Source organism: Anomaloglossus baeobatrachus, chromosome 10, assembly GCF_048569485.1.
Source record: "Anomaloglossus baeobatrachus isolate aAnoBae1 chromosome 10, aAnoBae1.hap1, whole genome shotgun sequence".
NCBI classification, from domain to species: domain Eukaryota; kingdom Metazoa; phylum Chordata; class Amphibia; order Anura; family Aromobatidae; genus Anomaloglossus; species Anomaloglossus baeobatrachus.
In genome coordinates, this window is record NC_134362.1 from 146,349,285 (window position 1) to 146,493,463 (window position 144,179).

At 47.1% G+C, this 144,179-nt stretch overlaps 1 protein-coding gene across 3 annotated transcripts; it reads left to right on the forward strand.

Annotated features, from left to right (window-relative positions):
* The first annotated feature begins 12,662 nt into the window (after positions 1-12,662).
* Positions 12,663-57,325, forward strand: TPPP3 (tubulin polymerization promoting protein family member 3). 3 transcript variants are annotated; one of them, XM_075325722.1, is made up of 5 exons: positions 12,663-12,745; positions 12,873-12,922; positions 43,135-43,329; positions 43,714-43,867; positions 50,760-57,325. In XM_075325722.1, the coding sequence occupies exons 3-5, from the start codon at positions 43,142-43,144 to the stop codon at positions 50,946-50,948; spliced, it is 531 nt and encodes a 176-aa protein (XP_075181837.1). In that variant the 5' UTR covers positions 12,663-12,745; positions 12,873-12,922; positions 43,135-43,141; the 3' UTR covers positions 50,949-57,325. The 3 variants fall into 3 exon arrangements, with proteins under 3 accessions (XP_075181837.1, XP_075181836.1, XP_075181835.1); XM_075325721.1 differs by having other exon boundaries at positions 12,671-12,922; XM_075325720.1 differs by lacking the exons at positions 12,663-12,745; positions 12,873-12,922 and adding an exon at positions 13,214-13,446.
* The last annotated feature ends 86,854 nt before the right edge of the window (positions 57,326-144,179 follow it).

Sequence of the window (144,179 nt, forward strand, 5' to 3'; positions counted from 1 at the left end):
ATGTGCTTGATGCAAATCAACCTGTCCAGTTTGCAACTGGGGCACAAGTGATGCCACTAAAGTGGTGTCTGTAGGGCCCAATGTTTGGAAAAAAGGGAGACTCCGGTTGGAGTCTCCTTGCTGTGTTTTTAAAAACGAGCCAAGATGAACAAGTCATGGTTCAGCAAATACTTTGCTACCTACCCCGGTGACATCTCGGGGACAGTTAAGGCTGGCATATTTTTTTAATGTGCTTGATGCAAATGTACCTGTAAAGTGTACAACTGGGGCACAAGTGCTGCTACTGAAGTGGTGTCTGTGGGGCCCAATTTTTGGAAAAAAGGGAGACTCCGCTTGGAGTCCCCTTGCTGTGTTTTTAAAAATGATCCAAGATCAACAAATCATGGATCAGCAAAGACTTTGCTTCCTACCCCGATGTCATCCTAGGGACAGTTAAGGCTGGCGTATTTTTGAATGTGCTTGATGCAAATGTACCTGTGAAGTGTGCAACTGGGGCACAAGTGCTGCCACTGAAGTGGTGTCTGTGGGGCCCAATTTTTAGAAAAAAGGGAGCCTCTGCTTGGAGTCCCCTTGCTCTGTTTTTAAAAATGAGCCAAGATGAACAAGTCATGGTTCAGCAAAGACTTTGCCACCTACACCGGTGTCATCCCGGGAACAGTTAAGGCTGACATATTTTTGAATGTGCTTGATGCAAATCAACCTGTCCAGTTTGCAACCGGGGAACAAGTGATGCCACTGAAGTGGTGTTTGTGGGGCCCAATTTTTGGAAAAAAAGGGAGACTCCGCTTGGAGTCCCCTTGCTGTGTTTTTAAAAATGAGCCAAGATGAACAAGTCATGGTTCAGCAAAGACTTTGCCACCTACACCGGTGTCATCCCAGGAACAGTTAAGGCTGACATATTTTTGAATGTGCTTGATGCAAATCAACCTGTCCAGTTTGCAACTGGGGTACAAGTGCTGCCACTGAATGGGTGGGTGTGTGTGGTGCCCAATTTTTGGAAAAAAAGGGAGACTCCACTTGGAGTCCCATTGCTGTGTTTTACATGATTTTAGAAGGGCATGCCATGCCTATATCTGTTTCTAGTCCTCTATTTCCTCATCCAGCTGTTTTGTTTTTGCATGAGTATTTGTCCTTGTCACTTTCCCATGTGCTTGTGTTGTCTTGTGAGTTGTTTGTCACTTTTTGGACACCTTTGAAGGTGTTTTCTATGTGTTTTTATGTGTTTGTGATTGCCTCCCATTGTTTTGTATGGGGTTCGAGAGGTTCGTCGAACGGCTCGCCGAACCGAACTCGAACGCGGGCTTTGTTCGACGAACCGAACCGCACTCGAGCCTCTAGAGGTTGGCTCATCTCTACTCCTCAACCAGTTCTAAGACTCCTACACAACTATTTCTGTTAACAGCTATTTTTCAACTTACATAAATGATAATCACTAATACCTATTTGGTATAATTGATTACTCGTACACCTGACTATTATCCTTCAAAATCCCTAAAAGAGCTGATGCTATTTGAAGTCAAAAGGGGGTGTCACACTAGGTATAGGGAAGTACCAAGCGCACAGCGAAAGGGAAGGGAAATCCTGTGTCTAGGGAAAGGGAAAATGTTGACCCCTGACTGAACCTACCACTGGTCTCTGGAGTCCCCCACCACCCTAGATTGGATTCGCCTCTATGTGCCGAGCTGGATACCTGACCCTAGTTATCCTTAGTGCTGGACCCTAAATAGGGAATGGGTGGAATGAGCTCTCCGTCAACCCCAATAAACACTATAAACGACACAAGGAGGACACACATGGGGAAAAGCATGAACTACTTATCTACAGATGACTCAGGTAGAAGTTCAGCAGCGTTTTCAGCCACGATACCACAGAGGAGTACAAGCCACCTGCTTGCAACGAAGACTTGAAGGAACTGAAAATATCACCAGCACAGTACAAAGGAAGGAAGGGTTATTTAAACACCAAGGGAATACTCATGATCAACAGCTGGGTGTAAGTCGAGCTCCTGCTGGGTCCAAAAGGGAGTGAGATGAATCCAGTAGGAAAGCTACTGATACCAATGAATACTGACAGCAGGAACAATGGAAAGTCAGGGAGCATTCTGCACAGCCAAATGCTATGACGTTCTCTGACCAGAAACCACTTGACTGTCTGTCACTTGTGACACACCCGTGACAGGTTTTCGCACCAAATATTGATATGATCCACATTTCTCTTGTTAAAGGTGTTTTCTGCTACTAATGTGACCCCCTTTCATTTGTCCTAACTATTCCTAACTAATATCTCCCTAATATACTTCGGCTACCTACCCTGCTCTTGTAAGCTGATCTCGCTTTGGTGCATATTCCTATATTGATGTTGTAACTTTGATCCTTCTGATCTGCAAACCAACTGAGCAGGGCACGTCACTGGTGGGAGCGGGGCCACCTCTCTGTGAGTGACAGTAGTATGGGCGCGCATGCCCAGATCACACATTACTCTCCTCAGCCTGCTTTACGGTGCTGTATTTTGATATGACAAGTGCTGTGTTGTAGTGATCACTTGCATGATTTGTACATTGCAGTGCTTGTCAGATGAAAGCACCACACTGTAAAGCCGGCTGAGGGGAGAGTGAATTTTAATCTGGGCATGCGTATCCAGACTGCTGTCACTCAGAGTGCAGGCCATGCCCCCCAAGTGATATGACCTCAGTTGGTCAGATTCCAGTTTCCAGATGGGAAGGATCAAAGCTACAACAATGACAAAGGTTTTTACGAGCCTGTTAGTAGTAAGCATACAGGAGCAGAGTAGATAGCAGAAGTATATTAAGAAAGTGTTAGTTAGGAGGAGTTAGGATAAAAGAAAGGGGGTCACATTAGCAGTGGAAAATCTCTTTAAGGTCTGTTTCACAGGCGTTTTTCACTGACATGTAAAAGACGCATATGTCCCTCCGTGTGCCGTGATTCACGGCACACATGGGTTGTCCATGTGCAATCCGTGATACGTGATCCGTACTCCGTGATTGCATATTGACGTATATTCTGCTTCCGTTCCTGCTGTCCATGGTGCTGAAGAGTCCCGTGGTGCTGCATCCGGCCACTGCTGTCTCTCACCTCTGCAGCTACTTCCGGGTCGGCTCTGGCTGCATTCATGAATATGTATGCCATAACGAGCCAGCCAGGAAGAAGCAGAGAGTAGCTGCCGAACAGAGCGTCACTGGAGCCGGGTGAGTTGAAAATGTTTTTTATTTTCAATGTATTTTTTTTCTGGTACATGTTTCACGGATCACACCATAGTGTGGTCCGTGGGACATCAGTGATGCCAGAAAAAAACGGACTTGTCTCCGTGCAGAAATAACAGACACGCGTGTACGCCACACGGAGACACGGTCAGTGAAAAATCACTGATATGTGCGCAGACCCATTGATTATAATGGGTCTGCGTTTGTCCGTGATTCTGGTACGTATAGAAACTAGCACATACATACCAGAATCACTGACGTCTGAAACAGACCTAAGTAAGTGATGCTGGTTGCCAACTGTCCAGAAAATCCTGGACAGACAGTAAAATAGGACTTTTTGGCAAGCTATCCAGAAACAATAAAAAGTCAAGTTAGCAACCCTGGTCTGATAGAATATGTATGAATGAAAAGTGGTTCTGTGCTCACTGGGAGATCATAGATAGCTACCCAGTAACCACCTACTGAGGTGACGTCAGTATTAAATAAGCACCATACATAAATGCTGACCCTAAATCGATCCTAAATAGAGATGATTTGGAGTGCACTCTGTAATTCTGCTATTGGAGGTTTTAGTAGAAGTGGGGGAGCCCCTATAATATGTGTAGACAGATTCATTGCTCACTCCAGAGATATGGCAGATAAAACATATTGTATTGTGGGGACTAGGACTTCAAAAGACTCAAAAGCAGGCAACGCAATATTTCAATGCTTTTTGGCGACTTTGCAGCGGAATGTTTTGATTCACTGGAGTCTTTGTCACGGTGTCGCAAAAATGAAATTATAATGTCAAAAAGCTGGTTTGGAACAGAATCATGGGTATAATACATTAAACAGTTAACAAAGAACTGTACAAGCGAATTTTACATATAGACACATACAGTATATCACAAAAGTAAGTGCACCCCTCACATTTTGTAAATATTTTATTATATCTTTTCATGGGACAACACTGAAGATCTGATACTTTTATATGATGCACAGTAGTCAGTACAATAGTATAACAGTGTAAATTTGGTGTCCTCTAAATAACTCAACACATAGCCATTAATGTCAAAACTGCTGGCAACAAAAGTGAATACATACCTAAGTTCAAATTGTGCCCAAACTTTCAATAATTTGCAAGGCCACTATTATTTTCAAACACTGCCTCAACTCTCTTGGGCACGGACTTCATTAGAGTTGCACAGGAGCTGCTAGATCCTCTCCTACTCTTCCATGATGACACCACTGAGCTGGTGGATGTTAGAGACCTTGCGCATATCCACCTTCCTTTTGAGGAGGCCCCACAGATAGGGTTTAGGTTTGGAGATGCTTGGCCAGTCCAGCACCTTTACCCTCAGTTTCTTTAGCAAGGCAAAGGTTGCCTTGGAAGTGTCTTTGGGGTCATTATCATGTTGGAATATGAAGGTAGGAGATCATGCTCTGCTTCAGTATGTCACAGTACATGTTGGCATTCATGGTTCCCTCAATGAACTGTAGCTCCCCACAGCCAGTAGCCTCATGAAGCCCCAAATCATGACACTCCCACCACCATGGTTGACTGTAGGCAGGACACACTTATCTTTGTCCTCCTCACCTGGTGGCCGCCACACATGCTTGACACCATCTGAACCAAATAAGTTTGTCATGATCTCATCATACCACAGGACATGGTTCCAGTAATCCATGTCATTAGTCTGCTTGTCTTCAGCATGTTTGTGGGCTTTCTTGTGCATCATCTTTACAAGAGGCTTCTTTCTGACATGTCAGCCATGCAGACCAATTTGATGCAGTGTGCGTCATATGGTCTGAGCACTGATGCTCTAGCCATGCTGGAAGCACTCATATGACTTTTTTGAAAAGACAAGCTCTGGATATGACGCTAAACATGTGCACTAAACTTATTTGGTCGAACATGGCGAGGCCTCTTCTGAGGGGATCCTGTCTTGTTAAACCGCTGTATGGTCTTGGCCACCTTTCGGCAGCTCAGTTTCAGAGTGGTGGCAATCTTCCTATAGCCTACGCCATCTTTATGTAGAGGAAAAACAATTTTTTTCAGCTTCTCAGAGAATTCTTTCCCATGAGAAGCCATGTTGACCTTCCAGTGACCAGTATGAGAGAGTGTGTGAGCGATAACACCAAACGTAACACTCCTGCTCCCCATTCACACCTGAGGCCTTGTAACACTAATGAGTCATATGACACCACGGAGGGAAAATGGCTCATTGGGCACAATTTGGCCATTTTCACCTAGAAATGTATTACTTTTGTTGCCAGAGGTTGAGGCACTAATGGCTGTGTGTTACGTTATTTTGAGAGCACACCAAATTTACACTGTTACACAAGCTGTACACTGACTACTGTACATTGTATCAAAGTGTCATATCTTCAGTGTAGTCCCAGGAAAATATATAATAAAGTATTTACAAAAATGTGAAGGGTGTACTAATTTTCATAATATACTGTATATATAGTTGACAATTGTCTCATAGTATAATCAAGCTTGATAACCATAGTGCCATAATATTGTTGTTTTACCATCATTGATACAGTATATCATTATTGTGCAGCCATCAAGCATCTATGAGATAATGTATCTGTTTTGCTGTCCTGCCACAAACTGAAGTAAAACAATGCATACCCAAATATGTTAACCAATAACACCTGAACCTTATATTTGGAAATAGCACCATTAGGTAATACATACACTTACATTTACATTTTATAGTGTAAATTTTGATAACTATATAGATTAATAGTATTTGCTAATGGTTGTTACCTGCACCTGATAATCAGTTACATCCCACTGTCAATCTCTGTCATATTTGGTATCACCGCATTCAGAAATATCCGATCTATCAAAATATAAAATAAATTAGTCTGATCAGTTGATCAGTACACGGCATAGCAAGAAAAAATCAAAAAGCCAGAATTACGGGGTTTTTTTGGTCACCGCAACATTGCAATAAAATGCAATAACAGGTGATCAAAACATTGCATCGAGTAACCCTCGACTTTGCTCTATTCTTCAAGCTACACATCCAAGCCCTCTTCACCTCATGCAGACTATAACTCCTCTACACTACAAATATTTCCCGGATCCGTGCTTTCCCTAACCAAGAATCAGCAAAAGCATTAGTGCATGCCCTCATCATCTCCCGCCTCGACTACTGTAACCTCCTGCTCTCTGGCCTCCCTTCCAACACTCTTGCACCCCTCCAATCTATCCTAAACTCTGCGGCCCGCTTAATCCACCTCTCCCTTCCCTATTCCCCAGCCTCGCCACTCTGCCAATCCCTTCACTGGCTTCTAATTGCCCAACGACTCCAGTTTAAAACATTAACCATGACATACAAAGCCATCCACAACCTGTCTCCTCCTTACATCTGTGACCTATCTCCCGATACCTACCTGCACGCAACCTCAGATCCTCACAAGATCTCCTTCTTTACTCCTCTCTTATCTCTTCTTCCCACAATCACGTATAAGATTTCTCCCTTGCCGCCCCCATACTCTGGAACGCTCGACCTCAGCATATCAGCCTCTTCCCTACCGTGGAAAGCTTCAAGAGGAACCTGAAGACCCATTTCTTCCAACAAGCCTGCAACCTTCAATAGCCCTCAGTCCAGTAGACCACTGCGCGACCAGCTCTGTCCTCACCTATTGTACCATCACCCATTCCCTGTAGACTGTGAGACCTCGCGGGAAGGGTCCTCTCTCCTCCTATACCAGTCTGTTTTCTTTCACTTGTAAAGCGCCATGGAATAAATGGCACTTTAATAATTAATAATAATAATCTATCCAAATATGATATAATTAAAAGCATCAGCTCAAGACACAAAAAATAAGCCATAACTGAACCCCAGATTCCAAAAAATCAGAAGTCTACAAGTCTCGGAAAATGGCGAGAAAAGCACAAATTTTTTTTTATTGACAAATTTCTGGGGGTTTTTTCAGCACTTAGATAAAAATAAAACTTTACATGTTTGATATCTACAAACTCATACGGGGTATCATACTAACAGGTCAGTTTTACCATATAGTGAACATGGTAAATACAAATAAAACAAAAAACAATTATGGAATTGCACATTTTTTTTGCAATTTCACTGCACTTGGATTTTTTTCCCATGTTTTCCAGTACAATACGTGGTAAAATAATCGGTGTTGTTCAAAATTACAACTCTTCCGTCAAAAAACAAGCTCTCATATGACTATATTGATGGAAAAATAAAAAAAGTTATGGTTCTTGGAAGAAGGGGAGGAAAAAACGAAGACAAAAAATGAAAAATCGCTGGGGGGGTGATGTGTTTCAGCATTTTCCTTTCTTGGATCGGACCGAGCAATATATCATCACAGCTTCACACACACAGAACAGGAAAAAGGAAGATGTGCTTTGTTATCTTACAAGGCGGAAATAAACATTAGGCAGAACACTGTTAGTAATTATGAACGGAAGACGTTCAGTCCATGTGAAGAGCTCCAACACTTAGAAGCTTCTTCTTGTAATAATCAGAGATGGATTACACATTTTCTTCAATTGTTGGAAATGCTGGAAATCCAAGGATATTAACATGATAAATGACTGCTGGAACGACTTGTCTACTGAATAAAAAGTATGAAAAATAAATATATTCGTATATGATTGGTGTTTAGTAATTATCAGGATATTGTGATGCTGCAATTACTTAATTAAGATTTGTGTAAAGGAGCAGGGTAACTGTGGTCCCTAAGATTAGGGGACAAAGGGATAGATTGTGCTGAAATCTAAGCAATCAGAGGCCTGGTAAATGAAGCATTATAAAGCCCCTATGGATGAACTGTCTCATGAAAATATGTTTTGTCCAAATGTAATATAAGATGATATGGATTTCATTGAGGGGGATGGGACTCAGTGGTGTAACTGCAGTTTAATGGTGTGGCGCCCTTGAGGCTTCCGTCGCCACAGAGACATTGCACCTCAGCCAGAGGTGTGATGTCCCATCCTGGATAAGGAAAGGAGTAAACGCCGGTCCACAGGCAAATTTGCACTACACCCATTGTTAGGCATATTTTGGGACCGGGGATAGTGGCAGCCACCCCCATGCTGTATGATGGGGGGGCATAAGACCCATCCCTTCTCCCATAGGGTGGGGCTTAGCAACTGGGTCGGTGGGAGGAGCCAACTGAGAGTAGAGTAGAGACAGGAAGGTCAAGTTTAGTCAGATAGAGTTTGGAGTTGAAGAGAGTGAGAGGTCTGCGGGAGGCAGAGGAGGCAGATAGTTTGAAAGAGGAGAGGAGTGAAACAGCAAGAGAAAGTGACGCTTCCTGGTGGAGACCCTGGGGCCCGGCTAGGCCCAGGTGACACCACAGCAGAAAACCACAGAAAGGATTCCAGGGCCACTGCAAAGCTTTCAAGCTTGTGGCCTGTTTCACCAAGTAATCGGGTGGAGGGGTCAAGCTGCATGCGGGGAACGGTCCCTAAAAACTGGAGGAAGAGAAGTCATTTTCAAAGGTGAACACCGAGGCCCAGGGTGGTTGCAAGCGCCCAGGGCCAAATCCCACTGTAGAACCCCTGGGAAGAGGACACAGTACCAGCTAGGCAAGCCTTCTTGTCCAGAACCTATAGTGGAGGCCAAGACAGGTTCATCCAGAAAAGTCGAGGCTTTGAAGACAGCTGAGGGAAGAGACACAACAGAGGGGTGCACCGGCTTTTATTCCCAGATCTACCCGGGATCGGCGGAGGTCCCTGACAGTGGGTCCCAGCAGTCCAAAGGCACCAGTGTGCTACAACCCAGGAACTGTGAGTAAACATCTTGAAACTGCACCCCCTGGTGTTGCCTCTGTTATTTCGCCAGCACTGCACCATCTACAACACCCTTATAGACTCTTAGAAGCACCAACTGTTGCCCCGGGGCACCGCTCCACCTGTGGGGAGCAGGACCATCCAAGCTGCCATTCCACCAGCCCCGGAGGCCCCATACAGCAGCGTCGGCCTAATAGCCGCAAACCACAGGTGGCGTCACGAATAACCTAAAAACTTGTTTTTTAATCACCACTCCCACTGAAGCCATATTAGTTGACCCCGCCAGGGTCACGGAGTCGGGCCCCGCCACCACTGACTACCCCCGGAGTAGTCCGGCCCGACACCGGGTGTCCCATAGCCCTGGGGTGGGCGAGTCAATGGGACTGGTTCAAAACGTGGAACTGGGTCCCCCCTTGCATGCTGGTCAGATATATAGGCCCTTATAGCATTCTAAATCCTATAAAGACATACATGTTGCCCCCCACTTCTTTATGTAGTAATGTCCCCCATCTTCTAATGTCTCCTATCCTGGACTCCTTCCAGGTATATATGTCTCCATCTTAGGCACCTTCCCAGTATATATGTCCCCCATCCTGGGCCCCATCCAGGTATATATGTCCCGCATCCTGGGCCTCATCCAGGTATGTAAGTCCCCCATCCTGGGCCCCTTCCAAGTATATATGTCCCCCATTCAGTTATATAATATAATATATATAATATACTTATATAATAAGTATATATTTCCTTCATCCTGGGTCTCTTCCAGGTATATATGTCTCCCATCCTGGGCCCTTACCAGGTATATATGTCCTCCATTTTGGGCCCCTTCCAGGTATATATGTCCCTCATCCTGGGCCCCTTCCAGGTATATATGTACCCTATCCTGGGTCCCTTTCAGGTATATATGTTTCCCATCCTGGGCCCCTTACAGGTATATATGCCCCCCATCCTGAGCCCCTTCTCAGTATATATGTTCCCTGTCCTGTGCCCCTTTGAGGTATATATGTTCCCCATCCTGGACCCCATTCAGGTGTATATGTGCCCCATCCTTGGCCCCTTCCAGGTATATAAATTCTGTATCCTCTGCTAAGGTCTCCCATCCTGGGCTCCACCCATGTATATAAGTCCTGCATCTTCTACTATTATCTCCCATCCTGGTCCCTTCCAGATAATATATGCCCCCTATCATGGCCCCTTCCAGGTATATATGTCACCCATCCTGAGCCCCATCCAGGTGTATATGTTCCCTATCCTGGGTCCCTTTGAGGTATATATGTTTCCCATCCTGGGCCCCTTACAGGTATATATGTCCCACATCCTGGGCCCCTTCTCAGTATATATGTTCCCTGTCCTGTGCCCCTTTGAGGTATATATGTTCCCCATCCTGGACCCCATTCAGGTGTATATGTGCCCCATCCTTGGCCCCTTTCAGGTAAATAAATTCTGTATCCTCTGCTAATGTCTCCCATCCTGGTCCCAGGTATCCCAGGTATATAAGTCCCGCAACTACTACTAATATCTCCCATCCTGGTCCCTTCCAGATAATATATGTCCCCTATTATGGCCCCTTCCAGGTATATATGTCACCCATCCAGGGCCCCTTCCAGGTGTATATGTCCCCCATCTTAGGCCTCTTCCAGGTATATATGTCCCCCATCCTGGGCCACTTCCAGGTATATATGTTCCCCATCCTGGGCCCCATCCAGGTATATAAGTCCCCAATCCTGGGCCCCTTCTCAGTATATACCGTATGTCACCCATTCTGGGGCCCTTCCAGGTATATATGTCCACATCTTGGCCCCTTCCAGGTACATATATCCCCCATCCTGGGTCCCTTCCAGGTATATATGTCCCCCATCCTGGGCCCTTTCCAGGTATGTATGTAACCCATTTTGTGCCCCTTACGGGTATCTATGTCCCTCATCCTGGGCTCTTACCAGGTATATATGTTCCATATCCTGGGTCCCTTCCAGGTATATATTTTCCCCATCCTGGGCCCCTTAAAGGAAGATATATTCCCCATCGTGGGCCCCTTCTTATTATGTATGTTCCCTGTCCTGAGCTCCTTTCAGGTATATATGCTCCCCATCCTGGACCCATCCAGGTATATATGTACCCCATCCTGAGCCAGATGGCATCAGCTGCTAGCCTCTGATTGGCCAGTGGCATGTATTGCAGTGCAGGGGAGTAATGACTCTCTGTCCTGCAATACATTTCAGCTCCTATGAAAAATTTGGTGCATTTTCAGACTATCCATTTATATTCTCTCTCTCTCTATATATATATATATATATATATTTATAGTCTGAGCGCCAGCTGAAGAAGACGTCGCTTGAAACGCGCGTCGGGGTATAGCGGTAAACGGGATCTTTGACCATTTTTAAGGTATAGTGCCCCCATACTATTGTTTCATATTAGATCCGTTTTCATCTATTTTGCATGATATAAGCTTGGGAATACTTTCTTACTAATATAAACATCTAGTTATATATGGCTATCTAATATAGTCACAGCACTAAGCACTTTGTTATATATAACTATTTATTATAATATGGTCATTGCACTAGGCACCTTATAACCTGTTTATCCACCGCTAACATTTGGGAACTTGATCCAGTCCATTCCTTATATTTATGCACATGATGTTTTTAATGGTTTAAAGATTTAATAAAATTTGTTTTATATCATGAATTTGTCACTATTCCCTTTTATTTGAATCTCTGCGGGTTCTTATTAAGGGTTTTTTGATAGTTATGAATGCATTATAGTGGCATTAGATGAAATGATTTTATCCAAATAAAGAAAAAGTCCCGGACCATTAGGTATTACCTTGCGGTACCGCACATTTGCTGGGAGTCTAGCTCCAATGCATGATATTCTCCGGCAGCGGGGTTCTCGTCCCAATAGAAGAATCAAATCCAAATTCTCCAGAAAGGAAATAGACCGCACTCGTCCACTGTGCCGAAAACCCTCTTTTATTCAAATACGTGCAGGGTAAAAGGCAGGAGAGGAACTAAGTGCAGGCTCCTCACAAGGGACGACGGCCGTTTCGGGTTTCATTATGCTTCGACGCGTAATCAAACGTCGAAGCGTAATCAAACGTCGAAGCGCAATCAAACGTGAAACGGCCGTCGTCCCTTGTGAGGAGCCTGCACCTAGTTCCTCTCCTGCCTTTTACCCTGCACATATTTGAATAAAAGAGGATTTTCGGCACAGTGGACGAGTGTGGTCTATTTCCTTTCTGGAGTATTTCGAAATAATTTTATTACTCTGTCCATTTATATTATTTATACATTACAGAGGATTATTATGTAGCACTTTTTTTTTTTTGCTCTCTCGGGTTTTTTTTCATAGTGCAAAGCTTCTGAGATGCAAATCCCACCAGGAAATAAATGCCATTAAGTAAGAATTGCATTTTTTTGAGTGTGTTCTTTGTAACAACACAGGGAAAAAATGGATAACATTTGCACCAAAATTTAAAAAAAATGCTAAAAAAAAGTGTGCAGTAAATAAAAATCAACACAATGTATCAAATCAAATGTATGCTTAATGTTATCATATGGTAAAATGAATAGCAGCCAGCTGCTCCTAGTAGCCCGGTGAGGAATCTACTAGCCAGGCAATGAATGAACGCCCCGGACTATGTGCCTTTGTTGGGCTCAGACACTCCCTCTGGCTCAGACCCCATCTGGTGACTCTGAGGATCTCAACCAAGTCAAATCTTGTCTGCTCCAAGCAAGGAGGGCACATCTCTTACGCCTGTAAATGACCTTGGTCACTTATATTTATATTACACTCCCTTGATGTTTTACAGGATGTCTCTATGGATACAGGAATAAACACAAGATAATAGCCCTACAGTCTTTAAAGCTGCATTTCATTCTACAGGGCCAGGCGGGGAGAGGAGGCGTCCATAGCAGAACACAGGGAATCAGGAGGTAAGAACAGGAGAACTCTACACAACCCCTCTCATCCCAGAATAAATCCCTTTTTCACTTATTTACCCTAAACAGAATTCATTTTCCCCTTTTTCTGTTACTTGACCCTTCCTTGCAGGTGCATTGTAAAAATAATAAAAAAATGCAATGCAAAATATAGATCATCACACATGCAATAACCCTTCTCTCCATTCCTGGTTGTAATGCTGCAGCGTATTCGGCTGGATATAGTCATGGCATGGTGTCCTATAAACAGGCTCTCCCCTCTGAGGGGGACTGAGCTACTGTGCATTACATCTGTGCATGGAGCAGGGAAGAGGCCGCTCACTCATTAGCTTCTGGGCTTTTCTTACAATTTGGATCATTTTACATGGACTGGTGCAGTTTGTAGGGTTTTCGGTAAATGGGAACGTGCATGATGCTATGTGCGGTCATCGGGTTATCAGTCACATCACCTGTCTGTGTGTGCAGATGAACAGGGCTTGGGTGGATCTGTGATTTATGGGACCTGTGGTTTATTGCAGGTAAGGCTGACAAATTGCTTCAACTTATCATGATGTGCAAATATTAGGCGGTAGAGGGTTAAATAACACATTACGTGCTGTATCCAGTGATTTTCTTATATTCTGCATGCCTAAAGCCACAATATTTACTATGTAATATAGATATAGCGTAAATGGATATGATGTAGCAACTGTGGTGATATAAGATAGACAGATAGACAGACAGACAGACAGACAGACAGACAGATAGACAGATAGATAGATAGATAGATAGATAGATAGATGGATAGATGGATAGAGGGATAGATAGATAGATAGATAGATAGATAGATAGATAGATAGATAGATAGATAGATCGATAGAGGGATAGAGGGATAGAGGGATAGATGGATAGATAGATAGAGGGATAGAGGGATAGAGGGATAGATAGATAGATAGATAGATAGATAGATAGATAGATAGATAGATGATAGAGGGATAGAGGGATAGAGGGATAGAGGGATAGATAGATAGATAGATAGATAGAAGGATAGATAGATAGATAGATAGATAGAGGGATAGAGGGATAGAGGGATAGAGGGATAGATAGATAGATAGATAGATAGATAGATAGATAGATAGATAGATAGATAGATAGATAGATAGATAGAGGGATAGAGGGATAGATAGATAGATAGATAGATAGATAGATAGATAGATAGATAGATAGATAGAGGGATAAATGGATAGATAGATAAATAGATAGATAGATAGATAGATAAATAGATAGATAATGGGATAGATAGAAGGATAGAAAAAAAGATAGATAGATAAATAGAAGATTAGATAGATAGATAATAGGATAGATAAATTATAGATGATGGGAGAGATAGCGGATTAGATAGAGAGATAAATAATAGATAGAGGGATAGATAGATAGATAGATAGATAGATAGATAGGTAGATAGACAAATAGATGATGGGATAGATAGAGGATTAGATAGATAGAGGGAGAGATAAATAATAGATAGATAGATAGACAAATAGATGATGGGATAGATAGAGGTAGGTAGAAATAAATAATAGATAGATGGATGGATAGATTGATATGTGTTGCATATTACATATTTATTACTTTAGAATATTGTGTATACACTAAATATAAGATTATTTTGGCACATCTAGTTACAATGTAACTGTGTACAAACAATCTAACAAAGTAAAGTATACTAGAAAGCTATATTCTACTACAGCAAATGTGTGTATGTTCTGCACAAATGTCATCATTATAGTAAGGTAGATGGCGCCAAATGACATACTCAGTTCTGCTCCATCGGCATTCCTACGAGTGTGAGCAGAAGCTCCGTTATGACGGGCACCATGTATGACAGCAGGTAGCATCGCATCTGGATCAGACCTTCCCAGGCGTCGTCCCGCTCTAGAGGGACAGTATAATTCTGCATAACCTAAAATCACTCCCTAAATGTAATCAGACACTATTTCAGTTGAATGACGTCTTGCCAGTTAAAGGTACAAAACACAACAAAGTTCTGAAAATCAGTGTAAGGGGGCCCTGGAGGCTAGACTATACTAGGAGATTAAGATTGTATCCCCTTCCTACAAGCAGAACATCCTGCAAGCGTTTTTTGGTAGTTTCCTGAGAACTTTAATCTTTATGTTTTTGGCTTCCAACAAATGTTTTAGTATTTTTGGGGCGTTGTTTTAACTGCCATTCCCCGGACATTATTTTCACACCATTCAACAATGCAGACACCGCTAGCAATTTTTCAAGAACCGCGGATATAATGTTCAAAAAGATGTCCCAGCTTTATTGCAGACGTTTTTGTAGCCTTCCCATTGACATCTTGAACAGTATAAGGCGTCTACATTTCTTTTAACTGCTTGGCGTTCTTGGAAACTGAAACAGATAAAAGACGCCCGAAAACTTTTTTTTTTGCATTTTTAGGCGGGTTACAAAGCAGACCCGTCTGAAAAAAATGTGCAAATACCATAAAGCTTGGCAAAGAGTATGGTCACACTGAGTTTCCTCATCAGTTTTTGGAGAAAAACTCTCTTAAGGTATGTTCACACTGAGTCTTTTTGCAGTATTTGAAGAGAAAACTGAGCAGAAACTCCATGTTTTTAAGAAGGAAATTGGAGATTGTCTGTTGAGTTTCTGCTCTAAAAACTCAGCAAAAGACTCATCAAAACTCCTGTGATACTCTAGTGATTAGACTGGCTCTCTGTAGACCAGGGGTCCACAACCTTTCTGATCTTGAGAGCCACATTCAGCTTTGAAAGAGGGTTGCGAGCCACGTTCACCTCTTAAAAAGGGTTGCGAGCCACATTTATCTCTGAAAGAGGGTTGTGAGAAACATTCATCTCTGAAAGAGGGTTGCGAGCCACATTCATCTCTGAAAGAGGGTCGTGAGTTACATTAATCTCTAAAAGAGACTTGCAAGCCACATTCATCTCTGAAGAGGCTTACGAGCCACATGCATCTCTAAAAAAGCGTTGCGAGCCACATGCATCTCTGAAAGAGGATTGCAAGCCACATACATCTCTGAAAAAGAGTTGCAAGCCACATTTGTCAGTGAAAAAGAGCCGCGAGCCGTACTCATCTCTGAAAAGAGGGTCGCGAGCCACATTCATCTCTGAAAAAGAGTCGTGAGCCAAATTCATCTCTGAAAGAGGGTCGCAAGCCATGTTTATCTCTAAAGAGGGTCGCGAGCTATGTTCATATCTGAAAGAGGGTTGCTAGCCACATTAATCACTGAAAGAGGGTTGCGAGCCACATTCATCTCTGAAAGAGGATCATGAGCCATATTCATCTCTGAAAGAGGGTCGTGAGCCACATTCATCTCTGAAAAAGAGCCACGAGCCATATTCATCTCTGAAAAAGGGTCGCGACCGACATTCATCTCTGAAAAAAAGTTGTGAGCCGCATTCATCTCTGAAAGAGGGTTGCAAGCCATGTTCATCTCTGAAAGAGGGTTTGCGAGCCACGTTCATCTCTAAAAGAGGGTCGCAAGCCACATTCATCTCTGAAAGAGGGTCGCAAGCCACACCAAACTACTGTCACCCTCACAGTAGTGACACCCAGAGCTCTCATTACAGATATAATGCCAGCCAAAGCTTTTCCCCAGAAATCACATCCACCAAGGCAGTATACCAAGATTTTGGGGCTCCTTCCTTACCCCCATTCAGATCTGCTCTTCTATGTGTTGCTCCTCAAAAAAGTCACCATCTGGAGACCTGCTCTTCACAGCTGTTTTCTAGTCCTGGTACTTATGCACCAAGCTGGAAGACGAGCCCCACATCACGGGTCCGCAAGCCACATATGGCTCACGAGCCACTGGTTGGAGACCCCGGATGTAGGCAGTCCATATACTATGTCCCCAAACAAGAGAATGGAAACCTAAAAAAAATAACACATAGTTAATGTATCAGACATGCGTTGATATAACTATATCACGTCTATGATGTTGTGAAGTAATTCTGTTCGTGTCTGACCACACCCTAGAAACATGGCTGACATAACATGAATAAAATACAAATCCATAGTAGTATAAAACACCAAACTGAGGATCTCAGGGAAGAGAAACCAAAGTAGTCCGGAGGGATTTTTTTATATTATACAAGAACATCTGTCGTCTCCGTCTTTGTCTCTAGAGACCCTGTCTCTGCTCTGTGGGACATTCTCGTAGGGAATGTAGGCCGGTATTTCAGTGAGGACTTGTTGTTGTCACCCATGACATTCATGCACTTAAATTAATTATTGACTCTTAATAAGAACATAGAGGGAATTACACAATTTTGATCCAATCACTGTGAGAACCAGCCCTCAGCCTCCCACCCAGTGCTTTCTGTTACACTCTGCTTACTCCATTACAGACTGTTGTCATGGTGATCTGCGGGATGAGGAATAGCAGTGACATGATCTGCCTGCAGGGCCCACAGGGATACAGAGAAGGGTGGTGAATCCGGAGATAAAAACACCAACCAATTAAGCAGAATGCTGGGTTAACTGGTAACTGCTTGCTGAGAAATATCTGTAGGTCTCAGATCATCATAGAAAAACCTGCATTGTACAAAAACATGGCAATTACAGGCTATTCAGCACTGTGTGCATCTCCTCTAATACAGGGAGTGATCACACACATCCGGCACTATGATCACTGGTGAGAAAAAACTAGAATTGTCATCTCATGGTATACATGGGTTAGGCCGGGTTCCCATGGTTTTGGCCGGCCTTTTCTTCTATGCCAAGACCGACAGAACAAATAAACTTGCCATACAGGACAATAAGGAAGCCTCTCTGTGAAACGAAAAGTAATCCAGCTGAGTGCTAACGGTAATTTATTAGTGCAAAACAGACAGTGCACAGAAGACGTTAACGCGTTTCTGGCTTGACGCCCTTAATCATAACCAAATGGCAGAGGCTGGTGGTAGACATTTTGACTACTTTAAGGCCTCATTCAGACATCCGTTTTTCCCTGTGGTACATTTCACATGTCCGTGTATTTTTGCAAACCATGTGCAAGTGAAAAAAAATAATCATAGAAGCCTAGTTATGGATCAACATCACCCATAAAATCACAGACAGCACACGAAAAAAGACAGCAACGTTTTGGCCAACGCAGGGCCTTTATCAAGCCATAAAAATGTGTACACCTATCTTATAGCTTGATAAAATCCCTGCCTTGGCCGAAACGTCGCTGGTTTTTATCCCCTCATCTACATTGGGATCAATATAGATTTTTCAGTTTGAGGAAGGAGTTTTGGTGCCTTAGATACTACAATACGGATTTGCTCTGCAGCGTTTGGAGGCCTGCACCAAGTTGCACAAACAGTTGAAGTGGTGCGTTGGAGACATTTGTTCTTTGATAAGAGTTGGTGCGTTGTTTTTAATATGCAAGTAAAAAATAACATCTGACTGAGGTCTGAGGAAAAAAGCACACCAATTTTTTAATTGATTTTTCACCAGTCTTTGATCCATGAATCTGTTTTTACCATTGGTGTCTTGATCCCTTTTTTTGTATGAAAAAAAAATAATTGAACTTTCTCTTAGGCTTCTGCCACACTCACGTGAAATTCACGCACGTGCCGAGAGACACGTATTTTCCCTGCGTGTTGCGTGCAGGTAAGTACGTGTCTCTGGTACGTGCGGGCCATGTGTGTTCTACGTGTGCTATCCGCGATAGCACACGTAGAACCAGTAATTATTATACTCACCTGGTCCTTCCTGATGTCCGCGCTGCTGTCCGTGGTGCTGATCCTCGGTCTCCAGCCCTCCCGTCTCCCCGCTGCTGCTGCTGCCAGGCAGTGAAGTGAATATTCAATGAGAATAATGAGCGGCAGTCGGCAGCAAGAGGCAGCAGCGGCAGAGACAGGAGGGCTGGAGAAGGTGAGTTAATGTTTTGTTTTTTTTTCACTGACATGTGTGTTTTCTCCGGCGCGTGTCACACGGGACCGCATCCACACTACACCCGTGTGGTACGGGTGCGGGCCGTGTGACACCCGTGCTGCGGGAGAAAACACTGACATGTCAGCGCTTTGAAAATCGCACACACGTACAAACGCACACGGACACACGTTCCGTGTGGTTTTACGTGTGTGTGCCTGCTACCATAGGGTAGCATTGCTGTACGTGTCTCCGTGCCACCGGTACGTGTAAAAAATGACAAACACGTGCCGGCGGCACGGATGTGTGGCGCTAGCCTCAGCAAACAGTGAAATTCGGACAGTGCACCGATCCACATGTTGCCCAATTTGATTCACTGACCAATGTACTTGCGTGGGCGATTTTGGTCAGCAAATAAGACTAAAAGTTGAATTTGTCTCCATTTTCCATTGGTCAGGAAAAAATACTGATGTGTAGACCCATAGAACATAATGTATCATTGTGAAAAACTATGCCTGAATGAGCTCAGACGTTCACTTGTGCGGAGATTTTGGAATGATTGTGGGTTTGATGCTTGTGGTCAGTGATGGGGTAAGTCATATAAATTTTAATTTTGGGCATTCTCTATTACAGATGGGCAAATAGTGACATATTCATGTTCGGATTATGCATACCGTGTACCAAGTACTATTCCAATATTCATCACGAATAATGAACCTAATGCAAGTCAATGAGGAACTTGAGTATTTTTCTCGCAGATTCCCCAGAAAAGTTCTCAGACTGCCCATTGACTTGCATTAGGTTCATTATTTGTGATGAAGACCGGAATAGTACTTGGTATACGATACGCATAATCCGAACTCGAATATTTCACTATTCGCCCATCACTATTCTCTATCCAAGCAATTTGAATGACCTATCATTTACCGCAAAAGTGGTGGGATTTGTGGTTGCCATGTCTTGGAAAACACTTTTGGACATCCTTGTTGGGTGTCTTACCAAAGAGCTTTCCTTGTAATTCAGAGCCAAAAGCCAAGATTTCTAGCTAAGATTCATCATAACTTGAAAGGGTGAACAGTAAAGTTTAAGGGGTCCTTTGCACACTACGACATCGCAAGCCGATGCTGCGATGCCGAGCGCGATAGTCCCCGTCCCCGTCGCAGCTGCGATATCATGGTGATAGCTGCCGTAGCGAACATTATCGCTACGGCAGCTTCACATGCACTTACCTGCCCTGCGACGTCGCTGTGGCCGGTGAACCGCCTCCTTCCTAAGGGAGGCGGGTCGTGCGGCGTCATAGCGACGTCACACGGCAGGCAGCCAATAGAAGTGGAGGGGCAGAGATGAGCGGGACGTAAACATCCCGCCCACCTCCTTCCTTCCACATAGCCGGCCGGGACGCAGGTAGGAGATGTTCCTCGCTCCTGCGGCTTCACACACAGTGATGTGTGCTGCCGCAGGAACGAGGAACAACATTGTAACATCGGTCTTTCCCAAATCATGGGAATGTCCGACGCTACACCGATGATATGATTACGACGCTTTTGTGCTCGTTAATCGTATCAAAAATGCTTTACACGCTACGATATCAACAGCGACGCCAGATGTGCGTCACTTTCGATTTGACCCCACCGACATCGCACCTGCGATGTCGTAGTGTGCAAAGTACCCCTAATTCTGTGATTTTGCCACCCAGGGTGTCGAATCACAATGCTCCCACTTCACCCGCATTACGGGAAATGACAAAGTCAGCCCGGCACGGGTGTATAGTCTTTCAGTTTAATTGCTCATTGTAAAATAGAGTATCACCTCACAGCACGGATTTATTATGTAGGATACGATGATCTGCCTGTGATGCAAGTGAGTAGTAACTGATCCCCTACTTCTATGAAAACATTTTCACACTTATGACAAGTGTTTCGGTGTATCATAAGGGGGACTAGAATACCACAAGGGAATCAAATACTTGCTTCATTGGCTGCAGCTGTTTGTCACTGAAGCTGTTAGTAAGGGAAGTGACTAGTGCTGGTAGAAAATATATTTCCACACCATAGGGGAAAAAAAGAGAATAGGCCCTACGTCAGGTTACTAGAATTTTGTAAAAGGGGACAAAGGCAGTAGGTACAAATGGCTGATGACCTTTTTAGGTTTCACAATAATAATACGGTAATAACAGGTCAACATGTGCAGCCGATACTTGCATTACTCTAGATTTGGGGTGTCAGCTGAAGGCCCCCTTCACATGTCCACATAAAAATGTACGTTTTGACCATCCGTGTTTATTTTCATCACCTATCCATGTGTAATTTTTTAAAAACATGCCATCCATGTTCCATCCGTGTGCCATCCATGTGTCATCTGTGTATCATCCGTGTGCCATCCATGTGTCATCCGTGTGCCATTCATGTGCCATCCGCATGCCATCCATGTGTCATCTGTGTGTCATCCGTGTGTCATCCGTGTCCTAACCGGGTGTCATCCATGTGCCATCCATGTGCTATTTGTGTTCCATTTGTGTGTCATCCATGTGTCACCCGTGTGCCATCAATGTGTCATCTGGGTCATCTGTGAGTCATCTGTGTGTCTTCCATTTGCCATGTGTGTGTCATCCATGTGCCATCCATGTGTCATCCACGTGTCATCCGTGTGCCATCCACGTGCCTTCCATGAATCATCTATGTGTCATTCATGTGCCATCTGTGTGTTATCCGTGTGCCATCCGTGTGCCATCCATGTGTCATCTATGTGCCAACCTTGTGTCATCTGTGTGCCATCCACATGCCATCCATGAATCATCTGTATGCCATCTGTGTGTCATCCGTGTGTCATCTGCGTGTCATCCACGTTTGATCTGTGTGCCATCCATGCTTTTCCAGTATATAGAAAATTAAATTACAAGCTATACTTTGAATGCTAAAAATGTACAGCACACAGATGGCACACAGTGTGCTATATGTGTTTACATTGACCCATATTGGCCATTGTCATACGCGCTGCCGAAAAAAACGGACATGTCACTGTGTGGTACACATGGACACTTGGTTCATGTGAAAACACTGACATGTGAAGATCATCATAAGTTATAATGGGTACGTCTGGTGACCGAGAAAAACAAATGATGCTAAGCATACCGGAAACACGGACATGTGACGATCACCATAGGTTATAATGAGCACGTGTGGTATATGTGAAAAAAGTGTCACATGTACGGATGTCACGCGTACCTCAAACACTGATGCAATCTATAGAGGTCTTTAATTATGGATTTTAAAGGGAAATTGGCTCATTAAACATAGTCTGTCTGATCTGTGGGAGCATGTTATAGGACAGGAGATGCTGATCAGATTGACGTAAGGTTTTGTAAGAAGATTTATCATAATTTGTAATTCATTAATTTTTATTTCTTCTCATTTTGGTCTTAGGAGTCCTGTGGGCAGTCTTATCAGTGAGTGATATCATTAATGTATGAGAGTATCACCATTTACTGGACTCGTAACCACTAGAATGGGTTCATATTAAAAGGGATTTCAAGGACAACCATATGGATGACATATCTGTAACTTACTGTTCTTTAGGTCACTGTGGGACCCAATCGGTTACTCTACATACACTCCTGCAGCCAGAGATTAGAGACTGATGTGGGTTAAGTAAGGTGATAAATTTATACTACTGTTTAGTCCAGATGTGATGCTTGGATATGAAGTATAGCCCTTAACCAGAAACAATCTACTCATATAGTATTTCAATACATCCCGTCCACATATTCATTTTTTGTAGGAAATAAGATTAAGTATCCCAAAACAGGTGCCTGAACTTTGGGTCTGGCTTGGCCAACATTCCTAGTCATGTTGTAAGCTCATTAGAAGGTCGGACATTGACTTACGGGACAGTTACCTCCAATAGGTGACACCAAAGTGTTAGTTTTCTTAAAAAAAAAAATATTCCATTGGTTACCTCCAATACCTTCCCCATATTAGCCACTATTACCCAAGACAGATCTAGCTTGTATAGGCTCCGGAATAATATATTGTAGGAGGCAACTTACAATAACATGAGAAATCTGGTCAAGAAGATAAGGCAAAGTGCAAAGCAGATAATGAACAGCAAATGATTTCTACTTATGAATGAATCAAAATCAATTTTTCCAAATAAAGCAAAAAAAGAAAGAATATACCAAGCAACATACAATTGTTTTTGGCAGTTTGTTCCTTTGGAAAAATGTTCAGGTGCATATAGGCTATGTGCCCACGCTGCGGTTTTTTGCCGCTGCGTTTTTGTGTGGTTTTGGCCACTAAAAACGCACAAAAACGCACCCGAGGCAAAAAAAGTGGCAAAAAACGCATGCGTTTTTACCACGATTTGGTGCGTTTTTGGCTGCATTTTGCTGCGTTTTTGATCTCTGCGTTTTTCTGCGTTTTTCCAATGCATTGCATGGGGGGAAAACGCAGAAAAATGCAGGAAAGAATTGACATGTCCATTTTTTTTTAAGCTCAAAAACGCAGCTGAAAAAAAAAGTTGTGTGCGGACAACAAAAATTAAAACTTATAGACTTTGCTGGGGAAACAAAGTCATGCAGTTTTGAGGCCAAAAACGCACCCGAAAAACGCGCAAAAACGCCGCAAAAAAAGCATTGTGTGCACATAGCCTTATACTGATATCGTAAGCACCTATTCGTAAGAACACTCATATCGCCTTAATCTTTCAGTGTAAACAGGTTGTGGCTCAGCTGATTAATGAGCATGAAGCTTATTCATCGGCTGTAATGATCTTTTGTGCAATGCAGTCTCCAAGGTGAGACCACATGGTGTAGATTGCTCTCTGCCCACTATGATGGCCAATTGGTCATCATGGATGGGTCATGTTGCAGTTGCATATCCACATGCACCATGTGGTCTTACCCTAAATTGGCAGTTTTTGGAAATTGATTCTAAGGATAAGTCTAGAAATTGGGGTTGTGGATATTTCTCCACGGTGTATCTTGCCATGAACTCATAACAAATCCAAGGAAAAATCTATGTGTAACATCCATGTGCAGTGGATGAGGATTTCAGGCCATACAGTCATATGAAAAAGTGTGGGCACCCCTATTAATGTTAACCTTTTTTCTTTACAACAATTTGGGTTTTTGTAACAGCTATTTCAGTTTCATATATCTAATAACTGATGGACTGAGTAATATTTCTGAATTGAAATTAGGTTTATTGTACTAACAGAAAATGTGCAATCCACATTTAAACAAAATTTGACCAGTGCAAAAGTATGGGCACCCTTATCAATTTCTTGATTTAAACACTCCTAACTACTTTTTACTGATTTACTAAAGCACTAAATTGGTTTTGTAACCTCATTGAGCTTTGAACTTCATAGGCAGGTGTATCCAATCAGGAGAAAAGGTATTTAAGGTGGCCACTTGCAAGTTGTTCTCCTATTTGAATCTCCTATGAAGAGTGGCATCATGGGCTCCTCAAAATAACTCTTAAATAATCTAAAAACAAAGATTATTCAACATAGTTGTTCAGGGGAAGGTTACAAAAAGTTGTCTCAGAGATTTAAACTGTCAGTTTCTACTGTGAGGAACATAGTAAGGAAATGGAAGAACACAGGTACAGTTCTTGTTAAGCCCAAAAGTGACAGGCCAAGAAAAATATCAGAAAGGCAGAGAAGAAGAATGGTGAGAACAGTCAAGGACAATCCACAGACCACCTCAAAAAACCTGCAGCATCATCTTGCTGCAGATGGTGTCAATGTGCATCGGTCAACAATACAGCGCACGTTGCACAAGGAGAAGCTGTATGGGAGAGTGATGCGAAAGAAGCCGTTTCTGCAAGCATGCCACAAACAGAGTCACCTGAGGTATGCAAAAGCACATTTGGACAAGCCAGTTACATTTTTACAAAGATTGAGTTGTTTGGTCATACAGAAAGGCGTTATGCATGGAGGCAAAAAATCACGGCATTCCAAGAAAAGCACTTGCTACCCACAGTAAAATTTGGTGGAGGTTCCATCATGCTTTGGGGCTGTGTGGCCAATGCCGACACCGGGATTAACTTCTTGTTAAAGTTGAGGGTCGCATGCATTCAACTCAGTATCAGCAGATTCTTGACAATAATGTGCAAGAATCAGTGACGAAGTTGAAGTTACGCAGGGGATGGATATTTCAGCAAGACAATGATCCAAAACACCGCTCCAAATCTACTCAGGCATTCATGCAGAGGAACAATTACAATGTTCTGGAATGGCCATCCCAGTCCCCAGACCTGAATATCATTGAAAATCTGTGGGATGATTTGAAGCAGGCTGTCCATGCTCGGCGACCATCAAACTTAACTGAACTGGAATTGTTTTGTAAACAGGAATGGTCAAATATACTTTCATCCAGGATCCAGGAACTCATTAAAAGCTACAGGAAGCGACTAGAGGCTGTTCTTTTTGCAAAAGGAGGATCTACAAAATATTAATGTCACTTTTATGTTGAGGTGCCCATACTTTTGCACCGGTCAAATTTTGTTTAAATGCGGATTGCACATTTTCTGTTAGTACAATAAACCTCATTTCAATCCAGAAATATTACTCAGTCCATCAGTTATTAGCTATATGAAACTGAAATAGCTGTTGCAAAAACCCAAATTGTTATAAAGAAAAAAGGTTAACATTAATAGGGGTGCCCAAACTTTTTCATATGACTGTATATTGCAAAAGTTGAAATTTCCACTATCAATCAGCAAGAATGAGAATACTGCAAATTTTAACCCTAGAACGCATACCTGGGGCCTCGCAGGCCTGCTAGGTTACTTGTTTTCTATGGTAGATTTCTCTGGTTGCACGTTCTAGGGTTAAAATGAACAGCATGCTCTCATGTCTCTGCTGATTTTTTTCCAGTACTGACGAGGTTTCATAAACCCGTCCTCATATACTTAATGTAAATGGCGTTGCATTTACATGTAGAATCTGTGCCACAAATCTAAAGTAATCCTTCCACATCTGAACACGAGCTATTGAGGATGAAGCGCATCTCATTTATTGAATACATTAAATCCCTATTTTCCTTCGTACACAATTAGTTAGCTGTCGACTGACCACTATCTCCATCCAGTCCTCAATACACAGGAATACTTGGCTCGGTCAAGTGCCCTTGTGTTTTCTATGAAAGAGCTGCTCCTAGACTGCCCTAGTGACAACTAGTGGCTTAACTAGAGTCTGATGGGCCCTGGTGCAAAATTATGACCTAGGCCCTCTTCGAATGTTAATCAGATGTATGGACCCTTGGCCATAAACTTTCTGTTTTACTAAGATGTATGGACAGTTGTAGCATTCTAAATCTAATAAGGACATATGAGTTGCACCTCCTCCCCTCAATTATGTAGTTATGTCCTCCATCCTGGACCCATCCTGGTATAAATGTTCATCCTTCTGGTATATATGTGGCCCATCCTGGTATAAATGTTCCTCAACCTGGGCCCATGCCCATCCTGGTATATATGTTCTTCATCTTGGAACCATCTTGGTATATATGTCCCCATCCTGGTGTATATGTTCCACAACCTGGTGTATATATTCCTCATCCCGGGTCCATCCTAGTATTTATGTTCCCCAACCTGGTATATATGTCCCCCATCCTGGTATATACTGTATGTCCCAACATAATTCAAAGCCCACCCCGCCCCCCTATGATACATGTTGCTGGGTGGCGATGGATTGCCATAATTCTGGCAAATCTGCTGAAATCCATCATGCTCGCCATGTCGGTGATCTTATGAAGACCATCCTGTAACTGACGTTCATAGGAAACTGTGCATTTTACTATATTGCGCAATCCTGTAGTATTGCCATATGTAGTACAAGCAATCATGTAATTGCAGGTCCAAGTCCCCTACTGGGTGTTTCTTAATAAATCAAGCACCTTGTACTCTACCCCATCTCCTCATCAAGACCAGTTTTGATGAATCAGAGGGTATGTCTTTTCAGAGGTTTTTAAATCCAACAAGGGGAAATGTCTTTAAGAGAAAGGGGGCATGGCTTTACAATAAAGGGTTTGGTGTAACATTCAACAAGATGTGGTACAACAAATGGGCCAAAATGTGGGTTAAAATTTTTGGCACATATTAAGCCAGGAATAGAGGGCATACATTTAGATGAGACATTCTAAATATTGATATCCTAACAATTTGATGAGGCTCCAACACTAGTGATGAGCGAGTACTAAAAAGCTCGGGTGCTCGAAGCTCGGGCCGAGCCTCCCAAGATACTCGTGTACTCGGCCCGAGCAACGAGCCCAATGTTATCCTATGGGAGACCCGAGTATTTTTGTGAAATGACCTCCCGGCAGCATGGAGAAACCCTAAAAATGTCACAAAAGTCTCAGAAGAGTGCTCAAATGACATGGCAACAGCATGGGGAAGACCCCTTGAAGCATTTATCACTCAAAAGTCACAGCTGTGAACAATTTTGTCCGCGTTTTACGCCATTTTTACGGACTCACCAGAAAACCTTCCAAAATGACCCCAAAATGATTTTTCATGGCGGAAATGTTAAGGGCACATACCCAATAGTGAGATAGAGCTGGTGTATGTTACTTTTTGAGATCAATACATGAAAGATTTTACGTGAAAACATTGTGTGGCACTCCGATGTCCCTGAGAAGAGACGTACATGAAGGCCTCTTGAGTCTAATGTGCCCATTTTGAGGAAGTGAGTCTTTGTAGTATTTTCCTTAGCCAGGGCAGTCCTAAATTGTGAGGTTCACCAATGCCCCTGCATACAGACGTGCATGAGGGCCTGTAAACCTGAAGTGCCCATTGGAAGGAAGTGGGTGTATTATAGTATAGCCCTTAGGCAGGGAAGCCAAACATTGGGAGGCTCCACGTTGTCCCTGGATAGAGACGTGCATGAAGGCCTGTAAACCTGAAGTGCCCATTGGAAGGAAGTGGGTGTATTATAGTATAGCCCTTAGGCAGGGAAGCCAAACATTGGGAGGCTCCACGTTGTCCCTGGATAGAGACGTGCATGAAGGCCTGTAAACCTGAAGTGCCCATTGGAAGGAAGTGGGTGTATTATAGTATAGCCCTTAGGCAGGGAAGCCAAACATTGGGAGGCTCCACGTTGTCCCTGGATAGAGACGTGCATGAAGGCCTGTAAACCTGAAGTGCCCATTGGAAGGAAGTGGGTGTATTATAGTATAGCCCTTAGGCAGGGAAGCCAAACATTGGGAGGCTCCACGTTGTCCCTGGATAGAGACGTGCATGAAGGCCTGTAAACCTGAAGTGCCCATTGGAAGGAAGTGGGTGTATTATAGTATAGCCCTTAGGCAGGGAAGCCAAACATTGGGAGGCTCCACGTTGTCCCTGGATAGAGACGTGCATGAAGGCCTGTAAACCTGAAGTGCCCATTGGAAGGAAGTGGGTGTATTATAGTATAGCCCTTAGGCAGGGAAGCCAAACATTGGGAGGCTCCACGTTGTCCCTGGATAGAGACGTGCATGAAGGCCTGTAAACCTGAAGTGCCCATTGGAAGGAAGTGGGTGTATTATAGTATAGCCCTTAGGCAGGGAAGCCAAACATTGGGAGGCTCCACGTTGTCCCTGGATAGAGACGTGCATGAAGGCCTGTAAACCTGAAGTGCCCATTGGAAGGAAGTGGGTGTATTATAGTATAGCCCTTAGGCAGGGAAGCCAAACATTGGGAGGCTCCACGTTGTCCCTGGATAGAGACGTGCATGAAGGCCTGTAAACCTGAAGTGCCCATTGGAAGGAAGTGGGTGTATTATAGTATAGCCCTTAGGCAGGGAAGCCAAACATTGGGAGGCTCCACGTTGTCCCTGGATAGAGACGTGCATGAAGGCCTGTAAACCTGAAGTGCCCATTGGAAGGAAGTGGGTGTATTATAGTATAGCCCTTAGGCAGGGAAGCCAAACATTGGGAGGCTCCACGTTGTCCCTGGATAGAGACGTGCATGAAGGCCTGTAAACCTGAAGTGCCCATTGGAAGGAAGTGGGTGTATTATAGTATAGCCCTTAGGCAGGGAAGCCAAACATTGGGAGGCTCTACGTTGTCCCTGGATAGAGACCTGTTAGGTTCTTAGTGCCTCCGTGCTTGCATTTAAAAACCGCACGTGTGTGCCTGTTGGTGGCAGCTTTCCGCTGCATTTGTGTGAGTTTTGCACAAACTTGGATATAACACACAAGTCTAGTGAATACACATCAGCACAGCATTGCAAAATGCGCAAGGGCGTTGTCAACGAACAAGGAAGTGGACGTGATGGTGGTGCAGGCAGACACCGAGGTTGTGTGCAAGCTCTAATTTCGCCACAACAAAGGGCCACATCTAGTCGCTCGCACGTCCTGTCCCAAATTCTTGGGGACCGCAGCAGTACACCCCTCTTGAACCAAGACCAGTGTCAACAGGTTGTTAGTTGGATAGCGGATAATGCTTCCAGTCAGATTGGCACCACCACAAACACTCTGTCTTCCACACGGTCAAGTGTCAGTAGCCGTGATACTGCACCGCACATTTCAGAACCTGATCCTCCTTCCTACCACCAGGCCGAGTACACGTCCACGGACATTACTGATCCCACACTTGGACACTCGGAATAGCTGTTCGTTCACGTTTCCATTCACAAATTCTGGCCTCTCGCCAGCTCCTGTTGAAGTGGGCCATGACGAGATTGTATGTACAGATGCACAAATATTTGAGCAGCCACGTTCTCACGAAGTTGGCAACGTGTCTCAACAAGGGGTGGCCGATGATGAGACACAATTGTCAGGAAGTCAGGAGGAGGAGCAGGGTGCGGAAGAGGAAGACGACGTGGTGGATGATCCAGTAACTGACCCAACCTGGCAGGAGGATATGCAGAGCGAGGACAGCAGTGCACAGGGGGAGGGAGGCGTAGCATCACAACAGGCAGTAAGAAGCAGAGTGGTGGCCCCAGGCAGACGTCAGTCAACTGTTCCCCGGAACAACACGACACAAGGTGCCTGTACAAATGTTAGGTCTTCCCGAGTCTGGCTGTAATACTATTGTATGTATTGAGGATTTCGATTGCGTTAGGGCAATGACAACCAGAGACGAGTTCTTGGTGCAAGACATTTATAATATGCAACCAGCAAATATGTACATAAACGGAACAAAAACACAGTAGAACATAAATACAGGAAATACCTTCCAGGGACTGAGCGAAAGGGAATTCCCGGTACCGCGCACCGGACTCCCCCAGGGAGACCACCAACAGCAAACCCCTATACAGGGACTGTCTGGCAATCACCCCAGAAGCCCTAAATGCGCAGCAGCCGGGACACAAAAGGGCAATAGGTAAGTCGAAAAATGTCTGTACGTGATGTGAGTCCAGAGTGGTATTAAACGGAAGGAACCGGGCAGAAGTTCCGACCAAAGACGGCAAACGGAGTCCAGGTACAGCTAGATGATACCAGATGAAGTCCAGAGTCGGTGTCGGTTGTTTTCCAAGAGGATCCGAATAACAATCAGGAACCAAAAGCAGCAGGGCAGGAGCACACAGGAAGCAGTATACTCAGGCACTGGACTAAGCTTTAGGGGCGGCTTTTAAACAGATGGACAGGAAGTAGGGCAACATAACAGAAAACTCCATGTTAACAAAGGGCAAGCTCTTTCAAAAGAAAACTGGAAAACCAGGAACTCTGACACTGGCAGTTTTTTAAGTTGGCTCCAGATGATTCTAAAAAGGCCATTTGCAACACCTGCCATGCCAGCATCAGCAGGGGTACCAAAACTAGCAGCCTGACCACCACCAGCATGATCAGGCACATGTCAGCCAAGCACCCGACTTTGTGGGAAGTACAACAGAGTCGAGGAGCAGTGCTTGCTGATGTCACTGCTACGTCTTCGCTGGTTGTGCATGCGAGCCAATCCCCTGTCCATGCTGCCTGCGAACAAGCCTCCTCCACTCCTGCACCTGCAGTTGCCTACGCAGAAAGAACACCATCATCAAGCACGTCCTTGTCCCAGCGCAACGTTCAGTTATCCATTCAGCAAACCTTTGAGCGCAGGCGCAAATACACTGCCAACACCCCACATGCCACAGTTCTAAATGCTAACATTTCGCGACTGCTTGCGCTGGAAATGTTGCCTTTTAGGCTGGTTGAGACAGAAGCATTCCGCGAACTGATGGTGGCAGCTGTCCCACGTTACTCGGTCCACAGCCGCCACTATTTCTCCCTGTGTGCCGTCCCCGCATTGCATAACTAACCACGTGTCACAAAACATCACACGTGCCCGGAACAACGCTGTTTCAGCCAAAGTCCACCTAACCACAGACACGTGGACAAGTGCATGTGGGCAAGGCCGCTACATCTCGTTGACGTCACACTGGGTTAATATTGTGCAAGCTGGGACCCAGTCTGAGCGAGGGACGGAATACGTCCTTCACACACCAAGTTTTGCAGGCCCTACCTCAGTCAGGGTTTCACACACACTCTACAGCTCCGGAATGTCATGCTCCTCAGCCTCCTCCTCCTCCTGCGCATCCTGATCCACTTTACCCTCCACACCAGTCCCAAGCTGTAAGTGTCGCTGGCGGAGGAGGGGACGGTGCGCTCTCCCACTGCTCGGGTCCGGCTGACGCAGCTCTACGGCTGCTGCTGCTCGTTGGCTCGAGCGATGGCCGGATCCCGGGGACTCGAGCGGCGCTACTCGCCCGTGAGTGAAAAGGGGTGGTTTGGGTTTTGGGGATATTGTCCGTGACGCCACCCACGGTTGTGGTGATTGTGTGGACACCACCGCTGCTCTGGACGGGGATCCCGGGAGCCTGTGACAGGGAGCAGCTTTGTTGTTATTTCTCCCCTACGTGGGTAGGGGGGTTGGTTGTCCCGGGGCCTGGTGATGGGGTAGAGATGGATGACAGGCGGGTTGCGGGGCCTGATGAAGTGCATGGTCGCAGGGGCAGCGCTGTGCCGCACGGCACGGAGGTACTCACTCAGCCCAATGATGATGACACAGTTCAGGGTAAAACAAGTGGCTGGATGGACGGGTCACTCGGACGGCTGCGGTTGTTCCTCCCTGCAGGTTAGTGATGACTGTCTCTCCCTGCACCGAAGTTAAGTGTTGGTAGTGATGGTTTCCCAACGGTAACCCGCTCCCTGACCTGGATATGGGCCGGAGGAGCCCCTTTTGCCCACAGGCGCTGGCCCTGGGAGACGGTTGCCCTTGGCGGTGGCTGTGTCTCCCCTTCACGGTTGTACGGTTGCCTTCTATCTGGACTTGGCTGTTTGGAAACCCTGAGGTCCCCTTCAATAACGGATTTGGCAAATTCACGGCGACACCAAGCCTTGCCGGGATCCGAAAGTCCTCTGCCAATGGTGCTGGCTTCGCTTTGTATACCGGTCCGGTACGGCCGGGTCACCACCCGTCCACGGTCCTTACGGCAGACTCCAATCGGCCTCCACTGCAGACGGTCACCACATCCTGCCAACCTTGCTGTCCTGTCCAGGCCACACACCCGGACCAACTTCAGGCTCTTTGCTGTCACTTTTCTCCTCTCTACTACTTTCCTCCTTCCACTTCCTTAGCTTAACTCTCACTGCCTGTGTTTTCCCTCCTCCTCGGTGGGTGGAGACCAACCGCCTGGCTCCACACCCTGGTGTGGACAACAGCCCCTGGGGAAGGCAACAAGGATTTTGTGTTTTGACTATGATATGCCTGCAGGGAGTGTGGGGTGTTTAAGTGTTGTGCTCTGTGGCCCCTGGCTTGTCCAGGGCGACACAGAAGCACTGCAGCACTGCCTCGGCGAAGCGGCAACAGGCAGTGCTGAAGCTAATCTGCATAGGTGACAAACCCCACAATGCAGAAGAGGTGTGGACAGCTCTGAAACAGCAGGCAGATCACTGGCTCACAACTCTGAACCTAAAGCCAGGAAAGGTGGTGTGTGACAATGGCCGGAACCTGGTGGCGGCTTTGAGGCGAGGCCAGCTGACACATGTTCCATGCTTGGCCCATGTGCTCAACCTCGAGGTTCAGCGGTTTCTAAAGTCATAGTCAGAGCTGTCTGATCTGCTGGTAAAAGTTCGCCGCCTGTCTGCACATTTTCGAAAGTCACCTACTGCTTCAGCCGGCCTTGCCGCCTTAAGACGCCGTTTGCATCTTCCGGCACACAGACTGGTGTGTGATGTCCCCACGCGTTGGAATTCAACTCTGCACATGTTGGTCAGGATATGTGAGCAGAAGAGGGCAGTTGTTGAGTACCTGCATCACCTAAGCCGTCGGGAAATGGGTCAAACTCCACACATAACACCTGAGGAGTGGAGATGGATGTCCGACCTATGCACCATCCGCCAAAACTTTGAGGACTACAACAAGATGGTGAGCGGCGATGACGACATTATTAGCGTCACCATACCGCTTCTCTGCCTTCTAAAATGGTCTCTGCTCAGAAAACAAACATGATGCATTGCAGGCGGAGCGCGATGAGTTTCAGCAAGAAACAGTAGTGGGTGTGGGTGATGATAACACACAGCCCAGCCTCGTCTCATCACAACGTGCAGTGGAGGACTATGACGAGGAGGAGGATGAAGACATGGAGCAACTCTCTGGCCAAATTGAGGATATGACATGCAGTCATATCCTCGGTTCAGCGTGGCTGGCCAGAGGACAGGGTAGATGATGAGGAGGAGGAGGACAGCATGTTCAGTCATCGTGTCGGTCAGGATACTGAAGTGATGGCTGTTAAGAGTCTGGCACACATGGCTGACTTTATGGTAAGCTGCCTGTCTCGTGACCCTCGCGTTAAGAACATCTTGGCCGACAATCATTACTGGTTGGTAACACTGTTAGACCCACGCTAAAAGGAGAACTTTATGTCTCTTATTCCCGAGGCGGAGAGGTCAGGCAAAATGCAGCAGTTCCAGAAGGCCATAGTCACGGAAGTAGGCAAAGCATTCCCCTCACAAAACGCTAGCGGCATAGGTCATGAATCAGTGGACAACCGAGGCGTACAGCCGAGAGAGGCACAAGTCCAATCCGCCAGAGGTAGGGGAACAGTCTTTAAGATGTGTGACAGTTTTCTCAGCCCCTCACGTACCACAGCCCCTGAGGTGCGGGGTAGTGCCACAAGAAATCCTAAGTTTGCCCAGATGCTGAAGGAGTACCTTGCAGATCGAACAACTGTACTCCGACATTCCTCTGTGCCTTACAATTATTGGGTATCCAAGCTGGACACGTGGCATGAATTGGCTCTCTACGCCTTGGAAGGCCTGGCCTGCCCTGCTGCTAGCGTTTTGTCAGAGCGTGTTTTTAGTGCCGCAGGTGGAATCATTACAGATAAACGCACCCGCCTGTCAACTGAAAATGCTGACAAGCTGACTCTGATCAAGATGAACAAGGGTTGGATTGGGCCAGACTTCACCACACCACCAGCAAATGAGAGCGGAATTTAAAGTTTGCCATGTACCTCCACTCACCCATGGGTACACACTTCTGGAGTTTGGCTAATCGCTGGACTGCTCCTCCTTCTCCTCATGCGCCACCATGATGATGACCGTTACAAATTGCAATACTTAGGCCTTTGTTTCAGGTATACCCCCAGTGGTAAATTTTTTCGCCCATTCTTTGCAGAATGGACATTACAACGACAGGAGACCCACTCCTTTGCAATGGGAACAATGTTTTGAGGCCCTCATGCACGTCTCTATCCAGGGACAACGTGGAGCCTGACGCTGCCACCGACTGCCACACACGTGCTGTTTTTAAATGCAAGCACGGACGCAATAAGAACCTAACTGGTTTTTAGGAGCGACAATTACTGAGAAGTCTGACACTATCAGACACTGCTGACTGACGTGTATTATACACTAGACTTGTGCGTTATATAATAGTTTGTGCAAAACGCGCACCTGTACCCTGCCACCGACTGCCACACACGTGCTGTTTTTAAATGCAAGCACGGACGCAATAAGAACCTAACTGGTTTTTAGGAGCGACAATTACTGAGAAGTCTGACACTATCAGACACTGCTGACTGACGTGTATTATACACTAGACTTGTGCGTTATATAATAGTTTGTGCAAAACGCGCACCTGTACCCTGCCACCGACTGCCACACACGTGCTGTTTTTAAATGCAAGCACGGACGCAATAAGAACCTAACTGGTTTTTAGGAGCGACAATTACTGAGAAGTCTGACACTATCAGACACTGCTGACTGACGTGTATTATACACTAGACTTGTGCGTTATATAATAGTTTGTGCAAAACGCGCACCTGTACCCTGCCACCGACTGCCACACACGTGCTGTTTTTAAATGCAAGCACGGACGCAATAAGAACCTAACTGGTTTTTAGGAGCGACAATTACTGAGAAGTCTGACACTATCACACACTGCTGACTGACGTGTATTATACACTAGACTTGTGCGTTATATAATAGTTTGTGCAAAACGCGCACCTGTACCCTGCCACCGACTGCCACACACGTGCTGTTTTTAAATGCAAGCACGGACGCAATAAGAACCTAACTGGTTTTTAGGAGCGACAATTACTGAGAAGTCTGACACTATCACACACTGCTGACTGACGTGTATTATACACTAGACTTGTGCGTTATATAATAGTTTGTGCAAAACGCGCACCTGTACCCTGCCACCGACTGCCACACACGTGCTGTTTTTAAATGCAAGCACGGACGCAATAAGAACCTAACTGGTTTTTAGGAGCGACAATTACTGAGAAGTCTGACACTATCACACACTGCTGACTGACGTGTATTATACACTAGACTTGTGCGTTATATAATAGTTTGTGCAAAACGCGCACCTGTACCCTGCCACCGACTGCCACACACGTGCTGTTTTTAAATGCAAGCACGGACGCAATAAGAACCTAACTGGTTTTTAGGAGCGACAATTACTGAGAAGTCTGACACTATCAGACACTGCTGACTGACGTGTATTATACACTAGACTTGTGCGTTATATAATAGTTTGTGCAAAACGCGCACCTGTACCCTGCCACCGACTGCCACACACGTGCTGTTTTTAAATGCAAGCACGGACGCAATAAGAACCTAACTGGTTTTTAGGAGCGACAATTACTGAGAAGTCTGACACTATCACACACTGCTGACTGACGTGTATTATACACTAGACTTGTGCGTTATATAATAGTTTGTGCAAAACGCGCACCTGTACCCTGCCACCGACTGCCACACACGTGCTGTTTTTAAATGCAAGCACGGACGCAATAAGAACCTAACTGGTTTTTAGGAGCGACAATTACTGAGAAGTCTGACACTATCACACACTGCTGACTGACGTGTATTATACACTAGACTTGTGCGTTATATAATAGTTTGTGCAAAACGCGCACCTGTACGCTGCCACCGACTGCCACACACGTGCTGTTTTTAAATTCAAGCACGGACGCAATAAGAACCTAACTGGTTTTTAGGAGCGACAATTACTGAGAAGTCTGACACTATCTGGACTGTTTTACACTGTGTACACCAGCCCCAGATATGATGAAGGCTGGTATACGGTCACCACTAGGAATGGCTATATATACCCTGCCTGCCTGCCTGTATACTGCTACAATAGTCCTGACAAGGACTCTTCTGGTCACTAGCCTGTATTCCGACCTGGCTATACCCTGCCTGTATATAGCAACAATAGTCCTGAGAAGGACTCTGCTACTGTACGCCGACCTGGCTATACCCTGCCTGCCTGTATACAACTAGAATAGTCCTGAGAAGGACTTCTGGTCACACTGTTTGCAGCCCTGCTCCGGAACTAACTATAAAGGGCCGCAAAGCTTTCCCTGAATCAGCGACACTCTCCCTACACTCACTGTCAGAATAGCTGTGAGCAGAGCACAGCGCGCCGGCCTATATAAAGGCTCGGTGACGCTGTGCAGGCCGGCCAATCACTGCAATTCCACAACTAACAGGGCTGTGGCATTGCAGTGGTCTGCCAGCCAATCCCTGCATGAGGGCTGGCTCTCAAAAGAGCGCCAACATGCAGAAATGAAGACCACGAGTAAAGCACGAGTATCGCGAGATTACTCGGTCCCCGCCGAGCAGCCCGAGTACAGTGATACTCGTGCGAGTACCGAGTAGTGACAAGCATGCTCGCTCATCACTATCCAACACCTAATAGCCCCACCAAACTGATACTGATTGCCTATCCCAAGGGAAGGTCTTCAATATCAAAGTCTTGGACTTCTTATATTCAGACTGTTTAAAAAACTAGACAGATTTAATAAATCTGCCTTTTGCGTGTCTGCACAATGTCTGGTCTCATTTGCCTTAAACATACTTAATTAAGAATGCATTCAGGAAGATCTGTCATAGGACTAGTCGTTTTTTGATCAGGCCATCGATTAGATGTCCATGTATTGTAAAGGATTAGATATTCCAGAGTTTATCCAAGTAGCTTGTTTTATCTTTAGTAAGAAAGGAAGAAATGTTCCCCCTAATAGTACTGATAACTTTACAAGAACCTGTCAGGTGCCCGCGTTTCAGGCAGCATGAATCAGAGACAGACAGCAGCATTCCAGCATAGGGAGTTGGAAATTAGGTGACTAAGAGGAGTAGTCATGGTGATTAGTGACAAAGAGGACTAGTCATTGTAGTAGGTAACTAAAATGCTAATCATAATGCTAGGTGACTAGACATGATGGAAAATGACTGATAGGACTAGTCGTGGGGATAGGTGACTAACAGGACTAGTCATTGTGGTATGTGACTAAGAGGACTAGTCATACTAGTCATGGTGATGGGTGACTATGCAGACTAGTGATCTAGTAAACTATTCATAGTGTTAGGCGACTTAGTCACCTACCCTCATGACTAGTCCACTTAGTCACCTACCACCATAACTAGTCTTCATAGTCACCTACCACCATGACAACTATTACCAGTCCTCTTAGTCACCTACCATAATGACTAATCCTCATAGTCACCTACCACCATGACTAATATGACTAGTCCTCTTAATCACTTACCACCATGATTAGTATGACTAGTCCTCCTAGTCACCTACAATCATGACTAGTACACTTAGGCACCTAACACCATGACTATTTTATTAAAAGTACTAGCCATACTAGTCACGGTGGTATATGACTATGAGGACAAGTCATTGTGGTAGGTGACTTAATGGACCAGTCACAGTGGAGGTGACTCAATATACTGGTCATGGTGATAGGTGACTAAGTGGACTAGTCATAGTGGTAGGTGACTTTGAGGACTAGTCATGGTGGTAGGTGACTTAGTGGACTAATCACAGTGGTAGGTGACTAAGTGGAGTAGTCATGACGATAGGTTACTATGAGGACTAGTCATACTAGTCAGTGGTAGGTGACTATGTTAGCTACTCATGGTGATAGGTGACTAAGTGAACTAGTATTCATGATAAGTAAATAGGTGTCATCACAGTGATAAAAAAAAAATACATGGTATATTGGAAAGACACATGTTTGTAAATGATGGAGCTTGCCCCTGATTCATGCTGCCGAGGCAGCTTAGCTTTAGCACATGTCAATTGGAAACTTCGTCAATCACTACCTAAGAGTTACCCGCATTTACAAAATATGGCTTCATTTTACTAGAAGCCAGCTTAGACTACACAGGATCATTAGGATATAATTGCGCTTGTAAACAAATTATGAGCTGAGTCTGTCTAAGCATGTAATGAGCTCCCTGCAGGACACATGTGTAGAAGGCAATATACACAAGTACATAGAGATACTTTAAAACCATTCACTATCCTAAACAAATATTTGCCTCATTTGTACGACCATTCTGCCTATATGTCTAGTGATAAAACTGTTTGCCAGTTTGGAAAGGACTGAGTAAACAGCAGTTGCCCTGGCGTGTAGAGCCATGCCGGAGTATTTGCACTTGTGTATGCAATAACAGTAGATATAAAGTGGCTAATATGTATTTTAAAAAATATATTCATAATATCTATTTTAATAAATATATCTATTTCTATATCTATTATTAACATCTAGTTTATTGTAATATATTTCTAATTAAGGAAAATTGGGCTAATCCTTGTATTTTATTTTTCCAACTCCTTGTGATGTGCCAGGAATTTTTCTTGCCTGGGCACGGCGTATGTGCCGGCCATCCTGGCTTCGGACAGAAGGGCGCGTTCAGCATTATATTATTGGTTACACGTGAAAAGAGTCTAGTTGTCCACAGTAACCAATCAGAGCTCAGCTTTCACTTCATTGCTATAGGCAACCAGAATGTTCTTACTGTGAGGCAATTCTCATAAAGGAGGCTCCCAGTTACTTCTGAAGTAGCTACAGGCAACCAGATCAATCTTACTGTGAGGCAATTCTCATAAATGAGGCCCCAGTTACTTCTGAAGTAGCTACAGGTAACCAGATCAATCTTACTGTGAGGCAATTCTCATAAATGAGACCTCAGTTACTTCTGCAGTGGCTACAGGTAACCAGATCAATCTTACTGGGAGGCAATTCTCATAAATGAGGCCTCAGTTACTTCTGCAGTGGCTACAGGCAACCAGATCAATCTTACTGTGCGGCAATTCTCATAAATGAGGCCCCAGTTACTTCTGCAGTGTCTATAGGCAACCAGAACACTCTTACTGTGAGGTAATTCTCATAAATGAGGCCCCAGTATCCTCTGAAGTGGTTATAGGCAACCAAAGCCATCTTACTGGGAGGCAATTTTTATAAATGAGGCCCAGTTACCTCTGAAGTGGCTACAGGCAACCAGAGCGATCTTACTGGGACGCATTTCTCATAAATGAGGCCCCAGTTACTTCTGCAGTGGCTAAAGGCAACTCGGATGAGCTTACTAGCAAGCAATTCTCATGAGGCCCCAGTAACTTCTGAAGTGTCTACAGGCAACCAGAACGCTCTTACTGCAGTGGCTAACATTTGGTGTTTTGTTTTTTTTTTAAAAAAAAGGCTCTTAGGCCAATCAAATGGTTCAATCCCGGCTTTGGCCAATCAAATTATTCGATCCCGGCTTCGGACAGAAAGACGCATTCAGCATTATATAATGAATACTTAAAGAGGTGTTCTCATTTCCAAGATCCTATCCCAATATGTAGTAGGTATAATAATAATATTAGCAAATAGTTCTCCTGATTCACTATGTCCCTTACCTCATGTTCAATGCAGTGTAGGACCTTACGTATCCATGGTTATGTCCGCGCATATACTTATAGTTAGTTAGTTGCTAGTGGACATAACCATGGGTACCCAAGGTCCTGCAGTGCGCTGCACATGAGGTAAAAAACATAGTGAATCAGGAGAACTATACTACATTTCTAATTGGAGATATTTGCTAATATTATTATCATTACACCTACTACATACTGGGATAGGATCTTGGAGATGGGAGTAACCCTTTCAGTGACAGTGAGAAAGAAAAGAAAATGCAAATGGACGTAGTTTAATCCATGATTTTATTTTCATCTGAGTTTCCCAGGGTTTGGTCCGAGTTTCATTAATTTTTTTTTGATGAGGGGGAAATAAAAGGTTTCTCTACCTTTTACTATACACTGGCCTATGAAAAACGAGCGCTATCTGAATTTTTTACAAGCCCATAGACTTGCATTGCTAGTTTAGATCCAGCACTTGGAACAATATTGGATATATTGTATTTTTCGGATTATAAGACGCACTTTCCCTCCCAAAAATTTGGGAGGAAAATGAGGGTGCGTCTTATAATCTGAATGTAGCTTACTAGAGGGTGGTGGAGAGGGGTAGCAGGAGGCAGGGACAATGCTGCTGGCACTGTGCTGCTGAACGGCGAGCGGTGAGGCATTGGCAGGGGCCATCTTGAAAATGGCGGCGGTGTGAAGTTCAAATAATGGCGCCCAGAGTCGACGCCTGCGTAGATGGAGCTCTTGGCTCAAGATCTCATCTGCGCACACGCCACCTCCGGCTCAGCAGCGGACTTAAGGAAAATGGCGTCCAGAGGTGCGCAGATGAGATCTTGGCTTGTCATTGAGCCAATAGCTCAATCTGCGCAAGCACCAATTCTGGGCGCCATTTCTTTGAAGCCTGCACCACCGACAGTTTCTGGATCTTGCCTGCCTCACTCACAGCACCCGCAGCCAGCATCTGGCACACCCGCCGCACCTCCCGCAGCATCGCCCTACTCCACCCCCGCCCCTGCCTCCTGTGACCCAGCTCCACCACCGCTGACACCCCTCCCTGGTAAGAGACCACCAAATTGTAAGACAGACCCCCCTTTTTTTTTTCTTTAAATTTGGGGTGCGTCTTATAACCCACAAATTACGGTACCTCTGTAATTTTGCACTGACCACTCGGTCTGCAAAAGAATAAGAGTATCCGAGGTAAGAATGCTCTCTGTGAAAAACACCAATAAAGGCAGTACTAGCCCAAATCACAGTTTCTAACAGCAATGACAAAACTATGTAGATCTTAAATAAAAGCGGAAATGGGAACAGAAAAGAAAGTGAATTGGGTAGCATTTTGCGCTTTGTGAAAAATTGTGAAAAACAGCCATATTTCCTTTTTTCTTTGTATTTTATTCTGCAGCATTGCAAAAAAACTCACATATACTAAAAAATAGGAGTCTTTCCTTGTGATTCTGATGTCCAAGGAAATATAATATATTATAAATAATATAATATATAAGTTCCAAGGGGTCATTTTTATTGGCAGATAGGGTTAACTACGGGACAGTACATCATATTAGCCTATAAAAATTGCTTAATATTTGTCCCATTGGTTTGTATTATTAGGTAATTTTAAATGTTTTTTAATCAAAGGAGTCATTTCTGTGACTTAATCCCGACCTCTGAAAAAACTTTCCCTGTTAAGGACTAAAATTTCAGTTCCCTTTGCAAAATCCAATCCAGGCATGTCCTGAGTAAAGCCAACAGAGGGAAAACAAGAAATATAGTATTAGCACACGGGAGGAACATTTCCCAACCTAAATTAATACATAGAGAAGCTACATAGCAACAAGGTGTAAGTACAAATAGCAAGTCGTAAACTTTATGTTGGATGCCAAATAGCAACTACATGTTGCTACTAAATACACAGCAAAACAAAACTGCTGACTTTGAAAGTGAATATTCTTCCCTGCGCTGCATGACACCATAGTGTTGGACTCTGTTCAAATCTGCTATAGGGAGTAATAATGTCAATATGACAAAGGACATAAAGAGGGCAAATGATGCACGCAGCATATGCTGCACAGAACAAGTACAAATAGGGTGTTGTATAAGACATATTAGTGATTCTTGTACTTTGTCATAAAATATCATTTATTTTATTTTAGACATTAGTAGCTTTACTATATACTTTTTTTTGTATATATATTCTGCACATATAATGCAAAGTTCAAGTGCATATTTACGATGGTCCAGCCACCTCCAAAAAATGAGGGGATAGATAAAAGGCTGCATGAACCAGTCCTATTTGTAATGCTTTGAGTACAGTGGAGTTTGAAGAGGGAATTAATGTTCTGAGGCCACCCTAAAAAGATGTTTTTTTAGGAGCGTCTGAAGCTGTGCAAATTGCGGATCGTCCTAGTTTCGTGTGGTAGAGCATTCCAGATGATTGGTGCAGCTCGGGTGAAGTCTTGGAGCCGGGACTATGAAGTTCAGATTAGTGTGGTTGTTAGTCGAAAGTCGCTTCCGTAGCGTAGAGAATGGGTAGGGTGATAGTCAGAAATGAGGATGGAGAGGTAGGGGGTGCCATGTTGTGAAGAGCTTTGTGGGTAAGAACAAGCTATTTAAATTGGATCCTATAGTGTATGGGCAGCCAGTACAATGACTGGTACATAGCAGAAGCGTCCAAATAACAATTAGCCAGATAGGTGACCCTGGCTGCAACATTAAGGATGGGCTGTACAGGTGAGAGTCTAGTGAGGGGGAGGCCAATTAATAGGGAATAACAGTAATCAAGGTGGGAATGGATCAGGGCCACAGTGAGGGTTTTTGTTGTTTCCCTGGTAAGAAAGGGGCGGGTTTTAGAGATGTTCTTCAGGTGCAGGCAACAAGAGCCGGCGAGAAATTGTATATAGGAGGTGAAGGAAAGCTCGGTGTCAAGCATAAAACCCTCAGAAGTCAGCGAGCCATGTGTCATCAGAGGCATAAAAGATGAGTCTATTCAATGATTTATACCCTCCAACACTGCTGTCTAAACTAATTGTGAGTGCTGTAGGCAGAGTCTCAGTGCATTTCTATGAAAATATCTCTCCCTGCCTCCTGCTTGTGAAAGCTGACAGAAAGAAATCTATCATAAGCAGCAGCCAACAGAGACAGGCTGAAGCTGCATTACATAGTTTATATTTTGCATTTTGTATTAATTTAATAAAATCAAAATTATAATGTCTCTTTTTCTTATCAGGGTAACCATGGCTGAAAACTCTGATCTCGCTTCTCTAGAAGAAAGCTTCAAAAAGTTTGCAATTTATGGCGATACAAAGGCAACAGGTCAAGAAATGACTGGCAAAAACTGGGCCAAGCTTTGTAAAGAATGCAAAGTCATTGACGGAAAAAACGTGACTGGAACAGATGTTGACATTGTGTTCTCCAAAGTAAAGTATGTGAAATATATTAGTATGTTATGCTAACTGATTGCAAATTACATTTGGATCTGTATAATATGGAAGGGACACAACAAAATGTACGAAGTCTTACCTTACAAGCAACTGAGTACAGTAATTAATCTAACCGTGATATAATATGTATTAGCAAAAAGGGAGGACTATGACAAGCCCTAGAAAACTCAGTAAATCTATTTGCACCTGTTAGAAATTTGATCTGTCTCCGTGATAATGGATTTGATATAACGAAAGTCTGAGTAGAGCATTTGACAAAACAGAGAAATTAGACCCCCAACTGGTAACAGATAAGGCAGACCCAAGAACAGTCAACAAACACTAACATTTTCGACATGGTGGTAACCTTATTTCTTGATTCGCAGAGCAAAGTCAGCAAGGGTCATCAACTATGAAGAGTTTAAGATGGCACTAGAAGAATTATCAGGAAAGAGGTTTAAAGGAAAGAGTAAAGAAGAAGCATACGACTCTATCTACAAACTTGTGTCTGGGAAAGAACCCGTAAGCTCCGGAGTCACGGTAAGTGAATATACCCAACTTGTTACCAGTTTTAGGCAGTAAATCTGCTGTATATAACAGTACCAGCATTGTGGATTTGATCTTTTGAAAATCTGTAGATTTCTAATCCGTTACACAGCAGGAGAAATAAGTATTGAACACATCACCAATTTTCTAAGTAAATATATTTCTAAAGGTGCTATTGACATGAATTTCTTATCAGATGTCAGTAACATCTCATCCAATCCATAAAGGCAGAGACATTAAACCATACTTGCCCATAAATTAAATTACATGTAATAGTGAGAAATGACTCAGGCAAATAATATTAAACATATGAAGAAAGTGAGGTGCAAAACAGCCATGGAAAGTCATGACACTAGCTGAAATCTATTACTAAAAAGAAAACAATCCTGCCACTTAATGAAAAATAATATAAGCTAGTTCAACTGCTTGCCTATAAAATGGTGTGTTATTACCAAGATACCACACAAGAAACAGCTCATGATGGGTAAAACCAGTGAGCTGTCGCAAGACTTCTGCAACATTATTGTTACAAAACATACTGATGGCATTGGATATAGAAGATTTTCTAAACTACTGAGGATTCCAGTGAGCACTTTTGAGGCAATAATCCAGAAGTGGAAAGAATATAATTTTACCAGAAACTGGCCAAGACCAGGTGCTCCATGAATGATTTCAGACCAAGGAGTGAAAAGAATTATCAGAAAAGTTGTCCAAGAGTCAAGGACCACCTATGGAGAGCTACAGATAGTCCTGGAATCAACAGGTACAATTGTTTTGAAGAAAACAATAAGTAATGCACTCAACTCCTACATGGCTTGTATGCACGCTCAAAATGCAAGACTCAGTTGCTGAACAAAAAGCATGTTCAAGCGCGTTTACAGTTTACACAACAAAATTTAGACAAGCCTTTGAAATACTGGGAGAATATAGTTTGGCCAGATGAGACTAAAATTGAACTCTATATAATTGAAGAAAGGATGAATGAAAAAATGTACTGAGACATTCTAGATAAAAATCTGCTGCCATCTACCAGGATGATGAAGATGCAGCGAGGGTGGACATTTCAGCACGACGATGATCTGATCCTAAACACACAGCCGAGGAAACTCTCAATTGGTTTCAGAGAAAGAAAGTATCACCTGACCTGAATCCAATAGAAAATATTTGGATGGAACTAAAGATCAGAGTTCATAGAAGGCGCCCACGGAACCTCCAGAATTTGATTAGTGTCTGTATGGAAGAATGGAAAAATCACACCTGAGCAATGCAGAGGACTAATTTCTCCATACTGGTGTCTTAAAACCTCATCACCAACTAAGGCTTTTGTAAGAGGTATTGAATAAATTTCAGCAAACATGTTCAATACTTTTCCACTGTGTCATTTCCCATTATTACACATCACTAAATTTATGGACTTTATGATTTGATATATTTGCCTGTATAGATTGAATGGGATGTTACTGACATCTAGTGAGAATTTCATATCAATAAGACCATAGAAATATATTTATTTATAAAATTGATGATGTGTTCAATACTTGTTTCACTGTATGTCAATGCAAAGGGTTAAAGGGATATTTTCAAGTTACTAAATTGCTTTGATTAGTTAGACAGCATGAAATAAGCAAGTTTGCAATTGACTTGCTTTTTCTATCTGCTGTGATTTCATAGTGTACACAGTTCATTTCCATGGGGCTCGGCCACTAGTGGCTGACTGGACTCTGCTGGCAAAGGGTGGGCTGTAGCGACATTCCAGGGATGGAGTTAACTCATAATATTCCAGTCAAATCTCTGCAGACTATTTATTTCTAAACGATAGTTATCTGCTCCTTTCCAACTCCCCCTCTCAGGCTTCTGACAAGCTGCTGTTATAAATCTTGCAAAATCACCAGCCCCTAGTATTGGCTGTTTTCAGATCAGGTTTCCTAATCAAGGTTCTCTCTGTCCAAAGCTCTGTACTTTTTTTGCAAATGCCCTGTTATCTTTAAAAGTAAATATAGTGACAGCAATGTACACTTCAGAACAAACAAGAGCTGCATTTGTTAAAGCAGAACTTGGGCCAGATTTATAGATCTACTAATATAGTTCTGCTACGCACCAGAACTATCACTCAAGGAAGAGAGCCCACCCTGCCAGACACCAGGAAGTAAGGAGACTGTATAGCTGTGTGCTGCTTTCTTTTAGGAGGAATTGTATCTTTGGAATCAATGAGGGTTAAAGGAGTTTTTCCATAATACAACTTGTATAATAATAGGTCCCCATGCTGCATCATCCATCAATCCCTAGAAAAGAGAATCTTGAGCCCTTTTTTGCCTCCTGTGAGGATAGGCTTTGATTGAGGGATGCTCAAGCATGAATTAATTTACTGGGGATAGTGGAAAAGGCTAAGCACTGTATTCAGCTATCTTCATTAGGATATGTTCACACTGAGTTTTTTGAGCTTTTGAATCAGAAACTGAACAGAAACTGCCAAGTTTTTGTGAAATTTTCACTTTTTGAGGTGGATTCAGAGTTTCTGCTCGAAAAGACTCATCAAAACACTTTAATGGATCTGCACTGTGCATGCTCCACAAATGCTCCTATTTGATCCCAGTGAGGATAGCCTTCAATGGAGTAGAAGTAAAGTCTGCACAGGGCTTCCCCTTTTAAATGTAATGGAGCTTATAGAAAATGTACACAGATATCTCCATTAGTCCGATCGACTTTTAATGGCGTTGCAATGTGCATACTCCACCATTGCTTTTTGCCTTAAGGCCCCATCACACGCTATGATATATCTAACGATATGTCGTCGGGGTCACGGAATTCGTGACGCACATCCGGCATCGTTAGAGATGTTGTTGCGTGTGACAGCTCCAAACGACTGTTAATGAGCAAAAATACTCACCTTATCGTTGCTCGTTGACACGTCGCTCATTTTCATAATGTTGTTCCTCCTTCTGCGCGCTGGTTGTTCGTCGTTCCCAAGGCAGCACACATCGCTACGTGTGACACCCCGGGAACGACAAACACAGCTTACCTGCGTCCCGCCGGCAATGAGGAAGGTAGGAGGTGGGCAGGATGTTGCAGCCGCACATCTCCGCCCCTCCGCTTCTATTGGGTGGCCACTGTGTGATATCGCTGTGACGTCGAACGTCTCTCCCCCTTCAGGAAGAGGATGTTTGCCGTCCACAGCGATGTCGTTAGGGAGGTAATTACGTGTGACGGGGGTTAACAACATTTTGTGCCACGGGCAATGAATTGCCCGTGACGCACAAACGACGGGGGCGGGTGCGATCGCTCATGCAATCGCACGATATATCGTTGCGTGTGACGGGGCCTGCTGAATATTGATGGTATTGGTATTAAGCTGTTATATTAGTATTGAGAGAATTAGAAAATGGAAGTTTATATCTAATGAAAGATTTATTTTCTTACCTTCCCTGATCCAAACACATATGGATGATCTTGTTTAAAGGGACCCTGTCACCACTTTTTGACCCTATGAACAAATGCCAACACCTTTAATTGTTCCTTTGCTGCATTCCACAAATAAGTCTATCAGCCCCTGACTCCCCCTGCATACCAACAAAAATACCCTTTGATATGCTCCAGCGCTGTATGTAAATTAGGGTGGTGGCATGCTCACAAGGCGAGCACTGTATTAGCGGGTCCACTGGACCGAAGGTACCGTTCACTTGCCTGAGGGAGCGAACTGGACCAAAGGTGGTAAGCAGCTGGCAGAGGGCAACCCCAGAGGATCTTTGGTACCCCAGCAGCTGGCGCTATGGACACAATACAGTCTCTGATACAGCTTCTGTTAGAAATGACAACAACAGCAGGCAGAGTCGTGGATCCATCCGGGATGGATGGATAGATTCAGCAGCAGCGGCCGGCGTGGATACTTGCAGTGGCAGGTATCATAGAAGCCAGCCAAGATAAATGGTAACGGCAGCAGCAGATCAGCAAATTGGCACAGCATTGAGATATAGATGAATGTCAGCATCAGCACTCAGCACACTAACAGTAACACCACAAAGGGACCTGAGAACTAGCAACTTTGGGAACTCAATGCCCAGGTACCTCCCCTAAGGTGAAGGAGCCTTAAATACCTGCAACTTCTCAGCTGACCTGAGAGGCACTTCTGAGCTGACCCATTAAGAAAAGGGCCATGGCCACATGCACATCCTTCAGGCAGAACCACAAAGACTGTGAGGTGTACACAGACTCTGGGAGATGGCAGTATGGACCGGGGACGGGGCAGCCATTAGAGGACAGCTGGGCAGGTGAGAGAACTAATGTCCCCAATGGGGGAGGGGCGGAAGACAGTGCGGGGATGCCAGTATGTGTGTTACAGGTGGTCTGGTCCTGGCCCAGTCCAATGGGCATTCTCGCTACGGCATCTGTCTCTCCTCTCTGCTGCTAATCACGTAGTCCTACTTTGATTGACATGAAAGACGCATCCTGCATCATCCATATAATGAACTGAGATCTTGCGCCTGTGCAGTAGTCTCACAGGCCCGTGCAGTGATGTTATATCCTCTGCCCACAGTAGGGCACAGCAGAGTGCTCTTGCAGGGGCCTTTGAGGCTACTCCACAGGAGCGAGATTTCAGATCAATATATGGATGATGCAGGATGCGTCATCCATGTTAGTCAAAGCAAGAGAATGCGAATAGCAGCAGAAAGCAGGGACAGACAAGACAGCAAGGACACCCATCGGACCCGACCACCTTAATTTACATACACCATTGGGAGCATATCAAATGATATTTTGGGGGGTATACAGGGGGAGTCTGAAGGTGACAAACATGTTTGTGGAATGGAGCAAAGGAACAGTTAAAGGTGGTGACATCTGTTCATAGAGTAAAAACTTGTGACAGGCTCCCTTTAAGCAACTGTTCAATTTGAGTAAGTGGTTTTCTATATGACCTAAAAAGGCATAAGGGTGTTATAGATGGAGTTATCCCATGTGACCATATATACTGCACACAGCTTTCTTTGGAGTTGATTATTGTGGGTTGAAGAAGCCATAGCTATTGTGCAAACTTGTTGTCCATTTTCAACAACTAAAACTTATGATGTCACCACCTTATGGCCAGTTTAAAGGGAATCTGACAGTAGGATCAACCCTCCTAAGCTGTCTACACAGGCATGTAGGTCATAGGAAGTTGAACAAAATGATACCTTGATATCTTCAATCTGATATCTTATTCCAAAGAAATTCTTGTTTATCTTAATATGTAAATGAGCTGTTAAGATCCATGGCCTGGACATACAGTAGATCTCCCTGAGAACCTGCCTCCAGAACTTTTCTTTTATATCAAAGGGAGTGTTACTAGTGTGAGTCATGTAGATCAGGAGAGCCGACTGTCAGTCATTTCATGACTCACACTGGTAATGTATACCTTTCATTTATAAAAACTTTGGTGACAGATTCTCAGGGAGATCTAAGTTTAGCCCCATAGATCTTAACATCTCATTTACATATTAAGAAAAAGGTGTAGTTTTCTGGAATAAAGGCCAGGTCTCACTAAGCGACATCGCTAGCGACATTGCTGCTGAGGCACGGTTTTTGTGATGCAACAGCGATCTTGCTAGCGATGACGCTGTGTGTGACATCCAGCAACGACCTGGCCCCTGCTGTGAGGTCGCTGGTCGTTGCTGAATGTCCTGGACCATTTTTGGGTCGTTGCTCTCCCGCTGTGAAGCACACATCGCTGTGTGTGACAGCGAGAGAGCAACGATCTAAATGTGCAGAGAGCAGGGAGCCGGCTTCTGCGGACACTGGTAACCAAGGTACACATCGGGTAACAAAGCAAAGAGCTTTGCTTGGTTACCCGATATTTACCTTGGTTACCAGCGTCCGCAGCTTCTAGAAGCCGGCTCCCTTCTCCCTGCACACGTAGCCAAGGTACACATCGGGTAACTATAAGCAAAGCTCTTTGCTTAGTAACCCGATGTGTACTATGGTTACCAAGCACAGCATCGTTACACGGGTCGCTGGTGGCTGATCTCTGATTGCTGTGGAGATCTGCCTGATTGACAGCTCACCAGCGACCATGTAGCGACGCTCCAGCGATCCCTGCCAGGTCGGCTGCAGCCACCCAAACGGCAGATAACAGAGAAGAGTACAAGGGGATGATTCAATGCCGTGCCAATGATCACTGTTCAGATGTCAGATTAACGTATCTTAGTTATTAGCATAGGTCTATGTGTTTCAGGAGCTCAGCTCCCTTCCTCAGGACCGTCAAGCATAAAGAGAAACATCAAATCTTTATGCTTGACGGTCCTGAGGAAGGGAGCTGAGCTCCTGAAAAGCGTAGACCTATGCTAATAATAAAGATACGTTAATCTGACATCTGAACAGTGATCATTGGCGTGGCATTGAATCACCCCCTTGTACTCTTCTCTGTTATCTGCCGTTTGGGTGGCTGCAGCCGTGATCAAATTGCATACGCGAGTATAGTAGTTGTGGCTTTCACAACTACATCTGGTGAGTAATAGTACTCCCCCCTCCCTACCCCATATATATTGGGGGTAATACCCTATCTGCGCTTTTCTTTCCACAGTTTTTTTCCTGTTTGACGGTACCTTAAGATATCCGATCTCAGATATCAAGGTATCATTTTATTCAGCTTCCTCTGACCTACATTCCCTTATTGATGGCTTAGGAGGGTTTATCCTACTGACAGATTCCCTTTAAAGTCACATTACCTATACCATTTATTGAGCATTTTAATAAAACATTGTTTTGTGTCTTTTGCTTTATTGTACAAACCCAAGTCAATAGCTCCAGGGAATGTCATCCTAAATAGAGAAATTACCAAATGAATACATAAAGAATGAATCTCCATCAAATATATAGTAATTTATCGTAAATTATTGTCCATGTTTCCTTCCAACAGAAAGCTGCAGCAGTCGGAGCCGTGGATCGTTTGACAGATACATCCAAGTACACCGGGTCCCACAAGGAGCGTTTCGACGAGAGCGGGAAAGGAAAAGGCAAAAGTGGCCGAGAGACCATTGTAGAAAACACTGGCTATGTAGCCTCCTACAAAAATGCGGGCACCTATGATGCCAAAGTGAAGAAATAAACCCCCCTAAAAGTGTCTAATTTTCATCCGCTCCTGCATAGACATAATTAATACCTCTTTTTCCGGTGAAGTAAGGTAGTCATTCTGGTAGTGATGAAGATAATGTTGGAAGATTATTGCAATATAATATTATTGTTGCCAAAAACAGCATAAGTCAAGAATTTTTGATGGTAAAATGCTCAGCTCTATGTACCGTAGTCAGATTTGAGGAAAACATACAATATCATGGGTAATCATGTCTTAATAATGGTGACTGTGCATGTATCTCCTAATATCTCTTGTACACTTCTTAGACATTAACCTATACTCATCATTATCAGCTAGATGAAATAAAAAACACAATTTTTCCATATTATACCCAACCTTCCATAATAACTTAGTTCTGGTGCACAGTGCCTTTAAAATAATGGCTGTACAGGTTGGTTTGGTCTACAGGGAACAGATCACTGGAAGGAACAAGTCCAAGTAATATTAGCATGGATATGAGATTATTAATTGGGGGTTGGTAGGGTTGTGGTCAGTGTTCATGTTAGTGGACCTGCTTTATCCAGTATGTTGGGATGGTTCCATCTAAGATGCCATAGAATGTCTTTGTTGTCCTTTTGGTTAGCAGACGTTCTACCATGGCCCAGAAGGTTCAAGTCTCACCTATAGGCATCAGGCGCCAAATGTATTATGTGAATGATTATTCAGTGAGATGGCAGTTGGAACACTAGACGTATAATAGGAAATGTTATACGCTACATTTATAAAGGAGCAATAAGAGAATAATGTTAATATGTTGAGTAGATGAAGTGTATAATAATAGGGTTATCAGGGATTTTTATTGTATGTATTGCATACTGTTACATTGTTTTATTTCTCCCTGCCTCCCCACCCTCTTCATACAAATGGCAAAAGTCAAGAGACTGAGGACTCTTTCAGACATCTGTGCAATTCGATCCTATGTCCAATCACAATGCATGGTCTGGCCGCGTGTCTCTCGACCTGAACACAACAGCCTCATAAAAATATATGAAGCCATCATGCATTGGTTGGGAAAGCCACAGCCAGTCCATGTATTGGATGGATGTCTGAAAGAGTCCTTAGCGTAAGCAAAATTTACAAAAATTCAGAAGTTGCCGAAAGTCTTAAATATATGAGGAAGAAGTTTACCATTTTTTAATATAAAGTTCTACAATTGTTTTATATATTTAAAGGGACTCTGTCACCAGGTTTCTGCAATGTAATCTGAAGACTGCGTACTGTATGAGTTAAAATAGAAAATTTAGCCTTGTCTTATCTCAAAGTCTTTTTTTGCTTAAGGTGGTGTCACACACAGCGACGGCGACAACGACGTCGCTGCTATGTCACCATTTTCTGTGACGTTGCAGCAACGTCCCGTCGCTGTCGCTGTGTGTGACATCCAGCAACGACCTGGCCCCTGCTGTGAGGTCACCGCTTGTCGCTGAATGTCCTGCTTCATTTTTTGCTTGTCGCTCTCCCGCTGTGAAGCACACATCGCAGCCGGCGTCTGGCAGCTTGCGGTAAGCTGTAACCACTGTAAACATTGGGTAACCAAGAAGCCCTTTACTTGGTTACCCAATATTTATATTAGTTACTAGCACCGCCGCTCTCACGATGCCAGTGCCGGCTCCATGCTCCCTGCTCTCCTAGCCAGAGTACACATTGGGTTAATTACCCGATGTGTACTCCAGCTACTTGAGCAGGGAGCCGGCACTGGCAGCGTGAGAGCACACCGCTTAGCGCTGGCTCCATGCACACGTAGCCGAAGCCGGAGTACACATCGGGTAATTAACCCGATGTGTACCCTGGCTAGGAGAGCAGGGAGCCAGCGCTAAGCGTGTGCGCTGGTAACCTAGGTAAATATCGGGTAATGGTTACCCGATATTTACCTAAGTTACCAAGTGCAGCATGGCTTCCACAGTGACGCGTGTCGTTATGATCGCTGCTGCGTCTGCTGTGTTTGACAGCTAAGCAGCGATCATAACAGTGACTTACAAAGTCGCTGTTGCGTCACAGAAAATGGTGACATAACAGCGATGTCGTTGTCGCTGTCGCTATGTGTGAACCCAGCTTTACCTACAATGTTAGTATAAGCCTTTTATCTTTATCATTAGTGGGTCTCAGCAGAGCGTGAGCTGTAGTGCGACTCCTCCCCCTTCTGTGATTAGCCACTTCTGTCTGTGGAAATGTACACTGAGAGCCTGGTGTGGGCAAGAGCAGCTCCCAAAGCTCTGCTACATGTAAAATCTCAGCTCTTTCACTGTGTCAGAACAGCTGCAGCCACTAATCTAAGTGATACATCATTGAACTCAGGACCTCTTTGCCTACATCATGCTGCTCTCAGATGAGGTAGCAAAAAGTTGCTGACAAAATCCCTTTAATAGCAGTTCTCAGTAAATATATAGGTTATGCACTGTTACATACTTTGTCCTGCTCTCACCAAGAAGTGAATACAATTGTACCTAGTTAAGGCAAATTTGTGTAACCTAAAAAGCCTGAATTTCACAATTAAACATTGTAGCAAACCGGCCGAGATTTGTGCAGCTGCTTTAATTCAGCTCACAATTCATCATTTCCTTTACCACTACTATGTTGACCTCACAGAGCATTGTCTGGCCTACTAGTGTATTTAGATCGTCAAGCATTTTCTAGACTGATGAAATATTTAGCTCACAGATTAATTTTCTGCATTACTGATGACTAGTGTACAGAGCAGTGCCTGGCTGCTGATGTGATAAGCTTACAGATCATTGTCTACACTGCTGATGTGTTTATCTCACAGAGCATTGTCTACACTGCTGATATGTTTATCTCACAGGGCATTGTCCACCCTGCTGATGTGTTTCTCTCACAGAGCATTTTCCACAAAGCTAATGTGTTTATCTCACAGGGCATTGTCTACACTGCTGATGTGTTTATCTCACAGAGCATTGTCTACACTGCTGATGTGTTTACCTCACAGAGCATTGTCTACACTGCTGATGTGTTTATCTCACAGAGCATTGTCTACACTGCTGATGTGTTTATCTCACAGAGCATTGTCTACACTGTTGATATGTTTATCTCACAGGGCATTGTCCACCCTGCTGATGTGTTTCTCTCACAGAGCATTTTCCACAAAGCTAATGTGTTTATCTCACAGGGCATTGTCTACACTGCTGATGTGTTTATCTCACAGAGCATTGTCTACACTGCTGATGTGTTTATCTCACAGAGCATTGTCTACACTGCTGATGTGTTTATCTCACAGAGCATTGTCTACACTGCTGATGTGTTTATCTCACAGAGCATTGTCCACACTGCTCATGTGTTTATCTCACAGAGAAATGTCTACACTGCTGATGTGTTTATCTCACAGAGCATTGTTCACACTGCTGATGTGTTTATCTCACAGAGCATTGCCCACACAGCTGATGTGTTTATCTCACAGGGCATTGTCTACACTGCTGATGTGTTTATCTCACAGAGCATTGTCTACACTGCTGATGTGTTTATCTCACAGAGCATTGTCTACACTGCTGATGTGTTTATCTCACAGAGCATTGTCTACACTGCTGATGTGTTTATCTCACAGAGCATTGTCTACACTGCTGATGTGTTTACTTCACAGAGCATTGTCCACACTGCTGATGTGTTTATCTCACAGAGCATTGTCTACACTGCTGATGTGTTTATCTCACAGAGCATTGTCTACACTGCTGATGTGTTTATCTCACAGAGCATTGTCTACACTGTTGATGTGTTTATCTCACAGAGCATTGTCTACACTGCTGATGTGTTTATCTCACAGAGCATTGTCTACACTGCTGATGTGTTTATCTCACAGAGCATTGTCTACACTGCTGATGTGTTTATCTCACAGGGCATTGTCTACACTGCTGATGTGTTTATCTCACAGGGCATTGTCTACACTGCTGATGTGTTTATCTCACAGAGCATTGTCTACACTGCTGATGTGTTTATCTCACAGAGCATTGTCTACACTGCTGATGTGTTTATCTCACAGGGCATTGTCTACACTGCTGATGTGTTTATCTCACAGGGCATTGTCTACACTGCTGTGTTTATCCACAATTCTGATGTGTTTATATCACAGAGCATTGTCTACACTGTGAATGTGTTTATCTCACAGAGCATTGTCCACACTGCTGATGTGTTTAGCTCAAAAAGCATTGTCAAGCCACATCACTGATCTGTTTAGGTCACAGGGCACTGCTTTGATACAGTCGTAACCACTTTCAAGCTAGGAATAAAATTGATTATTTAGAAAGCATCCAAGCAATGGCGTCCTCACTCACTCACAGTAAACTAATACAATAAAAATAGTGAGGAATTGAAACATAAAGTAAATTAGAAACTTACAAAGTAAGCCAAAGACATAAAACTATTTTTGTGCACCCTATTACTAATACATTATATATCACCATTACAAAATGAATATAAAGTAATAGCAAAAAGATATGATGTGTCTTGTGCCTAAGAGACTGAAGTGAGATGACACAATTTCAGCAAAACGTTTATATGAGATCATCTTCCTGTCCCTCAACTGCTAAATTTTGGCTATGCAAATATTGCCCAAATATGTAAAACAATTGAGCCATTACATAGCTGTTAAATCATTTTTGGCACCAAAAGGAGATGATTATGCCATCACCGATGCAAGAGAGAAACTGGTTCCAAACATGGAGAACAACAAAATACTGAAAGCAACTGTGACTAACTTAGTGTATCCATGTGTTTAATTATCCCACTAACGTTTTTTCATCCCGCTTAGTATAGAAAATGGACTAAATGAGAATGTGACACCATATATTTAACACTTTATGTCAACTCACTACCATTTGCTGCCTTCCAATGCCTAGTGCCTAGTAATTTGCCTTATTATATATGAGTTTCTCCATGCTGTACACAATATAATGTTCAGTACATGGAATGCCTTAGAATACATCATGATATTTACAGTATCTACCTTTATTGGAAGAAATAGTGAAGGTCTTTGTGTTTCACAAGTCAGTTTTTTTCTCATTCATGAAAAATAGTCTGTGATTTTTATTTTCATCATTCTAGACCCCTTTTGGGCCATGTATCAGGTTTTTATGTTTTTCGCAAGAAGAAAAACTTTTCTTACTTTTTCTTGCCTTATAAATTGTAAAATTATGACATCATACAGATGACATTCATGTTCAATCCTTTCTTTTCACAAGGCCATTGAATTGCATTGGCTAGTTTGATCAAAGTAGGACATTTTTTTCTTTAGCAGACAAAAAAGTACAAATGAAAAGGCACATTCCTAGTAATGGGCCAGTGATCTATCCATAAAAATAATGGATAGCCCACTTACCAAACAAACTGATGTGTGAAAATAGTCTTACTTCAGATGTTCTTGCCAGACATGGCCACCTTGACTTACAAGCTAAGGTTGTAGTCCAATGCTCCACTATACTGATCTCCATTACATCATCATGTCCTCCTGGCAGCGACACCATCAGATTAATGATGCAGATGTGGGCCAATATCTCGTCATTGTTAGTCACAGGATACTCCTGTAATACCGATACCTGCTGGCAAGGAATAAAACACACAAAAATACTGATTCAACGCAAAAAGAGAAAAAAAAAATCACCATTTTATGGTACTAAAACTTCCGGTCTGTGGACAGCATGGTATATAGAAAGGCTAGGCTAAGCAGAATGTTATATAGGTTTATTGGAAATGATTCAATATAGCTACCATTTTATTAATTGACATCCCTGGTGTTTGTATGGTGGACCTACTAGCGATTGACAGTTGTCTCTACAAGCACAGTCATACCGGGAAGACTGTCAATCTCTGGATAGGACCACCTACTGGACTCATATGTATACAAACACCAGAGATTTCAATGAATATGTTTTTCAATTTTTTTCGCACAAAAATGTACGTCAATCTGATCAGCTCCTCCTGGTTGCCATCCTTCTGCCTGCAAATTAGAGACCATCAGCAACACGACAGATTCCCTTTAAGGCATTACGTACAATACATGCTCTTATATTGTTACATTGGAGGTAGTAAGGGCCCAAGCTAATGGATCCATTATATCTTATTCTCAATTGTATCATTCATTTGGAAAGCAACGTCAAGGGTCAATATGATTGTTAAAGGCAGCTCGTGTCATCTGATGTAAGACTTAACTTATTTCCTACCAGTTCACACTAACGAATCTCATCCTCCTTTCGCAGTGCAGAGAGCGCAACATTTGGTTGTATATTATTACCCCTCCTTTCTGAAAGTGAACGGTTAATGTATTAAAATGTCTTTCTGTCTATATAAATATATATATATGTGTACGAAAAAAATTCCTTTTCTGCAATAAATATATCTTTTTTACATCATTGCTCTTTTGCTTTTATGTTTCCTTCCTAATAAGTCAAATATGAAAGCTGAAAAAGAAAAGATGGCTATGAGCCACCCATGGCCTGGAGCTCCCAGCCCGGAGCTCTGGAGAGTCAGGGCATCTGGCAGCACAGCAGTTAATTTTTGAGAACACACAAACGTTGCCATGAGGCCTCTTGTTTTGGTAACAAAAACATGAAGATTGTTACTACCAGGTGTTTTCAGTGTGTTCGACTGTGTTTTGGTTGCCATGACAAAAAAGTCTCAACTCCACTTTTCATGACCCTGAACTGACAGGGCCTTCATCACGTTTACGTCCCTGCATTATCCTTACCCCACCCAGATCAAGAGACAACAAGGAGGACAAGCTGTCTGTCATATTTCGGAATGAAAAAAAGATGCAAAGGAACTCAGCGATTGTGACAATCACTGTCAGGCTAAAATGAAAATAAAATGTCCATACAACCATCAGATTAGATGGGTATCTCGTATTTACAGTCAAGGTCTGATTAGTCCACCAGAAGATTCTCCAGTTGACCTAGCCTTTGACCTATTATCAGTCCAAAAGTATTAAATGGAGGTCAATTACTTGGACAACCTCTTCTTAAATACCCGAATCTCCCAAGTAAAATAATAACAGCTTATACTCACCTATCGTAGTGGTATCAAAGCCAAATTGGGTTGTCTTCTGCTTGACCTTTGACTTTTTTTAGCCTGGTTGACTACTACTTGAACAACCCATTCTTAACCCTAGAACGCGCAACCATAGAAATCTACCATAGAAAACAAGTGACCTAGCAGGCCTGCAAGGCCCGAGGTATGCGTTCTAGGGTTAAATAACTGAGACAACCAGGTAACATAAGATTAGATCATACTCCCCTCCTGCAGTGGCGCCATTCCAGAGCTGACTACACTGGGTCTCCTTCTACTCTTGGTGGTCACTGATCAGCTGCAGTTCATCAATGATGTCCACTGTGACAAATTAGTAAACACAGCCACCAGTCAATCAGCTGCAGTGCTCATATAACATACAAATGTCACGAGGAGACCTGGTGATCACATAGTCAGACCAGCACCAGCAGGTACGAGCTTTTCCTTTTTTACTTAGGGTACTTAGGCAAGTTGTAGACAGGTCCATTAGGAAAAATCAAAGATCAAGCAGAAGACAACCCTATCTGGAGCACCTACTAGACAGGTGAATGACAGCTTAACTATTAGGCAATTTGATTCACTAAACTCTGGCAGAATTACATAGGCACTGTCGCCGGCGGGGAGGGTGCTGCGCTCACCACGCTCGGGTCCGGCGCTGCTGCTGCTCGGTGGCTCGAGCGGTTGGCTGGATCCGGGGACTCGAGCGTGAGTGAAAAGGGGTAGTTTGGTTTGGGGATTTGGTCCGTGACGCCACCCGCGGGTTGTGGTGAGGTTGGACACCATCGCTGCTGTTGACGGGGATCCCGGGGGCGATGGCAGGGAGCAGCTGGGATGTTGTTTTCCCCTCCAAGGGTAGGGGTTGGTGGTCCCGGGGCCCGGTGAGGTGACGGGGAGGCAGGGTTGGCAAGGTGCAGAGGGGGCGCTTGAACTGTGCAGCACGGTGCCGGACGGCACGGTAGTGCTCACTCAGCCACAAATGGACGCAAGCCTCTGGTAAAACAAACGGCTGGATGGACGGGTCCCGCAGCTGGCTGCTGTGGTGTCTCCCGGACGGTTGGTGGTGGCTGCCTTTCCCTGCACCTTTTGTGTAACTTCGGTCCCGATGGCTTCCCACCGGTAACCCGCTCCCCAGCGTGGATATGTGCCGGAGGAGCCCTTTTGCCCGCAGGCTCTGGCCCTGGGAACTCTAGCTGTGGCGGTAGCTGTATTTCCCTTTTGCTGTTTGGACAGTTGCCTTCAATCGGGTCTTGGCTGTTTGAAAACCCCTAGGGTTCCGGTCATTAACGGATTTGACCTTATTAACGGCGACTACAAGCCTGGTTGGGGTCCGCATGCCCTGTCGGTTTGTGCTGGCTTCACTTCGCTCCCCGGTTCGGTACCGGCGGGCCACCGTCCGTCCCCGGTCCTACGGTTCCGCGTTGATCCGCCTCTCCTGCAGACGGCCACCACCGTCTGCCAACCTTGCTCTTAGTGCCCAGGCCACGTACCCGGACACGGTCAGTTTGCTCCTCTACTACCACTTTACTCCTCACTCTTTCCCTTCCCTCACTTCACTGACTTCCTTTTCCCGCCTCCAGGACTGTGAACTCCTCAGTGGGTGGGGCCAACCACCTGGCTCCACTCCACCTGGTGTGGACATCAGCCCCTGGAGGGATACAACAAGGATTTGTGTCTGACTGATGTGCCTATCTCAGGGTGGGGGTGTTGTGTTGTAGTACCTGTGACGACCTGGCTAGTCCAGGGCGCCACATTCCCCCTTGGTTAAATGCAGACCGTCCGCGGGCTGCCCGTCCATCACCGGTTTTATTTTTTTTCAAAACTGCAAAAGGTAAAAACACATGAAAACATTCAATAAAAGCATATTTTTGAACTTCCCTTAATGGGAGGCACGGTACTTCAACGTTACAAACGGTAGGCATTTTTTAATAAAACAAACGGCTTCTGCTCTCCCACCCAAACAACCTGGCCCTCATGCTGCCCCTAAGAAGTGGGCAGCACCCCTTGACCCCAGTCCAGATCCAGGCTGCCCGAGCGGGAACGGGTACGGTGTTTCGCACCCTACAGTCACTTCAGGGGACCCCACGTCCATGGGGGACCCCTGACCCCCGGAGGATGGCCACCGGTCCAGGTGGTGGCCGGGCCCCAGCCTACTCTGCTGCGGGCCCTTCCTCCAATCTGCCTCTCCAGAGGCGGCAATGGAAACATGCCAACATATTTACATTTCCACTAGTTTGTGGGTGCCCTGCTAGTTCTCAGGCATGTCCATAAGTAAATAATAAACAAGAGAACAAGAGTAAAGTGCAAAAATAGACAACTTTTATTGAATACACAACAAGACAATTACTTCATTAAAATGGTGCACTACCAGTATATCCTGGGGATGCCAGCATAGAATAGACCAGTGATTATAGCCAACGAAGTCAAAAAGACCAATTAGTCAGAATCTATGTATATGGCAACAACTAGCCTAAACAGATCACAGTGATTGGGACCATACCCAGAACCAAAGGAACTGCTGTGTGGAAAGTGAGAAAATGGTCAGATCAAACCGTGGTTGCCCACCGTATAAGGGTGGGGAATCATGGTGATACCGCTGGCTATGCTGTTGATGAATATATGTGCACAGCAGGGAATCAGGGAATTTCGCGAAACGCGCGTCGGATGGAGACCTTTGGATGACCTGAGGATGCCTTCTCACACCCCATAGGAACTGCTTGTGTCCACGGCTGGCTGTCCTGCGTTGGTTTGATCTGCACTTTAGCACTTTAGGTAAGGGAACATTTCCTAAATTGCACACTTGTGCTATATAGTTATTGCATGCTGATTCCCTGCTGTGCACATATATTCATCAACAGCATAGCCAGCGGTATCACCATGATTCCCCACCCTTATACGGTGGGCAACCACGGTTTGATCTGACCATTTTCTCACTTTCCACACAGCAGTTCCTTTGGTTCTGGGTATGGTCCCAATCACTGTGATCTGTTTAGGCTAGTTGTTGCCATATACATAGATTCTGACTAATTGGTCTTTTTGACTTCGTTGGCTATAATCACTGGTCTATTCTATGCTGGCATCCCCAGGATATACTGGTAGTGCACCATTTTAATGAAGTAATTGTCTTGTTGTGTATTCAATAAAAGTTGTCTATTTTTGCACTTTACTCTTGTTCTCTTGTTTATTATTCCCATAATGAGTAGTGCCGGCACCTTCCCTACCTAATTAAGGGAGGCTCGGTGCTTATTTTCTAATGGCTCCTGATGTGAGTTATGTTATGTTAATGTCCATAAGTAGTTTCTTATGCACGATAACAAAGGGTCCCTACGGGGACAACTTGCCGGCAATGGCTGGGTCAATCACGGTGTCAATCAGGTGAAACTTCGGTTGGATTATTTTTCATTCACTTGTAACGGTACCGATGGTCCAAACGGGGACAACTGCTGCAACGGTGGACCGCTGCCGCATCCTTTTTCTCCAAGCAGCAGTCTTAGGGCACAACTGCCATGGCCGCCGCTCCTGGTCAGCAGGTGTGGGGGGGGACGGGCCCAGCCAGAGTCCCTCTGTGCCGGCTACGACCGGCACCTCCAGTAGTGAGGGGCCCCGCTCTGACATGGCCTGCTCTGTCGCTTGGCAGCTACGTCCCTGCGGTGCCTCATCCGAGGCCGGGTGTCTGGAAGCGGTCAGCGTGACTTGCGGTGCTGGCGTCGGGTCGAGGATCGCCTCTGTTGTGGCCGGGCGGACTGCCGGAGCCGTCGTCATCTCCGTCGCAGCCAGGATGGAAGCCGGGATGGGTGCCAGGGCGGTGGTAAAGGTAAGGCCCGGGGCCCGCAGGTCTGGGCCCTCTCCCACAGGCGCTATGGGCTCCGCTACCGGTGACAGTGGTAACGGGTTGGTCGGGGCGGTGGCCGCGGGCATGGACAGTAAGGGAGGTGGCGTAGTGGATGGCAGCAGGCCGGGCCCCTCAGACGCAGCGGTCATTCCCTCAGGGACATAAGGGCGTGGGTCGCTTACCGGCTCCTCGGAAACCACCTCCACTTCGCATGCCCACACGGTTGCAGCCAGGCCCTTCTTCTCCGACTTCCACTCCGCCATCATGGAGTGGACTGTGGCCTGGAGCTCCTGGCACATCTTGCTGCTGCATCCAGGAACGTGTTCCGGCAGAGTCCTGGCGTCCCTGCACTTCTGCGGCGCTAATTACATGCGGACGCTAAGCACTGCAGCTCCTGCAGCCAGCGCTCCTCCGCCAGACACGGACATCTTCTCTCCGTCAGGCGCAGACATCTTGTTTCCGCCCCCCTTGGTCTTTTCTCAGCCCTCCTCTTCAGGGGCTTTCGCGCCTCCACTGCTCGAGAAGACGCTCGAGCGGGAAAATCTTCGCGCCCAAGATGGCGGCTTTTGAAATTTTTCGGCCGGACACCGCCGGCGGGACACAAGGCGCACTTCTACCAGCCGGTAGAATGGTAAGATCCTGTTCGTGACGCCAAGTTGTCGCGGGTGGGGAGGGCGCTGCGCTCACCACGCTCAGGTCCGGCGCTGCTGCTCGGTGGCTCCAGCGGTGGGCCGGATCCGGGGACTCGAGCGGTGCTCCTCGCCCGTGAGTGAAAGGGGGTAGTTTGGTTTGGAGATTTGGTCCGTGACGCCACCCACGGGTTGTGGTGAGGTTGGACACCACCGCTGCTGTTGACGGGGATCCCGGGAGCGATGGCAGGGAGCAGCTGGGATGTTGTTTTCCCCTCCGTGGGTAGGGGTTGGTGGTCCCGGGGCTCGGTGAGGTGATGGGGAGGCAGGGTTGGCAAGGTGCAGGGGGGGTGCTTGAACTGCACAGCACGGTGCCGGAAGGCACAGTAGTACTCACTCAGCCACAAATGGATGCAAGTCTCTGATAAAACAAACGGCTGGATGGATGGGTCCCACAGCCGGCTGCTGTGGTTTCTCCCGACGGTTGGTGGTGGCTGCCTTTCCCTGCACCTTTTGAGTAACTTCGGTCCCGATGGCTTCCCACCGGTAACCCGCTCCCCAGCGTGGATATGTGCCGGAGGAGCCCTTTTGCCCGCAGACTCTGGCCCTGGGAACTCTAGCTGTGGCGTTAGCTGTATTTCCCTTTTGCTGTTTGGACAGTTGCCTTCAATCGGGTCTTGGCTATTTGGAAACCCCTGGAGTTCCGGTCACTAACGGATTTGACCTTATTAGCGGTGACTCCAAGCCTGGTCGGAGTCCGCAGGCCCTGCCGGTTTGTGCTGGCTTCACTTCGCTCCCCGGTTCGGTACTGGCCACCGCCCGTCCCCGGTCCTACGGTTCCACGTTGATCCGCCTCTCCTGCAGATGGCCACCACCGTCTGCTAACCTTGCTCTTGGTGCCCGGGCCACGTACCCGGACACGGTCAGTTTGCTCCTCTACTACCACTTTACTCTTCACTCTTTCCCTTCCCTCACTTCACTGACTTCCTTTTCCCGCCTCCAGGACTGTAAACTCCTCAGTGGGTGGGGCCAACCGCCTGGCTCCACCCCACCTGGTGTGGACATCAGCCCCTGGAGGGAGGTAACAAGGATTTGTGTCTGACTGATGTGCCTATCTTGGGGTGGGGGTGTTCTGTTGTAGTACCTGTGACGACCTGGCTAATCCAGGGTGCCACAGCACCTTATGGCAATGTTATTTCCACAGTATTATTTGGGCATTATCTGGTATATAATAAGAGAGGCATTATTAAAAGCTACTAATGAAGAAGGAATCATCCAACCTACGAGATGACCACAAGGCTGAATCAAAAATAATCAACAGGTCATTGGAGGACTGAGGATGAAATCTAAGCTCTTCGCTCAACAAGCACGATGTGGAGGTCATTGACTCTATGGATTTCAAAAATCACACAGGACAGTAGAAATTACACAACCATCAGAGAATACATAGTAACTACAGAAAACAAACTTTTATCAGTCAGTTTTAAAGGACACAGTCAATCAATTACAGATGCTTTTGAGACTGGGCATTGATTGGGCCAATGACAACCTGATGGCAGAATATTTGACTAATTAGAAGTGACACAATGCAAAACATTCCTACCGATGTATATCACTGCAAACGTAAAAACTCTATGGCACATTTAGTAATTCAGGTTATAATTTAAACAGTACAAACTGGGACTGCACAGTGTGAATTGTCACCAACCTATAATCTAACATGTATACTCCAGAGAAAGGCAAAAAAAATCATGAAACACAGATATTAATTGCCTCATATTAGGTGAAAAATTCCTTCCCAACTCCACATATGGCACCCAGTCTAATTCCTTCAATCAACAATTCATCACAGAATCTAGTGCCCATGACCTGTACCTGAATCCTATCAGTGCTGCCTCACTGAGCGGCACAGTGGCCCAATGTAGGCTGGGTGCGTGCACACTTGTTAGCGGGTATTGTCAGAGGTGGAAAAGATTAGCAAAGAGTCAGCTGTGACGCCACTCTTGCAAATGTTGTCACTCACGTCCATAGTGGCCCAATAACATGATTAGTGGGATGACCAGTCTAGCAAAAACAACACCCCCACTACTGGTCATCTACTAATTAGCATATCTCCCCCGCAGTAAAAAAAAATGTCGCCTTTTTCAGAAATCAATAAGACAATAAAAAGGGCTTGTTAGAGAGCGTTTAAAATAAACAATAAATATATGGTCGGAGATTGGGGAACCTGGCCAAGAGGAACTATCAAGTAAACCACAAATATCATATGTCATTAACAGCATCATTCAAAAAGGCGACTTGGCCTGGGCCGCCCTAGTAGAGTGATACATCATGCACACTGGGTATCTTGAGCTGGTTAGTATGCAAGGTGGCTTTTATAGTCATCCAGTGCAAACCTCATCCCTCCAGGATCGGTGGCATTATGACAAATAAGTTTGAAAGCCAGAGGTGCGAATTGCCCCTGGAGTGATGATCCTGGGTTCTCTAAGTCCCTTGACTTGGGAAACCCAATTGAGTTATGGCAATTTTGCACATGAGCTTCAACTGTTCATTCTCATTTGAGCACATTCCCTTTTCCGGGCCTTTTGGCAAGGATGGGGAATTTTTATATTCCCCGTTGAAAGGTTCCGCTAGTATTACACTAGATAAACCACTATACAGTGTATCCACCCATATCCTGTCCACCGCCATTAACTTAAGAACGGCGGCAGCTATAGGCATAGAAGTGGTGTCTAGGTACAGTAAAGTAGCCATGCGCTACGCAATGAAACCACCTATTGCGCCACCTGGTGGAAAACAACGGAGTTAGCATTTTTATCTCGAAAACGGAACGAGATAGAGAAAAAAAGTGAATTCTAAAGTTGTAGGGCATCATCAATTCAATACGGATCGACACCTTACATACAGAAATGCTATGATTAGAACGTGTAAAACTAATAAGGCTGCGGACGTGAAGCGATACCTCATGCAGACCTTCCTACAAGTCATTGGGTATGGTGGCTGCGTGGAGTGGCCTAACCTGACCTGACCCCATTGGACTTTTTTCTGTGAGGTCACATCAAACAGCAGGTGTATGCGACCCCTCCACCACCATTGCAGGACCTACAACGACGCATCACAGATGCTTGTGCAAACGTGTCACCTACCATATTGCACAACGTGCAGCAAGATACAGTATGCTGTCCAGAGTCCAGATGTGCATTGCAGCTGACGGTGGCCACTTTGAGCATCAAAGTTAAATGAGCGCCATATGCATGACCAGCATTCAATGTTTTGGGGGGGTCATGGGTTTCATATCTTAGCATTTCTGTATGCAAGGTGACGATTCTTATTGAATTGATGATGCCCTACAATTTTTTAATTCACTTTTTTTCTCTATCTCGTTCCATTTTCGAGATAAAAATGCTAACTCCATTGTTTTCCACCAGGTGGTGCTATACGTGGTTTCATTGTGTAGCGCATGGCTACTATACTATACCTAGATACCACTCCTATGCCTATAGCTGCCGCCGTTCTCAAGTTAATGGCGGTGGACAGGATATGGGTGTACACACTGTATATTTTGATTGTTTTCACTGTTTGTCACCCTTTCACTGTATGGCTTGTCACTAGGATTTGTCAGTTCATTTCTGATAGGTCTAGGGGAGAGTGTGTGACCATCAAGTTCCGTACCACACTTGTCCATGGCTCTCCTCTCTCAGAGGTGGAGCCAACCTAGATGGCTCCTTGTTCTTGCCTGGGTGGGAGCCCTGTCAGATGCTATTAGCGAGATTGGGTCTCCTTTGGCTTCAGCTAGGATCAGGAGAGGCTTCTGGTACCTGAACCTCACTTTGGCCTTCTGGACCAGAAGGAATTAGGACTATTGGTGGTGTTTCTCCTGTTGGAGAGGGCTGCGATTCCCCAAATCCTAGTGCACTTTTTGTGGCATTTGTCACTTTTTTAACCACACAAGGGTAAAGAGCACAATCTCGGGCTTTAAAAAAAATTGGTCTCCTACCATAAGACATTAAATAAAGACTTTTTGTGACTCCTTAGGTTCCAAGCTCATTAGCAACCTATAATGATAATGTAAATCTTTGCTTTACCTTGATAGTACTGCACAATGAAATAAAGATATCTGTTGACCACCTAGATTGTCGTAATTTGTCTAATCGATTGTATCATTTCTATGAATTCCAAAATTGTAAGCAATAATGTCTTAACACATAACAATTCCAATAATGTCAGCAATTACTTCTTGCCATCTTATTTTATAAAATATACTTCAACCACGACAACACAATCACTCAGTGACAAAAAAATAGCTTTGCGTGAATTTTCCAAATTTTGTATTTGTTGGCAAAACTTATTGGAATTAGATCTTGGCAGCTTGGATTGCTGTAGTGTCAGGATTTCTCACAAGAAATATCGTCCAGTGGTTGGTTGCTAATGATTACACTTCTTTAACATTTCACTGGATTAAAAGTGTTGGAAGCAATTGCAGCCAAGTCCCTTGGACTTCATATGTAGCACGAGTCTTCAAGAAGGCAAAAGTGTATTCATCTGTGTCATGTCGGTGGCACGAAATTCAGAGTTTTTGGCAAATCTTACTATATTCTCCCATTGTGAGCAGTACGATGACAACTTTGACTCAACACATTCACTTATTAAAATAACTTTGATTTGCACTCCTTCATTTTGGGCCTCAAATTGCCTTTAGTTTCTAAATTGTGCATAGTACCTATGGGTAACTGTACACACGAATGTTGGCCTTTAAACAATTTTTTTTTTATTTAAAATGTTAAGATAAAATTGTGATTTATATATGTGGCAACAATTTTAATAACTATTTTTTTCAACATACTATATTTGGCTTTTGCAGCTGCTGCTTGGCATTGAGATTGGTTGGCAGTTAACTCTATATCACTTTTAGTGATTATCCAATTTGGTGAAGCCTCATGGGACAAGCAGCAGGGGATAATAAAGACATTTTTTTAATACTCACATATCATACAAATATACAAATGACATTGCTTTCACGCTAATGGAAAGGTGTCGAAAGCCCTTTTATAATTGCTTCTAATAAATGGAAAATGGCATTAAATATTCATAACTGTAAGGCTAATATATTTATTCCTTATACATTCCATCTTCCATTAGACTAAAAAATTTGTTACTAACAATCATGAGTTTTATAAATTCTACCATTTGGTGCCATAAAAGAAAGTGATTCCTGTATTTTATATTCATTTCACCAAATTATAGAAAAAAAATAAAAAGAACTTGACACAGGGCATCTTTTTAAAACAGCCAAAACTTCCAAGGTAAACCCTGTGTCTAGAGAGAGGGAAGATGTTGACCCCTGACCCAACCTGCTGCTGGTCCCTGGGGTCCCTAACCACCCTAGATAGGTTTCGCACCTATGCGCCAAGCTGGATACCTGACCCTAGGTATCCCTAATGCTGGACCATAAATAGGGAATGTATCGGACAAGCTCTTCATCAACCCTACTAAACTACTATAGAAGACACATGGGGATGACACACAGGGTGAAAATGCATGAACTACTTATCTACAGATGACTCAGGTAGGTTTAGTAGAGTTTTCAGCAACAATACCGCAGAGGAGTACAAGCCACCTGCTTGCAACCAAGGCTTGAAAGAACTGAAAATATCACCAGCATAGTCCAAAGGAAGGAAGCGATAGTTAAACACTAGGGGAATACTGACAATCAACAGCTGGGTGGAAGTCGAGCTCCTGCGGAGTCCAAAAGGGAGAGAGATGAATCCAGCAGGAAAGCTACCTATACCTAAGAATACTGACAGCAGAAACAATAGAAAGTCATTGAGCATTCTGCCAGATGCTGTGACCTTCTATTGCCAGAAACCACATGACTGTCACATGTGACACAGCCACGACAGGTTGTAATACTACAAAATGATGTAGCGGGTGTTTCCGTACAAAGCCACTGATGGTACAGTTAAACATATTTATTTTCTTCACGATTTCAGTATCAGAGTTAAAGGGAACCTGTCAGCAGATTTGGGGCCTATAAGCTGCGGACACCACCAGCGGGCTCTTATATACAGCATTCTAACATGCTGTGTATAAGGGCCCAGGCCGCTGTGTAGAACATAAAAAACACTTTATCATACTCACCTACATGGGCGGTGCGGTGCAGACAGGGCTGTGGAGTCAGTAAGCCAAACCTGTGACTCCGACTCCTTAATTTCCCTTGCACCAACTCCACGACTCCAACTCCGACTCCCACATATATTGCTTATACAGTGGTACCTCGCTTAACGAGTAACCCACATAACGAGATTTTCGCTATACAAGCAAAGCTTTCTGTAAATTTGTAACCCACTTTACGAGAAAGCTTTGCTGGACGAGCGAAATTCTCACCTCACACACTTCCGGTTCCGTCCATCCACCGCACTCTGGCCCGCACGTGCAGTCCACACAAGCACACACATGCATGCACAAACACACACGCATGCACGCACATACAGTATTATGCTCACCCTACCTTCTGTTCCACCGCCGGTCTCATTGATCTTGTAGTTCCCGGGTACATCGCGACGTCCTCGCGGCGAACTACAAGACCCAGGAGGCCGGCGGTGGAACGGAAGGTAAGGTGAGCATATAACATAGTGTACCTTACGTTTCATCGCCGGCCTCCTGGGTGCTATAGTGCGCCGCTCCACTCCGTTCCACGCTGGGATTCTGCCTCCATAGCGATGAGGGAGGAACTTCCTGTCACCACTGCTGAATGGCCGGGAACTTCCTGCCTCGTCGTTATGGAAACGCGATACACGGCCCGGCCCCGTACTGGTGAACAGCAAGTCCCAGGAGACCGGCGATGGAGCGGAATGTAAGGTGAGCATGTAGTATGTGCGTGTGCATGCGTGCATGTGTGTTTGTGTGTGTTTGTACATGTTTGTGTGTGTTTGTGCATGTGTGGAATGACAGAATAGGGGACCAGGATGGGACATTTAACCCGTTGTGGAACGGATCGTCAGCACTGCAATGATTTCCTATGGGAAATCTTGCTTTGCTGAACGAGTACCTTGTTTAACAAGCACAGTCCCAGAACGGATTGTTCTCGTTAAGCAAGGTACCACTGTATTTAAGTGAAAAATTTATTGTAGTACAATGTGAACATCAGACATTTAATCATTTAATCATTTAATCATTTTTGTGATACAATAATCAAGATATTTAGATAGAACATAAAATATATTTATTGGAATACAACTTTAGAACACAAAAAACTATAATAAATTGTTTGTAAATATGTAATATACTATGTAATATGAATTTTATATATATATATATATATATATATATATATATATATATATATATATATATATATATACACACTATGTAATAAACTATGTAGGTGGCAAAAAATAGTTTTCAACAAAACCATACTAAATAACATTTGTGCAGTCTATGAATTTGTTCTGAGAAATAGTATGGATCCATCAGATCCTCCTTCATATATGACCTCAAATCTGACCTAATAATTTTAAGGCTAGAGAACAACCTCTCTACAGTAACTTGGGTTGGAGGCAAAGCCGTAACCACATGGGCAACATCTCTAACAATTTCTGGGTATAAAGGAATTGCCTCATGCACAGTCAGTTTTGATGAACTGTTGAATTTTTCTATTTCTTTGAGGGCAAGTGAAAAATTTTGCTAAAATCTGGTCAATCTGCTGCTATAGGAAACGGAGTGAAATCTTTTTCCTTGCGGCAACACTTTGCTGCTCCATGTCATTCAAATACTTATCACAGTTAAACTCATCATCTGAAGAGGATGAAGATAGACAGTGAAGAGCTGTGGAAAAACAAGCGCAATAGGGTCTTACCCCAATAACATGTGGGGAGGGGAGAATTGATGTTTTCTTATGCCTGACGGTCCTGAGGAAGGGAGCTGAGCCTCCAGAAATGTGTAGACCTGTGCAAAATAAAGATTCATTAATCGGACTACTTGAACCAGTGATCATTTGGCGCGGCATATGAAAACCCGTTTTCCTCATTTGTTCTCTGAGGATGAAGATAGGGCAGCAGTAGCACTGTCAGGACCCAAGTCCTCTTCCGCCTGGCAGTCCTGTAGGCCACTCATCCTAACTGCGACCTCAGTCAGAGCTTCTTTTCTTTTAGTAAGCTGTTGATCATGAAGCAGTATACGATGACTTGGGTCCACATAAACAGCTGCCAGAAGAATTTTATTTTCCAATAGCTGTGTCTCTCTCCGTTTCATTGAAGCAGAAATGCCATCTGCGATTAAACCTCCTCTTTAGGACAGGCAAAATAGCAAGTTCTTCCACTCCCTTATGAAAATGCCAGGAGTTAAATCCTCAGCTTGTAATTTTTAGTCACGGTAAATGGGTGATTAAGCAATTCCTTCAATTCAGCCACCTGTGTCCATTGACCTTCATTTAGGGTTGCCTGAGGGTTCGCCATATCTTAGTTCAAGCAATCGCTCAATCATTAAATAAGTGCTAACCCACCGAGTGGCTTGATCGACAATTGCCCCTTTCCCAGCACGTCAGTTCAAGATGGAATCATTTTTAGGGGTTCTGGCGGTAATAATAAGCTCAAAAATGGATCCTCACAAAGAATGAGCATGCCAGTTTGTGTGGCGTTTTTCTAGTCTGCTTTTGCCATAGAAAACATTATCTATGAGCTCAAAACCCTTTCAGGTGATGTGGTTTTTTAAAAATCTGATCTGTTTTTGCAGCTGAAAAATGTATCCTCATAAAACGCAGCAAAAACGCTGTGTGTGAATGTAGCCTTAGATCAGGAATAGAACAGCCATTTATAGGACATTTCCAAACTTTCCCCAATTTATATGAAAAAATATTCAGCACATTCTGCATTGAACTACTGTCCCCAATTTGTTATATATTTTAGGAGTCGGAGTTGGACCATTTTATACGGACTCCGACTCCACCAAAATGAACACCGACTCCGACTCCGATTCCACGACTCTGACTCCGACTTCACAGCCCTGGGTGCAAATGGGTCAGATTAGCGTCTCCGTTCTCCAGTACTGGCGCCTCTTCTTTCGGCCATCTTCGTCCTCCGTCTTGTGAAGCCTGTGTGTATGATGCGTCTGACTTCATCCACACAAGCCGACACTGGGGTCCTGCGCAAGCGCATCTCAAAGTATTGTAGTGCGCATGCGCGGAACCTCTGTGCCGGCTATTGTGCATGATGTCGGATGCATATGATGTTGCAGTAGACTGTCTAGTCAAAAGAAGAGCCATGAATGCCATCAGGTAAGAGGTGGCTCCTACCGCTCTTCTCTTACGTCTACAGATAACTGACATGGCCAAAGAACCAGGTCATGTGAATGCATTCACACCAACTCTAGTTGCAACCAAAGAGCAATCACAGGCAGAATGACACCATAATGATCCAAGTCTATACAGGTTACATGACCTTTCTTTAGTAATCGGGCAGGCACACTGTCACACTAGGTACAGGGAAGTACCCAGCATATAGCGAAATAGAAGGGAAGGGAGACCACGTGTCTAGAGAAGGGGGAGATGGTGACCCCTGACCAAGCCTACTGCTGGGCCTTGGGTTCCCTCACTGCCCTAGATAGGTTCTGCACCTATGCGCAGAGCTGGATACCTGGCCCTAGACTTACAGTGATCTGGGCAGATGGGATGAGCACATAGTAAACGCCACTAAGCTCTAAAGAAAACACAAGAATAACAAACAAGAGAAGGAAAGAACTTATCGCCAAATGCCTCAGGAGGAGGAACTGTAAGCAACAACCAAGTTACACCAGAAGAATACGAGCTGACTGCTTGCACTGAATACTTGCTAAGGGTAGAGGACTTATCACTAGCACTGAGTATGGGGAAATGAGAGGACATATAGACACCAAGAAAGTGCTGAAGAAAACCAGCTGAAAGGGTGAGGAACTCCACAGGATCCTAAAGGGAAAGGGATTTAAACAAAGCAGAGGAAATGCATAGGATAACAAATACATCAAGTAGGAATGTTAGAAGATCAGAGAACAGTTTGCACAGCCAAACAGTGTGATCTTCTATTGCCGGACACCACATGACTGTTTGCACCAGTGACACACATATTACAATTGCAAATAAAATTTGAATGTCTAGTAATTCAGTAATTTTTAGCAGTGAAAAAGTGTCAGGTGATTTTTTTTTTACACTGCCTAGTTCAAGACTTTCAGCAGGAGAAGTATTGTTTAAATAGTGTTGTCCCAATCTATCATCAGCCCACACACATTGTGGGTCTCTACAGGAAGATATCCTTCTGTCTTGCAAAAGGCTGAAGTCCTTTCAATCTAAACTATAAAATTCAGGAGACTTTGTCATGAATCTGCATCCTCTTTGACGCTGGCATGTCACACTTACATGGCATGTTTCATGGGGGCTAAACAGGACCTGACATTGCAACAGCACTGGTCCTCCTGATGCCACACAGGGTCTGGGCTACACGGCTTGCACTTTCTATTGTCACCCCTAATCCTAGGTCTTAAAACAGTAGTCCCATAGCAAAACTCTTTTTCATGGTGACCATTAACAGAGCAGATGACTGGCAGTTTCTCATCCACAATAATGAAGGGGGAGCAAAGTTTTCCGCCCCGACCAGGGGGTGTGACACTTAAGGCCGCTTTACACGTATCAATTTATCGCGCGTTCGCATGTGTGATCGCACCTGCCCCCATCGTTTGTGTGATACAGGCAATTTGTTGCCCGTGTCGCACAAACTCTGTAACCCCCGTCACACGTACTTACCTCCCGAACGACCTCGCTGTGGGCGGCAAACATCCTGTTCCTGAAGGGGGAGGGACGTTCGGCGTCACAGCGACGTCACACAGCGGCCGACCAATAGAAGCGGAGGGGCGGAGATGAGCGGGACGTAAACATCCCGCCCACCTCATTCCTTCCGCATTGCCGACGGTCGCAGGTAAGCTGCAGTTCATTGCTCCTGGGGTGTCACACGGAGCGACGTGTGCTGCCTCGGGAACGATGAACAGCCGGAGTACAGAAGGACGTTCGATTTTTTGGAAATGAGCGACGTGTCAACAAGCAATGATAAGGTGAGTATTTTTGCACGTTCACAGTCGCTCATTTGTGTTACACGCTACGATATGTCAAACGAGGCCGGATGTGCGTCACTAACGACGTGACCCCGACGACATATCGTTAGATATATCAAAGCGTGTAAAGCGGCCTTTACTTGCATCTTCAGCGGCTCGTCTGCCACCCTGCCGCCGGTCACTTTCATAGACGTAGTTGGACAACACATCACAGACACAATATCCTTTTAACTCAAAATTCAACTTCTTTATTTAAAATACAATCTTTGTGAGAGATACTTTCATAACACACTTTCCAAGACAGATATGCCCCATTCCTCCTGCGTTCCCATTCTTCTGCCACTGTTCTATGAAGTAACCTTCTGTCTATCGCTCGCACTGGGTATTAGCTCTCCAGCAGCTGAGTCTGACTTCTGCGTTTCCCGTCTCTTGCCTTTGTGGCTTGCCGTGCCCATCGGACTGAATGGAGGATACTTCCTGAGGCATGGGCGGACCCCAAACAGAGTTCATTGGTCCCTATGCAGAACCTAACTTCTTTTCTCTGGTCTGTCTGCCTCACTCACTCCTCCCACTGTGCTCTGTCTCCCAGTCTGTCACAGTATCCTGTTGCTGACACATTATCTACCTCTTAACCCTCCCCTGCACGCTGGGTCTGTATGTTGCACTAAATCTTAGTTTAAAACATTCTATATTATTATTCCTAGGTGGCTGGTACTTACCTATATCTTTCTCCATACTATATCCTACTTAACATTCTTATTCTTTATATAATAAAACCTCCTAGAGGTCAAAGTAGGAAAGTCCGCAGTAATACACTTAAAGATATATATATATATACAGTGCCTACAAGTAGTATTCAACCCCCTGCAGATTTAGCAGGTTTACACATTCGAAATTAACTTGGCATTGTGACATTTGGACTGTAGATCAGCCTGGAAGTGTGAAATGCACTGCAGCAAAAAAGAATGTTATTTCTTTTTTTATTTTTTTTTTTTAAATTGTGAAAAGTTTATTCAGAGGGTCATTTATTATTCAACCCCTCAAACCACAAGAATTCTGTTTGGTTCCCCTAAAGTATTAAGAAGTATTTCAGACACAAAGAACAATGAGCTTCAGATGTTTGGATTAATTATCTCTTTTTCCAGCCTTTTCTGACTAATTAAGACCCTCCCCAAACTTGTGAACAGCACTCATACTTGGTCAACATGGGAAAGACAAAGGAGCATTCCAAGGCCATCAGAGACAAGATCGTGGAGGGTCACAAGGCTGGCAAGGGGTACAAAACCCTTTCCAAGGAGTTGGGCCTACCTATCTCCACTGTTGGGAGCATCATCCGGAAGTGGAAGGCTTATGGAACTACTGTTAGCCTTCCACGGCCTGGACAGCCTTTGAAAGTTTCCACCCGTGCCGAGGCCAGGCTTGTCCGAAGAGTCAAGGCTAACCCAAGGACAACAGGGAAAGAGCTCCGGGAAGATCTCATGGCAGTGGGGACATTGGTTTCAGTCAATACCATAAGTAACGTACTCCACCGCAATGGTCTCCGTTCCAGACGAGCCCGTAAGGTACCTTTACTTTCAAAGCGTCATGTCAAGGCTCGTCTACAGTTTGCTCATGATCACTTGGAGGACTCTGAGACAGACTGGTTCAAGGTTCTCTGGTCTGATGAGACAAAGATCGAGATCTTTGGTGCCAACCACACACGTGACGTTTGGAGACTGGATGGCACTGCATACGACCCCAAGAATACCATCCCTACAGTCAAGCATGGTGGTGGCAGCATCATGCTGTGGGGCTGTTTCTCAGCCAAGGGGCCTGGCCATCTGGTCCATGGGAAGATGGATAGCACGGCCTACCTGGAGATTTTGGCCAAGAACCTCCGCTCCTCCATCAAGGATCTTAAGATGTGTCGTCATTTCATCTTCCAACAAGACAATGACCCAAAGCACACAGCCAAGAAAACCAAGGCCTGGTTCAAGAGGGAAAAAATCAAGGTGTTGCAGTGGCCTAGTCAGTCTCCTGACCTTAACCCAATTGAAAACTTGTGGAAGGAGCTCAAGATTAAAGTCCACATGAGACACCCAAAGAACCTAGATAACTTGGAGAAGATCTGCATGGAGGAGTGGGCCAAGATAACTCCAGAGACCTGTGCCGGCCTGATCAGGTCTTATAAAAGACGATTATTAGCTGTAATTGCAAACAAGGGTTATTCCACAAAATATTAAACCTAGGGGTTGAATAATAATTGACCCACACTTTTATGTTGAAAATTTATTAAAATTTAACTGAGCAACATAACTTGTTGGTTTGTAAGATTTATGCATCTGTTAATAAATTCTGCTCTTGTTTGAAGTTTGCAGGCTCTAACTTATTTGCATCTTATCAAACCTGCTAAATCTGCAGGGGGTTGAATACTACTTGTAGGCACTGTATATATGTTTGTGTGTGGCGCCCTGGACTAGCTAGGTCGTCACAGGTAAAACACACACACACCCCCACCCCCAGGCAGTTACATTAGTCAGACACAAAACCCTTGTTGCCTCCCTCCAGGGTCTGATGTCCACATCAGGTGGGGCGGAGCCAGGCGGTTAACCCCACCCACCGAGGAGTTCACAGGCCTGGAGACGGGAAAAGCAGTCAGATAGAGATAGGAGGTGAAAGTGAGAGGTCATGTACTGCGAGTGTCTGGGTCGGAGCCCAGGCACTGACAGCAAGGTTGGCAGACGGTGGTGGCCGTCTGCAAGAGTTGGTGGAACTCTTCAGAGCCATAAGGCCCGGGGCTGGGAGGTGGCCCACCGGTACCGGACCGGGGAACGGAGTGAAGCTAAGCACACACAGGCAGGGCCATCGGACCCCGACCAGGCTTGGAGCCGCCGTCAATAGTCAAATCTGAATATGACGGAAACCCCGGGGTTCCCTAACAACCAAGTCCTGATAGAAGGCAACCGCTCACACCGTGAGGATATACAGCCACCGCGACCGGCTAGAAATCCAAGGGCCAGTGCCTGCGGGCAAAACGGGCTCCTCCGGTATCTATATGTGGCGCCCTGGACAAGCCAGGGGCCACAGAGAACAACACCTACACACCCCAAACTCCCGGTCAGGCACACCAAAGTCAGACACAAACCCTTGTTGCCTTCCTCCAGGGGCTGATGTCCACACCAGGGGGTGGGCCAGGCGGTTGGCCCCGCCCACCGAGGAGTTCACAGTCCTGGAGGCGGGAAAAGTAGGGCAGATGAGTTGAGGAGTGGAGAAAGATCAGTTTGAGAGTGGAAAGTGGAAGGAAGAAAAGGAGTAGTAGAGCAGACTGAAGTTGGTCCAGGTGTGTGGCCCGGACAGATCAGCAAGGTTGGCAGACGGTGGTGACCGTCTGCAGGAGTGGCCTATCGGAGTCTACCGTAAGGACCGTGGACGGGCGGTGGCCCGTCGGTACCGGACCGGTACGCAAAGAGAAGTCAGCACCATCTGGCAGGGGCTTACGGACCCCGGCAAGGCTAGGAGTCGCCGTGAATTTGCCAAATCCGTTAGCGAAGTGGACCTCCTGGGTTTCCCAGCAGCCAAGTCCCGACAGAAGGCAACCGTCCAACCGAGAGAGGGAAACACAGTCACTGCAAAGGCTAAAGTTCCCAGGGCCAGAGCCTGCAGGCAAAAGGGGCTCCTTCAGCACCCATCCAAGCTGGGTAGCGGGTTACCGGTGGGAACCCATTGGAACCGTTACGCTACATAGGTGCAGGGAAAGGCAGTCACCATCAACCTACCGGGAGGAGAAACACCGCAGCCGTCTGTGGGACCCGTCCATCCAGCCATGTGTTTTACCGAGAACTGTGTCCTCATCATTGGCTGAGTGAGTACCACCGTGCCGTGCGGCACAGCGCTGCCCCCGCGACCCTGCACCTCGACAGGCCCCGTAACCCGCCTGCCATCCATCCCTACCCCATCACCAGGCCCCAGGACAACCAACCCCCTACCCACGGAGGGGAGAACTAACATCCAGGCTGCTCCCTGTCATCGCTCCCGGGATCCCCGTCCAGAACAGCGGTGGTGTCACCAATCTCACCACAACCATGGGTGGCGTCACGGACAATAACCAAATCCCCACAATCCAATCCCCACCCTTTTCACTCACGGGCGAGGAGCGCCGCTCGAGTCCCCGGGATCCGGCCCACCGCTCGAGCCACCACCGAGCAGCAGCAGCCGCAGCAGCGGCCGAACCCGAGCAGTGGTAGAGCGCAGCGTCCCCTCCTCCGCCCGAGACATATACACCGGGGAGCAGACTACCGTTGGGAAGCCATTGAAGTCAACACAGTACACAAAGGTGCAGGGAGAGACAGCCACCATCACCTGTCCGGGGAGAGACACTGCAGCCGGCTGCGGGACCCGTCCATCCAGCCGTTTGGTTTACCGGAGACTTTGTGCATCAATTGCTGAGTGAGTACACCCATGCCATCCGGCCCCACGCCGCGCTGTCCCTGCAACCCTGCACCTCACCGACCCTGCCTCCCCGTCACACCACCGGGCCCCGGGACCACCAACCCCTACCCACGGAGGGGGAAAACAATATCCCAGCTGCTCCCTACCATCGCTCCCAGGATCCCCGTCACCAGCAGCGGTGGTGCCCATCTTCACCACAATCCGTGGGTGGCGTCACGGACTAAATCCCCAAACAAACCACCCCCTTTTCACTCACGGGCGAGGAGCGCCGCTTGGGTCCCCGGATCCGGCCCATCGCTCGAGCCACCGAGCAGCAGAAGCGCCGGACCCGAGCGTTAGCGAGCGCAGCGCCCCGTCGCCCGCGACAACTTGGCGTCACGAACAGGATCGAGCTGATCTACTTACCAGTAGAAGTGCGCCTTGCAGTCCCCGCCGGCGGCGTCTGGCCGAAAAATTTGAAGCACCGCCATCTTTGGCGTGAAAATCTCCCGCTCGAGCGTCTTCCCCGAGCAGGGAAGGCGCGAAAGCGAAGCCCCGCCCCCAACAAGCGGAAGTGCTAAAGAGAACCAAGGGGGCGTGGGTGAAAGCCTGCCTAATGTAGCCGAGGCCATAAAAGCAGGGATGCCAGGACTCTGCAAACATTTGGTTCCTGGAACACTGCTGCACAAGATGTCCCGTCCGTCCGGCACCGCTGAAACCCCAGAGCCCACGCCAGGAACAGCGGCGTGGGTGGAGGTCTGGACTTCGCGGATGTGCAGCCGCCTGCAGGCCCAAGTGCAGTCCATCGTGGAAGAATGGATAGCCGACATGGCGGAAGTGGCGGTGGCCGTGCGGAGACACAAGGTGGAGACAGAGTTGGAGGAGCGGGTAGGTGACCCACGCCCTTGTGTCCCCGAGGGACCGGTCGCTGCTGCTGAGGAGCCCGGTCTGCGCCCGCTCACCCTGCTGCCTCCCCCGCTATCCGTTTCGGCTGCTGCTGCCCCGCCACTAGGCCCGCTACCCCCACCATCGGTAGCGGAGTTCCGGCCGTCCGCCCTGGAGGACCAGCCTGCCAGCGATGTCCGCAGACGACCCGCACTGCTACCATGGAAGATTCAGCGGGAGGTGCCCATCCGCGAAGAAGAGCCGTCGGCACCAGAAGTGGCCGCACCTAAGCCCGTCCCCGCTCCAGTAGTCCGTCCGGTCCAGAAAGAGGCGGAGGTCCAGCCGGTGAGGACCCCTGTTCCCATACCGCAAACCTTGGCTGAGGCCGCGCCGGGTCGCCGCTGTGAGGCAGCACCCCAGGCCATGTCACCGCGGGACCTTCCAAAAAGGGCGCCAGTTGTGGGCAGCGTGAAGGAAGTCCCGCAGGGCCCGACCCGTGCGTGGGGGCATGCAGACCCCCCTTATTGGGACAGGGAGCCGACCCCGCTGGGCCGGGAAATTGCCGAGAGGGAGCGAGAAAGAGCCGAAGTGGTGGCCCACACCATCCGCAAAAAGGACAACCTCCGCCATGCTACATTCCGGGTACGGGGCCCGGTGTATGAAGGACAGGTCCGAAGGTTTGATCCCCACCGGGGGTATGGTTTAATTTATGAGCCGGGCCTGGAGGCCGAGATGTTCGTGGCTTGACGTGACGTGCATGCCCATTTGCCGACGGGCCACCCAGTCCGAGACCTGCTGCCAGGTGACCTCGTGTCCTACACTCGACACTGCGGGGAGAGTGGCTGGTTTGCCCTCGATGTAAAGGTGAGGGAAGGCCGTAGTTTCCAGGCGGAGTCCCAGTCCCCTCCCCCACCTTGCCAGCAGGATGTCGAGGTGGAGCAGGTCTATGAGGAAGTCGACCTGAAGTAATGGGCTGCGGTCCACCATTTCAACCTGTTGTCCCCGTTGGGACTCCCAGCACCGTTGTTTATGTGAGTGAATGAAAATTAATCAATCCGAAAAATCATCTGATTACCGTCCGAGAAGAGAACCATCCCAGTTGGGACTGGAGTTGTCCTTGTTCAGTTAAACACACCCCATACCCACATGAGAAACTGCTCATGGACACAGCCGAGAACTTGCAGGCCACCCACGAACTGGTGGGTTTGGGATGGATACCGTTGCCGCCTCCGGAGAGGCAGATTGGAGGAAGGGCCCGCAGCAGAGCAGGCTGGGGCCCGGCCACCACCAGGACTGGTGGAGATCCTCCGGGAGTCAGGGGTCCCCCTTGCACGTGGGGTCCCCTGAAGTGACAGTCGGATGTGAGTTACCGTACCCGCTCCCGCTCGGGCAGCCTGAACCTGGACTGGGGTCAAGGGGTGCTGCCCACTCCTTAAGGGCAGCATCAGGGCTAGGTTGCTTGGGTGGGAGAGTGGAAGACATCCGTCCATCCGTCTGTGATTAAAAATGTTTTATATGTGCAACGTTTAAAGTGACCAGAAGAATGCTTATGTTTTAAATGTTTACCGTTACATATTATTTATATTTTTTACAGTTTTGAAAAATAAAACCGATGATGGACGGGCAGCCCGCGGACGGTCTCCATTTCACCAAGGGGTAATGTGGTGCCCTGGACTAGCCAGGTCGTCACAGGTAAAACACACACACACCCCCACCCTCGGACAGTTACATTAGTCAGACACAAAACTCTTGTTGCCTCCCTCCAGGGTCTGATGTCCACACCAGGTGGGGCGGAGCCAGGCGGTTGGCCCCACCCACCGAGGAGTTCACAGGCCTGGAGGTGGGAAAAGCAGTCAGATAGAGTTAGGAGGTGAAAGTGAGAGGTCATGTACTATGAGTGTCTGGGTCGGAGCCCAGGCACTGACAGCAAGGTTGGCAGACGGTGGTGGCCGTCTGCAGGAGTTGGTGGAATTCCGCAGAGCCGTAAGGACCGGGGCTGGGCGGTGGCCCACCGGTACCGGACCGGGGAACGGAGTGAAGCTAAGCACACACAGGCAGGGCCATCGGACCCTGACCAGGCTTGGAGCCGCCGTCAAAATTCAAATCCGAATGTGACAGGAACCCCAGGGGTTCCCTAACAACCAAGTCCCGATTAAAGGCAACCGCTCACACCGTGAGGATATACAGCCACCGCCACCAGCTAGAAATCCAAGGGCCAGCGCCAGCGGCCATACTTTAGTCCATACTTTAGGGGAACCAAACAGAATTCTTGTGGTTTGAGGGGTTGAATAATAAATGACCCTCTGAATAAACTTTTCACAATTTAAAAAAAAAAAATAAAAAAAGAAATAACATTCTTTTTTGCTGCAGTGCATTTCACACTTACAGGCTGATCTACAGTCCAAATGTTACAATGCCAAGTTAATTCCGAATGTGTAAACCTGCTAAATCTGCAGGGGGTTGAATACTACTTGTAGGCACTGTAGGTGGTGCCTATTACCAGCTCGCGCTGTCCGACATAAGGGATAGGACTAACAATCACAAGGAATAGGGTCACTGTGCGGCTCCAGGCCACAGAGACTCACACAAATAGCGCAACAAGGAAGGTCTCCATCCCATCTGGCAAGGTGAATCCCCTCATTGCTTCTAGGCTGACCGGACCCTTATCATTTTCTGGAACAAACTCCCGGGCATGTATTAACAACTGCCAAGTAAAGGTAAAGGGAACTACAGCCCTCTGTGTTGTCCAGTTATTACCAGCGTCCTCAGTCTTGCACCCCAATGCTAAATCATAGGGACTACCACTCCCATCCTCCTGGGGCCTAGCTCTACCTGTGGAGAGCTGAAACACCCGAGCTGCGTCACCATCTGCCCTGGAAGAGAGACTCCCTGCAGCGGCGGCTCCCGTATTAGCTGCATACCACAGGTGGCGTCACGAGACAACTACTCCCAACATCCCTAACCAACCCTTTCATCTTTTATTGACACCGATGGGGTCACGGAACCAGGCCAGGCCACTGTGACATCCCAAACCGACACCACTGGCCCGGTGACGAGTAAAACCCCAGGCCCGGTGGGCGCGTCAACTTCCGTCATGAACAGGATTTCGTGCCCACGGGTACTGTGCACCTTCAGGAACTGTGTAAGATATTTTTCCTAAAAACAACAGCCGCCATTATCCACTTAGTGCGCGAGAAGCAAAGGGCGTGAAGAGAAGCCCGTCGCCAGTTCAGCTGTGAGTTAACCCCAGATTCCCCAAGTGAGATACGGAGCCAGGCTGAGGTTCACTAGGGGGGAAAAGATGTCCAACCAAGAAGGGGATCAGGCTGCTGCTGCAGCCGCAGTGCCAGTCATGCCGCTCTCCATGCCATACATACTGGGAGCAGCGTGGCCACCGCAATATTCAGGAGAATGCATACCCTGAGCGACTACCAAAAGAGACTATACAGTTTATTCCGCTTGTACCCTCTGACGAAGGACCAGAAAGTGAGCATTCTAATCGGCGAGCTAACCAGTGCAGCCCAGCGGCAGGTAAAATCCTGGCCAGATACTGACAAAAAGACTGTAAAACAAGTCCTGGTCCGGCTGAAAGACATTTTTGATACCCGTACAGCAGTGGAGATAAAAGTGAAATTCTTCGGGTGCAAACAAAGGGTGCAGGACAGTGTACAGGACTATGCTTTAAACCTTCAAGAGGCGATGAGGGCCATTAAACAAGTGGATCCTGGAAGTGAGCATGAGGATGACAGGATCTTAACCGACCACTTTATCGGGGGGGTTCCTGTCTAACGCCCACCAGACCCGGCTACGCATGATGGCCCTACAGAACCCTGACCTCAACTTTGCCCAATTTAAAGACCGGGCCATTTTGGTGCTGCGAGACTCGACCCCAGGTGAGGCTAAACCCCCCCCCAGCTCCCTGCCATCATGTTAGGATGAATCGTAACTTACTCAGCTTCAGACGCACCCTAAAAACGCATCTTTTTAGGGCGGCCAATCACACTCCCTAGCCAAACTAATTTCACCTAATCCCTCCACAACTTTTCAGAAAATAACCCCACGTCAAACTCCATGGCACCCAAATACATCTCAAGGCTCTGGCCAACTGGTCCAGGAAGCCATTATCTATCCCCCATTTTCTTGAGATGGCTGGATTATCATTTTAAATAAGCACTTGTACCTTGCCCCCTCCCCCCATCTCATTGTAGATTGTAAGTTCTCACGAGCAGGGTTGTCTTTTTTCCCTTTAAATATTGTATTTTCTATAACTGTTGTTTGGTTGATCCTCCTGAATTGTAAAGCGCTGCGGAATATGTTGGCGTTGCAGAAATATAGATTATTATTATTATTATTACGTACCCGGAGGTGGCGCCATCCGCCCAGACCATCGTGGGGGCGGATGCTCAGACTCTGGGTAATGACTCGTTTTCAGACCTAAAGTTCCAAGTCCAAGAACTGACTGAAAACATGGCCTGTTGGGAATGTCATCCGAGTGGGTGCTGGTGTGGAGCTCCCTCTGGTGACCAGGAATGGTAATGAAGCTGAGTCTGAATCTGTGACTCAGACAGGTGTTGGAGTTAATTTGAAATCCAGGTAGTCCTATTTCAGATCATCAGAGTGTATTTAGGAGAGCATTTTGTTCCTGGAGGCCGCCGGTGATAAATGTTTTCCTGCTGCTTCTGAAGATGGCTGGGAATTTTCCCTTCAGTTTCTCCAATTATTATGTGCCTGAATCTACTCCAGATAAATTTGCTAGTTTCTGTGCTTAATTGCTGAAATTGCACTTAAGGGTGTTTCTGCTTATTCCATTTGGCTCTGTGTTTGATTTCTTGTATGTGAGAATCTGTCTCTCTGCTTTTGTGAGCAGGGCAATTCCTCCAGCAAGAAAGGGATCTTGTTCCCTGTTCATGTTTGGATTATTTGCACTTTTGAATATTATTTGTTCTGTGATTTTGTTTCTTCCCATTATATCTGCAGTTCACTTTTTTTCTGGCACAAGAGTACCTGATATAGCGGGGGAAGACTCAGTGGTCTTAGTATTTTTTTCCTATCAGAAGTTTGGTATTTTTTGCAGGGATTTTTGCTGGCCACAATCAGTTATCTGTCCTGTTCTGTTGTATCTAGTAAGTCGGGCCTCACATTTGCTATCTATATTTTCTGTGTATTGTGTTTTCTTACATCACCATTGTTGCATGTTGGGGGCTTGCTATTTCTTTGGGGACTGCTCCGAGGCAAGTTAGGATTCCTCATTTCTATCTTTGAGGTGTAAGAACATCCCACTGCTACGTCTAGTGTTGTCTGATAGATAGGGAATTGTGGTCAGCTTAGTTTCCAACTACTCTTGTGGTTTTGTTTTTTCCTGATTAATGGGATTTTTTGTGATCGTCCACAGTTACCAGTTCATAACAATGGCCACTCTAACCAGAATTGTGCAGACACTACAGGCAACCCCGCAGCCCACGAACATCGGGCTAGCCACAGGTCCAGATGACGTCCCGAGACGACGACAGAAGATGATTCCACCGGCCCGGGAACTGGTCGTCGATCGCTGTGACTCTGCTGGATGACCGATGTATCGCCACTGTGACAAGGCTGGACACTATGCTCAAAACTGTCCTTCGGGCCTTCAGGTACATGGGGCCAGGGGCCGACCCTTAAGTGTAGGGAGATCCGACCCATCTGATTGATCGGACCAGTATGTGGGAGTGCGACCGGTCCTTCCGATCGTGTTGGCTGGCATCCTGATGAACGCCCTCCTGGACACTGGGTCCCAGGTGACAACAATACTATATACTCTTTACAAAAGGTACTGGGCTGATTCTGACATTACCCGTGGCCCAGATGCGGACTTGTCAATAATCATTAGTAATGGCCAGTCCTTGCCGCAGCTGGGGTATAAGGAGGTGACCATTAAGGTGGGACGAGTAGAGTTAAAGTCACAAGGAATTATAATTGTGGATGTTGACCGTCGAGAACGTACTCCAATGATGACTATCGGTACCACTATAATAGAGAATTATTTTGCAAAAGTAATTGTTTAGTTACAGTAGGTAGCTGAGACTGCCAGCTTTGGGTGGCAGCGAGCCGTACAGAAGGAAATCAAATCCCTGATGCAATATTAAGAAGAAAAAGGTATACTAACAAGGGATCACAACACCAACAATATGTACAAAAGAGACTTTATTGCAAAAAATAGAAAAACCACATATCTCTACACTAGAAGTGAGGCAAACAGGAAAACATGATTAAAAACACTTAAAAAGCCAAGGGCATAGTGAACCAGGCCCGCCAGGAGCCAATATGATTAATATACAAAATATACAGGACAAGAAAACTCTCCTACAGACAGAATGAACATCCAGCCAAACAGCTGATATGCCAGTGTACAGTGCTTAGAATAATGCTGTAAACCACCCATTTTGTGGACCAATGAAGAAACTCAAACTGGCACTTTATATTAGAAAAGCACTGTTGAAGTACAAAATGGTATATTAATGCATGTATGACACATTTAGACAAGCATATATCAATTAAACCCACAGGGCTGTATAATACAAGCCCATAGTCGATGGAATGGCAGACAAATTAACCTATTTGGGATCTAAAGCCCATAAGTAGGGTCCTGTGCACCTGCAAAAATGCCTATCAGCCCTGTCACTAAATAATGGGTCTGCTTAGACCATATGGGGCAGGCTGAGGCAATATCCTGGCTCAGAAACGGATGGTTCCGGACCTATATTTACTAACAACAAAGCCCTGATGCAGATGCAACAAATTGAGCAGACGGGAGGGGAAATTGGCAGTGTCAGGGTGAGTGACCTCTTCCCCATTGTAGTACCCCCTAGAAGCAAAATGTTAAACTTGTGTCAGGCGGCCATGGCTCTCCGAGGTCAAGATTAGAGATGAGCGAACCGGTCCCGGTTCGGCTCGAGGTCGGTTCGCCGAACGGAGGTCCCGTTCGAGTTCGGCTCGTCGAACGTTCGACGAACCGAACTCGAACTGCATAGGAAACAATGGCAGGCAATCACAAACACAGAAAAACACCTAGAAAACACCCTCAAAGGTGTCCAAAAGGTGACAAACAACTCACAACACATGGGAAAGTGACAAGGACATATACTCATGCGAAAACAAAACAGCTGGACAAGGAAAAAGAGGAGGACACACAGATATATGAGTATATGCAAGGAAACATCGATTCCATTAATGTGCAACTTGAGCCCTGCTCATTTTAGGCTTCCAATCTGGATAAATTGCCTGAGCTCGCCACGTACGCCTTGGGGATCTTGTCGTGTCCTGCAGCCAGCGTTCTCTCGGAACCTGTCTTCAGTGCTGCTGGGGGTCTGCTGGCAGATAAGCACACGTGTCTGTCCACTGACAATGTGGACATGGCTCTCAGAGGACTTTTCTTCCCCTGGGTCAGCCAGGGGACGGGAAAGGCACGCGTATTTTTGAGAGTGCTTCATGCAAAGCATATTTTTCATCTTGAAAATTGGGTCAACTGATGCCAGTCAAGTGGGGTGTGTGTGGCCCATTTAGTGGAAACGAGTGAGACTGTGGTTGGAGTCCCCTCGCTGTGTTTCTAAAAGAACCAAAATGAACAAATCATTGCTCTCAGAGGACTTTTCTTCCCCTGGGTCAGCCAGGGGACGGGAAAGGCACGCGTATTTTTGAGAGTGCTTCATGCAAAGCATCTTTTTCATCTTGAAAATTGGGTCAACTGATGCCAGTCAAGTGGGGTGTGTGTGGCCCATTTAGTGGAAACGAGGGAGACTGTGGTTGGAGTCCCCTCGCTGTGTTTCTAAAAGAACCAAGATGAACAAGTCATGGCTCTCAGAGGACTTTTCTTCCCCTGGGTCAGCCAGGGGACGGGAAAGGCACGCGTATTTTTGAGAGTGCTTCATGCAAAGCATCTTTTTCATCTTGAAAAGGGGCATCAACTGATGTCAGTCAAGTGGGGTGTGTGTGGCCCAATTAGTGGAAACGAGTGAGACTGTGGTTGGAGTCCCCTCGCTGTGTTTCTAAAAGAACCAAGATGAACAAGTCATGGCTCTCAGAGTACTTATCTTCCCCTGGGTCAGCCAGGGGACGGGAAAGGCACGCGCATTTTTGAGAGTGCTTCATGCAAAGCATCTTTTTCTTTTTCACAAGGGGGCTCAACCGATCCCAGGCAAGTGGGGTGTGTGTGGCCCAGTTAGTGGAAACGAGGGAGACTGTGGTTGGAGTCCCCTCGCTGTGTTTTACATGCTTTTAGAAGGGCATGACATGGCTTGGAGGTTGACTTTCAGCATCTGCAAACTGTTGGCTACCAAAATGCTGCCTTTCCAACACCTGTGGTTATAGACAATGAGGAACATACTGATGAAGATGAGACGCAGATACCCGATTGGGATGACAACTTAAATATTCGGTCAGGGCAAGAAGAGGCTCGGTCTGAGGGGGAGGGGAGTGCAAACACAACAATTGATGATGAAGTTCTAGATCCCACCTACTGTCAACCCACAGTCAGACACTCGAGGAGGTCAACAGAGGCGGTGGAGGAGGATGCAACCGACGACGAAGTTACCTTGCGCCTTCCTGGACACAGTCGGAGCACTGGTAGCACGTCTACAACTGCATCCTCAGCCACCACTCTGCCTCTGAGCATTATTCGGGGTGGATCAACAGGTCGCATGGCCTCTAAGCCTTGCCTAGCCTGGTCCTTTTTTGACATAGAAAAAGATCGCCCAAATTATGTGATCTGTAAAATTTGTCATGGTTCTCTTGGTTCTCTTAATAGAGGTCAAAACCTCAGCAGTTTGACAACTTCTTCCATGAATCGTCACATGAATAAATATCATATGGCCTGGTGGGAAGCTCACCGTGCTGCAATGCGGCCTAGCGGAGCGAACCATCCACCGCCTGCCCCTTCCAGTGCATCCGCGCGCTCGTCATCTTCTAGGACTGTGGGGACAGCTGTCACACCTGTTTTTCCACCCACAACTTCCACCACTGTAACCGCAACAGGCAATTTGCTTGGTAGGTCGTCAGTTGGTTTGGAAGGGGAAACAAGTGAGTGTGTACAGCTCTCTCAAACATCGATAGCACCAACGTTGGATGAAGGCAACATCATGTCTCCGCCTGCACTTTCCTCACAAACCTGCATTTTTCCAGGGACACCCTACTCAACACCGTCTACACACAGCAGCCAGATCTCTGTCCCTCAGATGTGGTCAAATAAAAGGCCACTTCCTGCAACCCATGACAAAGCTAAGAGGTTGACTCTATCCCTCTGTAAGCTGTTGGCTACCGAAATGCTGCCTTTCCGCCTAGTGGACACACAGGATTTTAGAGACCTTATGTCTGTCGCTGTGCCCCAGTACCAGATGCCCAATCACCACTGCTTCTCCAAGAAAAGCATGCCCGCGCTACACCAGCATGTCGCACACAACATCACCACTTCCTTGAGAAACTCTGTGTGCGACAGGGTGCATTTCAACACAGATACTTGGACCAGTAAGCATAGACAGGGTCATTACATGTCACTGACTGGGCACTGGCAAACTATGGTGAGAGATGGAGAAGGGTCTGCTGTACAAGTCTTGCCGTCCCCACGAGTTGTTTCAATCCTTCTTCTGTATGTAGAAGTTAATACACTGCTTCTGCCTCTTCAACCTCGTGTGGGTCCTCCACCTTGGCGCAAACCCTGTGTGGTCAGGCCACCCTTCCTTGTAACTGCGCACAAGGACTACCACACACCTCCTTACTATGCTGGCAGCAGAGCTCAATGCCATCAGGCGGTCAAAGTTTTACTTTGAAATGTATGGGAAATGTGAGTCACACCGCTGAGAAGTTGTGGACGGTTAGCTCTGGATACCGAGTTTCATCAATGGTTATCTCCACTCAACCAGCAGCCAGGGAAGGCCGGGTGCGACAATGATGCAAACATGGGTGCGGCCCTTCGCTGTGACAATGTGACACACATGCCTTGTGTGGTTCACGTGTTGAACCTGGTTGTCCAGCAATTTTTAAAGCACTATCCTGGCCCACATGGCCTTCTGCAGAGAGCACGGTGTAACGCCTTCCTTGATCCACACACTCAGATGGGCTGTTAATGATAGGCTAGAGGGAAGCCACTCACCAAGCAGGACCCCTAGAACCCTGAAACCCTTTAACCCCTATACAGGGATTAGGAATTGCACAGGGCCCAAGGTGATTAATACCTGTGGAAGGCTGCAGTTCCAGAGAATAGTAGTCAGGCAGGGTCAAAACATTAATTGAGGAACAGGAACAGAATGGGATGGCCAGGACTTAATCAGAAAACAAGCAGAGGTGAAATGCGGATCGGCCAACAAGGTACATAAACAGCAAGCAGGAAAAGTAGTCAGGTAACAAGCACACAAAATCATAAAACTGAACTGGGGGTAAAAGCAGAGCTATGTCTGGCAGTGGTCTGCAGACAGGATGGGCATAAAAAAGGGTGTGGTGTCTTCCCATTGGTTGTAGCTGAATGATGGTATTTCATCTGTGAGATACCCACCAGCTACATTCAGCCAGAGATTCTGCATCTGTCAAGGTAATGCAGCCCAGTGGGTGAGCATAACCTGCGTCCACCTGCGCCGCTGGCATCGACTCCTCTCCTATCATCAGCACTATGCATGAAAGGAACACGTTGTCACCTGGCGACCGGAGTACAAATTGACGGAGCGGACTCCGTTGGTGACTTAATAGCCGTGTGCGGCAATGATGCAAACCTGGCTGCGGGCCATCGTCAGGGCAATGTGACACACGTGCCTTGTATGGCTCACGTGTTGAACCTAATTCTCCAGCAATTTTTAAAACACCATCACGGCCTACATGGCCTTGTGCAGCGTGCACGCTCGCTATGTGCTCACTTCCATCGTGCGCACACAGCAGCTCAACAACTTTCGTCGCTACAGAAGTCTTTAGGTCTGGTGGTTAAGCGCCTGAAATGCAATGTGCCCACACGCAGGAATTTGAATCTGCACATGTTGCAGCGTTTGTGGCAGCACCGCCGAACCCTGCTGCAATACGTTATGACATATAGCCTGGGATAATTTGATCCAGAGGTGGTGCAGATCACGCTGCTGGAGTGGTGTCAGATCAAGGACCTATGCACCCTGCTACACAGTTTTGAAATGTCGACGAAGATGTTTAGCACTGGCAATGTCATTCTCAGCGTGACAATTCTGGTCATCTACATGATGGAGCACACTGTAATTATTATTCGGAGTCAGGTGTTGGGACAAGAGGAAGGGGAGGAAGTACAGGAGGAGTCATATGCGGAAGAGATAACAAGATCTACGAGGTCCAGATGGTCAGCGGCACCTATGCGGCAGTCATGGTGAGGGAGAGGGATTAACAAGGGCGCATAGTATCAGCAAAAAGTGTTGAGGAAGGTGCAGGAGCCCATGAAGAAATGGAGGACGAACTGGCGATGGGCATGGAAGACTCAGCAGATGAGTGAGAGCTTGCTCACATTTCGGTTGTGCGAGGTTGTGGGGAGAGGGCAGAGGAAGGAGGCACGATTCTCACCTCTCTGCCACCAACACACCAAGGACTTGGTCCTCCTGGATGCACAAGACACATGAGCGGCTTCTTGCTGCACTACCTACAACATGACCCTCGGATTGTACGAATTCAAAGTAATCCAGAATACTGGGTTGCCACACTGTTACATCCCCGGTACAAGACAAAATTTGGCAAAATAATTCCTGCCATAGAAATGGACGCACGTATACAGGAGTATCTGCAGAATGTGGTACGCAATCTTAGATCTGCTTTTCCACTAAACACCAGTGCTGCACAGAGTGAATCTCAACGCTTTGTCATGGATAGGAGGAAATGGTCTTTTACTTGTCCACATCTGAGGGACCGAGGGCTGGCTGCTGTGCTGAGATGGCGTTGAGTACGGTGTCCCTGCACAATTGCACTTTTGGTCATATACCAAAATGAGTTGAAAAAGGACAGATGTTGTTGGAAAGGGGAACAGGTGTGTTGGAAAGGGGAAAAAAGTTTTGGTCCGTGGATTTGGTGGTTAAGCAACAGTAACATTTGCTGAAGAAACACCATCTGTTACAGTGGGACTGGCAGATTTGGATAAAGTGGTATATACTATGTTACCGCTACATAACGAAAATTAATAAGAAAAGAAAGAGAAAGGTATATATCCCCATCAGCAGTCAGTGTCCACCGTGCTCCCAGTTGGAAAAGGAGAGGTTGGCAACTGGAAGGTTTGGTGGAGGATACAGAGCTGTGTGGCTATGAAACTAATTGTAGCCTGAACCGAGTTAGACGCCATTCGGATCTGGAGACTGTGAGCCCTGTTAGCGTCACAGGGTCCACATGCCCACCCAGCCCAGGAACTCCCTGTTAACAACACAGGGGCCATTGAGTACGCTGACCTTGTGCGTAGGGGCACACCTGTGGACAGCAGGCGCATCAGCAGCAGCAGGCCTGTTAATGCCACTGGGCTGCAGGACTGGTAGGACAGGAGCTGGTCTTAACCGTTCTGCATTACCAACTGTGGTGGTGGCCTGCATCGACACCCTATCCTTGCCTACCTCTGGCCTAAAGCCGCAATGGGTTCAACACATGGAGGTGTGCTCTTTCGGAGCATAATAGAAGACTGCGCACCTCCTTGTTGGCTCCAGCCCCTTTTATAACCTGGGTCCGCCCCAAACCAGGGTGAACCACAATGCACCTCCTGGAGACAAAAGTAGAGTGACACGTCATGAGTGGCATAACTAGCGTCCTATTTGGAACCGCAACTTCAATGATGACCTCATGGCTGCCATGACCCAAACACCTCACCAGTCATCGTCTGACCATCAATAATGCGGTGACAAGTCATAGGGGTGGGCCTCTGCAAGCCATTTGGGAGGACACCTGATGCCCTGTGGTCTATATGTGCCCCCCCACATCAGGGGCAGGGCCAAAGAGTTTATTACCGGACCTAGTCTCTGATGCAGTAAGTGCCTGAGCATGCTCAGTAGCATGAAATACAGTCTCTGAAAAAAGACTATCAGCTTTAGCATGGTGTCTAGGCACAAAACAGGACTTAGACCCGGCACGGAATGCAAGCACCTGTGCAAAGAGGCTTTTCACACTTAGTGTGGGAGCATGCGCTGTATCCCGAAATGAAGACTTAGCGTCAGGAATAGCACAGTCAGGCTGAGCATACTCACTAGGCGAAACACTGTAATTAGGCTGCAGCTGGGGTACATCGGCACACGCATGCGCACTAGCTGCCTCTCCACACTTAGACGTGGAGGGGAAATTGCTCTTGGAGATGCTGTCTATGAACAGAAGGAAAAGCTAAAGGAAGCCTGACTTTCTATCCCTCCGAATTATCAAATGCAGCAATGAATTCCATGAGTTTGCTATAACATTAGCGTAGCAAAATGTGCATGAGGGTGTCATGTAGAGGTGCTAGAAATAGCTTGGCACCAGTGGGGCACTAATGGAATACAACAGCCAGTTCTATGATGCCACTAAATGGCAGTATTTTTTGCTATCATTATAGCTTATTAAAAACAGAGCAGGAGGGTGTCATGCAGAGGTGCTAGAAATAGCTTGGCACCAGTGGGGCACTAATGGAATACAACAGCCAGTTCTATGATGCCACTAAATGGCAGTATTTTTTTCTATCATTATAGCTTATTAAAAACAGAGCAGGAGGGTGTCATGCAGAGGTGCTGCACATAGATTTGCACTAGTGTGACTAGACAAAAGTACAATAGCCACGTTTAGGATGCCACTAGGTACACTGACTGTTTGCTAGTATAATGGCTTAGTTAAAAAGAGTTGGAGTGTGCAATGCAGGCAGACGTGCTGCAAATATCTTTACAATAGTGTGAATACACAAAAGTACAATAGCCACGTTTAGGATGCCACTAGGTACACTGACTGTTTGCTAGCATACTGGCTTAGTTAAAAAGAGTTGGAGTGTGCAATGCAGGCAGACGTGCTGCAAATATCTTTACAATAGTGTGAATACAGAAAAGTACAATAGCCACGTTTAGGATGCCACTAGGTAGAAAAAACCATATACAATAGGACAAGTAAATTTAGAAAAAACCATATACAATAGGACTTAAGTAAATTTAGGTAAATGTAGGCACACAGCCATGGATTACTCCTACATTCACATCTGATAACTGCAATCCTCCAGCCTCCTGAAGATCCTTATATCATGGAAAGGGGAAACGCGTAGAGGCGATACAGAGCATGCTGCTAAAAGGGAAGTAACCATTTTTTTCTTCCCTGTGGGGTTATCTATACCCTTATTTTCTGCTCTATAAGAATCATCTGCATGATTGCCCTCAGGCATTGCATTACATGTATCAGCATCGGTTTATGCAGTGCAGATCTGTGCAATTATGATTGTGTAAAAGTTTATCCATGTGTGATTGCCATACCATACTATATCACACTGGGACATGGGAGGAAAAACTGACAGATGGAACTGAATTTTCCATTATGTTAATGTGCTCCTCCCTTATGTTAATGTAGATTGTGTATTATGTACTATGTACTAATTTGTACTGGATCATGTACTATGGACTAATTTTTCTGCAGAAGCCTGCCTATACTGGGCCTTAATATTTGTGTTTTGGTTTTTTTTTTTTTTTTTTTTTTTGTTTTTTTTTTTTTTTTTGTCCTGGTTTTCCTGATAGGAAGCTGTCATCTATCGCAGTGTGATTATATGAGCACTTTGTTGTACCATGTACTAATTTGTACTGGATCATGTACTATGGACTAATTTTTCTGCAGAAGCCTACCTATATTGGGGCTTAATTTTTGATTTTTTGTCCTGGTTTTCCTGATAGGAAGCTGTTATCTATCAGACAGTGTGATTACATGAGCACTTTGTACTTAATACATTCTAGTACTATTGTATGGCCATCCGTAGTGTAATTATTATTTTAATTCACTAACTATCTAGGGCAACTAGAGGGTGAGCCGACGTGGAACGGGGGCGCCCAAAACAGTTACGGCGTCATACCCTCCGTTGGTAGGTAGGAGCAAGGTCCCATAGGGTGCTATAGGGACCCCATATATTTAGCTCCTCCCCTTCATCATCTACGCCCTTTGTGTGTTCACTATTAATGGGTGTCTAAATTTTAAAATATATCAATAAAAGTTTAATATTAATTGAAATTGAGGTTTTTTGTTTTTCGTCGATGCCACTAGGTACACTGACTGTTTGCTAGAATAATGGCTTAGTTAAAAAGAGTTGGAGTGTGCAATGCAGGCAGACGTGCTGCAAATATCTTTACAATAGTGTGAATAGACAAAAGTACAATAGCCACGTTTAGGATGCCACTAGGTACACTGACTGTTTGCTAGTATAATGGCTTAGTTAAAAAGAGTTGGAGTGTGCAATGCAGGCAGACGTGATGCAAATATCTTTGCAATAGTGTGACTAGACAAAAGTAAAATAGCCACGTTTAGGATGCCACTAGGTACACTGACTGTTTGCTAGTATAATGGCTTAGTTAAAAAGAGTTGGAGTGTGCAATGCAGGCAGACGTGCTGCAAATATCTTTGCACTACTGTGACTACACAAAAGTCCAATAGCCACGTTTAGGATGCCACTAGGTACACTGACTGTTTGCTAGCATAATGGCTTAGTTAAAAAGAGTTGGAGTGTGCAGAGGACAGGAGGGTACAGTGCCAGGATTGTGGGGCTCTGGGTAGAGGAATGGAAGCCTGCCTTTCTATTCCCTCCTAATGGGGAAATGCAGCGACGAAATCCCTGACCTTGGCTACACAGACGCTGTCTCTGTTTTCAGGACCTGTCACCTATGGCTCTGACCCTACCGGTTTCAGCCCTTAAAAGGACTGATAGAAAGTGCTATCCCTATGCTGTCTAACGCTGTGTATGGAGCGCATACAGCTGTATCGGCGATAGGACTCAGGAGGACGGAGCTGCGACAGTGATGTCTGACACCAAAGACGCAGAAGAGATAATGGCGTCCTGGAGGAAAATGTCCGGTTTTATAATGCAGGGACATGTGACATGGACATCCTATCACACATGCCGTTGCTTCTCTGGCTAAAAGTCCACTTAGCTGTGTGTGTGTCTGGGATTGGCTTACATGCTGGCCCGCCCCACTACACGCGCGCGCTTAGGGAAGGAAGACAAGGAAAAAAAAAAAAAAAATGGCGATCGCCATTATAGAAACAGCAGTGATCTGAAGGCGCTGTTCACGCACACTATACACTGAAATGTCATAATAGTGTGATTCACAGAGTGACTTACACTATTACAGCGGAAACCAAGCTAGGAATTAGCTGTTTTTTTGATGCTAGAACCGTTCTCGAACGTTTCTAGAACTATCGAGCTTTTGCAAAAAGCTCGATTTCTAGTTCGATCTAGAACAGGCCCCAAAATCACTCGAGCCTAGAACTGGAGAACCTCGAACCACGAACCGCGCTCAACTCTAGTCAAGATTACCAAGCCCTGGTAGAACCTGTGTATTCAGACACTAGGCCTAACATCCTGATGGCCAGAGGAGTAGTTGATGTTCGCCAGGGGAGGGTGCCCATCCCTGTTCTAAACTGTGGGGAGGAGAAGGTTAAATTACCCCGGTATGCCACTGTAGCAAAGCTATTCACTGTCAGTTACAACGCCATAGAAACAATGGGACCCTTGGCCCCGTCAGAGCAGGCGGAGGGAAACAGCGACAAGGGACAACTGGAAGATTGGTGCCAACAGCTACACATCGGTACTGATTCTACACCTTCTCACCAAAAGTAGGATGTCCACAGGGTAGTACAGGAATATGAGCGGGTATTTAGAAAACACCCCCTAGATTTTGGGCAGGTGAAAGGGGTTCAACACCAAATCCCCAATGGAGACCATTTCCCCATCAAAGAGAGGTACCGCCCTGTGCCCCCAGCTCATTAGCAACTTGCTAAAGAAATGCTGTGGGAGATGAAGGAGGCTGGGGTGATCAAAGACAGTTGTAGCCCCTGGGCAGCTCCATTAGTCTTTGTAAAAAAAGGATGGCACGATGAGAATGTGTGTGGACTACAGGCAGGTTAACCGCATTACTCATAAGGATGCTTACCTGTTGCCTAGAATTGAAGAGTCACTAGCAACCCTGAAATTCACTAACTATTTTTCTACCTTAGATCTCACCAGTGGGTACTGGCAGGTTTCAGTGGCAGAGGCTGACAAGGAGAAGACCACATTCACGACACACATGGGCCGCTGAGAGTTCAACTGCATGTCATTCGGACTCTGCAATGCACTGGCGACGTTCCAGCGGTTGATAGAGTTCTGCCTAGGGCATAAGAACTTTGAAACAGTCCTGTTGTACCTGGATGACGTCATAGTTTACTCAAAGACTTATGAAGATCATCTGGAGCACCTGGCCGGAGTGTTTGAGGCCCTGTCTGAATTTGTCCTGAAGGTGAAGCCGTCCAAGTGCCACCTGCTGAAGCTGAAGGTACAGTACCTGGGACATATGGTGAGCGCTGAAGTTGTGGTCCCTGATCCTGAGAAGGTCAATGTCATCAAGGACTGGCCCAGACCCACCACCATCAAGGAAGTGCGTCAGTTCCTCGGTCTGTCAGGATACTACCGGAGGTTCATCAGAGGTTTCACCAAGATGGCGTCGCCTCTCCAAGACCTCTTGGTGGACCAGTCGACAAGATAAGCCTTTTATCCAGTTGAAGAGGGCTCTTACTGGAGATGAGATCCTAGCTTACCCGGACTACGGCCAACCCTTCATGCTTTACACCGACGCCAGCAATGTGGGACTGGGAGCAGTACTGTCCCACGTACAGGAGGTCAGAGAGAAAGTGATTGCCTATGCCAGCAGGAAGCTTCATCCCACTGAATGCAATCCCGAAAACTACAGTTCCTTCAAGCTGGAATTCCTAGCTGTGGTCTGGGCAGTCACTGAACGTTTAAAACACTACCTGGATGCGGTGAAATTCACGATATACACAGATAACAACCCGCTGACACACCTTGAGATGGCGAAGCTTGGTGCGTTGGAGCAGCGGTGGATGGCCCAGCTGTCCAATTATGACTTTACAATCAAATACTAGGCGGGTCGGAAGAATGCAAATGCAGACGCCCTGTCCTGAATGCCTCATTTACTGGAAGCTGGGGAAGACTCGAATGAGATGGAGGAGAAAGAGATGCCAGCCTTCTACCGCCACTGCGTCTCCCAATGTTTGCACCAGGTGAAGGACAGGCACGCAACAGAGCAAGTAGCTTCCCTCAACCCATTGTTCCACAACAAATGGAGAAGATGCAGGACAGTGACCCGGCCGGCCGTCAAGGAACTATTGACTCAAGCTGACTTGTATCCTGGTCCCAATGCTCCCCAAGAAGCACAACAGCTTTGGAAGGAGAAAGGAAAACTGTTTGTCTACAAGAAAAAATTGTGTAGAAGAAACATTGATCCCCGAAACAATGAACTGGTCTAGCAGATAGTAGTTCTGCGGAGGGATGCCCTAATGGTCCTGAAGACTTACCACGATGGGGCAGGGCACTTCAGATGGAAGAAGCTGGAGGCCCTGCTTCGCACCCATTTCTACTGAGTTGGCATGAGGACGGCGATTGAGAGGTGGTGCCGAGAGTGCAGTCCATGCAGAGCTCCCCTGCAGCCAATCGTCATGAAGCAGCCACTTGAACTAGTAGCCCTGGATCATAAGAAGCTAGCTCCGAGCCAGTCCGGCTATGTCTACGCCCTCACCTTAGTAGACCATTACTCCCGGTTCCTGGTAGTGTTCCTAGTGAAAGATCAGATGGCCAAGACTGCAGCCAAGGCATTCCAAGAATACTTTTGTCGGCCCCATAGTTACCCTGAAAGAATGCTCACTGACCAGGGCCCAGCCTTAAAATAAGGACGAGACCGTACCATCCCCAAACCAATGGGTTGTGTGGGAAGGTGAACCAGGTGGTGCTAGACCTGCGAAAGACCTTGCCCCTTGAAGAGAGAAACCTGTGGCCAGAGAAGTTGCCAGATCTGGTGGACATGTATAATCATATCCAGGTGAAATACACCAACTCCACCCCAGCCGCCTTGATGCGGGCAAGACCTGGCAAGTTACCCGTAGACTTGGACATGGGAGTTCTAGCGCCTGAGGTAGACCAACCGGATGCAGACTGGGATACTAAGCAACAGCAACGGTACCACCAGGTCCAAGAATGTGTAGAGAAGAGTCTATCCCAGGCAAGGCTGAGACAGAAGAACTACAACCAAACAGCCCCAGCAACTCCCTTAGCACCTGGAGAGAAGGGCCTCAAAAGGAAATGGAGGGTGCACAAACTAGACAACCAGGGGGAAGCTGAGTCATATTCTGTCAGGCCATCAACCTTCGACAACCCCAAGGTATGCCTCATCAGTAAAGATGGAGGGAGGACTTCAGCCGCAGTTTCAAGAGATCACCTACAGGTATGCTCTAGCCAGCTGAAGATTAGAGAAGATGATCCAGACGTTCCCCAGTCTCCAGAATCGGAGGAAGAAACAATTCAAACCGTCCTTGGAGCATTCCCCAAGACCTGGACACAGGTGAGTCAAGCTATCGTGATCCCATTCCTGACCTTTCCTCAAGTCGTCCTACCTGACGCGCTAGAGCCTCAAGACCAACCTAAAGACCCGCCAGCCGAAGAAACAGATGCCACACTAGCCTAGCAGCGAATCTGTCATGCCCACGGTGAGTCTAAGGGAATGTGAGAGCCTGCCCGTCCTGTCAGCGAGCTCTGAGCCTACTTGCAGAATAGATATAGGCAACCAGGACAGGTCAGGAAACATACCAGGCAGTGAGGGGTTACCGCCAATTCTATGAAGGTCAAAGCGTAGAACCCTTGGTCAGAAACCTGTCCAGCATCGAGAGTCGATGGTATAGCAGAAAATAAGAAATGTACAGCTAACAATGTAAATATTCTGTGTTTGTAAAATGTATCAAGTTTAATGTTTTGTATTGGTTGAAAAATGTTTCCTCAGTCCGGGACTACTGACTTTCACTAGGAGGGAATGTGGCACCCCAGTGTCCGGGAGCCACAGTAGTGTTGCCCTCTTCACTGGAGGGTGATGCTATGCTTTGAAGCAAGGAGGTGGTTTATCATGTCAGGTACATTTCCATACAACACTTCTTAACTCCAGGCCAGTAGGGGGAGCTCAGAACCAGTTTGGAAGGGAGCTTCCCTGTGCATACTGACTTGGAGGAAGGATTATACTGACACACGCAGGAACAGGAAGAGGGACTGGAGAACAGTAGAGGTGAGGAACAAGTACGGTCGCTGAAAGAGAGCTGTGAGACAAAGCTTCCTCAGGACCAGGCGCAGCAACAAGGACACTGGGTTCCTTGACTTTTGGGTACTAAAAGCCCATCAGTGAAGCCCAGAGGGCAGGAGATTTCAAGTCCCTGGCTCACAAGCACATCTTAGGCAAAGTAGCAAGATAGATCCCGGGACCGCGGCTACATAGGTGGTGCCCATTACCGGCTCGCGCTGCCCGACATAAGGGATAGGACTAACAATCACAAGGAACAGGGTCACTGTGCGGCTCCAGGCCACAGAGACTCACACAAATAGCGCAACTGTAGCACCCAAGGATATGGGGTTCTTGGTTCCAGGCAGTGTCTCTATTGGGAATGTAACGATTGTGACCGTTACCCGGTTCCGTGCCCTGGGCCCTTTTTGTAATGGGAATATTTACAGGGGATTTGTGAATAAAGTTATTCTTGACGCCACTTGCGGTGTTGTGGCTAAAGGTAGGGAGTCACCGCTGCAGTGTCTCTACTGGGGCTGATGGTATTGCAGCTAGTATGGTAGTCCCTCTGCAAGTAGGGTGTTGCCCCAGAGGGTGCGTGGTGCAGTGGCCGTCAGAAGAAGTCCAGTTCAGTGCAACTAGTTTACTCACTTTTCGGGTGTTACCTGGTTGCCCGAGGCCGGCTGGTTTTGCCTCCAGGTCCCCTTCGTCCCAGTGCCAGTCTGGTTCTCTGGTACCTTCTTCCCCTGCACCTGTCTCTGGTAAGTGGGTCCCCGTGATATGGAACACTGGGAGTCCCCGGTTTATGGTTTGTCCACCTCTGTCCGCCTGACAGTAGTGTGAACCCTGTGGGGATGGAGCCTCTGGTCCTGTCCCCGGCTCTCTCTTTGCTACTGAGTCTTTGGATTCTTTAGGATCAGCGAGGTCCTTGATGGTCCCCTTTGCTGTGCAGGTGTTAACAGATCGGCTTGAAGCTCTTTCCTGTCCTAGGGTCCTGTACCCTGTCGGTGCATAGTTCCGGGAGTACTCCACCGTACTCCACCAGCAACCACCTCTCCTGGGTACCAGGTCACCGTCAACCTGAGTCAGGAAGTCACTTCACTTCCACCTTTACACTGCTGACTGCTCTGTCTCACTGCAGTCTCCTTTCTCCACTGTCACTTCAGTTCTTCTCCTGACTTCCTGTGTTCCCGACTACCACTCCCATCCTCCTGGGGCCTAGCTCTACCTGTGCAGAGCTGCAACACCCGAGCTGCATCACTATCTGCCCCGGAAGAGAGACTCCCCGCAGCGGCGGCACCCGTATTAGCTGCATACCACAGGTGGCGTCACGAGACAACTACTCCCAACATCCCCAACCAACCCTTTCATCTTTTATCAACACCGACAGGTTCACTGAACCAGGCCAGGTCACTGTGACATCCCAAACCGACACCACCGACCTGGTGACGGGTAAAACTCCAGGCCCCGTGGGCACGCCATATACATACATATAAACACAGTATACACTCAGTAGGAGTGGGGCAATCTACCCACCTCCTACAATAGAAGCAACAAAAAACATAGGTGTAGGGGTTAAAGGGCATCTGTCAGCCAGTTTCTGCTATGTAATCTGAGAGCAGCATGATGTAAGAACTGAGAGTCTGATTAGAGGAATGTGTCACTATTTGGGTGGTGTTGTATTATTAGCAGGAGACTATCATTATAGGACAACTGGCCTCCTGCCTCACAGTCCCTACCCACAACTGATTAGCAGTTCTTTGTCACTATACAATGTACACAGAAAGCTGTGGTGAGGGATGAGAAGTTATACTCAGCTCAACAACTGTGCTCTGCAGCAGAGATAACTGTGTCTCTATCGTAGCTACTGCACCCAGTATACTAAGTGACACATCACTGGTATCGAGGTCTCTGTCACTACCTCATGGTGCTATCAAATTACATAACTAAAACCTGCTGACAGATACTATTTAACAACAAAAAACGTACCGAAAAATAAATTTAAGACGAGTAACCCCCTTACCACCGCAGTACTAGAAAATGCAGATTTGTAGAATAGACCCAGGTGGGAGTTAATTAATTATATAATACAGATGTAATATAGATATAATCCTCCAGCTTCATACATAGACGATTATTTTTAGAATATTATTAGGGCTTGTTTGAAACAATGAGGATTTTGTTGTTGTAGGATTTTTCATATGAGGGAATGGAAAGGAAACATCTTTCAATGAACCATATCCAATGGGAATTCTGTGCACTGGGTGTGTAAGCTCATTTATAACACTGCGACTTTCTTCACAGCCTGAGAGACCTGCAAAACATCGCCATTAGTTACAGCAGAGTTTATCCAAGTAACCCGTGTGCTTTGAGTGAGTTTAAGACGTATTCTGATCTCGAACATTTATGGCCTTTCTATAGGATGTTCCATAAATGCACACTGTGTTTCCCTGAAAATAAGGCAGGGTGTTATATTATTTTTTGCGCCGTAAAATTGACTAAGACTTCTCTTCAGGGGATGTCTTATTTTTTTCCATGAACAAAAATCCATTTATTCTTGAACAAAAAAAAAATCAACATTTATTTAAATATAGTCATATCATATTCTGGAATATCAACATAACTCTCAGGGTATGTGCGCACGTTGCTTTTTACCTGCTTTTTACCTGCTTTTTTGCTGCTTTTTCTTCTGCGCTGTTTAATGCCAAAATGGATGTGTTCTTCTATTCAAGCAAAGTCTATGGGAATTTGGGTTTCTTGTTCACACTATGTTGTTCAAAATGCTGCCTTTTTGTGGCAGAACTTTGGTCAAAAACTCAGCTTTTCAAAGAAGCAACATGTCAATTGTTTTTGCCATTTGGGTTTTGCACTGCTGAGTTTTTGACTAAAGTTCTGCCACAAAAAGGCAGCATTTTGAACAACATAGTGTGAACAAGAAACCCAAATTCCCATAGACTTTGCTTGAATAGAAGAACACATCCATTTTGGCATTAAACAGCGCAGAAGAAAAAGCAGCAAAAAAGCAGGTAAAAAGCAACGTGCGCACATACCCTTACTCTCAAAACCCTGTAACACAAAGCTAGCTATCTATCTATCTATCTATCTATCTATGTATCTATCTATCTACTTATCTATCTCTTATCCATCTGTGTCGCCCAGAGTTATGGGGTACTCGGTCCCGGGCAGTGAATATCTGTAGAATGTCACTTTGATGGCCGTGGCCTGGCTCCATGCCCGGGGCCCTTTTTGAAAAGAGGGATATTTACAGGGGATTAGATTAGTATTCATACATGACGCCACTTGTGGTGTTGCAGCTATGTAGATGGAGACGCCGCTGCACAATGTCCACTACTGGGGCTGGTGTTAATGGCAGCCCGGATGGTAGGCCCTCCGCAAGAAGGGCCAGGCCCCAGAGGGTAGGTGTAATGACGGGTGACGGAAGAAGGTAGTCTGTTACATCTCGTGGCTCTCCTGAGGCAAGGACTGAGGCGGTCTCCCATTCCTTGCCTGCCACGAGCACTCCTGCCCAGCAGCGCCAAAGGTCTGCCAGACTGCAGGAGATACCTTCTCAGAGAGGCAGCAGAAGGGTGACACCTAGTGGTTCTCCTGTTACAAGGAGTGAAGCGGTCTCCCATTCCTGGCCTGCCGCAGACTCTCCTGCTCAGCAGCCCCGAAGGTCTGCGAGGCTGTGCAATGTGCAGAGGTTTACTGCTCAGGGAAGCAGTGAGATTCCCGTTATCTCCCCACATTGTGAGACCGAGGATTCCGCCTCTATTTCCCAGAGGCAGGAGGGTGAGCATGTGCAATGCGTGGTGGGTCCTGATTCGCTCACTGACGTCACACGGCTTGATGACAAGGCTGGTGACGTGGTGAATCCTGACTGGCCAGGCTGGGACGTCGTGGACCCTGATTGGGTCAAGTCCGTCATCTCCGCCTCGCGCCCGCCTTCGGGTGGAGCTGCACCTCCTTAAAAGCTCCCCCTGCCATCATGGCGGCGCGTGACCGTCCTTCTATGTTTGGATGTCTGGCAGCGTGCTGCTACACCACTGCTCAGGCATTACTGTCTCTTGTGGGCTTGGCCCTTGCTGCTCCGGCAGTACCTCGTTTGCAGGCCGTGTTCCTGCCTTGCTGCTCCGGCAGTACCCCCGTCAACAGGCCGTGTTCCTGTCCCAGGTGAGCTCCTCAAGTCTCCATTGGACTTACCTGGTTATTGAAAGCACACGTGCGTGGGCACCTCTGTGCTACCCTCGTGCCATATTCTCGTGACTTCCACTGGCACACGTGCGTGGGCACCTCTGTGCTTCCCCGTGCAACAGGTACACCGAGCCGTGAGATCTGTGCCATACAACCCTCACGGGTTAGGGCAGATCGGTGTACATAGATCGTCTGTGACATTCCAGACGATCGCTAGCAGCAACCCGCTCACTCGTCACCCACCATAGCGGCGGTCCCTTACACCGCACAGTGGACCTTGACCGGCGGAAGCAGTCCATTTCCCATCTTGGCACGCTTCCCCGGGTCCCCCTCGTAACATTACGGTCGCGCCAAAGGTCTGGCTATGGCTGAAGAGCAGCAGCAGTTGCTGCGTTATGTGCAGCAGTTGGAGTCACGATTGGCAGCAGTGGAGCAGTCTTCCTCCGATAAGACGACTCTGACGACAGTCGCCACCCAGGCGGCTACCCAGGCTGTGCTATTGGGCGGAAGGTCTCCTCGCCTTGCGCTTCCAGAGTGCTTTAGCGGCAACAGCTCTGAGTGCCGTGGTTTTATAAACCAGGTTACCACCTACTTAGAGCTGTCCGCGACTCTTTACGCTACCGAGAAGGCGAAGGTAGCCTTCGTCCAGTCCCTGCTCACAGGGAGAGCGCTGAAGTGGTCCACGCCGTTGTGGGAGCGCGGAGATCGTGTGGTGAATAACTTAGCAGCTTATCTTGGGGCCATGAGAATGGTGTTCCTCGGGCCTCAAGTCACCGACGATTCCGCGCTGCGCCTCCTACGACTTCGGCAAGGGTCTGCTTCAGTCGGGGACTTTGCTGTACACTTTAGGACACTGGCTGCAGAGCTGGACTGGCCGGATAAGGTCCTTGTCCCTGTGTTTTGGGAGGGCCTGGCAGGGTTTGTCAAAGACGCACTGGCCACACGTGAGGTGCCTGCCACTTTAGACTCCTTGATTCAGGTTGCCTCTCGCATAGACATCCGCCAGGCGGAGCAAAGGCTCGAGGTCTCTTCAGCACCCACGTCTTCTCGGCCTAAAAAGCGTCTGACTCCCGTCTTCCATCAGACAGGTCCCCCAGCCAGTCCTGTAGGCGACTCCGTGGAGTCAATGGAGGTGTCCAAGGTGGTCTCCTCTGCCCCAGGTTCTCGGTCTTGTGTCATCTGCTTTTCCTGTGGGCAGAGGGGACACATAGCTACCCTATGTCCCAAACCGTCGGGAAAAGACAGCGTCTAGTTTCTATCAGAGGGGGGACTCTAGACGCTACTTCTCCCTCTAGGTTGACTATCAGCGCCCAGTTGCAGTTCGGCACTACTCTCTTCTCTGCCCTGGCTTGCTTGGACTCAGGCGCTGAAGGCAATTTCATCTCGACCTCCCTGGCAACCCGATACTCAGTTCCCCTGGTTCTGTTGCCCAAGCCACTCAGGGTCCGGGTAGTCGACGGGTCCATACTACTCGATCCTATCACCCAGATCACCATCCCTCTCAGGATGGATGTACCACCGGGACACCATGAGCAGGTGTCCTTCCTGGTGCTTCCAGGGGGGACGGATGAGATCCTACTGGGCCTTCCCTGGTTGACACAGCATGCTCCTATACTCAACTGGGCAACAGGGGAGATATCATCCTGGGCAGGATCCTGTAGAGAGCACCTCGTGACTACCGAACCACCCGCTACCATTAGGTCGGTTGAGTCCTCAGGGAATACTGAGGGGCCGGGTTTACCGACACCTTATGAGGCCTACAGGGATGTCTTTTCCAAAAGGGCCGCAGATACTCTTCCTCCCCACCGGCCATATGATTGCCGAATAGACCTGAAGCCAGGCTCCGAGCCCCCTAGGGGCAGAGTGTATCCACTCTCTGCTCCAGAGACGGAGGCTATGTCCAAATATATTCAGGACAGCCTGGCGAAGGGGTTCATTCGCAAGTCTATTTCACCGGCTGGTGCAGGGTTCTTTTTTGTGCAGAAGAAGGAAGGGGATCTGTGCCCCTGTATCGATTACAGGGGATTAAATGCAATCACCATCAAGAACAAATACCCTTTGCCCCTCATTACTGAGCTATTTGATCGATTCCGCGGGGCAAAGGTCTTCACAAAGCTGGATCTACGCGGGGCGTATAATCTAGTGCGAGTCCGAAAGGGCGATGAGTGGAAGACCGCCTTTAACACCAGGGACGGTCACTACGAGTATCTAGTAATGCCCTTCGGACTCTGCAATGCCCCCGCCGTATTTCAAGACTTTGTGAATGACATTTTCCGGGATTTGTATCTTTCCGTGGTTGCATACCTGGATGACATTCTTATCTTCTCCCCCGATCTTACCACCCATCGGAGGGATGTCATCCGAGTACTTAAGAGGCTCCGCACCCATTCGCTATATGCTAAGCTGGAAAAGTGCGTTTTTGAACAGGAATCCTTGCCGTTCCTGGGGTACATAGTGTCCAGTCAGGGGTTAGCAATGGATCCGGGGAAGTTGGAGACAGTGATGAACTGGCCTGAGCCCCGCTCGCTGAAGGCGATCCAGCGATTCTTGTGGTTTATCAATTATTATCGCCAGTTCATTCCCAACTTCTCGACGGTGGCAGCACCCATCATTGCCCTTACCCGCAAGGGCGCTAATCCCAAAGCATGGACACGGGAAACGGTAGAGGCATTTCACACTCTCAAAACTCACTTCTCCAGAGCTCCCATCCTTCATCGTCCAGACATCTCCAAACCCTTCCTACTGGAGGTAGACGCCTCTTCGGTCGGTGCAGGTGCAGTCCTGTACCAGAAAAACGAACGAGGAAGGAAACATCCGTGTTTCTTTTTCTCCAAGACCTTTTCTCCGGCCGAGAGGAACTACTCCATAGGGGATAGGGAGTTACTGGCGATGAAACTAGCATTCCAGGAATGGCGGCATCTCCTGGAGGGTGCGAAGCATCCATTTGAGGTTTTTTCTGACCACAAAAACCTCACATACCTCCAGACAGCACAACGCCTGAACCCAAGGCAGGCCCGTTGGTCTTTATTCTTCTCCCGGTTCCGCTTTATTATCCGCCATCTGGCCGGTGAGAAGAACGTGCGGGCCGATGCCTTGTCACGTTGTATGGTTGTGTTGGAGGAGGACGAGGAGGAGCCTCGTCTTATACTACCCCCGGACAGCTTGAGGATGGTCACTCCCATTTCTTTGGACCAGGTGCCACCTGGCAAAACCCTCGTTCCCCCTGAACTACGGAACGAGGTGCTATCGTGGGCCCATGCCTCCAAGGTCGGGGGTCACTTCGAGGTCAAAAGGACCAGAGACCTGGTGACCAGGCATTATTGGTGGCCGAGACTACCCCAGGACATACAGGAATATGTGGGAGCCTGTATGTCGTGTGCTCGGAATAAGCCGTCCCGGCAGAGACCGGCAGGTCTTCTTCACCCACTGCCAGTGCCGGATCGTCCCTGGGAAGTGGTGGGGATGGACTTCCTGGGAGATCTGCCCAAGTCAGCAGGGCACAGGGTCGTATGGGTCATCACGGACCACTTCTCTAAAATGGTCCACTTGGTGCCTCTCCCACGACTCCCGACGTCACGTGCTCTCGCCACCTTGTTCATTCGGCATGTATTTAGGTTGCATGGCATGCCTGACAAGGTGGTGAGCGACCGGGGTCCCCAGTTCGCGTCTCGCTTCTGGAGAGAGCTCTGTAAGCTCCTGCAGATAGAGCTGAACATCTCCTCCGCATACCATCCCGAGACCAATGGACTAGTGGAGAGGACTAATCAGACCTTGGTAACTTATCTCCGCCATTTTATATCCGCGCACCACGACAACTGGGCTAACCTCCTTCCTTGGGCCGAATTTGCCATTAACAATTCGGTCCATGAATCCTCTGGCCAGACTCCGTTCCTACTCAATAACGGACAACATCCCAGAATCCCGGTTCCGATGCCCATTACGTCACCCGATACTAGAGTGGAGGATTGGGCGACCAAGGCCCGGGAGATCTGGGATGACACCCAAGAGGCTCTTAAAAGGGCTAAAGACCGGATGGTGACAACGGCTGATGTTCGCCGCCGCCCTGCACCATCCTTCGCCCCTGGTGACCTAGTATGGCTGTCCTCTAAGAATGTTAACCTACGGGTACAGGCAGCTAAATTCGCCCCTAGGTATCTGGGTCCGTTTAAAGTACTACAGCAGGTAAACCCAGTGGCATATCGACTCCAGCTCCCTCCACGCTGGGCTATAGCCAACACCTTTCACGTGTCCCTCCTGAAACCCGTACGACTTAATAAATTCTCGGGGTCCTTGCCGGCTCAAACCGACTCCCCGTCCGACGACCCTGAGGTGGCAAAACTTGTGGAGACAAAAGTCATACAGGGCAAGAGGTACTACCTCGTGGAGTGGGCCGGTCGTGGTCCAGAGCATAGATCCTGGGAGTTGGAGGATCATATCCGCGCCCCGGGTTTGATAGCGGCCTTCGAGCACGGACAGGGGGGGGGCCATGTTACATCTCGTGGCTCTCCTGAGGCAAGGACTGAGGCGGTCTCCCATTCCTTGCCTGCCACGAGCACTCCTGCTCAGCAGCGCCAAAGGTCTGCCAGACTGCGCAGTGTGCAGGAGATACCTTCTCAGAGAGGCAGCAGAAGGGTGACACCTAGTGGTTCTCCTGTTACAAGGAGTGAAGCGGTCTCCCATTCCTGGTCTGCCGCAGACTCTCCTGCTCAGAGGCCCCGAAGGTCTGCGAGGCTGCGCAATGTGCAGAGGTTTACTGCTCAGGGAAGCAGTGAGATTCCCGTTATCTCTCCACATTGTGAGACCGAGGATCCCGCCTCTATTTCCCAGAGGCAGGAGGGTGAGCATGTGCAATGCGTGGTGGGTCCTGATTCGCTCACTGACGTCACACGGCTTGATGACAAGGCTGGTGACGTGGTGAATCCTGACTGGCCAGGCTGGGACGTCGTGGACCCTGATTGGGTCAAGTCCGTCATCTCCGCCTCGCGCCCGCCCTCGGGTGGAGCTGCACCTCCTTAAAAGCTCCCCCTGCCATCATGGCGGCGCGCGACCGTCCTTCTATGTTTGGATGTCTGGCAGCGTGCTGCCACGCCACTGCTCAGGCATTACTGTCTCTTGTGGGCTTGGCCCTTGCTGCTCCGGCAGTACCTCGTTTGCAGGCCGTGTTCCTGCCTTGCTGCTCCGGCAGTACCCCCGTCAACAGGCCGTGTTCCTGTCCCAGGTGAGCTCCTCAAGTCTCCATTGGACTCACCTGGTTATTGAAAGCACACGTGCGTGGGCACCTCTGTGCTACCCTCGTGCCATATTCTCGTGACTTCCACTGGCACACGTGCGTGGGCACCTCTGTGCTTCCCCGTGCAACAGGTACACCGAGCCGTGAGATCTGTGCCATACAACCCTCACGGGTTAGGGCAGATCGGTGTACATAGATCGTCTGTGACATTCCAGACGATCGCTAGCAGCAACCCGCTCACTCTTCACCCACCATAGCGGCGGTCCCTTACACCGCACAGTGGACCTTGACCGGCGGAAGCAGTCCATTTCCCATCTTGGCACGCTTCCCCGGGTCCCCCTCGTAACAGTAGTCCACACAGGGGGTTTAGTGCAACTGGTTCTTTACTCACTTTCCGGTGATAACTGGTTGCCCGAGGCTGTCTGGTTTCACCTTCAGGTCCCCTTTGTCCCAGTGCAAGTGTAGTAATCTGGTGCTTTCTTCCCCTGCACCTGTCTCTGGTTGGTGGGTCCCCGTGGTGTAGAGCAACTGGGGGTCCCCGTCCGGTGGTCTTTCCACTGTTGTTCGTATGACGGTAGCGTAAACCCTGTGGGGTGGGAGTCTCTGGTCCTGTCCCCGGTTCTCCCTTTGCTACTGAGTCTCGGATTTTTAAGGTAAGCGATGTCCTTGATGGTCCCCTCGCTGTGGAAATGTTATCAGGCCTGCCTGGAGCTTATGCCTGACCTAGGGTCCTGTACCCGGTTGGTGTGTAGTTCCGGGAGTACTCCACAGTACTCCAACAGCAACTACCCTCCTGGGCACTAGGTTACTGTTCACTCCAAGTCAGTGCGTCTCCTCACGTCCACCTTCACGGTCTCACTCCGACTCTGACTGACTGTCCACTGTTTACCCTCCCACTTGGTCAACTAGTGGACTGGACTGGCTCCACCTCTAGGCAGCCATCCATTGGTCCAACCCTAGCCTTGTACCATTCTATGTGGGATTGTTGGGGAAAAACTGGGATTTTATGAAGTGTTTGTGTAGCGTCCCTGAAGCCATCAGGGTGCTACAAGGTTCTGCATCGCCACAAGGATGCAGGGCCTACCCCCTAGGGACCCGGAGACCCAGTGCCGGTAATACCAAAAACCCAGGTAATCCCAGTTTTTCCCCAACGATCCCCCATACAATGGTACTTAGCTAGGGTCGGACCAATGGATGGCTGCCTAGAGGTGGAGCCAAATCAGTCCACTAGTTGACCAGGTGGGAGGGGCAGACTGTGGAGAGCAGTCAGTGAGTTGACAGCAGTAGAGGAGTGAAGGTGGAAGTGAAGTAACGTCCTGACTGAGGGGAACGGTAACCTGGTACCCAGGAGAGTAGTTGCCGGTGGAGTACGGTGGAGTACTCCCAGAACTACGCACAAACAGGGTACAGGACCCTAGGACAGGAAAGAGCTTCAAGCCGACCTGTTAACACCTGCACAGAGAGGGGACCATCAAGGACCTCGCTGACCCTAAGAATCTGAAGACTCAGTAGCAAAGGGAGAACCGGGGACAGGACCAGAGACTCCATCCCCACAGGGTTCATGCTACCGTCAGGCGGACAGAAGTGGGCAAACCACCGGACGGGGACCCCCAGTGGCTCTGTGTCACAGGGACCCATTTACCAGAGACAGTTGCAGGGGAAGAAGGTACCAGAGTACTGAACTGGCACTGGGACGAAGGGGACCTGAAGGTGAAACCAGCTAGCCTCGGGTAACCTGTTATCACCTACCAGCAGTGAGTAAAAACCAGTTGCACTATACCTCTGTGTGGACTACCTTCTTCTGACGCCCGTCACAACACCCATCCAATGGGGCCTGGCTCTGCTTACGGAGGGCCTACCATCCAGGCTGCAATTATCACCAGCCCCAGTAGTGACATTCTGCAGTGGCGGCTCCATATATATATAGCCGCAACACCGCAAGTGGCGTCATGTATGAACACTAACCTAAATCCCCTGTAAATATACCTCGTTACAAAAAGGGCCCAGGGCATGGAACCGGGCAACAGCCACCACCGTGACATTCCCAAGAGAGACACTGCCCGGGACCGAGTACCCCATATTCCTGGGCGCGGTAACCCTTTTTCCTGGCGTCGTGAACAGGATTGACCTGGACCTGGTCAAACCAGGAGATGTGTGCCTTAAAAACTGTGTTTTATTCACTGAACTTTATTGTTTGAAAAACCGCCACCATTTTGCTGTGAAAAATAACTGCGCCACAGCAGACAAAAAGGCGCAAAAAGAAAGCCCTGCCCACTGGGAGTATCCAAAATTTAAAATGAAACTGGAAGCAGGGAGCCAGGAGGCCCTGCACCAGAATGCCTCCAGGACTGTATCCAGTAACATGTTTGCTCCAGGGGATCACACCAGTGCACCATGTCACTCAGGGGACTGGACCGCAGAGAGGCTAGAGGCGGAGGTCCAGTGGCTGTGCTAGACTCTGAGAGCGGAACACCTGCAGCAAATCGAGGAGAGGAAGGTGGAGATGTTGGAGGTGGTGGCAGTCATGCGGGCTCAAGAAAGTGGAGAGCTGCTTGACCAGGATGCAGCTTCCCAGCTACCGGGATCCGTCCTTGACCAGGCTGTGCCACCGCCAGAACCAGAGAGACCAGAAGCGGTCACTTCACCTTCTCCGCTGGAGAAGGGCAAAGTGGCACCAGCTTTTCCTACCAGACCAGAAGCAGTCACATCACCTTCTCCGCTGGAGAAGGAACAAGCACCCTCTGATCCAGTAATGGCAGTGTGACGCCCCTGAACTATCCGGTCATCACAGGGTATTGCACAATCTACCCTCCCGTGCAGCATCCACCTCCTTCTTGGTTTTGGGTCCCTAACTATATGGTGTTGCCTACATCAGCTAATCAAATCCTACATACACCCAGCACCACACCCACCAAACACACCAGTGGACGGCTTGAGTGGAATAGAGTCGCCCACCTGGGTGGTCGGAGAGGGGAGGTCAGGAGTGTCAAGAGGAAAGAGTTGAGTCTGAGAAGTGAAAGTGAGAGGAGGTCAGGAGGAGGGCTCCTGGAAAGCAATCTAGGTGGTCTGGGACTAGAGGAGCTGGACCCCCTTTCGCAGGGGATCATGGCAAGGGGCACGGAACTGTCGAGGAGGACAGCCGGTGGCCTTGCACCATCACCGGGCTGGGACCAAGGCACGATGGGGTACGTGGAACCTAGGTCAGGGAGTAGCGTCAGGCAATTTACCCGAGGAGAACAGAGTCTTCAAAAGCCGTTCCCACGTGCTCCAAAATTGAGGCATTAGCGCAACGAGGGGGATAGGACTTTCCAATTCTAAACGGTCCAGAAAATCCCAAGCGTGAGCCCTGAGAGCAAGCTCTCACACTTAGCCATAGTGAGGAGAGGGACCCGGCAAGTTTCACACTACTGGGACCACCAAAGAAGTAAACTTAGTGCCAGGAGGCAGGTCACGGATCACCAGGCAGCACCATTGGGGACGGGACCCGAACTGAGCTCTCCTCAGCTGCAGCGGCGTCCAGAGACTTGTTTGACCAGTTGTCGGTGTCAGCTTAATGGACTGAGTGAGTAGAACAGTGACCCCCCTTGCATCCAACGGCACTCCCCTTACCATCACCGAGTCCCGGGGAATTCCCCCCCTACCCGTGGAGGGTCACAACACCTGGCTGCCCCATTCCATCATCCCCTGGTTCTCCCAACTGGAGTTGTGGTACTCCTAATTACCACATACCACGGGTGGCGTCACAAACTCTATAATATCCCATGTAAATAACTCCCTTCATTTGAGTGGCTGCACGACCCACGGGTCCGGAGACCCTCGACCCACTGAGAACCTGGATCTGAGAAGCTCGGCTGCTGGCACGGGGGCGGCACAGCAGCCCAGGCAATAACATCATCTGGAGCCGCAGAGGAGGCCGCCGCCAGTGCTGACGACTGTCCCCAGGTACTCTACCCAGTCGCTGTCAGGGACCTGGCAGCGAGCTACCTTGAACCAGGTAGCGGGAAGTCAGCAGTTGTTACCTGGGAGCAGGCACGGGTAGAACAGGAGAACCGTGGAGGCTGCTAGGCTATGATCACCCAGTTGGCCCGGGAGCGGGAGCAGCGGGAGGCGCAGCACGCATAGTCAGAGGCCAGAGACCTCCAGGAGAAGCAGCGCTTGCGACTCACCACCTACCATGCCCGGGGCCTGATGTACCAGGGTGTTGTAGACTGCTTTAGCATTAAAAGAGGATGGGGTTTCATTGTGGAGCCCAGCCTGAAGGAGGGAGTCTTCATCTCCCACCGGGATGTGAGACCCCATCTCCCCAGAGGACACCCCGTCCGGGATCTGCATGTGGGTGACAAAGTGACTTACACCCGGCACTATGGAGAGCGGGGCTAGTACGCCCTTGATGTGGAGGTCCTTGCTGAAAAGCCAGCCATTGCTCCCACTTCAGCACCAGTCCACCAGCTGCCACCAGGAGGCAGTGCAGGTGCACGGGAACAGTGCACGCAGACTCTAAGTGCTGATCCCAGGAGGCCAAGTGAACCAGATGGCCCCTATCCAGCACTTTGGTAGCCATTACCTGCTATGCTACCAGTTTGTTTGTTTTGTTGTTTGAACTGTTCCTGATTTAAATTGCTTAAAAAATGGACAATTGCTAAAAAAATCGAAGTTATTATTATTTATTATTTATAGCGCCATTTATTCTATGGTGCTTTACAAATGAAAGAGGGTATACGTACAACAATCATTAACAGTACAAAACTAACTGGTATAGGAGGAGAGAGGACACTGCCCGCAAGGGCTCACAGTCTACAGGGAATGGGTGATAGTACAATAGGTGAGGACAGAGATGGTTGCGCAGTGGTGTACTGGACTGAGGGCTATTGTAGGTTGTAGGCTTGTTGGAAGAGGTGGGTCTTGAGGTTCCTCTTGAAGCTTTCCACGGTAGGGGAGAGTCTGATATGCTGAGGTAGAGCGTTCCAGAGTATGGGGGAGGCACGGGAGAAATCTTGTACTCGATTGTGGGGAGAGGAGATAAGAGAGGAGTAGAGAAGGAGATCTTGTGAGGATCTGAGGTTGCGTGCAGGTAGGTACCAGGAGACTAGGTCACAGCTGTAAGGAGGAGACAGGTTGTGGATGGCTTTCTATGTCATGGTTAATATTTTGAACTGGAGTCGTTGGGCGATGGGAAGCCAGTGAAGTGATTGGCAGAGTGGTGAGGCTGGGGAATTGCGGGGGGAGAGGTGGATTAAGCGGGCCGCAGAGTTTAGGATAGATTGGAGGGGTGCAAGAGTGTTGGAAGGGAGGCCAGAGAACAGGAGGTTGCAGTAGTCGAGGCGGGAGATGATGAGGGCATGCACTAATATTTTTGCTGATTCTTGGTTAAGGAAAGCACGGATCCAGGAGATATTTTTGAGTTGTAGTCTGCATGAGGTGAAGAGGGCTTGGATGTGTGGCTTGAAGGATAGAGCAGAGTCGAGGGTTACTCCAAGGCAATGAGCTTGTGAGACTTGGAAGAGTGAGCAACCATCAAGTTTGATGAAAAGGCTTGTTGTAGGAGATGCGTGAGGAGGAGGAAAAACAATGAACTCTGTTTTGTCCATGTTAAGCTTTAGGAATCGCGCAGAGAAGAAGGATGAAATAGCAGACAGACATTGTGGAATTTTGAAGTTATTAGTTATATGTTGATAAAAATGGACCACAGGCTGCAGAACTGGCAGCAGGCAAAAACTCTTAACCTGTACAAAGTTGCACCAGTTGTGCACCACCAGAGTACCACCAGTGGACCCTATTAAACACCACCACCAAGGAGAGGCCGGGTGCAGGAAAGGTCCGGGACAAAAATGGACCAGACCTGGTCACTAACGGAACCGATGACCTGCCTCTTTAGAGGGTTGTGGGACCAGGATCTTTGGGTGGTGGATGCAGGGAGGGGAACTCCAGTTGTTGAAACGTTTAAGTGATGAACCTCCCCTGCGTGGGATGACCTGTTATGTTTATCTGTTGAAAATAAAAATGTAACCAGTTTCACTTGCAGCCCGAGGACATGCTGGAATTTACCAAAGGGGAATGTAGCACCCCTGAAACCCTCAGGGTGCTACAAGGTTTTGCATCCCTACAAGAATGCAGGGCCTACCCCCTAAGGACCCGGTGACCCAGTGCCGGTAATACCAAAAACCCAGGTAATCCAAGTTTTTCCCCAACAATCCCCCATACAATGGTACTTAGCTAGGGTTGGACCAATGGATGGTCACCTAGAGGTGGAGCCAAACCAGTCCACTAGTTGACCAGGTGGAAGGGGCAGACTGTGTAGAGTAGTCAGTGAGTTGACAGCAGTAGAGAAATGAAGGTGGAAGTGAAGCAACATCCTGACTGAGGGGAACGGTAACCTGGTACCCAGGAGAGTAGTTGCCGGTGGAGTACAGTGGAGTACTTCTGGAGCTACGCATCGATGGGGTACAGGACCCTAGGACAGGAAAGAGCTTCAAGCCGACCTGTTAACACTTGCCCAGCGAGGGGACCATCAAGGACCTCGCTGACCCCAAGAATCTGAAGACTCAGTAGCAAAGGGAGAACCGGAGACAGGACCAGAGACTCCAACCCCATAGAGTTCACCCTACCGTCAGGCGGACAGACGTGGAGAAACCACCGAACGGAGACTCCCAGTTGCTCTACACCATTTACCAGAGACAGTTGCAGGGGAAGAAGGTACCAGAGTATTGAACTGGCACTGGGATGAAGGGGACCTGAAGGTGAAACCAGCCGGCCTCGGGTAACCTACTAGCAGTGAGTAAAAACGAGTTGCACTATACCTCTGTGTGGACTACCTTCTTCCGATGCCCATCACATCACCCATCCTCTGGGGCCCGGCCCTGCTTGTGGAGGGCCTACCATCCAGGCTGCAATTACCACCAGCCCCAGTAGTGACAGTGGTGGCTCTATATATATATATATATATATATATATAGCCGCAACACCGCAAGTGGCATCACGTATGAACACTAAAGGCTGCTTTACACGGTACGACCGATTGTGCGATTTCACAATCGATCGTACCCGCCCCCGTCCTTTTTGCGTCACGGGCAAATCGCTGCCCATGTCACACAAAGTCAGTAACCCCTGTCACACATACTTACCTCTCGTGCGACCTCGCTGTGGGCGGCGAACGTCCACTTCCTGGAGTGGGAGGGACGTTCAGCGTCACAGCGACGTCACACGGCCGCCGGCCAATAGAATCAGAGGGGCGGAGATGAGCGGGACGTAAACATCCCGCCCACCTCCTTCCTTCCACATAGAGCCGGCGGCGGCCGCGGGAGGCAGGTGAGCTGCTCATCGTTCCCGTGGTGTCACACGGAGCAGTGTGTGCTACCACGGAAACGATGGTCAACTAAATTAAACGATATTATGGAACCTAGCGAGCAGTACCCGACTCACGATTTGTGAGTGATACTGCGTCGCTAGGAGGTGTCACACAGGCCGGCATCGCCAGCGATGCCGGATGTGCGTCACAAAAACCGTGACCCCGACGATCTATCGCACGATAGATGTCCGGTGTAAAGCAGCCTTTAGGCTACTTTCACACATCAGTTTTTTGCAATCAGGCACAATCCGGTTTGTGCCTGATGCAACGGATCCGTCTCAGATTGTGTAAAAACTGATGCGATGCATCCGGTAAAAAAACGGATCCGTTTTTGGTTTTTTTTAAGCTGAGAGAGAGACCCCATCATCACCGCACATGCAGGCACTCTCGCACGCATCATCACCGCACACGCAGGCACTCCCGCACGCATCATCATTGCACACGCAGGCACTCCTGCACGCATCATTGCCGCACACGCAGGCACTACAGCCCCCATCATCACCGCACACGCAGGCACTACAGCCCCCATCATCACCGCAAACGCAGGCACTCCCGCACGCATCATCCCCGCACACGCAGGCACTCCCGCACACGCAGGCACTCCCGCACGCATCATCACCGTGCACGCAGGCACTACCGTACGCATCATCACCACACACACCCCGCCACTACCTTAGTGACGTTCCCGCTGACAGAGCAACTCCCTTCAGTTGCTGCATGGAGCTCCCAGGAGCGGTGGTGTTCTACTGCCGCTCCTGTCAGCTTCATGAAGCAGAGCTGGATGCGTCGCGGGACCTCTGTGGATTATGTCGGACCTGGAGGGGTATTTGGGAATTTTAATAAAATGGTGAAAGAGGGAGTTTTTTTGTCTTTTATTCCAAATAAAGTATTTTTTGGGATATATGTGTTTATTTACTTTCACTTACAGGTTAATCATTGGGGGTGTCTCATAGACGCCTTCAATGATTAACCCCTTATTACTTCGATTGCCACCGCACCAGGGCAATTCGGGATGAGCCGGGTAGAGTCCCGGGACTGTCGCAAATAATGGATATGGCAATTCCGGGTGGCTGTTAGCTGATATTTTTAGGCTGGGGGGCTTCCCATAACATGGGGCTCCCCATCCTGAGAATACCAGCCTTCAGCCGTGTGGCTTTATCTTGGCTGGTATCAAAATTGGGGGGGACCGCACGCCGTTTTTTTTTAATTATTTATTTATTTTACTGCACGATATAGACCCACCCACCGGCGGCTGTAATTGGTTGCAGTGAGACAGCTGTCACTCAGCGTGGGGGCGTGTCTGACTGCAACCAATGAAAGGCGTCGGTGGGCGGGGAAAGTAGGGAATTCCTGATTGAATAATGGGCGGCCAGCATTTTCAAATCAGGAGAAGCCGCCAAAGGAGTGTGACATCCGTGCAGCACCGCGCCCGTGATCGGTGAGTGGGAAAGAGAGAGTGAATGAGTCAGTGAGTGAGTGAGTAAGTGAGTGACTGAGTCAGTGAGTGAGAGAGTTTGAGAGAGAGAGAGTGAGTGAGTGAGTGATTGATTTTCTGACAAGCAATGAATTTATATCACTTCTGGGCATGCTCAGAAGTAAAAACCAGAACCGGTACATGCTTCCGGCGTTTGATGCATGCCACCGTGTCTGGCGCACATAGACTTTCATTATGCACCATGCCGCACAGCGCCGCAACCAGCGCTATGCAGTTTTTTGCCGCTGGGAAAAAACGTTCCTCTCTGCGTCCTGTGCGGCCGCCGGAGTGACGATTTTTGCCACATCCGGCAAAAACCGAATCAAACGCAAGTACATGCGGCACAATCTGGTGCTAATAAAAGTCTATGAGGAAAAAACGCACCCGACGGCAAAAAAAATGGATGCCTTTTTCCCGCAAAGCGCCGGATTGTGCCGCACAGTAAAAACCTGATGTGTGAAAGCAGCCTTACCTAAATCCGCTGTAAATACACCCCATTACAAAAAGGGCCCAGGGCACGGAACCGGGCAACAGCCACCACAGTGACATTCCCAAGAGAGACACTGCCCGGGAAAGGGTACCCCATATCCCTGGGCACAACATTTGTGTGTGACCGGCACTGGTCTTTGGGGCCCTAGGGGCTAGGCCCTGCATCCTAGTGAGGATAAAGAACCTTGTAGCTCCCTGATGGCTTCAGGGGCGCTACACATCCATCACACACACATTGCACATGTGATGGGCAAGCGATGGGGGTGGATCTGTCCAGAGACGGCGGGAAGCTAGGAGTCTGCTGCAGGAAGTGAAGCTGGAAGGTTGCAGAGAAGGCATAGGAAGCATGGCGTCTCCACGCAGTGGCGCAGAGCAAGGCTCCGCTGCCTGGTGGGACTGGGAGCTTGCCCAGTTCTGCGACCGGCTGGAAGCCCGAGTCATGCAGCAGATAAGGGAAGGAAGCACAGAACTTTAAGAGATGGCTGGAGCGGTTCGGGCCTATGAGAGGTGGACCGCACGACAAGTGCCACACTGGGCGGCGACCACCCAGACTCCGAAGCTGATGCCCTTGGGTGAGTCCCATGTTGCCCCTGCCTGCTCGAGTGCACCAACTCCGCTGGCGCTGCTACAACCAGAGGCCGCTGCGATGCCTGCAGTGAGCCATGCTGCGACGCACGCGAAAATCCCTGCTGCGATCCCGGAGGAGACGCCCGCCACGATCCATGCTGCGAAGCCCACGGTTCCTGCTGAGACGCCTAGTGCAGCCCCGCCACGTCCGGCCAGACCAGACTAGGCTGCAACAGTGACGCCCCGTCTGGCCAGACCAGACCAGGCCGCAACAGCGATACCACGCCTGACCCGCCAAGACCAGGCCGCAGCCACGCCACGCCTGGCCCGAGAAGACCAGGCCGCAGTGTTACCTACCCCTGTCTGCGAGGCAGCAGCAGCCACCGCACCCCAGCCGCCGACTGAAGAACCGGGTCCTGCGTCCCTGTCGGGAGAAGACTGTGCGTTCCTGAAATTTAAAGCGGAGCTGAGTGTGCGGTTCCCAAAGGACTTGGTGGATCGCTACCTCGTCCCCAGGCGGTCATCCGGACATGGGGCGGTCCCAGCAGCTACCATGTCTAAGAAGAGCCCACAGCCCTGACCTGCTGAAGAAAGCCTTTCCCCAGCGCTGCTGCCGGAGGAGTGCTCAAGAGCACTAAGGGGGAGGGGAGGCCTGGAGGCTGAAGAGCAGACGTTTGAACAGCCAGCGGAGGATGCAGCACCCTGCAGAGTTGAGGGAGGTCCAGAGGCTGAGATGTTGCTGTCGCGGGCGGAGGAGGGGACGCTGCGCTCTCCCACTGCTCGGGTCCGGCCGCTGCTGCTGCGGCTGCCGCTGCTGCTCGGTGGTGGCTCCAGCGGTGGGCCGGATCCCGGGGACTCGAGCGGCGCTCCTCGCCCGTGAGTGAAAAGGGGATTTTGATGGTGGGGGTTTTGATTATTGTCCGTGACGCCACCCACGGTTGGGGTGATATTGGTGACACCACCGCTGCTCTGGATGGGGATCCCGGGAGCGGTGACAGGGAGCAGCTTTGTTGTTAGTTCTCCCCTCCGTGGGTAGGGGGTTGGTTGTCCCGGGGCCCGGTGATGGGGTAGGGATGGATGGCAGGTGGGTTACGGGGCCTGGTGAGGTGCAGGGTCGCGGGGGCAGCGCTGTGCCGCACGGTACGGTGGTACTCACTCAGCCAATGATGAAGACACAGTTCTCGGTAAAACACACGGCTGGATGGACGGGTCCCACTGACGGCTGCGGTGGTTTCTGCTCCCGGCAGGTTGATGGTGACTGCCTTTCCCTGCACCTGTGCAGTGTTTAGTTCCGATGGGTTCCCACCGGTAACCCGCTCCCCAGCTTGGAAATGGGCTGAAGGAGCCCCTTTTTGCCCGCAGGCTCTGGCCCTGGAAAACGGTTGCCTTGGCGGTGGCGGTGTCTCCCTCACTTGGTTGGACTGTTGCCTTCTGTCGGGACTTGGCGGTTGGGAAACCCAGGAGGTTCCCTTCACTAACGAATTTGGCAAATTCACGGCGACTCCTAGCCTTGCCGGGGTCCGTAAGCCCCTGCCAGATGGTGCTGGCTTCTCTTTGCGTACCGGTCCGGTACCGCCGGGCCACCGCCCGTCCACGGTCCTTACGGTAAGCTCCAATAGGCCACTCCTGCAGACGGTCACCACCGTCTGCCAATCTTGCTGGACGTGCCCGGGCTCCAACCCGGACACCTGCAGTAGCTCAGCACACTTTTACTCGCTGCACTTAACTCTGCTCTGCACTCAAGCTCTGCCTGAGCTAAACTGGCTGCAGTTTCCTGCCTCCAGGACTGTGAACTCCTTGGTAGGCGGGACCAACCGCCTGGCCCACCCCCTGGTGTGGACATCAGCCCCTGGAGGAAGGCAACACGGGTTTTATGTCTGACTTCGGTGTTTTTGCTGGGAGTGTGGGGTGTGTGGATGTTGTGCTCTGTGGCCCCTGGCTTGTCCAGGGCGCCACATTCCCCCTTAGTTAAATGCAGACCGTCCGCGGGCTGCCCGTCCATCACCGGTTTTATTTTCACAACTGAAAAATATAGAAAACGGTAACACACATACAAGTATAATAACATCTTCCCACATCGGGAGGTACTCTTACTTAAACGTTACTTAACGGTTACGGCTTCCGCTCTCTCCCACCCAAGCAACCTGGCCCTGATGCTGCCCCTAAGCAAACATGCAGCACCCCTTGACCCCAGTCCAGCACAAGTTGCCCAAGTGGGTTCTGTCCTTTTCAGGGGACCCACGTCCATGTGGAGTCCCTGAAACCCCCAGAAGTTCGCCACCGGTTCCGGTGGTGGCTGGGCCCCAGCCTGCTCCACTGCGGGCCCTTCCTCCAATCTGCCTCTCCGGTAACGGTAGAAGCCACAACAACATATTTATTTACATGCCACAAGTTTGTGGTTGCCCTGCTAGTTCTCGGGCCTGTTCATAAGGAGTTCCTTATGCAACTCTTGTAAAGGGGGTCCCAACGGGGACCAGTTGCCGGCAAGACCGGTTCCAATCAGCAGCAAATCAGATGACTTCATTGGTAGATTATTTACTTATCATTTATCTAACTTTCAAACTTTAAACACTGGTGGTCCCAACGGGGGACAACTTTTAGGCGGAGGACCGCCGACTTCACTGCGCACTTTCATCATCCTCCGCCGGCCCTGGGTGGAAGAACACAGGCACCAGCCCCTCCAGCGCATAGCAGGCGCGACGAGGAAGGGCCACCCGGTAGCCGTTATTTCCGCTCCGGGGAATGTAAGTGGCCTCCATGCCATCCAGGGCGATGACTCCTTCATCCTCCTCTGAAACATGCTCTGTGTCAGGACCGGAGTCACTACCATCCGACCCTGCGCCAGGCGGGTTGCCGCCAGCTGCCGCAGTCTCCGGGCTTGCCACTCTTCCGGCTACCGTTACGAGGGGATGTACGCCAGACGGACCAGCATCAACGGGGTGCACGGGCGGGGAAGACGGGGGCAACATGGGGGCCAGGGGTAGACTGGGTCCCTCAGCTGCAGTGGCCGGTCCCTCGGGGACACAGGGGCGTGGGTCACTCACCAGCTCCTCCATCATTGCTTCCATTCTGTACACCCGGGCGACCGCAGCTACCTCCTCCACCTCCGCGGTCCACTGCTCCATTAGCCTGCATATCTGCCTCCGGTAGTGTCGGCAGATCTCTGCCATTCAGGCCCTCAGCCATGCCGCTGTTCCGGGCACCGGCTCGATAGCCTCCGCATAGCTGGTGTGGAGCGGACATTCTTTGCAGGGTTAGCGGATCGTGGGGATCCCGGCGTCCTTGTTTGTATAGCCGCGAGCTACATGCGGCCAGACGCCATCAGTCCCCCTTAGTCTCTTTCCGGCTCCTCCTCTATAGGGGCGGGGTTTTGGCCTTCGCGCCTCCACTACTCGAGGAGACGCTCGAGCGGGAATTTTTCGCGCCCAAGATGGCGGCTTTTCAAATTTTCCGGCCGGACACGTCCGGCGGTCACAAGGCGCACCTCTACCGGACGGCAGAGCGGTAAGATCCTGTTTGTGACGCCAAGTTGTCGTGGGCGGAGGAGGGGACGCTGCGCTCTCCCACTGCTCGGGTCCGGCCGCTGCTGCGGCTGCCGCTGCTGCTCGGTGGTGGCTCGAGCGGTGGGCCGGATCCCGGGGACTCGAGCGGCGCTCCTCGCCCGTGAGTGAAAAGGGGATTTTGATGGTGGGGGTTTTGATTATTGTCCGTGACGCCACCCACGGTTGTGGTGATATTGGTGACACCACCGCTACTCTGGATGGGGATCCCGGGAGCGCCCGTCCACGGTCCTTACGGTAAGCTCCAATAGGCCACTCCTGCAGACAGTCACCACCGTCAGCACACTTTTACTCGCTGTACTTAACTCTGCTCTGCACTCAAGCTCTGCCTGAGCTAAACTGGCTGCAGTTTCCTGCCTCCAGGACTGTGAACTCCTCGGTGGGCGGGACCAACCACCTGGCCCACCCCCTGGTGTGGACATAAGCCCCTGGAGGAAGGCAACAAGGGTTTTATGTCTGACTTCGGTGTGCCTGCTGGGAGTGTGGGGTGTGTGGATGTTGTGCTCTGTGGCCCCTGGCTTGTCCAGGGCGCCACATTGCCTTACTCTATCTTACTACTTACATCTTACTACTGGGATGAAGAGAGCCCAACACCCCCTGCTGAGGAAGAAGCGCTGGCCATCATGATGCCCAGCATGTATGTCACATGGCAGCCTGCAGGCAGCGAGGTGGCAGTAAAGCAGAATCCAGCCAGCAGAGCACGGCGCCGCACCAGAGCGAAACCACCCCTTGTGCAGCATTCCCCAGACCGGCAGAAGGAAGACTTTACAGCCCGGGACTTGGAGGAGAAGCAGACGCTCAGGAAAAACCGTCACCAGGTTAGAGGTACTCTCTACCGTGGAGTGGTGGAGGAGTTCAGCCTAAAAACTGGTTACGGCTTTATTGTAGCGCCCGGTGTAAAGGAAGGCATTTTTGTCAGCAGGAGAGATGTCTGTTCCCACCTGCCCCGAGGACACCCTGGTCAGGATTTGCATATGGGAGACCTGGTCGAGTTTACCAAGCACCAAGGTGAACGTGGCTGGTATGCACTGGATGTGGTGCTATGCCCCAGGAGTCCTTACTGCAACCCTGCTGTCTCCAACCAACCCCCAAGGTCAACACCACAAGACAAAGGAACAGAAACAGATAAAGAAAAAGAAGAAGACAAAGAAAGAGAACAAGATAAAGACAACGAGAAAGAGCAAGAACTAGACACAGTTAAAGACGAAGATACCACAAGCACTACAGAGGAAGACACGGAAACCTCCAGGTGTAAAAACCCTGGTTGTGCAAAGAGAGAGTCTATGTAAAGCAAGAAAAGAAAGAAGTTACAAGTTCCCAGTTTTGCAACGTTGATGAAAAGTTTAAGATGATGTGCCCACATGAACTAATATGAGAATTTAAGTCTACTTTGCACCTGGTTTGTGCATTTCTAAGGACCATAAGGCTATGAACTGGCTATAGCCACAAACTCTCTCAGTGTTTATAGTTACCCCAAAGGTACCATCCAGAGCACACCTGTTTATGGGGCCTGGCTCTGCACCACCGAGAAGCACGCCTGTGATGGCGCTTGCTATCCAAAAAGCTAAGAGCATGCCTGTTTATGGGGCTTGGCTCTCCACCACAAAGAAGCAACACCGACTGACCAAGAAAGCCGCCTCTACATCCTGCCAGAAGAGGCCGAATACGTGGCTCGATGGGAGAGGGGTTTGCCTTCAACCACCAGCCCCAGGAGAGGAAGATTGGAGAAAAGGTCTGGGGAAACAGATGACCCAGACCTGGTTGCTAAAAGGACCGGTGACCTGCCTCCTGAGAGGGTTTTGGGTGGGTAACGGACTTGTGGGTGGAGGGTGGTGAAAAGTGGTACCTGGTGTGGTTTTACAGTGACTTTTTACAATGCTTTTACATGTTTTAATGTTTTACATGTTTTGCACTTTAATGTTTTGTCTTTACAGCCCGAGGATGTGCTGTTGGTAACTAAGGGGGAATGTGGTGCCAGGCACCACTGAGTACTGCACCCATGCTGGGGTCAGTACAACACAGGTAATCCCAGAGGCTGATTAGGGTGGGGACACACGGAACACTAGTAACCAGAGCACACGCACAGCTAGAGGGGACCTCTGAGCAGACTCAGGGAGCTGGCGTGGCCCTCACCTCCCAGCTAGTGGTGGGTGGTGTCACTGAGAACAAGGGAGATGTGCAGAGGCAGCTGAAGGAGAAAGAAGTGGAGGAATTGCGTCTGGAGGGCAGAGCAGTGGAGCAGGGCCTGTTGTGAATGTCAGTTATGCTTTGGCTGCTGGGAGGCTCCCTCTTGTGGCCAGGAATGGTTTGGACATAGACCAGGTGTGTTGAGCAATCGGCGTTTCCATTGCTAACTCTCTGCTTATTTAAATCCTGGTCTGATAGCAGGCTATGCCGGATGTCAGTTGTTCTTTGTTCACCAACCTGCTTCATTCTGCTCCACACCACATCCACCCCAGATAAGTGCTTTGCTCTTTATTTGTTGTTTGGCTCTTTTACTCTTATCTGAGCTTGTCATTTGCTGTGGTTGTTTTCAGTTTATTTGCATGCAGGGACTTTCCCTCTCAGTTGCTTAGCTGGGAAACTCCCTGCAGTTATGTTTGGAGTATAGCTCCTTTAAGTCGATGTGTTTGTGGCTTTTTGAATTTGTAATGATTCTTGTTTTCTGTTCATTGGGATGACAAGAGCGCCTGGTATAGGACGGTGTGCAGATCGTGCAATCTGAGGGCCTTTTTGTACTATCAGCAATTTGGAATTTTGCAGGGTTTTTCTCTGGCCACCATCAGCCCCTTTCCTGTCCTTTCCTATTTTAGTCAGTGGGGGGCACACCTTTTGCTAATCTTATCATCTATCTGTTTATTGTGTTTTCCTATATCACCGCAGTCTTTGAATGTGGGGGCCTTGCTTTTCTTTATCTATTTTCTGAGGCAGAGAGTTATTCATCTTTCCTTCCTTTAGGATGGCTAGTTCTCCGGCTGGGTTCGCGGTGCACAGGATGTTAGTTCACCCCTCGACTACTTCTAGTGTTGATGGTTAGTAAGGAGATGGCGGCCAGATTTTTTGCCAATGCTCTTGTCACCTTTTGCCAATGATTTGTGGTGGTCTTCCATGGTTCCGGATCATAACAAGGGCCCTTCCAGACACTGCACCGTTCGTGGCTGCTGGCGGGGGAGAAGGGCTACTGTTCAGTGCTGCCTGAAATCCACCTGGCGCAGAGGTGGCTGAGTAAGGGGACTGTCAGTAGACCCAGCCCGCACGGGGTACAGGTCCCCAGAGCAGGGGCCCATTCAGTTGGCCTGCCCAACCTGCCGGTGAGGGCCCTTTATGTGCCTCACCAACCTACACCGAGTCCGCAGCTACAGCAGCAATGAGGGGCCCATAAGTGACTGACGGCAAGCAGACATAATTACTTGGTCCATGCTGCCCGCAAACGGGCCAGAAAGGGGAGAACGGCGTATGCGACTTTCCTGGGTGATCCCAGCAAGACTTCAAGTCGGGGTCACCTCAAAACAAGAAGGGCTAGGAAGGCGAGTCAGCAGTCACGCCTACATCCGCCGAAAGGATACCTGGTTCTTTCTGGTCCACCATAGCATCGCCCAGGTTAACTCACCCCTGTCACCTGAAAGTGAGTAAAAACCCTGAAAGACTTTGCTGTTTGTGTGTGAGTTCTTCTGCGAGCTGTGGTACTACACACTTACACTGGGCCCTGGGGCTAGCCTCACTCTCGGGAGACTACAACATCTGACTGCAACTAACATCAGCCCCAGGTGTCCCTTAAACTGCAGTGGCGGTCACCCCCTGACCGCAAATACTGCGAGTGGCGTCACGAATTCCCCATTGAAGTTAACCTACCTTTGACCAGAAGATTTCCAAGCCCGTGGAGACCCTGTGGCGACCTGCACCTGAAGGTAATGCGGGGCTCCACACACATACTAGTCTGACTCCTCTTCAGCTTTAGATTTCTGCAATGACCTTTGGTCACATGATGTGATGTCACAAAGGTATTGAAGCAGTTTTAGCATCAAGATGTAAACTCTGGGGCACCTAGGAGAATAGGGGCCCTGTGAAATTGCCCAGTTTGCTTTCCATTCCCCCTAATACCATTCATGCATATCAACCTGTCTCATGTTCAGTTCTGTTAGACTTCGGAAATTAAGAAACCTTTGGTCACATGACTGTGAATTCATTAAAGGTCTTGTGAGAGAATACAAGCCATTTTGTATTCTACAGAAAACATCTTGTCTTACAATTGAATGATGTCATAGGGTTCAACTTACGTTGATGGGCAGGGAAGTTTCACATTTCTGCACACATCCCTGTGTCTCTAATTGGGGCAGGGTAATTTCTTTGTGTGATGTACTATATAAACTGGTAGCATGATATAATGAAACAAAAACTTTCAGTACAACACATTTCGCTGTGCTGCGTTGATTTCTCCAAGCTCTTGTAAAACAAATCTTATTAATTTGGAGTTCCAATGGCATAGAAGTACAGTATTTCACTCACAGTCTTAAACAATCTGATCCTCAGAATACAATTGCTGGGGTTACTAAGAGAGTGGGGCCCTGAGAAATCATGAAGTTTTACTCCCCCCTGATTCCGGCCCAGACTGTAACTAGGGCTTATTTTTGGAGTAGGGCTTATATTTTAAGCATACACCAAAAATCCTGTAAAATCATGCTAGGGCTTATTTTCAAGGCGTTATCGGGGAAACATGGTACTAGATGCAGGTCCCACAAATAGAACCAGCATTTATCTTGAGAATGGGGGCCCTGATGTGCAATGCGGACACTGGAGAGGTGGTTGGAATTTCCATTTTTTATGAGAATTCCAACCACCTGTCAAGGAACAGCAGCACATGAGGGGACAGTTAATAATGGGATCCAATTTACTTTACATTCATGGCACATCCATAAAAAACACTTCATTGGCTGATATTTCTAACTACGAGATAGGAGGTTTATTCTGAAGACCTTCTACAGTATAGACCCTATTACAATATACAGGACAAGGGTAGATGGAAAAAAACTTACCAGATATCAGAAAAATCAATTAAACGTATAGTCAAAAATCAATCTCAGAACCTGTAAAGTCTGTATAAGGAAAGTTCCTTAAATGTTTTCTTCCCACAAAGAAAGTAGTGTACAACCAATACTACAAAGTAGAAATGTAGTTTTACCCAGACAGAAAATATTGTCCAGTCTCACTGCGAAGATCCTAAGGATCAGTGGAGGTCTAACAGCACTAGGGTATCCTATAGGTTACTATGAAATGTTTGCCCTCAGTGGTGTAACTAGATTCTGATGGGTCCCGATACAAAATTTGGACCTCAGTCCCCATTTGCATGTTGGTTAGAATTGGTCCTTGTAGTATTCTAAAGACATACATGTTGCCCACATTCTGTACTAATTTCAGCTATCATGGGCCCCTTTCTGGTATAATGTCCTTCATCCTGGGCTCCTTCCACTTATAATGTCCCCCATCCTAGGCCCCTTTGCAGTTATAATGTACAAAATCCTGTAGACCTTTCAGTAAGAATGCTCCCTACCTTGGGCCCCTTCCTGCTATAATGTCCCCATCCTGGTATAATGCTTGCCCCTAATTAGCAATGTCCCACCCCTGGGGTGTCTTGTTAGCTATTTTTCCAACAGGTTCTGTCCTCTATTTCAAGCATTTGTTGATATTTCTGGCACATTTTGTCCTTTTTCTTTTTGCTCCACTTCTGGCAGATTTTTTTTATCCACCTCTTGTTAGTGTATCAGGCTGCACTTTTGCAGGTAATTATATAGGATTATACCTTATACATTTCCTGAGGCACTGCATATATCATTTGGGTACTTTTCTCCTCCCTTTATTGATCCTACCTCTGTTTTCTTAATTATTTAACATAAATTGCCTTTAAATTATTATATACATAGGCATTTTTTATAGGCATTTTTTATTGTATTATTCTTCTGACATACAAAATTGTTCTTTTTGGGTGTTTCCAAGTCAACGTGTGCCATTTTTAATATTTGGGCATTCCTTTGGTCTAGTCTTCTGTCTGACTCCCTGTTTTATCTATTTTATTTTATTGTCTTCAATTATAAAGATGTTACTTCTATTTTTTTGGCTGCTACACTTCATATGATTGTAGAATCTTTTACTTGTGAAGCACAGCATAGGGCAGTAGTCTTAAAGGAGTTGTCCGACATTAGCTTAACAAAAATGTTTGAGTTAATCTGTGCTGTATTGTCATATAAATCACACCTACATTGTTATTTTTTGTTTTCTAACTTTTGTTCCTCTTGAATTATCCCTTTATTCTCAGCAGCTTCTTGTTTACATTCAGCTCCAGCAAACATGACCACTTCCTGTGCAAAACCTCAGTCAGAGCTGTCACCACCCACCCCAGTGTCCAGCCCCACCCCAGTGTCCAGCCCCACCCCAGTGTCCAGCCCAACCCTCTGCCCGCCCCCTGCACACACATTCCCTGTCAGTATTCTTCCCCAGCACCTGACCTGGTATCACTACAGCATTGCAAATAGCCCCACATCGGGCTCTGCACTGCACACGTATGTTCTGCACCGCACACATATAGCTCTGCACCGCACACGTATGTTCTGCACCGCACACATATGGCTCTGTACCGCACACATATGGCTCTGTACCGCACACGCACACATATGGCTCTGTACCGCACACATATGGCTCTGTACCGCACACGCACACATATGGCTCTGCACACGCACACATATGGCTCTGTACCGCACACGCACACATATGGCTCTGCACACGCACACGCACACATATGGCTCTGCACCGCACACATATGGCTCTGTAAGGCACACATATGGCTCTGTACCGCACACGCACACATATGGCTCTGTACCGCACACGCACACATATGGCTCTGCACCGCACAAGCAGACATATGGTTCTGCACCGCACATGCACACATATGGCTCTGCACCGCACACGCACACATATGGCTCTGTACCGCACACGCACACATATGGCTCTGCACACGCACACATATGGCTCTGCACCGCACACGCACACATATGGCTCTGTACCGCACACGCACACATATGGCTCTGCACCGCAGACGCACACATATGGCTCTGCACACGCACACATATGGCTCTGCACCATACACGCACACACATGGCTCTGCACACGCACACACATGGCTCTGCACACGCACACATATGGCTCTGCACCGCACACGCACACATATGGCTCTGTACCGCAGACGCACACATATGGCTCTGCACAGCACACGCACACATATGGTTCTGCACCGCACACGCACACATATGGCTCTGTACCTCACATGCACACATATGGCTCTGCACCGCACACGCACACATATGGCTCTGCACCGTACACGAACACACATGGCTCTGCACACGCACACATATGACTCTGCACCTCACACGCACACATATGGCTCTGCACACGCACACATATGGCTCTGCAACCCCCCCCATCCCCATCCCCATCGGGAACACATGTGGAATACATACTCACCTGTCCTCGGTCCCCGCCGCTCCTGCACGTTCGCACGCTGTCTGTGCTCTCTTCAGCACAGTAGTGACGTCACCGCTGTGCTGTAGAGAGCACAGACAGCCGGAGGGACCGTGATGAGAAGCAGCGCTGCGCTGCTTCTCATCAGCACTTTCAAATGTACCGGCATCGGTGATCTGTGATGCCGGTACATTTGAATGTGTGATCCTGGGCAGGGGGCCCGCTGCTGGAGCTGACACCACGGCAGCTGCCGCCAGGCCCCGCCCCCAGGTCACGGACCCCACAGCAGTGCAGGGGGAGGTTACTGCAGAGTAACAGAGGTGCGGGGGAATGTGTGGGAGGGTGCAGGGAAGGGGGTGGGGACTCCTCGTACTGTACAGCCCAGCAGGGAGGCGACATGCTGTTTCCACATTTGCATGTCAACATGGCCCTGCCCATGTTGACATGAAATGACCGGAAGCAGCAAAATCGCGGCAGGAGTGGTCACATGACCGCTCTGAGCCGGGGGAGAGGGGCTGACAGCAGGGCAGGTAAGTGGTCTCTATCTACTTACCTGCCCCAATGTAGCCCAATAGGGAAATAAAAAAAAAAATGTCAAAGAAGCCGGATAACCCCTTTAAGGGAAGGTGATGAAGACCTGCCAGGCTGAAGCAGATGTGTAGTAAGGTGAGGTCGCACATTGTGCAGTTTAGGCTTTGTTCACAATTATGAACATGTTGGCATATACACTTGGGTGACTATTCCTGGAAAACTCAATGCACCTACCAAATGCCAAAACAATACATCTTACCAGATAAATCTGCTTCTTTCTCCACTTATGAGTCACTTTTTTGTCTTCCTCTGCTTCCTGATCTCACCATCCAATCCGACAAAACAGCTCAACTCCATCAGTCAAATTACACCTCCTATTATACTCTATGAAGAGGGGAGGGTGAGGAGGAGTGAGGAGTAGGGTGAGTAAACAGGCAGAGGGAAACACAAAAAGATTGTGATGAGCTTTCTAAATAGTATTATATCTCAATTCAGAGCTGGATTCACATCTACACAGCTTTGTGATTCTGTGTAATTTCATCCAAGCTTCTGGCTGCTTCTGTCTATGTGCTAAGAAAGAGCACTAATCTCCCTCTGTGTGCTATGCTTCATATGGGAGAGATGATAACACTAGTTTCCTCCCACTAGCTCATAGTCAAATGTAAATTGAAATGTAAAGCCAGAATAGGGAAAACTGGTGAAAATGTAGGATACAAGGTGTATAGTGGCCAGAGATAGTGATGTTAAAAGTGTGCAAGTTGCCCTTTAACTCTGTTGTTATGTAAAAGAAAAATTATTGTTCTGATGCATATTTCATATAATCTAATATCTAATATATTGTATTTTATGTAATGAAATAGCACCAAATTCTGGACAAACACCTCCCTTTTACTCTGACAGTTCTACACACTACTGGAATTCTCTCAAGCAGCTTCATCAGGTAGTCATGTGGAGTGGCTTTTCTGCAATCTTGAAATGGGATTTCTCAGAAGTGTTGTACCCTTATTGACCACTTTTCTCTTTGGTTCAGCTTATTCCAAACCATCTCAATTGGGTTGTGGTCTGGTCATAAAGGCCATGTCATCTGAGACAGCACGCCATTGCTATTCTTCTTGATCACATATGCCTCACAGGGCCTGGAAGTGTTTTTTTGGCTCATCGTCTATAATAGTCCCATTAATTGAAAACCAAATTGAATGAATCATTGAAAAATTCTGTGGTCGCCATGCTGGGTAACTGTGCCTTGAATTTGCTATAAATCACCAACAGTGTCACCAGGAAAGTACCCCCACACCATCACACCACTCCCTGAAGAAGCCATATGCCCACCCTTTTTTGTCTCACAAAAAATTGGTGGTTGGCACCAAAAATCTGAAACTTTGACTCTGCAGACCACAATACAGATTTCCACTGATCTAACGTCTGGTCCTTGTTTGGTTCAAACAAATTTCTTCTTGTTTATTGGACTATAAAGGCCTACCTCTCGCAGTCTAATCTAGAGGTTAATGTTGGGATGTTTCTGTTACTTGATGTCTGTGCATCCTCTGAGGGATGCTGTCTAAGCAGCTTGCAAAACTGTAGGAGTGGAAAAAAGCACAATAAGGTCTTACCCGGTATGAGGGTAGACAGACAAGACAGAAAAAACACTCACCTGATGAGGTTGTGCCAGTCACAACCCCTTATGATAGCTTTTGAGTCTAAGCAGCTGTCAATCCCCAACAAGTCCGATTGTCCACCACATTCGGAATCTTCAGATGGAGCTTGTAAAGTCATCTCTTCAGAAAAGTTTATAGTCTGCAATGATCCTGCTGCGACCTTCATCACCACCAGAGCTGTTGAAGCTCCTAACTTACAGTCTCCTTCTCTACTATCCTGTAGAATGTAAGCCCACAAGGGTAGGGCTCTCTCCACTCTGTACCAGTTTGCCACTGTTAATTTGATCATTGTAATTTATACATGTGTTTTGTATGTAACCCCTTCTCATGTACAGCACCATGGAATTAATGGTGTTCTAAAAATAAAGAATAATAATTTGCAGTTTTTCAGGCTGGGAACTCTGTTGAACTTATCATCTGCAGCAGAGGTAATTCTTGGTCTTCCTTTTCTCAGTCATTCCACATGATAGGCAATTTCATCATAGGAATTGATGGTTTTGTGACTGGACTCAAGGACACCTTCAAAGTTCTAGCAATTTTCCAGATTCACTGCCCTTCATGTTGCTAAATAATAATTGGATTGTTGTTTATCTATGCTTAGTTGAGTGGCTCCTGCATATTCTGGCTTTATGCAAATCAAAAAGGTCCGTGGAGCCTCTGTTAGGAGTCTTGACACAGAAGCCAGCCAGATATCCCTCCGAGAAGGACCCAGCCAAGGAGTGGCTCTTTTTAGGAGACCACCATAACCACCATATGAAGTGGCCCTTTTAGTCAATATCCAACTTTTTGACAAGTTTAAAGATATGACAAGGGAAATATTCTGGCTTTAAACAGTTGTGGAATAGGGCTCAGCACTGTATATGGCTGTGTACCAACACTGCCTCTACAAAACACGGCTGATGGTCACAGGCAATTTCTGAAGGTTAGTGATTGCACAAATAAATTGTTCGTGGGAAGCCATTCTAGATGTCTACTTGATATGGCTGTTTGAGCAAATGGTAAGCGTGAATAAAGTCATCATCAGTGCAAAAAGTGGGGACTTTGAGGAATCTAAGGTTTAATGCATATTCTGCATAGGCGTAATACGAATTCATCATACAAAAAAATGCACTCAATCCAAATGACACAAAGCATGTTTTTTTAGGCTAATTGTTAGAATTTCAAAGTGATTGAGTGAGTGATAATGATCACTTTCCGCACTGGGCAGAGTTCGTGTCTCACCTGACTATATACTATATTCTTCAGGTACAGTAGATACAATGGTAAAAACACTCACCGAATTTTTGAGCCTAGAACTTTTCAAATATTGACTTAAAGTCAATGTTCTTGTAGAAATGCCAGGCTGACAAATATGTCCAAATACAGGAATTCTAAATAATTAAAAGGATAAAGATTTTTCTCATGCCATCTGAAAAGCAGAACACATTAGGAATATAATATGTTACACACTGCTGACTTTAATGATCCTGCACTTCTAGATGAATAGAATTAGGTAGAAGCAATTGCTGCCAGAAGCCATCTTTATTATTCCAGCTTGATCTCAGACACATTAATGTCAGAGAACATTTTCCTCATTATGTTTTGGAATTTCTTTAGCAAGTCTGATTTTTATGAAAATTGGCTAAACCATTACACTGACGGTTGGCAGAGGAGATAATTGAATGTATCTCAACTGTCTCGCTCAAGTAATGGTCTAAGGTCTAATCCATGTTACCACACGGAGACCATATGTTGTCATCCATATTTTGGCTGCAAGAGTCTCATGTTTTCATAGAATACCTAGTTCAGGGATAGCATTGTTACAAAAAGGAAAAAAAAAATATGGACGCTATACAATTGTGTGAATAAGTCCTAAACCTGTTTTATATTAGCATTTTTGGGGTGTATGTCAGGGACTTTCTGTCATATTTTAGCATGGTGGGCAATTAGAAAGCAATGGTCCACAAAATGTGGTGGCCCATCATTAGCCTGCTTTTCTCTGGCTGCTGCAATGAAGCAGCAGAGATAACATGTTTTAAAAATAATGATGACTGGTACACATGACAGACAGTCCTGTAGTATCCGGCTGTAGAAGATCGCAATGTTTGGCTACACAAGCTTCTCTCTGACTTTCCCTTTTTCCCTGCTTGGGGTTTATCCCTTTCTCTTTAGGACCCTGTGGATTTCCTCACCTTTTCAGCTGTTAATCTACAGCACTTCCCTTTGTGTCTTTAAACACCCTCATTCTCCCTTACTATTCGAAGTCTTCAGTGCAAGCAGTCGGTTAGTATTTATCTGGAGAAACTTTGTTGTTGTTATAGTTTCTCTCCCTGAGTCATCTGGAGATAAGTTATTACTTTACCCCTGTTTGTTATCCCTGTGTCTTTTTCTTTAGTGCTTATTGGGGATGACTAAGCGCTCATCCCATCCGTTCCCTGTCTATAGCCTATTTCAGGGTCAGCCAGGGTCAGGTATCCAGCTCAGCACATAGGTGTGGGACCTATCTAGGTGCTGAGGGAAGCCAGGGGGAAGTGGTAGATTTGGTCAGGGATGAACATCTCCCCTTTCCTTAGATACAGGGTGGACACAGGGTTTCCCTTGCCTTTCGCCATTCACTTGGTACTTCCCCATACCTAGCGTGACATAAATTGACTGCTTCATTACAACAACAGAACTGAGCTTACTATATAGATACAGAAAGATAACCAAGCTTGGTGCATAGGCACAGAAGCAGAACCAATCTTACTACATTGATATAGGGAAGGAACTGAGCTTACTACATAGATAAGGGACATATGGACCACAGCCACACCATGACTTTAACCAGTTGGTATGTAATAAATTAAGTAATCAAATTACATGGTGAAGTGAGAGACCCAGACTGGTCGCTAATATTATGGATGAAAGAAGGAGAGAAAGACGCGACCACATGCCAAATAGTGCAAAAAGTGATGTCTTTTATTGAAGTCAGGGAAGGTGAAAAATTGCGGCACAGTTACAAGTGAAAGTCGCAGGACACAGGAAATCCAAGGTATTACATACAATAAGGAAACCGTGTACAATACTATATCAATACCATCCTATGATTAATAGGGTGATACACACTGCCAACCAGGATAAGATCAAACAATATAGTAACCAGACCATAGTAGATCATGTCGGTTACACATACAATTGCATGTAAGGTAAACGATTTGAATGAAGTTATGTTAAACCGCATGTAAGATTTGGAAACATACCTGGAAGACAAAACCTCGGAGTGTACCGTGACCTGCGTCACCCGACGTCCGTTTCGGCTGTCCAAGCCTTCGTCAGGGGGAGTGGCAAGTGTAAGGGAGTGAGTGTATAAAAAGAGAGCGACAACCAATCAGATCCGATGTACTGGGTGGTGACGCATGCGGTGCCCCGGCAACCATGAATGCCATCCGCCCGCCACGTCGCCCTGCACACGACACTTCCGGTCACATGACAGTCAGTGCCGGTCACGTGAGCGGACGTCATATACAGGGTGGATCGATGCAGTGATGCGGCGGCGTCCCGGAGCCGGCGGCACGCATGCGTACTCGCACATCGGAACCATAGGAAAAGAGGAAGCAAATGTAGTGGCCTCCAGCATATCAGTCAATGAGGATGACTTAATATAAGCATGTCAATAATACTCGGGCCATGCCGATACAAGGATTATGATCACATGGCTAAATCTCCATATAAATGGCTATATGACAACACAATGTATATAAGGACATAAATGCATAGTAAAGAGCTATAATACCCAATGGATCAAAAGACCATATTAACATTAGATTGTCAGTGGAATATATCCCAAAATATATATAATGTATCATAATAAAGTCCATTTTGATATGGTAGATCAATAGCTAGATCTAATCAATTCCAACATGTGTCACGTGTGCGACATAGCATGTCGCAAAATGAATAGATCATCATGAATAAAGATATTTCAACGGGGCACTATCGTAAGATAACCTTAAGTGTATTATTAAACAATGTACGATAATGGACTGATTGTATATAGAAGTCCATTGCGTCCACAAAAAATGACATACAATACAAGACCAATATAGTCGGGTAAGAATCACAACCATATGGTCTGCGGCACCCAAGCACACAGAAAAATACCCACATACATGGTCATATGACAGCACAATATATATAAAAATAATGCATTGGCAAAGCCACACCATCAAATAAATCAGAAACCAGCATTATAATAATTCTGTAGACCAAATACTTTAAATCGCTATTATTAAATGTCCATAAACAACTAATGGAAATATAGTGCTGGGTTGTATGAAATAATCCGTTGATCCATAGATAAATGATGATCATAGATGTTCCGGAAAATCCGACCAAAAGGTAAGTGCCGATATGTAGAAATAATCCATGGACTGGTTGGCTGTCTGAATAAAAAATATATACAAAAATTAAAATTACATATATGATAAAAACAAAAAATGTAGAAACACACCCTGGAACCACAACTATCACAAAAATGAGGCATACGATATATTTTCATTGAGGCCCAAGGGGTGGAGGGTTTTAAGGGTCCAAATCCATTTAGTTTCCATTCTAGCAAGTTTTTGGCTGATTTTACCACCACGAATATTAGAGTCCAGATGGTCAATTCCTCTGACCCTTAATAGTGATGGATTGGATTGGTGGTGTTGTCTAAAATGGCGGGGAATCGTCTTGAGAGATGAGATATCGGAACATTCAGCAGCCGCTACTATCCCATTCACATGTTCTCTGATGCGAACCTTAAACTGTCTGGTCGTCAGACCCACATAAATTTTTGGACAGGGGCACACAGCATAATATATAACTGCAGACGTGGTGCACGTTATAAATTTATTAATGTGGAAAGTATGGACTCCTGCAGAATCTGTGAAAGAGTCGGTCCTCTCCACATTAGGACACGCCACACAGTGGCCGCACGGTGTGCATCCGGCCCGTGTTGTTACAGAGCCAAAAGGGGGCGGCTGAATGGGAGACTCATAATGGCTCTTAACCAGATGATCGCGGAGATTTTTGGACCTACGAATACTTAACATAGGTCTGTCCGGAATGATCCGAGCCAAAATGGGATCAGCCTGCAGCACAGACCAGAATTTTTGGAGGCAGGAACGCATTGCTGGAAATTGGCCATGGCAATTCGTGACAAAGCGCACTGCTTCCCGTGATGATGATTTCTTAGAAGTATACAATAAGGTGTGTCGGGTGGAATACTTTGCTCTATTATAGGCTCTCTTTACACACCTTTTACTGTAGCCTCTGGCATAGAACCGATGTTTTAGATCAAGAGCTCTTTTTTCAAAATCAGAATCCACGGAACAAATTCTGCGAAGCCGCAAGAACTGCCCCACTGGAATGGATTGAATCATGTGGTATGGGTGTGATGATGTCGTGTGTAAGAGCATATTGCCCGCTGTTTCTTTCCGAAAAATGTCGGTTTGGAGAACATTGGAGGGATCTTTAGTGACCATGACATCAAGGAAAGAGATTGACCGTGCGTGGCAGAGATAGGTAATCCGTATATTCATGTCGTTGGAGTTCAGGGATCTCATGAATTCATGGAGTTCTATCTCCGTGCCCTGCCAGATCATGAAAATGTCGTCGATGTACCGCGTCCAAAAGAGGACGCGGTCCATCGACGACAGTTGATCAGACAGAAAAAGATCCCTCTCCCACAGCCCCAGGAACAAGTTGGCATAAGAGGGGGCAAAAGAAGCCCCCATCGCTGTTCCCTGGAGCTGCAGGTAAAAGGACCCCTTAAACACGAAGAAGTTATGTGACAATGTGAACTCCAAAAGTTCCATGACAAGAAGTACAATGTCTGTAGGGAGGTTGCGCCAAAGCCAGATCTTTGGTGATCACACCATTGTCTAATGCCACTTTTAAGATCTTTTGGAGTTGAATGGTAAATGCAGACAACGGGTTATATGTCAGCTTTTTATAGCAGACCCTATCCCGTAATTGTCTGTATGCCTCTTTTTCATACAGATCTTTAGGCCATACAACAATGTTTCCACCCTTGTCCGCCGGCTTCAGCACCACACCAGGCAGAGCCCGCAACTCCCGCAACCTAACACGCTCCTGTCTAGTGAGATTGTCATGGCAAATACCTGTAGGGATATTGTCAAACTCCCTGGAGACCAATTGCACAAATAGATCTATATTGGCACATGATGACGGTGGTGGAAATTTCTTTGAACGAGGACGTATGGAAGGAGGAATCTTACCTCCCTCTGATGTGTCATGGTCACTAGCCAGTTCCTCAAGGTCACGCAGGGCTACTTGTTCCTCCTCTCTTGGAAAAAGATTATGAAGATTAACATCAAAAAAGTGTTTTTTGAAAAGTAAGGAGCGAGCAAAAAGGTGCAGATCCTTTGTGGCAATAAATTTGTCAAATCTGGCAGTAGGGGAAAAAGTAAAGCCTCTCTCTAAAAGAGAGATATCAGAGGGTAAAAGGACATGGGAACTAAGGTTAATCACCTTATTAGAGTGTATCCAGATGTCCTATAATTATCTATTTTATTCACGGATGTCTTGTTATCTCTATGTTTTCCAATGGTCATGCCAGACCTAGTAGTGATGTTAGAACGAAAGGAAGATGCATCAGATTGGTCGCTCATTGCAGAGTTTGAGGAAAACGAGGCGGAACGAGCAGCCCTAGGCGAGCCAGGTGGACCATGTCTCCAATGATACACTGTTTTTTGAGAAAAATCACGTTGGTCTCTTGCTAATTTTCTAGCCTGTGTGTCATGAATTTTCTTCACACAGGTATCCAGTGCCTTTTCTAGTCTTGCATCATATGTTGATATCTGATCAGCTGAACAGTCAGCTTTGAATTTAGATTGAATCTCATCAAGCTTGCTGTCAATCTCAATAATATTTTTAGTGTTAGATTCCACCAAAAGTTCCATAAATGTAGAGGAACATATATTGCAAGCGTCTTCCCACCTAGAGATGAATGTCTCATCATCAATAGTAACTTTTGGTGGAATCTAACACTAAAAATATTATTGAGATTGACAGCAAGCTTGATGAGATTCAATCTAAATTCAAAGCTGACTGTTCAGCTGATCAGATATCAACATATGACGCAAGACTAGAAAAGGCACTGGATACCTGTGTGAAGAAAATTCATGACACACAGGCTAGAAAATTAGCAAGAGACCAACGTGATTTTTCTCAAAAAACGGTGTATCATTGGAGACATGGTCCACCTGGCTCGCCTAGGGCGGCTCGTTCCGCCTCGTTTTCCTCAAACTCTGCAATGAGCGACCAATCTGATGCATCTTCCTTTCGTTCTAACATCACTACTAGGTCTGGCATGACCATTGGAAAACATAGAGATAACAAGACATCCGTGAAAAAAATAGATAATTATAGGACATCTGGATACAGACACTCTAATAAGGTGATTAACCTTAGTTCCCATGTCCTTTTACCCTCTGATATCTCTCTTTTAGAGAGAGGCTTTACTTTTTCCTCTACTGCCAGATTTGACAAATATATTGCCACAAAGGATCTGCACCTTTTTGCTCGCTCCTTACTTTTCAAAAAACACTTTTTGATGTTAATCTTCATAATCTTTTTCCAACAGAGGAGGAACAAGTAGCCCTGCGTGACCTTGAGGAACTTGCTAGTGACCATGACACATCAGAGGGAGGTAAGATTCCTCCTTCCATACGTCCTCGTTCAAAGAAATTTCCACCACCGTCATCATGTGCCAATATAGATCTATTTGTGCAATTGGTCTCCAGGGAGTTTGACAATATCCCTACAGGTATTTGCCATGACAATCTCACTAGACAGGAGCGTGTTAGGTTGCGGGAGTTGCGGGCTCTGCCTGGTGTGGTGCTGAAGCCAGCGGACAAGGGTGGAAACATTGTTGTATGGCCTAAAGATCTGTATGAAAAAGAGGCATACAGACAATTACGGGATAGGGTCTGCTATAAAAAGCTGACATATAACCCGTTGTCTGCATTTACCATTCAACTCCAAAATATCTTAAAAGTGGCATTAGACAATGGTGTGATCACCAAAGATCTGGCTTTGGCGCTACATGTGGCTGAGCCCGTGATCCCAACACTGTACCTCCTGCCGAAAATACACAAAGATGTAAATACCCCACCTGGACGCCCAATTGTATCGGGCAAAGATAACTTCATGGAAAATATCAACAGGTGGATTGATGCCAAGCTCCAACCATTGGTTGAGGGTTTGCCATCATTCACCAAGGATACTGGTGAATTCCTTAGAAAAATTGACGGACTGTGTGTGGGTGAGGATGCTTTGCTGGTGACAGGTGATGTAGAATCCCTGTACACCAGCATCTGACATCATGATGGACTTCGGGCAGCCCGGTTCTTCTTGGAGATTTCCAACCTCCCTACAGACATTGTACTTCTTGTCATGGAACTTTTGGAGTTCACATTGTCACGTAACGTCTTCGTGTTTAAGGGGTCCTTTTACCTGCAGCTCCAGGGAACAACGATGGGGGCTTCTTTTGCCCCCTCTTATGCCAACTTGTTCCTGGGGCTGTGGGAGAGAGATCTTTTTCTGTCTGATCAACTGTCGTCGAAGGACCGCGTCCTCTTTTGGACGCGGTACATCGACGACATTTTCATGATCTGGCAGGGCACGGAGATAGAACTCCATGAATTCATGAGATCCCTGAACTCCAACGACATGAATATACGGATTACCTATCTCTGCAACGCACGGTCAATCTCTTTCCTTGATGTCATGGTCACTAAAGATCCCTCCAATGTTCTCCAAACCGACATTTTTCGGAAAGAAACAGCAGGCAATATGCTCTAACACGCGACATCATCACACCCATACCACATGATTCAATCCATTCCAGTGGGGAAGTTCTTGCGGCTTCGCAGAATTTGTTCCGTGGATTCTGATTTTGAAAAAAGAGCTCTTGATCTAAAACATCGGTTCTATGCCAGAGGCTACAGTAAAAGGTGTGTAAAGAGAGCCTATAATAGAGCAAAGTATTCCACCCGACACACCTTATTGTATACTTCTAAGAAATCATCATCACGGGAAGCAGTGCGCTTTGTCACGAATTACCATGGCCAATTTCCAGCAATGCGTTCCTGCCTCCAAAAATTCTGGTCTGTGCTGCAGGCTGATCCATTTTGGCTCGGATCATTCCGGACAGACCTATGTTAAGTATTCGTAGGTCCAAAAATCTCCGCGATCATCTGGTTAAGAGCCATTATGAGTCTCCCATTCAGCCGCCCCCTTTTGGCTCTGTAACAACACGGGCCGGATGCACACCGTGCGGCCACTGTGTGGCGTGTCCTAATGTGGAGAGGACCGACTCTTTCACAGATTCTGCAGGAGTCCATACTTTCCACATTAATAAATTTATAACGTGCACCACGTCTGCAGTTATATATTATGCTGTGTGCCCCTGTCCAAAAATTTATGTGGGTCTGACGACCAGACAGTTTAAGGTTCGCATCAGAGAACATGTGAATGGGATAGTAGCGGCTGCTGAATGTTCCGATATCTCATCTCTCAAGACGATTCCCCGCCATTTTAGACAACACCACCAATCCAATCCATCACTATTAAGGGTCAGAGGAATTGACGATCTGGACTCTAATATTCGTGGTGGTAAAATCAGCCAAAAACTAGCTAGAATGGAAACTAAATGGATTTGGACCCTTAAAACCCTCCACCCCTTGGGCCTCAATGAAAATATATCGTATGCCTCATTTTTGTGATAGTTGTGGTTCCAGGGTGTGTTTCTACATTTTTTGTTTTTATCATATATGTAATTTTAATTTTTGTATATATTTTTTATTCAGACAGCCAACCAGTCCATGGATTATTTCTACATATCGGCACTTACCTTTTGGTCGGATTTTCCGGAACATCTATGATCATCATTTATCTATGGATCAACGGATTATTTCATACAACCCAGCACTATATTTCCATTAGTTGTTTATGGACATTTAATAATAGCGATTTAAAGTATTTGGTCTACAGGATTATTATAATGCTGGTTTCTGATTTATTTGATGGTGTGGCTTTGCCAATGCATTATTTTTATATATATTGTGCTGTCATATGACCATGTATGTGGGTATTTTTCTGTGTGCTTGGGTGCCGCAGACCATATGGTTGTGATTCTTATCTGACTATATTGGTCTTGTATTGTATGTCATTTTTTGTGGACGCAATGGACTTCTATATACAATCAGTCCATTATCGTACATTGTTTAATAATACACTTAAGGTTATCTTACGATAGTGCCCCGTTGAAATATCTTTATTCATGATGATCTATTCATTTTGCGACATGCTATGTCGCACACGTGACACATGTTGGAATTGATTAGATCTAGCTATTGATCTACCATATCAAAATGGACTTTATTATGATACATTATATATATTTTGGGATATATTCCACTGACAATCTAACGTTAATATGGTCTTTTGATCCATTGGGTATTATAGCTCTTTACTATGCATTTATGTCCTTATATACATTGTGTTGTCATATAGCCATTTATATGGAGATTTAGCCATGTGATCATAATCCTTGTATCGGCATGGCCCGAGTATTATTGACATGCTTATATTAAGTCATCCTCATTGACTGATATGCTGGAGGCCACTACATTTGCTTCCTCTTTTCCTATGGTTCCGATGTGCGAGTACGCATGCGTGCCTACGGCTCCGGGACGCAGCCGCATCACTGCATCGATCCACCCTGTATATGACGTCCGCTCACGTGACCGGCACTGACTGTCATGTGACCGGAAGTGTCATGTGCAGGGCGACGCGGCGGGTGGATGGCGTTCATGGTTGCCGGGGCACCGCATGCGTCACCACCCCGTACATCGGATCTGATTGGTTGTCGCTCTCTTTTTATACACTCACTCCCTTACACTTGCCACTCCCCCTGACTAAGGCTTGGACAGCCGAAACGGCCGTTGGGTGACGCAGGTCACGGTACACTCCGAGGTTTTGTCTTCCAGGTATGTTTCCAAATCTTACATGCGGTTTAACATAGCTTCATTCAAATCGTTTACCTTACATGCAATTGTATGTGTAACCGACATGATCTACTATGGTCTGGTTACTATATTGTTTGATCTTATCCTGGTTGGCAGTGTGTATCACCCTATTAATCATAGGATGGTATTGATATAGTATTGTACACGGTTTCCTTATTGTATGTAATACCTTGGATTTCCTGTGTCCTGCGACTTTCACTTGTAATTGTGCCGCAATTTTTCACCTTCCCTGACTTCAATAAAAGACATCACTTTTTGCACTATTTGGCATGTGGTCGCGTCTTTCTCTCCTTCTTTCTACATAGATAAGGGAACAGAACCGAGCTTACTACATAGAAATATGGAAGGGACTGAGCTTACTCTATAGATACAGAAGTAGAACCAGGCTGACTACATAGATACAGAGAGGAAACCCATGCTTACTACATAGATAAGGAAACAGAACCAAGCTTACTACATAAATGGTGTGTCAAGTACACACTTCTCAGCACTTGATGTGTTGTGTGCCTGCAAGGGTTCATTCATCTCCCTTCACTCAATCCAGCACTCCACCTTTGTCATAGGCTGTAAAGTGAGTATAAATCACCCCCGACACAGTCCGAATACCACGACCAGACAACGTGCTGCCATCACTAATCACACAGTCATAATATACTACTCTGTGACAATCTAAAAGGTCACACACTCTCTGTAAGGCTATGGATTCTTTGAAGCATTCAAGGATCAAACTTATTAACGTTTTAACCTTTAGTACAAAAAATACAGTGCTTACAAAAGAAAGGTATAAAAGCTAAAAATACGAAGAACAGTTCTAAAATAAAAAGGGAGAAATCACAGAAATACCTAAACATTCCAGTTTAAAGTTATCTTCTCTTTCCTTGGGGGGAGGAGAAAGCAAAATATGGATCTTGTCAGCAAAGGCCGACAACCCATCACACAGATTTATATAAGAGTGAGGTGTACTTTGCACACTACGACATCGCAAGCCGATTGTAGCGATGCCGAGCGCGATAGTACCCGCCTCCGTCGCACATGCGATCTCTTGTGATAGCTGCCGTAGCGAACATTATTGCTACGGCAGCTTCATATGCACTTACCTGCCCTGCGACGTAGCTCTGGCCAGCGAACCACCTCCTTCCTAAGGGGGCGGGTCGTGCGGCATCACAGTGACGTCACACGGCAGGCGGCCAATAGAAGCAAAGGGGCGGAGATGAGCGGGACGTAAACATCCCGCCCACCTCCTTCCTTCCTCATTGCAGCCATGACGCAGGTAAGGCAATGTTCCTCGCTCCTGCGGCTTCACACACAGCGATGTGTGCTGCCGCAGGAACGAGGAACAACATCGTACCTGTCACTGCAGTGACATTATGGAAATGCCCGACACTACACCGATCATACAATTTCAACACTTTTGCGCTCGTTAATCGTAGTAAAAAGGATACACATACTCCGATGTCGACAACGACGATGTCGTAGTGTGGAAAGTACCCCTGAGACTCAGCTCATGTTTCCAGGATGACCTAAATTTTAA

Bases quoted from the DNA above. Each gene is read 5' to 3' on its own strand.
- TPPP3 (XM_075325720.1), top strand. From the start codon at position 13,424: ATGGGACCTGTGGTTTATTGCAG. The intron at 13,447-43,134 runs GTAAGGCTGACA...TTTTCTTATCAG, and splicing joins GGACCTGTGGTTTATTGCAG to GGTAACCATGGCTGAAAACT. The intron at 43,330-43,713 runs GTATGTGAAATA...CTTGATTCGCAG, and splicing joins ATTGTGTTCTCCAAAGTAAA to AGCAAAGTCAGCAAGGGTCA.